The sequence below is a fragment of the Oryctolagus cuniculus genome, chromosome 4, assembly GCF_051225735.1.
Source record: "Oryctolagus cuniculus isolate XC-2025 breed Fujian yellow rabbit chromosome 4, ASM5122573v1, whole genome shotgun sequence".
NCBI classification, from domain to species: domain Eukaryota; kingdom Metazoa; phylum Chordata; class Mammalia; order Lagomorpha; family Leporidae; genus Oryctolagus; species Oryctolagus cuniculus.
In genome coordinates, this window is record NC_142870.1 from 3,979,205 (window position 1) to 4,120,185 (window position 140,981).

Sequence of the window (140,981 nt, forward strand, 5' to 3'; positions counted from 1 at the left end):
GAGTCTCAGCTGTTAACCAGCCGAGATAACGGAACCCCGCCTCCCACCGCACGCCCTCGCCTTCCCTCCCAGACAGCTCAAGTCTCTGCTCACGGGCAGGAAGTCAGCTCCCTGCTTCCCGGGAGAGACCCCCGGGCAGAGCAGACGGACAAACCACCAACGAAGCCAAAGAAACGGAACTCGGTTTTCTCGTGAAAGTGCTTCGGCTTAGCTGTCGGTGTGCGTGACGCCGACCAGCGTAGACTCCTCTGGGCCCTGCCCCACCTCTGCTGCTGCAGGGTGGGGGTGGGGCCTGGGGTCCTGCAGTCAGGCCACCTGCTACCCCCACCCGGGCAAAGTCTGATCAGAGGTAGTTTGTCCACCTCTCCCACAGCAATACCACAAGGGTACTGGGTGCACAAGAGGGGGTCTCCTTCCTCCTGCACCCCGACAGAACTTCACATTCGGAAGGCGGAGCCCAGAGGTCCCCGGGGGGGGGCCTGCTGCTCTGTTCCCCACTCAGAATGGGGAGGCCCCTGCTGCTCCTCCGGCCGTCACATCCCGCCTCCCCGTCCCACTGAGCCGGCCGGTCCAACACGCTCTCACACTAAGGACACAGAAGCTTCCTGCAAGCTAACCGGGGTTCCAAACGCTATCCAGAGAGACAGCGAGGACATTAGTCAAGGCTTGCCTTTTTTTTTTTTGTTTTTGGTGGCACACCTGGGCCATTTGGCATCACCAGCCCCATAAAGCCTGAAGCCCAATTCACTGTTTTGGTTTAGAACAAGGTGATTTTTTTTATTATCATTTTTTTTCTTGGAAGTAGGAAAGATGAATCGGAAGCTTTAAAAAATCAAGAATCAAAATACAGTGACTCTGGAAGGCCTCAGCAGCAGGGAGCCAGGGTCCCCGGGCAGCGAGGGCGCCCGCCGCGGCCCAGGCCTGCAGCCCTTGAAGCGCCGGCTCCCCGGCTGCCCGGGGCCGGGCGCCTCATTTCCAGCGGTGCCTGACGAGGGAGGATTCGTCGTTGACCAGCTCGGGGTCCCGGGCGCCGTGCCGACACCGCAGCGGGAGCAGCAGCAGCGCGATGAGGGTGAGGAGGATGGCCCCGCACACGCTCATGAGCGCGTAGGAGATGATCCACAGGGTGGGCTCCTGCAGAGACTGGGCGGGGACGCAGCTGCTGGCCAAGTCGTCCGTCGAGAACGGCCCAGAGATTTCCGACACCGGAGCGCCCGCGATTTCTGGGGAGACAGGAGGGGAAGAAGCTAGAGCGGTGGAGTGAGCCGTGCACCTGCAGCCCGGGACGCTGACGGCCCCGGGCGGGCTTAGCAAACCACAGTGAGAGCGGCCAAGTGGGCACAGTGGGAGGTCTCTGTGGCTCTGCCATTCGGGGGGGTCTGGTCCCCAAGAACAGGTGTGGGAGTTGAGCCTGAGCTCCGGCAGGAAACAGCCACCAGCAAGCGCCTGCCAGCGCCCGGGAACACAGGATGCTGCCCTCACCTAGCTGGAGCCCCAGGTGCCCAGCGCCGCGGTCAGCAAGCGAGATCCAAGGGCCAAGTCCGCCCGCCGCCACTTCTGGGAAACCTTGGCTTCCGGGGACACAGCCGGATCCCTCCGGTCACGCGCTGCTGTGGCAGGGGCGGGACACGGCCCAGGCCGCTGCTCGCAGAGCCCAGAGCCCGGGTTCCCGGCCCCCAAGGGGGACGGTCAGCCGTCCCTGGCCTACAGCACGAAGTATTTAACAAACGCCATGGGTGACTATGAACACCCTGCTTTCTGGCTACCAGGCGACACTGGTAGGGTAGAAAAATTTTAAGCAACTAAAAACCCGCTCATCGGTTCACCAGCTGCACAGAATCAGTGCTTGAGAGCGACCCTGTGCTCGCTCCGTCGGCGCCACAAAGTCGGCCCCGTGCTTGCTCCTCGATGCCACAAAGCCGGCCCCGTGCTTGCTCCTCGATGCCACAAAGCCGGCCCCGTGCTTGCTCCGTCGACGCCGCAAAGCTGGCCCCGTGCTCGCTCCGTCGACGCCACAAAGCCGGCACAAAGTCCCAGCCGGGCTGGTCACTGCGCCTGCACTGCGCGCAGGACTCGCCGATCTTTGCACGTCGTTCGATGCTCAGCCACACTGCTTTGATGCCAAAGCACACAGGCCTGGACACATCCCCTGAGCTCGCCCGTCTCCCGTCTGCGGCCAGTGAGGCGGCTTCCGGCGGCGTCCTACTGTCGAAAGCTGGGTGAGAAACAGCTTTGTTTCCTACCCAGATCTTTGCTCGTAGTCTCGAGAAAGCTGCTGAGAGGAAAACCATGGGCCGAGCGAGGCTCACTTTCAAGTCCTGACAAACTCCCAAGAGGAGGACAGCACCTGCACCTGCACCTGCCCCGGTGGCGCCCACTTCCTGCCGGCAGCGGCCCTCACCCTGGGCTGTGGCCCTCACCCTGGGACTGCGACCCTCACCCTGGGACTGCGGCCCTCACCCTGGGCTGTGGCCCTCACCCTGGACTGCGGCCCTCACCCTGGGACTGCGGCCCTCACCCTGGGCTGTGGCCCTCACCCTGGGCTGCGGCCCTAATCCTGGGCTGTGGCCCTCACCCTGGGACTGCGGCCCTCACCCTGGGCTGTGGCCCTCACCCTGGGCTGTGGCCCTCACCCTGGGCTGCGGCCCTAATCCTGGGCTGTGGCCCTCACCCTGGGACTGCGGCCCTCACCCTGGGCTGTGGCCCTCACCCTGGGACTGCGGCCCTCATCCTGGGCTGTGACCCTCACCCTGGGACTGCGGCCCTCACCCTGGGCTGTGACCCTCACCCTGGGACTGCGGCCCTCACCCTGGGCTGTGGCCCTCGCCCTGGGACTGCGGCCCTCATCCTGGGCTGTGACCCTCACCCTGGGACTGCGGCCCTCATCCTGGGCTGTGACCCTCACCCTGGGACTGCGGCCCTCACCCTGGGCTGTGGCCCTCGCCCTGGGCTGTGGCCCTCACCCTGGGACTACAGCCCTCACCCTGGGACTGCGGCCCTCACCCTGGGACTGTGGCCCTCACCCTGGGCTGTGGCCCTCACCCTGGGCTGTGGCCCTCACCCTGGGCTGCACTCTCTACAGGCTCAGGTCACTAACAGGGCCTGTGCCAACCACACCCGGCCGTTTCTACCTCTGCCACGCTGCCTGTCTCTTCCCCACCGGTGAGGAAGCGTCTTTGAGATGGCCCAGACTTTACCCACGCGTGAATGTCTTCCCACAGGAGGTCGTCTGTCTTTTTAACCGATACGATGGTGAAGGGGAAACACGTGTGGAGCAGACAACGGTGGCCCCGCTACAGAGAGCCCAGGGCAGCTGAGGGCGACTCGAAGGCCTGGTGTCCAGCCAAGATCAACCTTCCCATGGGCAACAACCAAGTGCTGCACGAAACGGACGGCAACGATGCCTCCAAGATACTAAAACCAGGCAAGGGCAGACGCCAGTCCTGAGAGCTGGGACGGAAACCCAGGGCCCCGGCCTCAGGGACAGGGCTCAGGCAGAGCCGTGGTGTCCCCGAGGAGATGGGGACAAGTCCAGGAAGTCACTGCTCGACGTGCAGGGTGGTGACGCAGAGGGCACAGCTGCCGCGGGAGAGACTCCGGGATCCCGAGGCCTCCCGTGAGCCTTCCTGTGAGCGGAGCGGCCTCTGGACCCCGGGGTCTGCATCCGGGGAGTGACCCAATGGCTGAAGGCGCTTGAAAGAAGAAAACTGCGAGAGGCCCAAACAGGTGCAACCTTTTCATCCTCATTAACCCGGACGATGCAGGCTAAGAGCTGCTAACCCAGCGCTATGCGTATCAGCCTCCTGGAGCTGACGTAAAGTCTGCAGGGAGGTGCGTGGGCTCCGTGCCCTTGCAATGCTATTTTCCAGAAGGTTCTTGAGGCCCCGCAGATTCTGGTACCCAGGCTGGGTCCCGAGGATGCTGAGTGATGACTGTTCCCACCAGAGCACCGGGAAGACCGGTGGAGGCAGCGCCGGGAAGGGTGGAAGGAAAACACCTGGAGCTCACGCAGGGCGAGGGTCCTGCCTGCTCCCGCTGGCTCCTGTCCACCCTGTGTCCCAGAGTGAGGAGGGGACAGCCACCAGCCCCCAACAACTTACAGGGCATCCACCAGAGAGCCAAGAAGAGTCTCTGTTATGGGAAAAACCAGCCCCAGGCGAAACCCTCTCCTGACTCCAGTGAGACCAGAAGCCTCAGGCTGTTCCTGACCTGTGGGGAGCAACCCGGACTAGACTAAGTTACTGGAATTAAGACTTATTCTATGCATCTGCTCTCCCACAATATGGTGCTGAGAAGGGAGAAACAGCTTCTACACAGCTGCCTCCAGTTCAACCAATAAACTGTAGGACCTGCTCCTGATTGGAGGAGAGCAGCGTACTCGGCGTGTGGGTAGCAGAGTTGGGATTGGTGGAAGAGGACTATAAAGGAGGAGAGAGACAACATGCACCGGGAACAGCTATCTGAAGGAACACCTGTGCAGCCCCCGAGAGAGCCAGCCGGCGGTGTGCCGCTCCCCCGCGGAAGTGGGGAAAGTGGCAGGGGGAACCGCCCTTCCACGGAGGTGGAAGGGTCGGTAGCCAACCCGGGAAGAACCAGCAGCAAACCTGGGGAGGGCCGAGCAGACGAAAGAACAGCGCAGGGTCCTGTGTCGTTCCTCCATGAAGAGGGGGAGCGACACTGACCCACCCAGCCGTCACCGGGATGAGCACGAGCGCCCAGGCCCCACCAGGTCGCGTCACAGAGCCGGAGTCCCAGGGACGACTCCCCGGTGGCTCAGCTGGACGCCGCGGCTGGGCGCTTACAAGCTGCCAGTGCTGACTGCTCACTTGTCTGGAGGCCAAGTTCAAGGCTCCGGAAGATTCTGTGCTTGGTGAGCGTCTCTCCCTGGCTCACAGGCAGCTGTCTTCCCACCGTGTCCTCGTGACTGGGAGGGGTGAGGGGGTCTTTTGGGGTCTCCAAGGCCCCGTCCCCAAACGCCATCACCTTGGGGTTCAGCTTCTATATAGGAACTCTGGAGAGACGCAACGCATCCCGGCTACAGCACCACCTGTGCAAAAAAGCAGTGGAGCAGAACTCACAAGGGAAATAAACCACAGTCAAGCGCCACCGAGCAGGCAGTGACACAGACGACAGCGAGAGCAGACAGCGGAGACAGCCATCGTGCTGACTCTCCTCCACCAGCAAGAGGGAAGAGTGGCCACGGTCAGCAGCCCCGAGGAAGAACCCAACAAAACTTCTGCACATAAAGCTGCTGTGTAACAGCTGACAACCAAGCTGACAACCACACTGAAAAAAGGCCAGAGATCCTGAAGACATAGTGGTGGGGACTATGCCGAGAGAGAGAGAGAGAGAGAGAGAGAGAGAGGAGAGACCAAACAATAGAGACAGCACACCAGTTAGCGGAGGGGAGATTTCAGGCTACTACATGGGACAATCAGAGCTCTCAGGAGCGAAGAGGGGGGAGAGAGAGAAATTCCTTGAAGAAGCAATAACTGACATTTTCCCAGATTTAATGGGGAACCAGAAGCCCAGACCCAGGAGGTTCTAAGAACTCCAAGCACAAGGAACACGACACGGAACACAGCAGCGACTGCTGAAACACAGCCCTAAGAGAGGGCGTTGGAGCGGAGAGAAAGCAGGAGGAAGCCGTGCACATGAGAGGGAAACCAGGCGTTCAGAGTCCACACTGGGACCCGTGCAAGAGAGACCACAGAGCGAGGACATCCATGAAGCCAGGAGGTAGGGGAAGTCCCCGGCAGCCACAGGTCCACACTTGTAACCACAGGTCAGCACCTGCAACCACAGGTCCGCATCTGTACCACAGGTCCACACCTGTAACCACAGGACCACACCTGTACACAGGACCACACTGTACACAGGACCACACCTGTAACCACAGGTCCACACCTGTACACAGGACCACACCTGTACACAGGACCACACCTGTACACAGGACCACACCTGTAACCACAGGTCCACACCTGTAACCACAGGTCCACACCTGTACACAGGACCACACCTGTAACCACAGGTCCACACCTGTAACCACAGGTCCACACCTGTACACAGGACCACAACTGTACACAGGACCACAACTGTACACAGGACCACACCTGTACACAGGACCACACCTGTACACAGGTCCACACCTGTACCACAGCTCCACACCTGTACACAGGTCCACACCTGTAACCACAGGACCACACCTGTACACAGGACCACACTGTACACAGGACCACACCTGTACACAGCTCCACACCTGTAACCACAGGTCCTCACCTGTACACAGGACCACACTGTACACAGGACCACACCTGTAACCACAGGACCACACCTGTAACCACAGGTCCTCACCTGTACACAGGACCACACTGTGCACAGGACCACACCTGTAACCACAGGTCTACACCTGTACACAGGACCACACCTGTAACCACAGCTCCACACCTGTACAAAGGACCACACCTGTACACAGGACCACACCTGTACACAGGACCACACCTGTACACGGGACCACACCAGTACACAGGTCCTCACCTGTACACAGGTCCTCACCTGTACACAGGACCACACCTGTACCACAGGACCACACCTGTACCATAGGACCACACCTGTACACAGGACCACATCTGTACCACAGGACCACACCTGTACACAGGACCACACCAGTACCACAGGTCCACACCAGTACCACAGGACCACACTGTACACAGGACCACACCTGTACACAGGACCACACCAGTACACAGGACCACACCTGTAACCACAGGTCCACACCTGTACACAGGACCACACCTGTACACAGGTCCACACCTGTAACCACAGGTCCACACCTGTACACAGGACCACACCTGTAACCACAGGTCCACACCTGTACACAGGTCCACACCTGTACACAGGACCACACCTGTACACAGGACCACACCTGTACATAGGTCCACGCCTGGCAGCCACAGGTGTGCACCCAGCAACCACAGCTTTCTAAAATGAAGGTCGCCGTTCGCAGCCCCGTGGAAGCCGGCAGAACTCTTCCCAGGTGGACGCGCACTGCAGCGGCTCCTGGAGGCGGGGCAAGGAGCACACTGGGTGGGACGTGGGGGCCGCACGGGCGCTGCGCACCAGGAGCGGGGATCGCCAGGCAGCGTGCAGCTCTTCCCTGGCAGCCGTAGCGACCGGAAGAGGGAATGGACCCACTGACGCGGAACAAGCGGCGCTTGGGCGGTTTACAACACGCTCGTCAGTAAGCCGTGTGGACAGAGGCCCAGCTCTGCACGGCTCTCGGACCACGGGAGCTGGTGGCCTGTGGCAAGCCCGACAGCAACTGACAGCCTCCCAGAGAAGACGCAGGGCCAGTGAGCCAGCCACACCCGATGCGAAACAGGCAGGAAAAGAGGCAAAGCGGAGATGGCGACAGGTGAGACAGAGGACACAGGCCGAACACCCCGGAGTGAACATCCCGAGATCCCAAACCCGCAGCGTTTTCAGCGTCAACCTGGCGGTGCAGCTGGACACTGCCACGCATGACGTGAGGTGACGTAGTGGAAGGGAGGCTCACAAACAAACAAACAAACCCCAGACAAGCGAACCTGGACAGGGCCACCCCAGCCTGGTGCATAAAGTGTGTACAGAACAGAGATGGATTTTGTATTTAGATTTGGGCTCCATCTACAAGACCTCATTACCTAGATGCAAATATTCCAAAATTAAAAAAAAAAAATCCAGCTGGCGCCACGGCTCACTAGGCTAATCCTTCGCCTGCGGCGCCAGCACACCAGGTTCTAGTCCCGGTCGGGGCGCCAGGTTTTGTCCCGGTTGCCCCTCTTCCAGGCCAGCTCTCTGCTGTGGCCCGGGAGTGCAGTGGAGGATGGCCAGGTGCTTGGGCCCTGCACCCCATGGGAGACCAGGAGAGGCACCTGGCTCCTGGCTTCTGATCTGCGCGGTGTGCCGGTCGCAGCGCGCCAGTCGCAGCGGCCATTGGAGGGTGAACCAACAGAAAAGGAAGACCTTTCTCTCTGTCTGTCTGTCTGTCTCTCTCTCTCACTGTCCACTCTGCCTGTCAAAAAAAAAAAAAAAAAAATCCCAAAGTCCTGGTCCCAAGTCTCCCGATGAGGCTTCCTTGCCTGCGGTGAGACGGCAGACTTAACCCTAAGTCGTCTGCACCAGGGGTCGGCATTTTATTCCTGCCACATAGTCTGGATCTGGCCTGATGACTTTGATTGCTGATCTTGGTCTAAGTGTCGTGAGGTTGTTAAGTGAGATAATAAGTAGGGCCAGGGGCCGGCACGGTGGCATAGCGGGTAAAGTCACCCACCGCCTGCAGTGCCGGCATCCCATATGGTTACCGGTTCAAGTCCCAGCTGCTCCTCTTCCCATCCAGCTCTCTGCTATGGCCTGGGAAAGTAGTGGAAGATGGCCCAAGTCCTTCGGCCCCTGCACCCACGTGGGAGACCCAGAGGAAGCTCCTGGCTTCTGGCTTCAGATTGGCACAGTTCCAGTCATTGTGGCCAATTTGGGAGTGAACCAGCAGATAGAAGACCTCTCTCTCTCTCTCTGCCTCTCCTTCTCTCTCTGTAACTCTGACTTTCAAATAAATAAATAAATAAATAAATCTTAAAAAAAAGATAACAAGCAGGGCCTGCGTATATCCTTTCAAGGCAACGACTTCAACATGTTGAAGGGATGGAAAAAGACGCAGCCCATTAACGCGCGTAGTAGTCGCTTTCCATTCTTATCACAGAACACCCAAGGCAGCTAACAGGTCTGCAGGTGCAAGGCCTAGGACTCCTCTGGCGATGGCACTTTCTGGAAGAATCTCGAGGCAGCACAAAGCAACACACAGAGCCTGTTTGTGTCTCTGTCCTTCGTCATTTTTTTTTTTTAAGGCAGGAGGGAGCGCTGGAAGGTGGGGATATGGAGTAGGGCCACAGGTCCAGCACTTAGGTATCTTTTTTTTTTTTTAATTATCTATTGATTTGAAAGGGAGACACACAGACAGAGAGAGAGAGAGAGAGAGAATATTTAATCTGCTGGTTCACTCCCTAAATGGCCACAATGCCTGGAATGTGGCCAGTCTAAAGCCAGGAGCTTCTTCCATGTCTCCCACATGGGTGCAGGGGTCCAAGGCCTTGAGCCATCTTCCACTGCTTTCCCAGGTGCATTGTCAGAGAGCTGGATCAGAAGTGGGGAGCCGGGACTTGAACCAGCACCACCTGCTACACCACAGCGTCCCGGCCCTCATCTTATGCAGCCCTGGGGTTCAGTCGCAGGGGCCATACTGCCAGCTGACCTAACCTCACCACTTTCCAACAGCCGGGCCTTACTGCCCTTCATGTATGACCTTGGGGAGTGAGCCCCTGGCGAGCCTGGGGAGTAAGTCACAAACCCACAGCAGTGCTAACGGGAAGGACCCAGAGGGACTGCATGGGTGTCAGACACAGAGACTGAGCGGACAGTGTCCCCGGGGGCAGCGATGCCAGCCTCGCGAGGGCAGAGCACTCGTCTCACACCCAGGGCTCCACCCGAAACGCTGTGCACCTAACAACAGCGTCTCTGCCTACAACAACGGATGAGGGAGACGACAGCAACACAGGAGTTGGCATCCCACGCTCAACAGCAGAGCGAGGAGGGCAAGTCGCCACGACACGGGGCACCTGAGCCACGCGGCCGCCCCCCGCGCTGACGGACGGTCCCCCGCCACAGCAGGCCGCGCAAGGGGTCCTCAAACCTTCACGGATGTTACCCAAGAACGATGCGTGGATTGAAACGCCTTCCCCAGCGGAACAAACGCATCTCTCCACTCAGCGCTGTGACAGATTTTGTGCAGTACCCTCGGGCATCCCTCAGGGGCAGCCGCTGTGGCGTAGCGGGTTCATCCTCTGCCTGCAGTGCCAGCATCCCACATGGGCACCGGTTCGAGTCCTGGCTGCTCCACTTCCGATCCAGCTCTCTGCTGTGGCCTGGCTAAGCAACAGAAGATGCCCAAGTCCTTGGGCCCCTGCACCCATGTGAGAGACCCAGAGGAAGCTCCTGGCTCCTGGCTTTGGATCGGTCCAGCTACGGCCATTGTGGCCATTTAGGGAGTTAACCAGCGGATGGAAGACCTCTCTCTCTCTCTGTAATTCTACCCCTCAAATAAATAAAAATCTTAAAAAATACATGAACTATTGCCACACAAAGCAGCCTGGGTAAGTCTCAACAGAAAGGCCACGTGCTGTGCATCCCAACAAGTGGGGACTCGGCGCTGGTGACAGAAGGCACACAGGCATCGCCCGGGCTGCAGAGGGGTACGGAGGGGTACGGAGGGGTGCGGGGCTGGAGGCAGGAGCAGTGAGCCACAGAGGAGGGCAGCAGCTGGCTTGGGGGACGGTGTCCAGAGCACAAATGGACCAGACCGTACTTTTCCAACATGCACTGTCGACCCGATGCCGATTAAAAATCAAAAGAATGTGGCAGTGAGGTAATGATGTGCAAGAAGACACAGGCGTGTGACGGCCTTCGGGTTAGGAAGAAAGCCGGTTTCCTTCAGGCGGGGCCCACAGGAATGGGGTGCCGGGCTGGTCTTCGCGTCGGACGTTCAAGTCCACACACGCTTCATCAGACCCGCTCTGTGTGGTGTGTGTGTAAAGGCAACAGCACGAAACTGACACGAAACCGACACGAAACCAACACGACCTGGGTTTCTCGGTGGGTGCACAGGAATCGCCCTTCTCACCCGGAGAGCTGCGTGTGGCGAGTAACGTTGCGGGAAGACACTTGTCTTTGTTGCGGCCTGAGGTGTTCCCTGGAAACAACCAGGTTCTCACGTTTGCTTAGGGGCCACCAAGCTTAAACCAGAGGAAAGCCGACTTCAGACGCCTCCGGGAGAGGCCTCCCAGGCATGGCCCCGCTGGCGCTCAGCACGGCCATGGCACCGCCACCGATTATGTTCCCAGGGCAGCCTTTGGCTTCTTTGTGGGCTCGTTTATGCAAGTCCACGGCACACACCGGGGGTGGAGGCAGGGACCGGGGCTTCCGGCCTTCAGGCCTTGGCTCCCTCCTGTGACCGCGTGATCCTGGCCGAGTGCCTTCCTGCCCCTCAGCTCGCTCATCTGTACAATGGGGGCATCCACAGCGTCCACAGGCCACAGTCGTGGAGGGAGGAGACCAAAGGTAACAGATGCTAAGGCTTATGTTGAAAAAGAAATCTGGGGGCCGGCGCTGTGGCGTAGGGGGCTCAGCGCCCACCTGCAGCACTGGCATCCCATGTGGGTGCCTGTTTGAGTCCCGGCTGCTCCTCTTCCAATCCAGCTCTCTGCTGTGGCCTGGGAAAGCAGTGGAAGATGCCCAAGTGCTTGGACCCTGCACCCATGTGGGAGACCTGGAAGAAGTACCTGGCTCTTGGCTTCAGATCAGCCTAGCTCCGGTCATTGCAGCCATCTGGGGAGTGGACCAGGGAATGGAATACCCTCCCCATCTCTCCCTCTCTCTGTCTGTAACTCTACCTCTCAAATAAATAAATAAAATCTTTAAAAAACAAAACCACCCAATTTCGATCCTGCTAAGTGCATGGGATTGGGCCTTCATCTTGTTCCTGGGGTGAGGTCAGTGCTATGGACATGTGCACTGCCAGTTTATGGCTATTTTTAATTCTTTCAACAATGACTCATTATAGTTTTAATTGTGTGTTTTCTCTGTGTTGTTCCCCAAAAGTCAGAGCTGGGTGGAGAATGAGTGCCTGTGGCAGAGACGACATTTCACGGGTATGAACGATCACCATCGCGTCTATTTCTCCACAGCAGACAAAATCAAGCAAACGCTCCCTCCAGACCGTGTCTCTGGGCTGCCATGCTGTCTGAGCCGGCATGGCTTACTCACAGAAGAACGTTCCGGACTCACAGGACAGGGGTCTGGACCCAGGGCCAGCGCCGTCTGCAGCTGCGTGAAAAACACTGAGCACCGGGGCCGCGGCGGCCTGTGCCACAGAAGACAGAGCAGCCGGATGCGGGTCTCGGGGTGCCGGGCTGTGGCACCGCTGATTATACGCCCCGCGGGTGGTGGAGGCGTGTCCCCGAGACGCTATTCTGAACAGCCAGCTCGCCTATTTTTAAACATGAGCCCTACCAGAAGATCTACTTTAAACCCGAGGCAAGACAAATTCACAGCAAAGTGATCGGCACAGTCCACGATGTGTCTCAAGTTGTGCAAGCTGAAGCCACGCGGCTCTGGGTGCTAAATGTCTGCTTCTATAAAAAGAGGACGGGTGGCATTTCAGGACTTTCGGATACATTCAGAAAACAAGGAGTTGCTGACTTCAACATTCTGTCATTTTCCTACCCACAGAGCACCCGGCCCGGGCGCCACACGGGAGCCGGGAAGTGCGCGGCCCCGGCACCTGTCCCAGGCGTTGCTAGGGACCCAGGAGGGCTGGCCCCAGACCACACCCTCGACCCCCGCCTTCTTTGGCTCTGCTCGGGGAGTGCAATGGCGACTTCCAGCCGGGGTTGGGGGCAGGTTGAGGAGAGGCAGGGACAGAGTAAGAGAGACATCCGGGACTTTAACAAAATACACATCACTCCCCACCCACCACCTTTCTGACCCTGGCTGAGAAGGGAGTGACGGCATTGGCCACGCGAGTTCGGCAAAGGTTATGCTGAGTAAGGGGCTCCGCCCACTGCTCCCCGACCCCCCCCCCCCAGCTCAGGATCACCCAAAAAACACAACTAATTATGAACCCAAAACTAACTCACCATTGACAAGCACGCAGCTGAGCTCAGAGCCACCCTCTCCCCAGAAACAGGCCATCGCACTGAGACCACTCTGCCCCGGTGGGGTGGGGGACTCGGCCAGGAGCACCAAGGCATGGGTGCTGGGGCCAGGGTCCTCTGAGTGCCCAGCTCACCGACGCAGGAAGCCAGGAAAAATCGACCAGCAAGGGAGCCTGACTGCCCCAGGACTGAGAGAGGACAAGACAGGATCTCTCGCGAGAAACGGAGTCCCCCGGTCCCCAACTCCAGCTCGGCAGGACTCCGAATTCACGCAGGGAGGCAAGAAATCCTAATGGTTTCACAGTGAGGGCACTCGGCAGAAACAAATGCAGAACACAGCGCGAGGCACACTGACCGCTCACGACAGAAAAATCACCATGCAGGCGGGATAAAGTGTGGGATGGGCAAACAGCGAGCAGACACAAGCAAGGTGAGCGCCCGGCAACCACGGGACAGAAAGCCCGCACGAGACGGCGCTCCAGCGGTGCGCAGAGGGGTCACGCGCTCTCTCCCAGGCCCAGAAGACTTGGAAAGCAGCCACAGGCTGAAGTAGGTCAGGGGAAGGGAACCAAAGAAAGTGGAGCAGGGGCGTTTTGCAAAAAGACTAATGAGGGGTGGGCGCTGCGGCACGGTAGGTTAATCCTCTGCCTGCAGCGCCGCCATCCCATAGGGGAACCAGTTCAAGTCCCGGCTGCTCCACTTTTTTTTTTTTTTTTTAACAGGCAGAGTGAACAGTGAGAGAGAGAGACAGAGAGAAAGGTCTTCCTTTGCCGTTGGTTCACCCTCCAATGGCTGCCACGGCCGGCATGCTGCAGCCAGCGCACCGCGCTGATCCGATGGCAGGAGCCAGGTACTTCTCCTGGTCTCCCATGGGGTGCAGGGCCAAGCACTTGGGCCGTCCTCCACTGCACTCCCTGGTCACAGCAGAGAGCTGGCCCGGAAGAGGGGCAACTGGGACAGAATCCGGCGCCCCGACCGGGACTAGAACCCGGTGTGCCAGCGCCGCAAGGAGGAGGATTAGCCTATTGAGCCACGGCGCCGGCCCCGGCTGCTCCACTTTTGATCCAGCTCTCTGCTTAGGCCTGGGAAGGCAGTGGAAGATGGCCCAAGCTGGGAGATGCGGAAGAAGCTCCTGGCTCCTGGTTTCGGATCAACCCAGCTCCAGCCATTTGGGGAGTGAACCTGTGAAAAGAAGACCTTTCTCTCTGCCTCTCCCTCTCACTGTCTGTAACTCTACGTCTCAAGTAAATAAATAACATCTTTTAAAAAAAGACTAATGAAAGGGGATTAATGCTACCAGATATATCAATGAGCCCCTCACAAACGCTCGCTGGAACTTGGTATGCAATGATTGTGCGGCCCCGATTAAGGAAGGAGAGATGGGTTATGCAATACGAGCTGCGGAAACAGTGGGCTGGTCACCGTGGGGATACATCCCAGGCAAGGTAAACCAAACAAGAATCAGACTAAATCACCAAAAAACTACTTTTGCCACTTAAAGTGTGACAGTAAACCCAAGAGAGTCAGAGCCAAAGACTGAAATATTTAAATACACTAAAGTAAGCATTTGTACAAAAATGCACCATAAGCAACATTTTAAAAATTTACGAGATGCAAGTCACAGGGTTTTGCTCCAGACAAACGACTGCTCACTCCATTACATCAGGAGCTCCTAGAGATCAATGCAGAAACCTAAACCCAACGGGAACACTTGCTGGGGAACAGCGTGTGGCCTGCGTCTGTGGAAGGCACACCTGGCCCACCGCAGAGCTGAGCGGCCACATTACGTCAGAGCTAAGGGCATCGGACGATGCTGGGCAGCTAAGGAACCGTGTGGGCTCCGGGGAACAGCGAGGGGGCCGTCGCTGCCTGGGGAATACTCCGTGCCCCTGGGGACCCCTGCCCGTCGGGACTGCCCTCTTCACCCCCGCGTCCTGCGAACAGCGAAGCCCCCACTGCTCCCGGCTGCACTGGTTAAACTCCCCCAGGCAGGAAATCCCGTCTGCAGGAAACGGCACGTTTTACGGTGAACGGATCAGTCACCGTGGATGATAAACACCTGGGGAACCGGCCCTCGCGGCCTCGGCCTCCACCCGGCCGTGGACGCAGTGTCCCTGCTCGCCCCACGTGCACATCTCTCATCTTCCCCGCTTCCTTCGTCTGGGCGACGCCGTCCCTCCGTTGGGCTAAGCTGACGCCCTGCCGTACTGGACGCAGCAAAGACTCGGCACAGGATCTGAATGGACCGTTTCCAGAAAACACGAATGACTGGAGATGTCGGAACAGAAATTCAACCTCACTCCCAGAAAGCAGAGCAGCTCAAGCAAAGTGCGAGATTCCTGAAAGCTGGAGGCGGCCATGTTGGCCAGGCCGGCGAGGCTCGGTCACAGTCCCAGCAGGGTGCTGGGACAGCCAGGCCCAGTGGGCGTGGCCTCTACAAAAGGCAACGTGACAGCATTTATCAGCATCACGCGTGCTCAGCCCTGTCGCCCAGCCACGCGAGTGCCAGCCGTTTCGTGTGGAGGTTTGATTCCATCCACGTGAATGCGCAGGTATCAGCCATGGCTATTGTCGCGAGCATGTTGTAGAAATACAAGATTGGAAACACCGTAAGTGTCTGTCAATAAGGAACCACTTAAATAAACGACAGGACATCTGTGGGCTAGAACAGGCGTCTCAAAACAAAAAAAAAAAACAATGAGGAAGCACTTTGGTAATGACTGGATTGCTTCTCTGGGAGTTGGCACCATTTATTGTACCTTTTGGATTTTATGTGGCCATTTCGATCACATAAACTAAAGGAAGTCCTAGGCACACTGACATTATTACAGGCCATTATGGAAAAGCAAGCTGGTACACGTGAAAAAGGGCAAAACGGAATTTCTGGATGTGAAAATAGGAAAGTACAGTCAGTGCAATGGAAAATCACTGACTGGATTAAGTGGCGGCGTGGACAGAGCCGCGCAGGGCACCGGGCAGCACGGATGCACCTGAAGAAGTTATGTAGACTACAGTGAAGATAAAGGAAGCAAACGTGAACTAGAAGTTCAGAGACCTCCAGGAAATACGAGAAATCTCACGTTAATCTCCCAGGAGATGCGGGAGACGATGCGAAGAATGCATGCGCCAACAGTGGCTAAGGCAGGCGCCGAGGATGGCCCCGGATGGACCACGACAGACGGGACTGTCACGTTCAGGGAGCAGAGGGTCTCCAGCAGGGTGCAGAAGCCAGCCACATCCGGGTGCCCTGGGGTGAACTTCAGAACCCCGCAACCTTCAGATGCAGGCAGAGCGAGCACGGAGATCACGCCTACAGCCACGTCGGCCGGACCGCCTGGGGTCTGGCCCCGCAAGGACACGGCCAGAGGACCAGGAGCTGACGTCTTCATGGGCTGAGGGACCCGGTCCACCCGGACGCCAAGTATGGAACTCCGCATTCGAGAGGCGGAGCGAAATGAAGCTTACCTGTCGTGGACTTGTATGAAAGAAATGCTAACGTGCGCTTTTCAGTGGGTAGAAAATTGCTATGTCCTGTTCTAATGACTCAGCAATTTATTTAATGCTCCAGTCGTATGAGTCGGCTGCTCTGACCCTCCCGGCCCGGCCTCCGGGTGGACTTCCCCACTGGCTCCTACGCGTACGGCCAACAGGGTTACACAGCAGGCCCAGCATAATGTACCAGGAACGGCGAGGCTGTTCCCCTCCTGACAGTGGACTGAGGGACTGGGGGTCCGCGAATGCAGACTTCAGAAAGCAACACCGCCAACCTACGGCAGGCACCGCGCTCAGGGTGCCACATGGAACGGGGGGCGCGTCAAACGTTTGTGGGAAAAAGAGAAAAAATCAGTAGGTGGGGCCGGCACTGTGGCGTAGTGCGCTAAGCTTCCACCTGCGGCGTTGGCATCTCACATGGATGCCAGCTCTAGTCCCGGCTGCTCCTCTTCCGATCCAGCCCTCTGCTATGGCCTGGGAAAGCAGTAGAAGATGGCCCAAGTCCTTGGAACCCTGCACCCACGTGGGAGACCTGGAAGAAGCTCCTGGCTCCTGACTTCGGCCTGGCCGTTGTGGCCATTTGGGGAGTGAACCAGCAGAAGGACGACCTCTCTCTGTCTCTCCCTGTCTTTGTCTGTAACTCTACCTCTCAAATAAATAAATTAAAATAACAAAAAGATTTATATAAAAAAGACATCTACGTGAAAGGCTTTTTGGAAAAAAAATCACAAAACGTTGCCATATGAAATAAAAGAAGACTGAAACAAATGAAATTTAGGACATTCATGGGGAAAAGACACAACATTGTAACCAATTCATCTATAATCTATCAATTTGATATAGTGCTGATCAACATCTCAGCAGGGCTTTCCAGGGATCTTGACAAGCGGAAGGAAAATGCAGAAACACCCAGGCCAGTAAGAATAAGAACACAGGTCGAGGCTGTCCTGTTGTCACCAGGAAATTAGGGCCATCGGTGTAGTCCAGGGATGGACAGCTGCTCCCGGAGACAGAGCAGGGTGCTCAGAGACAGCCCAGGCCCACACAGGGACTTGGTGTAGCACACAGAGGCCGTTAAAGTCAGCGGGGACTCTGCAGAAATACCTAACTTGCGTCTCAGCCTCTGGATCCAAGTTCAAGTTTACAGGAAATACCATTAGGAACCACTCAGATAAAACTGAATACAATCCATTTTACAAAGGCATTGGGTTTTTGCCTTTCAAAAACAAAACAGGGGCTGGTGTTGTGCTGTAGTGGTTTAAACTACCACCACGCAAGCACCAGTTCCAATCCCAGTTGCTTCACTTCTGGTCCAGCTCCCCGTTAATGAAATGTGCCTGGGGGCCAGGACTCCCACCACCCATGTGGGAGACCTCGATGGAGTCCCTGGCTCCTGGGTGCAGCCTGGCCCAGCCCTGGCCATTGTGGTCATTTGTGGAGGGAACCAGCGATGGTAGATCTCTCTGTGTCTCTCCCTTTTCCTCTGTAACTCTGCCTTTCAAACAAACCTTCAAAGAAAAAAACAGCTAGGGGCTGGCACTGTGGCATAGCGGGTAAAGTTGCTGCCTATAGTGCCAGCATCCCATATGGGTGCCGGTTTGACTCCTGGCTGCTCCACTTCCGATCCAGCTCTCTGCTATGGCATGGGAAAGCAGTGGAAGATAACCCAAGTGCTTGGGCCCCTGCACCCATGTGGGAGACCCGGAAGCAGCTCCTGGCTCCTGGGCTCCTGATTAACTAAGCTCTGGCCGTTGCGGTCAGTTGGGGAGTGAACCAGCGGATGGAAGATGCCCCCCCCCCGCCTCTCCTTCTCTCTCTGTATAACTCTTTCAAATAAATAAATATGTCTTAAAAAAAAGAAAGAAAGAACAGCTAAGACAACAATATTGGGAGAACTGGGAACAGGTCTAGCTATCACAGGATGTCAGGTAAATGTTGCTGGCTTTTTCAGGCGTAATGATGATATGCGGTTATACACGAGACTGTCCACGTTTTTACGAGATGCACAGTGAAACCCCGAGGGGTGAAAGCTCATGGTGCTGCAGCAAGAAATGCGCACACCTGCGCGTCTGGTGCACAGCGCTGCGCAGGGAGTCACCAGACCCGCCCGGCTGGCAGCGCACGGCTGCGGATGCTGTCTTCTCTGGGAGCGAAACGTTTTCATACAAAATATCAGAGAAGTCAGAGGGCAGGACGTCAGCAACTCAGCACACTGCTGGGGCACAGTCGCCTTTTAAAGTTAGATTTCTGGCCGGCACCGCGGCTCACTAGGCTAATCCTCCACCTGCGGCGCCGGCACGCCGGGTTCTAGTCCCAGTCGGGGCGCCGGATTCTGTCCCAGTTGCCCCTCTTCTAGGCCAGCTCTCTGCTGTGGCCCGGGAGTGCAGTGGAGGATGGCCCAAGTCCTTGGGCCTTGCACCCCATGGGAGACAGGGATAAGCACCTGGCTCCTGCCATCGGATCAGCGCGGTGTGCCGGCCGCAGCGCGCCAGCCGTGGCGGCCATTGGAGGGTGAACCAACGGCAAAAGGAAGACCTTTCTCTCTGTCTCTCTCTCTCTCACTATCCACTCTGTCAAAAAAAAAAAAAAAAAAAAAGTTAGATTCCTACTTCACATTTTGGGAGAAAGATAAGAAAAAAGCCTGGTGTCTACAGAAGAAAAAAAATCTCTTTTATGAGGTTATGGGAGAATTTCTTAAGTAGGACACAGAGTCCAGGTTATGAGAGGGAAATGGATGGATTTGATTTCAGTACATTAAATAGGATGTAAGCTAAAAACACCAACATGGGTGAAAGGAGAAATCAGAGCAGTCAGAAGACGGAATCCAGAAAATCCAGTTCTCAAAGAACTCACACCCTTCAGCGAAGAGTGGAAAAACGCACACGCGACAGCAACAGAAAAACTCACGCTCAGGGAGCAAGCGCAACACCCCATAATGCCAGCTAAAGTGCGACACTCCATGTCACAGGGACTGGCACCGCACAGAACAAATCAAAGATCTCAACGGTCGAGGGGCTGGAGACTCCTGTGGAATTCTGGCACTCCAGCTATTTTGCAGACAAACCCGACAGTCGCCAAATCATTTAGAAACTGCAGTTCTAGAAGATTCCAGTCATGACATAGAGCTCTTTATTACAGTAATGTTTCGAACTGCAAACATCAGAAAGTACCCCAAAGTCCATCAACACAGACTGGGTACCTAGTCCGGAACTGTTTGCACAATGGGATGTGACAGTGCAGTGACAACCAGCGACCTTGTACTCAGAACAATGTGCAAATTTAGAAAATGCAATTCTGGGAGCCGGCGCTGTGACATAGCGGGTAAAGCCGCCTCCTGCAGTGCTGGCATCCCCTGTGGGTGCCAGTTCAGGTCCCGGCTGCTCCACTTCTGATCCAGCTCTCTGCTATGGCCTGGGAAAGCAGAAGATGGCCCAAGTCCTTGGGCCCCTGCAACCATGTGGGAGACCCAGAGGAAGCTCCTGGCTCCTGGCTTCAGATCAGGACAGCTCCGGCCATTGTGGCTAGTTGGGGAATGAACCAGTGGATGGAAGATCTCTCTCTCTCTCTCTCTCTCTCTCTCTGCCTCTGCCTCTGCCTCTCTGTAACCCTGCCTGCATTCCATGGTAAGGAGAGGGAAGGCAGCTGGACAGGGCACCCGAGAGCCCTCCTTGCTGGTGTGTGGCCGGCCCAGTCCCCTCTCCCACGGCTGCAGGTGCCCTGTGTGACCCACAGAATGGAGGCTGTGGACGGAGGCTTCTGCCGTGGGTGCCGGCTGCACTCTCCGATCGCCTGCTTTGCGGATTCTCGGGCGGTTGTGCTGAGTCCACACGGCCAGGGAGGGAGGACTCTCGCCAACCACCATGTGGTGGCCTCTGAGGCCCGGGCCAGAGCCAGCTCTGCCACTCCTCCACGGCCAACCCTGAGGAACCGCCCAGGCAACAAGCGGCTGTTTAGGGGAGAATGGCTACACAGCAACAGATAACCAACACAGGTGTTCACACCATCTCAGGGAAATTAAACACGGACAGGAGTTAGGAGAAGGACGTCTGCCCGTTTCAGGATGAGGGGTAACTGGGGAAGGGGATGGGTGAGGCTTTATTTATTCATTTTGCCAAGACTGATTTATTAGAGAGAGAGAGAGAGAGAGAGAGAGAGGGAGGGGGAGAGACAGAGACAGAGAGAGAGAGAGAGAGAGAGACAGAGAGAGGGAGGGGGAGAGACAGAGACAGGGAAATCTTTGACTCGCTGGTTCACTCCACAAACACACACAACAGCCGAGGGTGGCCCAGGCTAAAGACAGGATCAAGAACCACATCCGGGTCTCCAGAGTGGGCGACAGGAGCCCGAGCACTTGGGCCGTCCTCTGCTGTTTTCCCAGGTGCGTCAGCAGGGAGCTGGATTGGAAGCAGAGCAGCCGGGACTCGAACCGGCGCTGTGATGTTTGCTGTATCCCAGTGGCGGCTCCACCCACCTGGCTGCAGTCCAGCCCAGGGTGGGCCTTTAGCTACGCTTGCTTTTTATCCCCATGTCACATTTTTGAGAAAGCGATGACACAATGCTAGCATTTGTTACACCTGGACTTCCTGTAGGCACACGATGTGTACGCTTGGCCCCGGAATCTGAATTCTCCCACTTGTGGAAGGAGAATCTATAACAAAAATTGTGTCTGCACTGACATGTACAGGTCTTTTTCTTTTAAAAGGATTTATTGTTATTATTTGAAAGGTAGAGTTAGAGAGAGAGGGAGGGAGAGACGAAGAAAAAGAGAGATCTTCCATCTGCTAGCTTCCTCAGTCTCCCACATGGGTGCAGGGGCCCAAGCCATCTGCTGCTCTCTTCCAGACACATTAGCAGGGAGCTGGGCCAGAAATGGAGCAGCCGGGACTTGAACCAGCACCATATGGGATGCCGGAGCTGGGGGTAGAGGCCCAACCTGCTACACCACAGCGCCGACCACAAACCCTTTTCTTGTCTTGTTCCCTTAACAATACAGTAGAACAACTGTTTGCATCGTATGAGGGGTCGTAAGTCATCCAAGGGTGAATCAATGCGTAGCTCAAGCGTCGCGGTATTTTATGCAGGGAACCGGAACCTCTGCGGATCTGCCTATCTAGGGCTCTGGAATCACTGCCGCGGCCGCGGAGGGACAGCTGTCTTCACTGCTCTGTAACTGGAAACATCTTACTGTTACTTAAAACATCCTACAATTAAAAACCAGCACTTTAACCAGAAAGGCAGCCAGGGTGTCCGCTCCATTTATCAAAGTGCTGCCTCCTCCGGTGGCAGCCCGAGGAAAGCAATTACCCTAATGGCTAAATAATTTGCGCTGGGAATGAGATCTCCATCAGCGTGCATTCCCTCAGCTGGCAAAATCAAATGTTTAACTACCAAAACCTTAAATACATTTTTAAGACGGCAACGAGAGATGCACAGAAGAGGACCCATCAAAGACTTCGCGAGGAAAAGCAGAAAAATACGTCGCTCTAATGGCGATGCTCGCTACTAAAGCATTTCCCACGGCCACGTGCCTGGGAGACGCCAGGGCCACACTCGGGGGCGCCGAGGGGACGGAGTAACAGCTGTCGCCGCGGCCACCCCTACTTCAACAGTGTTTCACCGGGGGACAGACACTGCGGCAAAACCGCTTTGGTTCCTAGATTCCCTGAGTTACAAAGAAGTGGCGCACGCTCCCTGGGCAGTGCAGTGGGGATCCTGGTCGCACAGTCCTAACGACAGCCACCAGGAAGGGCCTCCCTCCGTGACACCGAGGCAGGGAGAGCTAGCACACACCTGGACGCTGACTGGACAAAGAGGAAAGCCCAGGCAGGCCCAAGGAGTCCCAGTGTGCTTGCCTCCATGAACTCATGGCAAAGTAGACGAGAGGATACACTTATTTTGGTGCGAACACTTTTGGAATGTGACTCCAGACGGTGTGTGGAACACCCTCTTTGCCATTCGCTCTCTACGAGCCCAGCTCTACTGCACGCGTCTCAGCATTCCTCCTGAATGTTCCCTCACTTGTCAGAGAGGCCAGTGTGTCCAAACCAGACTTCCAGCGTGGCTCCCCTGCTCTGTCCAGCAGGATCCCGGGGACACTACGACCTGGGGAGGAAAGGTTAGCGGCGGTCTCGCTCTCCCTGCACAGCTGTGCCGCCCGGCGCTCCCCCACACACCCTCCCCTCCGCCCTCTGCGCTGCTCGGGTGGAGCTGGGCGAGCTCGGCGACACCTCCTGCCCTGCGACCCCACTGAGTGTTCAAAGCTCTCTGTCCATGGAAGCCCTACTGCGTTCCCGTCAGCTGCAGGGGGATCTGGCGTGACTGCTTTCTCTCCCACATCCCGGTCATCGCTCCCTCTGAAACTGCACACTTAAGTCTTCTCTCGTAGTGTGTTCCCTACAGGAGCTTGGGGTTCCATTCTGTTCCCGACTCCAAACCCAATGTACCCCCAATTTTTTCTGGTCCTTGGGGAATTACACTTTGCCAGGTGCCACTCTCCCAGCTGCCGTCCCATACATGGGTTCTCTCCACTCTTCTCCAGCCATCTGATCCCACACTCGGTCTAGGATTTGCCTCCTCCTTGCTGGCTTAGCCCAGGATCAGAAGTGCCCGGTCCTCCCACTGAACCACGTCCGCGAGCCCACTGGGAAATCGCAAGACCCCCCCCCCCGCAGCCTTCTCTGAAGCTCCGCCCACCACCCCCCCCCAACTGGCTCGCAGACTAACACCCTGAAGCCACACCCACACCAGTCCTCCAGAGGAATTCTACAGAAAAATAGGCTTAATTCTCTAGGATTAACATCATAAGGCATGATTAGGTATTAGTTATTTCATAATGAGGACAGCTTTGAGGGAACCTACACACAGTTTGTCTACGACTTTTCTTCTTCCCTCGTTTGGCTTTAACTGGTGAGAAACAGCGTCCCCGAGGTCCTGTGTTCCTGTAGGGCAGGCGACTTCCAGCGTCATGTGGGAAGGAATCGTGTGACTCAGACTTATCGAGGGCGTGTTTACTGGTCCATGCTAACTACCGCTCAGGAAACCCAGTATCCACTTTCTGGCTAATATTTGGTAACTGATAACAGGCCTGAAAGAAAGCATTCAACAGCACTTGATGTGTCATCAAGTCCAAGATACGGAATTAACCCATCCGTCATCAGAGGGATACAGAACATGTCGTCAGATACCCACAATGGGAGCTTTGTCAGCCGCGACAAGAACGGAATCCTGGCACTTGCAGCAACGTGGGTGGGAGCGGAGGACCTCATGTTAAAAGAAACAAGCCAGGGGCTGCTCTGTGGCCTGGCAGGCTAAGCCTCCACCTATGGCGCAGGCATCCCCTATGGGCGTCAGTTCAAGTCCCGGCTGCTCCACTTCTGATCCAGCTCCCAGCTGTGGCCTGGGAAAGCAGTGGAAGATGGTCCATGTCCTTGGGCCCCTGCACCTGCATGGGAGACCCAGAAGGAGCTCCTAGCTCCTGGCTTTGGATCAGCCCAGCTCTGGTCATTGTGGTTATTTGGGGAGTGAATCAGTGGGTAGAAGACCTCTGTCTGTCTCTCTCTCTGTGTCTAATGCTTGCTCTCAAATAAATAAAATCTTAAAAAAAAAAAAAAAGATGCCAGACACAGAAAAATACCATGTTATCTTTCAGATCTGGAAGCTAAAGAAAAAAAAAAAAACCCTCAATCTGAACAGAGAATGGGGATTCCTGGAGGCTGAGGGACTGGGGACAGAGCCAGGTTGGACAATGGGAGGGTGACCGGGGTTAGGCGGAAGGGATGCACAGCTGATGTCACGCAGCACAGGGGGGCGGGGAGACGATCTCCCGGACACTTGTGAGCAAACACCAGGAGGGAGCTCCAGCTGAGTCTTCAAAACTCAGAGGCGAAACGCCATCACCCTGATTCCTCAGTAGGCATCAGGAACACGTATTGAAGTGCCGCCCCGTACCCCAAACCTAAGTACAGTCATCGCCAAATTGAGATCAAGAGTGGCCACCCGCGGCTGCCGCCACGCCCAGGTCTCCGGTGGGCACGGGAGCCACTCACCTGCGCAGGAGCTTGCCGCGAAGCCCACCCTCCTCCGAGCTCGGTCGAAGACGACGTAGAAGCCCTCCATGACGGTGGCGCCGATCACCAGCGCGTTGGTGGAGGGGGAGATGCCGAATCTGTAGCACTCATAGTTCAGGCCGGCCCCCACCATGGGCTGGATGTAGAGCTGCGGGGGGAGGACAACCGGGGGACACCGTGAGCCGGGCGAGGTCCAGCACGAGCGAGGCGCAGCGTGCGCCCACCCCTCCCAGGGGACAGGCGGGGCCCCGGAAGAGGCAGGCTGATTTGTCTGTGTCCAGCACGCAAGGGAAGCTGGGGTCAGCCCTTGTGCAAGGCACAGACACACGGTGACACACAGGGACCACTTTAACTGTACACGGCTTACATGTCCATCGATTCATCTGTCCCCTCGTCGGCTCACCCATCGTCTGTTAGTCTGTCCATCAGTCCCTTCACCCACCCACCCACCCTCCCATCCAACGACCCACCTACCCACCAGTCTGTCCATCAGTCTGTCCATCCATCTGTCCATCCAGCCACCCACCCATCCATCACCTACTCACCAGTCTGTCCATCAGTCTTGTCCATCTACGCATCCAACTACCCATCCAACCACCCACTCAGCATCCAGCCACCACTCACCAGTCAGTCCATCATCCGTCCATCCATCCATCCATCCATCTGTCCGTGCACCCGCCCATCGACCCGCCCGTCTTCCCAGCAGTCACTTGTCAAGCACTCGGTTCAATGCCAGCGCTGCCCTCGGTATCAGGGCACAGTGACGGTGCCACACCTCCCGGTTCCTCTGAAGCGGCCCCTCTCCGGGGGAGCAGGTGAGTAACTGTGAGGGCCCGTGCCAGCGGGCGCAGCTGACGCCCCCCACGCTGGGTCTCTGTCTTCGTGGCCTCGGAGAGGACGGCTGCCCCGCCTCCTCCCTCGCCTGCTGCCCCTCGGCACCTGCACCGCAGCTGCTTTGCCTTCGGCGTCTGCAGCCCCACAGCACGCCAGGGCCTCCGTCCCTGGGCCCCTGCCGCAGTGGGTCCCGGAGACACACACGCACACACGCACACCACACCTGCACCACATGTACACACACGCACACACACACACCACACCTGCACCACACACACCACAGAGACACAACCACACCACACACACCACATGTATACCATACACACAAGGTATACACCACACACATATGTACTATACACACGAAATATACACCACACACATACACAACTACACACACCACATGTATACCATACACCACACACATGTGTACTATACACATGAAATACACACCACACACATACACAACCACACACACCACATGTATACCATACACCACACACATGTGTACTATACACATGAAATATACACCACACACAAACCACACACACACCACATATATACCATACATATGGCATATATACCACACACACCACATATATACCATATACATGAAATATACACCACACATCACATATACATCACAGAGGCACAACCACACCACACACATGACATATATACCACACACACAACCACACTACACACGACATATACACCACACACACACCACACACAGAACCACAGCGCATACACACCACATGTACATCACACACAACCACACACACACCACATATACACATCACATATGCATCAGAGACACAACCACACCATAACACACGACATATGTACCACACACACACAACCACACACGCATCACATATACACCACAAACAACCACACCACACATATATAACAAATATATACTACACCATGTATACACCACACACACACACACAACCATAGCACACACAAACCACACACACACCATACACCACATATACCACATACACACACCGCCTTTGAATGTTCTAATCCATAAGAAAACACACACAGTTATCGCAGGGCACCTGGTGCTGCGACCCCAGGACCACCGGGCTCCTGTCTCCCACGCGTCACCCTGGCTGTGCCCTGGGGGACTTGCTTGGGACGGAATCCCAGACTGGCCTTTTTGTGACAATGTCAGCCAAGACAGAGACCTGGCTCTCCTGCACACACAATGCTGCCCACCCATCACTGCCCGCGCCCGGAGGGTCGCAGGCGGGGGCCCGGCCAGCATCTTCGTCGGCTGGGAGCCCGTGGCTGCCCTCAACGTTAGTAAGAAGCTGCTGGGCGGAGTCGTGCCGACAGTGACAGCAGCACGTGGAGCCTGTGTGCCCAGGCGTCTCCCGCCCCTCTCTACGGCCTCACAGGACCACAGCAGGCAAAGGCTACGTGGGAAACCAGGAATACGGCGGGGAAAGCGGCACACTTGTAGGAACCAAAAGTGTGAACACAGCAAAGTCAACCCAGACCAGCACCCCCCACCCCGGGTTCCTAAGGGAGATTGACTATGAATGCATATGCAGATATGCAAATGAAGGGGCTGCTCCTTCACCCCTCTCCCGCATGCGCCAGGTGCCCAGCCTTCCGCTCCGAGGGCCCGCCCCGTTCTGCCCTGGACACCGACAGTTCTCCCGAATGCCTGCTCACGCCACCACTTCATAGCGGCCCCGGCTCTGCATGCAGCCTTAGGCCACGTGTCGTCTGGCACACGCGCCCAGCGGGGCGGTGACATGCGTTACAAACCACAAGGAAGAAATGATGTCCCAGCTCGCTGGCCAGCCGAGCATAATTTAATCATCAAAAGCGCATTCTTTCTTTCTTTTTTTTTTTTTTTTTGACAGGCAGAGTGGACAGTGAGAGAGACAGAGAGAAAGGTCTTCCTTTGCTGTTGGTTCACCCTCCAATGGCTGCTGTGGCTGGCGCACTGCGCTGATCCGAAGGCAGGAGCCAGGTGCTTCTCCTGGTCTCCCATGGGGTGCAGGGCCCAAGCACTTGGGCCATCCTCTGCACTCCCTGGCCACAGCAGAGAGCTGGCCTGGAAGAGGGGCAACCGGGACAGAATCTGGCACCCCAACTGGGACTAGAACCCGGTGTGCCGCCACCACAGGCAGAGGATTAGCCTATTGAGCCGTGGCGCCGGCCCAAAAGCGCATTATTTCAAAGAGGCTGGAAACATCACCCTAACGCCAGGGCGTGCAGTGGCACTCATCCAGGGATCGTGTGTTCTCCTGGAAATGTTGCCGGTGAGGATTACCGCTTCTCTCTTAGAGTCAGAGAGATGGACAGGCGCGGGGCTCGGTGGTTTGCTCAAGACGCAGCGTGAGCCAAGGGCACAGCCTGGCACGTAACTCAGGCCTCCCGCACCCAGCACGCGAGTCCCCCGTGGGGCCGCGTTTCCCTTGAAGCTTTCTGTCCTACGCAGCAGCATGGTGGGTGGGAGGGACCCGGATGGAGGGAGGACGGGGGCCTTCGTGCCGGGGGTCGCGAGCAGCAGCAGGAGCAGCGTGGAGCAGGGTAACAGGAAGTCAGCGCGGGAGGCTGGACGAGTAGGGGGCGGGGAGGGGTTGGGGGTGGACAGGCCGTGGGAGGGGGCATGGGAAGCCAGGCCTAGGCCAGGAGCTACACCCTGGGGACCCACTGACTTCTCGCAGCAGGGGAGCTGAGCCGTGGCTGAGGGAGATTAGTGTGACAGCAATTCTGAACAGGACAGAGTGGGTACACAGACGGCACCCCGAAGTCCCAGGGGGACTTGAGACGCACGGACAACACCTTGGGGTCCAGGGGAGGCGGTGACAGCAGACAGGAGCCAGGGCATGGGGAATGGGGGTGGGGAGACCAGACTGCGGAGGGCACAGTCTCTGTGTTCAGCACTGTAGAAAGATAACGATCACGCCCAGGGCAGTTTTAGTCTTCAGAGACACAGAACAGGAGACAGGTGAGTTGAGGGGGCTGTGGCAGCCATCCTGTAGCCACGCCCTTTGTAGGCTGGCTCCTCCCCCTGAGGGGGGGCGGTCTCAGTGCCCAGCCGGTGACCCTGGGTTGGCCTTGAGCTTGGCGGGCAGCACCATGGAAAGGATGGTGGCCGTTCTTGTCCCTCCCAGACCCTGGTACCATGTGGGGGTCGGCCGGGCTGCCCGCTGTGTGGGTGACATTCTGCACCCCAACACGCCCCTGGCTGAGTGAGGAGCACAGCCGTGCAATGGGTCTGCAACACGGGGTGACGCGTGCTCCCCGGGAAGCGCTCACGCCAAGTGCGTACCTGCGGCAGAATGGTGATGCGGAAGGAGCGGCTGGAGTTCTCGTCCCTCAGGTAGATGGAAATCTTGGGGAAGTAGGACCAGGGCGTCTCCGAGTTCGTCCAGCACGCCAGCTGGGACCCCGTCCAGAAGCCGTCTGAGAATTCCGGAATCTAGGCAGAACGAGACGCCGGAGCATCGGCGCCAGCCCGGCACATCCACAGGAAGCCGCGCCTGGCTGGCTCGGTGCCCTTGCTGGAGCCCTCGGGGATAAAGGCTGCTTGGTGTGCACAGAGCGGGGCCCTGTTGGAGTGAGGGTGCAGGCAGAGTGACCTGCGCTGACCGACGCCGTGGGGGCGACATCACCCCCTCGCTTTACTACGGGGAGTCCAAAGCACAGAGAGGCGCAGCCACCTGGCCCAGGGCACACAGCGGTGGGCGATGGCCCTTTAGGAACAAGAACAAATTCCAAACATGGCCCTCAAGGCCCTTCTGGGCTCAGCTGCCCTCTGAATTCCCTGGGCCCAGCAGAGCCCCAGTGTGAGCCCTCTGCTCTTCTGGAACATTCTGTCCTCTGGATAGCAGCTCAGGCACCTCTTCCTCCAGGAAGTCCTCCCTGACTTCCCAACACAACAAGACTACACTTTCATGCATAGCTCGTGGCCTTCCTGCTGGTGGCAGGCGGCAAGTCATACTTGCTGGGTGACTCACTTCTGTTTCCTGCACTGGACTCTAAGCCCTTGGAAGGGCAGAGGGGTCCTCTCCTGTCCATGTAGTCCTCACATGTAGCACCCAGAGACCCAAGAAATGCCCGTGGGGAAACGCATGGCTTCCAGGGACACCAGGTGGCCGCCAGCACAGGATGCACCTGCTCCTCCCCTCAGGGCAGTGCCGTCTGCCCCCAGCCCGGCTGCGGAGGCTGTGAGTTCAGGGGACCTGCGAGGCCCCCACAGGAAGTCCTGTGCAGAGTAGGCCCTGGCAGAGCTGGTCTGAAGTGGCTCCTGTAACCCAGCCCCCGGCCCCTGGGGGCACAGCCGGGAGGAGCTGTGATGGGGCAGGGGTTGTCTGTCCAGGGAGCCTCCCTGGGGAAGGAGCAGGGGGGTCATGGCAGGGGCGGGCACAGCCCAGATGCTAGGTGGACCCTGCGGGGGTGGGTGGGCACAGCCCAGATGCTGGGTGGACCCTGCGGGGGTGAGCGGGCACAGCCCAGATGCTAGGTGGACCCTGCGGGGGCAGGCACAGCCCAGGTGCTGGGTGGACCCTAAAGGGGGGCACAGCCCAGATGCTGGGTGGACCCTGCGGGGGCAGGCACAGCCCAGGGTGCTGGGTGGACCCTGCCCGCTGGCCGACGTGGGTCACGGCAGGGGAAGATGGCGCTGAGGGTGAGAAGGGAGGCGAGATGAGGCTGGGTGGGCAGCGGGTGCTGTCAGTGACCCAGCCCTTCATGTGTCAGGGGTCAGGGTGTGAGCAGGGCGTCCACGTGGACGTGTGTGTGTCTCCTTAGCTTGGAGTCCTTGGAGGTCCAGGGGACGGGCCTGGGCTGGACACGGCCCCCCGAGAGTCACAGGCAGGGCTGTGGACGCAACAGCACAGGGGTCGTGCAGAAGAGGGGCCTCGGCCCAGCCAGAGGAACAGGCTGGCGAGGGAGACCCCACAAGGAGGGGCACGGGCAGGGGGCGTCCGGGGGGTGGGCACGCGGCATCACAGGAGTCCAGGGGCCGACAGCAAGGAGACAGGAAGCTGGGGTCGGCGAGAAGCGAACAGAACGTTGGGTGCCACTGGGTGACCTGGGCACAGCCACCTACCGAGTACGGAGCAGGTGCTGGGTGCTACCTTGCTGGGGGCTACCACGGGAGTGGGGAGACGGCGCCCTGCCCGTTCACCCACCACGCTCACTGCCACGCTGCGCTGACTGCTTTGCAAAGTTCCTAATGCCGGCGCTGGTATGCTTTTGCTTTCCAAAAATGCAAAGTCGAGGGGAGCTCTTCACGGCGAGCTGGTGAGAGGTTGCGGGGGGCGGGGTCATTGTGCTGGACTCGGTGAAGGGCAAAGGGTGGCCAGGCCCACAGTGAGCACGGGGCTCCAGTGCCAGAGTCCGGCCAGCTCCCGTGTGCAGACAGCAGGGGGCTCCGGGGAGACAGGGGACTGGCCAAAGTGGCACAGCTGAGTCGGACGGCTGACTTACTGCCCCAGAGCCGTGCTGCTTACCTGGGAGTCTGGAGCCAGAGCCCTGGCGCCCGTGACCCCGTGTGCACCTGCACGCCCTGCCTTGCCCGATATGCAGGCTCCTTCCCACAAACCGCTACCTTGGAGAATCTCATGTGCACAACCCGTGCCTGGGGCACAGCCCCACATCTGCATGGCCCTTCCAGCCTCAGCTCGAAAGGTGACCCAGGTCCGAGAGCCATAAGCCCGGCAGATAAAAGAATTGGTGCATCGCTGGCCCACGCGACAACTGGCGAGACCCAAGACCAGCAGCCTCCCGGGTGTGTCTGCCTGGCGCAGGCCCCGGGTGACATCGCAAGGTAACTCGAGATGCCGCAAACGAATCTGGCCCTGGTGGTTCTCTCACCCCGGCGGTGGCCGTGGGGCAGCCGGGCGATGCGGTCAGCAGTGCGCAGGCCGTCAGCCCCTCCGCGGAGGCCGGGCTGCCCAGCGGCTGGCGGGGGGGTGGGGGGGAGGTCGCAGGCTGCAGACACAGCCTCGGCTCACTCGTGAAACACTCACAGCTCCGATGGGGCGACTTCCGGAACACGGAGCTCGCAGACACCCGTGTGCATCTTTACCATTTACGAGACCGGCATATGGCTCCTTATTTTAAGGATGCTCTGATTTTTAACAACATTCTAAATTTAAGGTTCAAAAAACTGGATCTGCCTTCTTTTTTTTCTGATTCAGCAGATATTGCAAAAGAGAGAGAGGTTGGCTCTGGCTTCCTACAGTGGCTGCTCCCAGCCGCGGCCCTGAGAGCCGCTGGTGCCGAGGGCCTGCTGGTCAGCCCCGCCCCCACCCCCCACCCCACGCTGCTGATTTGCTCTGCTGATTTGGGTGCTAATCTTTGCACAGCACGCGCTCTCTTGCTCTCTCTCTAAATACATATCTATTTATTTGAAAGGCAGAATTACAGAGACAGGGAGAGGGCGAGAGAGAGAGAGAGAGACAGAGAATGAATCTTGCATTCACTGGTTCACTCCCCAAATAGCTGCAACAGCCAAGGCTGGGCCAGCCTGAAGCCAGGAGCCAGGAGCTTCTTCCGGGTCTCCCAGGCGTGTGCAGGGGCCCAAGCACTTGGGCCATCTTCCGCTGCTTTCCCAGGCGCATTAGCAGGCGCTGGATTGGACGTGGAGCAGTCAGGACTCGTACCGGCACTCGGATGGGACATCAGTGTCGCGGGCAGCTTAACCCACTGCGCCACAGCACCGGCCCGCACCGCGGCACTGTCAGACTGGGCCTGTTCGCTGCAGGTGGACCAGAGCCTCTCGCGCGTCCCGTGCTCCTGCTGTGAGCTGGGACAAGGCAGCCACCGTGTGTTTTCCTGTGCAAGGCCTTGGAGTTCTGCCACCCCCGTGGGCAGTGGGATGAAGGCTTCGTGCGGGAAACACTTGACTCTGGTGGGCCTGCGTGGGGCTCCTGAGTGCAGAGGTGTTGGGGAGATGCCTGAGAAGCCCAAAGTATGGTTTTTCTCCCCCAGGAAGTGGCAGAAGCTCCGTGGCTGGGGTGGAAGTGCTCTTTGTACTGCCCCCAGGCATCCTACCCCAAGCCCCCCACGGGCCACCAGAGCCGAGGGAGGCTCCCGGAGGGCTGGACCCCACTCCCAGGCCCCTGGGCACAGCCTGGTACAGACGAGGCTGACTCGGACTGCCCTGGCCCCCTGCTGCCTGGACCTGCTCTGAGAGTTGGGGTCCCACTCGGAATGCCATCAGCCCGGTCCCCCAACCACATTGTCTCAGAGCGTGGGCACCAGCAGACATCAGACTGGCCACTTGGCTTTGTCTTCTGTGGAAGAAATCACGGTGTCAGCTACAGGGGTTCTGGTGCCCGAGAGCATGGATGAAGGCCAAGGTCCCGTAGGTTTTTGGGTGCCTTGTTTTAAAGGCCAGAAGTCAATCAGTCATTCAATATATCTATCGATCTATATATTTACGATTGATAGATTTGAAAGTTGGGGTGCAGACAGAGCTTCCCAAGCACTTTTTCTTATTTTTTTTCAGAAATATATGCTTGATGTACTGCTTAGAGCCTATTAGTGAGAGTTTTTTTCTCAGATTAAAAACAACAACAACATGAACTAGATAATTCTAAAACATTGCATGTGCAGATCCGAGGTCTCTGGGGTCAGAACGAAGGCATGATTTGCTTACTAACATCAGAGGGTGAGACTAACTTACTACGTAATGGCTAAGAAAAGGGAAACCTCACTTCACCGTCTCCAGGGAGAGTCACGGTGTGGACAGCACCAGGACACACAGGGAGGCTCCCGCCCACTCGCACCCAAGCCCGTGTCACCCGGGCACCCGGCACTCACCAGAGACGTACGGGCCACGCCTTCCACCACGGCATCAAACACCTTCTGTGGCAGGCGCAGCAGTGTGGTGCCGCTGTCCACGATGGCCTTGTCTGCGTTGTACTAGAAGGGGCGACACAGGAGGGGACAGGGCGGTGAGTGACAGCGGCTCTGTATGTGCACGCCCCGCCCCCGCCCCATCACCCAGCGCCTGGTGTCTGCTGACCCGGGCAGCCGCGGGCAGCTCTTAGCTGCAAGTCCGCTCACATCGTCAGAGGTTGGCACCCGGATCTTGCTTCCAGCCCAACAGCCTCTCTTCCCAGACACGGAGACGGAAGCCCAGGAAAGGGAAGTGACGTAAGCTGAGCCTGCAGCCAGCCCCAGGCAGAGCTCTGTCCTTACTCAAATTCTCAAGAAACCCCTCGCGGGGCAGAGGGACAGTCCTCTGTCTTCAGAGGTTGAAGTGGAATGTTGAGGGGTGGGCGTCGAGGCGCAGCAGGTAAAGCCACCGCCTGTGACACCGGCACCCCACGTGGGCTCTCCACTTCCCATCCAGCTTCCTCTAATGGCCTGGGAAAGCAGCGGAAGGTGGCCCTGGTGCCACGTGGGAGATCTGGATTGGAGAACCAGGCGTCTGGCCTTGGCCTGGCTGTCACGGTCACCCGGGGAGTGACCAGCAAACAGAAGAATTCTCTCTCTCTCTCTCTCTGTAACTCTGCCTTTCAAATAATAATGATAAAAAGCCCCCTAGAGTGGTGGTGAAGACAGAGGCTCCCTCGAGTGCCCAGGACCGTGTGTGCCACATGCAAGCAGACGTGCAGTGAGCCGTGTGGACACAGGGAGCTGAGATCTGACCACAGCCGTCCACTCCTACCCCTGCGGCTCGGGCAGGCTGCGCACAGCGTCAGAGCTGTGGCTGGGGGAAGCTGAGGAGCGCTTCAGTTTTATTTTGCTTGTTTTTAGGCCTCCTCTGTCCAGCTCCGTTTAAATAAACCTGTGAATGCCACTCTCATAGGGTCACACCAGGAGAATGGTGAGAACCAAGCTCCACACAGCCCTCACTCGTCTTCCTCAGGACGTCACAAAGTGTGTGGAAAATAGGATCAACAGATAAGGTTGTTTTGGTGCAAAAAAGAATCTGAGGGGCCAGGGCCGAGGGGAGCCTATTAAGCTGCCACTTGCAACGCCGGCAGCCCACGTGAGCATCAGCTTGAGGCCCGGCTGCTCCACTTCCGATCCAGCTCCCTGCTGATGCAGCTGGGCAAGCAGCAGAGGACGGCCCAGGTCCTCGGGCCCCTGCACCCACGTGGGAGACCCGGATGGAGTTCCAGGCTCCTGGCTTTGGCCTGGCCCAGCTCCAGCCTTTGCAAATATTTGGGGAGTGAACTAGTAAGTGGGAGATCTCTCTGTCTCTCCATTCCTCTCTGTAACTCTGCCTTTCAAAAAAATGAATATATAAACCTTTTTAAAAGTTATCTATGTAATTATCTATGTAATCTATGCATACAAGGGGTCTTGAAAAAGTTCATGGAAAAATGTATGCTATGAGAAAAACTGCATGGATTTCGAAGTTTTAAAAAATATTTTTTATTTAGTTGAAAGGCAGAGTTACAGAGGAGGAGGAGGAGGAGGAGGAGGAGGAGGAGGAGGAGGAGGAGGAGGAGGAGGAGTGGGGGAGGGGACGGGGGAGAGATCTTCTAACCATTGGTTCACTCCCCAAATGGCCGCAATGCTGAAGCCAGGAGCCAGGAGCTTCTTCCAGGTCTCCCACATGGGTGCAGGGGCCTAGGCACTTGGGCCACCTTCCACTGCTTTCCCAGGTGCATTAGCAGGGAGCTGGATTGGAAGTGGAGCAGTTGGGTCTCGAACCAGCGCCTACATGGGATGCTGGTGTCACAGACGGAGCCTGTGATGCCATGACACCAACCCTCAAATTGTTTTTGGGACCAAAATAAGCTCACCTTTTAATTCCACTTTTCCTATGCTAAATTTACCCTATTAAGACAAGTGGTTGAGAAGAAGCAGTTTTGGGGGTGGGGTGGGTTGGGGTGTGGATGGAATCCATCGGTTTAAATGGTCACACAGAAGGCCCTGTCTCTTCCCACACAGGGAGCCTGGGATTGATCTCGGAAAGTAATGCAGTTCTGACTTCCTGCTGATGAGCTGTGCTGTCTCAGGGGCCCAGGAGTGCACACACGTGCACACATACACATGTGCACACATGCACACACACTCACACACGTGTACACACACACACACACGCACTCACACACACACAGCAAGACCCCAGGTCGGATACCTCTCTGCAGTCCAGGTTCAGGCTCTGGCCTCACACACACACACACCACACACATGCACACACACACTCACACACATGCACACACACACACGCACACACACACACACTCACACACACACAGCGAGACCCCAGGGCGGATACCTCTCTGCAGTCCAGGTTCAGGCTCTGGCCTTACACACACACACTCACACATGCACACTCACACACATGCACACTCACACACACACACACTCACACACACACACAGCGAGACCCCAGGGCGGATACCTCTCTGCAGTCCAGGTTCAGGCTCTGGCCTCACATGCACACACACACACACACTCACACACACACTCACACACACACACTCACACTCACACACACACACAGCGAGACCCCAGGGCGGATACCTCTCTGCAGTCCAGGTTCAGGCTCTGGCCTCACATGCACACACACACATGCACACTCACACACATGCACACACACATGCACACTCACACACATGCACACTCACACACACACTCACACACACAGGAGACCCCAGGGCGGATACCTCTCTGCAGTCCAGGTTCAGGCTCTGGCCTTACACACACACACTCACACATGCACACTCACACACATGCACACTCACACACACACACGCATAGTCACACACACAGCGAGACCCCAGGGCGGATACCTCTCTGCAGTCCAGGTTCAGGCTCTGGCCTCACATGCACACACACACACACACACTCACACATGCACACTCACACACATGCACACACACACACGCATAGTCACACACACACAGTGAGACCCCAGGGCGGATACCTCTCTGCAGTCCAGGTTCAGGCTCTGGCCCCCAACCTCCAGCTTCAGGATTTCTATCTGGTAGTACCACTCCTCCTTAATCGGGGTATACCAGATGTCCCCTTTGTACAGACTCGGTTCAATTCCACCCAGGACCTGGGAAGGCAAATATTTACAGGTGTAAGAGAAAACCCCACAGGTTCCACAGAGAGGCCGAGCCGTGAGGGGCCCCTCCCTGGATGCACTTCCCTGGGCTGGGCTGGGACAAATGCGAGGCACGCAGGCGAAGCAGGGGCCGCTGCTGGCCTGCCTCCGAGGGCGGCGTCCGTCCATCACCTAAAGGCCGCGCGTCCTCAGAGCTGGACACCTCCCCCAGGAAACGCTGTGGAGCAGCCAAGCCCACGGAGCCACGAGGGTCAAGAGAGGGGAGCAGAGGGCGGGGCATCCCTGTGCAAACCCGCAGCATCACCCCCCCTCCCCACAGGGGCCAGGCTGCCTCCCTCAGGAGGGGGGTGAGGAGCCTGGAGCAGCAGGTGGGAGCAGGGGTGGAGGTGGTCTCTGCCCCCCGGGTCCCTTCCCGTGCACTGCTCCTGTCACCTCCTTCAGACGTCTGAGTGCTGGGGGCCTTGAGTATGTAGAAGGAAACACCATTGCCATGCACTGTGTGCACACGTGTGGGGGGGGGGAGGGGGAGGGGGGAAGGGAGAGGGAGGAACAAAGGAGAGGATGTGTCTCTCCACCCAGTGTGTCCACCAACCCAGGTGAGACCAGCCAGGCCTCCTGTTCCCCATCTGCCCCTCCCCCACCCAACAGAAAGCCACCCCTCCCTCCAAAGGTCCCGGGTAAGGGCCGAGAGCCGTCCCTCCAGGCGGCCGGAGGACTCAGCGCCGTAGCGGCTGAACGCACTGCTCTCCAGCTGTGGAAGCCCCTACGGGCAGGGTTATCAACCCCCGCGCTTCCTCCGTGTGCTTACGCGCCCAATGCCTCTGAGCAGGTCGTTGGCGACACGGAAATAAACCAGCCCCGCGTGTTTGTGATTTTTCGTCCCCTTTAAGACTAAAAGATACCCACAAGACTACCTCCGTTGGTACCGGATCCGGCCACCGGCAGGCCCGCCCCGCACATCTGCATGGAGAACACGTCGGGGATTCTCGCCTGCGCCACCAGGGAGTCAAAGAACGTCTCCAGGGAGCTGGAGGGCTGCGGAGGGCGACAGAGAGAGAGAGGGCGTGGAGCAGGGTGACCCCGCGCAGGCAGCACGGGCGGCACCCCTGGTCTCTGTTCGGGAGAAGGGAGAAGCCCCTGTATCATGGTTCGGGTTTCCCCTGGGCTCTCTGGCTAGCCTGGGAGCGAAGTTAAACAAGGCTGATGAGCACGAGAGAGGCATGCGGCTTTGTTAAAATCTGGAGGCACCTGCACATCGTGCCCGGGGTGGGGGTGGGGACTGAGGGGGAGGCAGGACCCTTTCACACGTCCCAGAAAGAAAATAACCCGAGGAGCGATGGCCAGGGACGGCGCCTTCCAGGGATGCCGCTAAGACGGTCGTGCAGGTGCACAGGGCACCCAGGGCAGCCCCAGCGCAGGCCTCTGGGGCCGGGGCGAGGGGGGCGCCCCTGTGGCTCGCCGCGTGGAGGAACAGCCAGGCCAGTCCACGCCTTCTGCGGCTGCAGCCTGAGACAACCCACAGGCACCGGGCATGCGCCGCCACGGCCTAGTCCCGCTCGGCGTCTCCTGCTGCCCAAGAAACCGCGCGTGATGGCGGTGCGGATTCAGAAATCTCCCGTGACGCGCCTCCTGCCTGGTACTTTTCCTCTGGCCACAGCTCTGCTGGAACAACAGGAGGCGGAGGTGCTGACCGCGGATCAGGCGTGCAAGTGGGTCAGGGCGGGCCACGGATCCTCATCTGCGACACCGCGGGGCCTTTCCAGGCTGCCGCCGCACTTCCATGCCTCTGCAGGCGCCGCTCCCACCGTGCACACAGGCGGCGGCTCGCCCAGGGGCACAGTCCGCCCCAGACCAGGGACAAGCGCCGCCGGGCCGCCGAAACCTGGCCCTCGGACCGGCGGTGCTCAGGGACAGTGAGGAATCAGCTTCTCCCACTGCCGCGTCACGGTGGAGCCGGTTTGCCCGGCCCCTCCCTCGGCCACAGCTCCGCATCCGGACTGGGACCTCGGGAAGGGGAGGGGGAGGCGGCGGCGGCAGCGCAGGTGCTGGGGTCCTGGAGCAAGTTGGCGCCACACTTGCGTGTAGGGTCCGGGCTGCACACCTGGGGGTGCTGGCGTGACCCACCAGTCACCGCGTGTCCCCAGGGGCTGGCGAAACCTCCCTCAGCTGCAGGAGCATGGATGCCACAGGGTCCTAAGGCCATTTGGGAGGGCTGGGACCCTGGCGGAGGTGGGGGGGTGGGGGTGGGGGTGGGGTCTTCCGCAGGCACGGTGCGCATGCGCACAGAGCTCAGCCTCTGCAGGGTGCCAGCACCAGCCACGTGCACCGCCTGTGGGGGACGCTTTGTATTCGGGTCAAGGAGGGACACACAGCCCCCGCTTCAGGCCGGCGGTCCACAGTAAATGCCCAGGAACAACCGCCCGGCTGCACCCTGGCTGGCCCTGGGACTCGGGCCTGCGGCTTTCTCAGCAAAGTTGGGGTCAGGACAGCCCCTCGCAGCTGCTCCGTCCACACGGAGAGCCCTGCCCGCGGGAAGGGCCCTGGTCCTGCTCTGTGCAAGCCTCTTCCAGGAGCGTGCGCCTCAGGGCCCCGCGGGTGGGCTGACGCACACACTCCAGGACCACCGCCCAGTGCTCTGGCCAAGCTGCCCCAGCCCCAACCGCGCTGTGGGTCCTGCGTCCAGCCACTCTCTCCTTCCTGCAAATCCTGCTGTCTCCTCAAACCCTGGGGGTCGGGAAGCCAATGGTCAGTGACCTTGGAGCTTCACAGATGAAGAGGTGACAGGTCATGGGGAGAATCGGGACCCCTCCCCTAAGAGAAGCCCAAAGCTTTCCAGGGTAGGAAGTGCAGGTAGTCCGGTCGGGCTAAGACTTCTGCATCATTAGCATAAGAGGAGCCACCGTTGGTACTGACGACCAAGGGCTCAGGCGCTCCCCCCCCCCCGCCCTGGCTCTGCAGCCAGGGGCTCTGACTTGGGGGGGGGGTGAACCTGTCTGCCCCTCAGTCTCCAGGACACTAATGGGGAGAACACAGCCTTGCCAATGCCCGCCTCCCGGGAAGGCTCGGGCGCTGAGTGACCGGGACCCCCCTGGCTCCCAGGGCTGTGTCTGAGGCTCTGGCCCCTGTGAGCCAAGGGCGGTGGGGGGGACTCCCCTGTCCACTCCTCACCCCATATCACTCGCTAACAACCTGGGGCCGGGACAAACGCTCCCTCTGTGTGGGGAACGAGGCCTCCCTGTGGATGGGGTGCCCCGGGGTGGGGAAGGGTTCCCCCTGCACACTCTCCCTCCTTCCACACTGAGCTCCAGCTGAACAACGAGGCCAGGGTGTGGCTCCCAGGTTCAAGGCCAGCACAGGTGGCTTCCCTCCGCCCTTCTCAGGTGCACACAAACCTGCCTGTCCCCAGGAGCCCCAGGCACACCCTGGCGGCTGATCCCGCCTGCCTCTGGCAACTGTCTCGTGGAAAGTCCCCGCCCACCTCCCTCCTTTGCACACCAACATTATTCACTGTGGGTCAGCCCCAAGTACAAACAGTTGGCGAACATCTGATTCTGCCTGTTTGTGGACACTCTGATGCAAGGGCCAGGAGTCCACCATCTCTCCCCGGCTCATTGCTACGTGGAGTTTCAGGCGTCTCCTGGGGTGACGAGAAAGCTGCAGGAAGTGCCGGTGGTCTGAGGGCGGGACCTCTCCCTGTCAGTCTCCCAGGGCTGCCCGCAGGCCCCGCCTCTGTGCAAACACTGAATTTATTATGTTTACTTTGACTCCTATCCCAGGAAAAGCTCCTAATCAAACTTCACATTCAATGTGATTCAGATGCTGTTAACATTTTAAAATTACAGAAGGAAAGACGAAGATAGTGTCGTCAGTATGTTTTACAGGAAGTTGCCAAGGGATGCGTCATCTTAAATTTAAAAGCGCTCAGAGGGACTGGTGTTGTGCAGCAGAAGTGGAGCTGCCCCCTGCGAGGCCGGCAGCCCGTGTGGGCGCCAACTGGATTCCACCTCTGGGCCAGCTCCCTGCTCGTGCGCCTGGGAAAGCAGAGGATGGCCCAGGTGCTTGGGCCCCTGCACCCGCGTGGGAGACCCGGAAGAAGCTCCTGGCTCCTGGCTTCAGCCTGGCCCAGCCCTGGCCATTTGGGGAGTGAACCAGTAAACAGATCTCTGTCTGTCTCTGTCTTTGTCTCTCTCTTTGTAACTCTGTCTTTCGAGTAAAATAAAGACATTTTAAAGAATGCTTAGAACTAGAATTCACTGCTGCTTCAAACATGATTCTCACTGTCTCCAAAGGCAGCCGGGGCCCGCGTGGCAGCCCCTCGGTGCCTGGGCTCGGGGCCCCCACCCCAGGATCTGGCGGACACGTGTCCGTGGAGCCACCCTACCTTGGCCAGTGTGGCGTACGCGAGTCCGAGTATTCCATTCCACTTAATCCCAGGCAGAAAGAAATTCTCCGACTCAAAGATAGTGGCGACGTTGACGAGAAAGGACGCGTTGAAGCCCTTGGGGATGGTGACTAGGTCCTCGCCCACGACGCCCGTCCAGCTCCCCTGGGTGTACTTCACGGTGACGTCAAAGCCCTTGGGGCGGTAGGTACTGGACCTGCGGGGGAGAGGAAAGCCCACCACGTTCTGTCAGAGATCCGTGCAGAGAGCCGCGGGGGCCAGGCTGGGCGACGCGGCACGCAGTGTTGATGGTGACAAGGTGACAGCCCCCCAAACACGGCCACTACACTGTGGCGACTGTTATGCACACCACGTGTGCACACGTCAGTCCTGGGCTCCGTTCTTCCTGTGCCCGAGTCACACCTGGAAAACCAGGTGCTTTCTGGAAGGACGTGAGCCTACAAAGGGTGCAAGCGCCTGCCTGGCCGCTGCCCAGCGACTCCTGGAGGTGACCGCCGCCTGCCTGGAGGCGCCGGCACTTGTGCTGACCACGCCCAGGGCTCTGCGCCACACACACAAAACCCCCTCCCCCTCAGGGCCCGGGTCGGCCCCCGATGTCAGGGCTCCCTCTCAAGCTCTCTCCTGATGCCCCAAGCGGACAATAATCACACCAACATCTGGACATGCTGGGGCGCACATCACAGTGGAGGGACCCAGGACTCGGCACACACGGAACCCCGAAGCTGAGAGTTACCAAGAGAACGGCACTGACGAGGTCACACGATGGACAGGGCAGGTGCACACCCCAGCAGGCAGGGACAGTGGACACGCTCATCCCTAGTGTTTCGTGCAGTGAGGAGGGAGTGAGAGACACCCAGGGAAGAAGGCAGGGCAGGGGACGGCAAGTACTTGGCCGGGAGGCCTCTCTGATTTGGGGACAGGTGAGGGCCACGTGCGTGTGGCTCTCGGGGTGAGTGGCAGCAGGTAGGGCATTCACACCCAGGTGAGTTTGAAAATTCTGCTTGCATGATAGGCGGGAGTCTGAGGAATGCCTTCTGGAAGGTTCCTGGGCGTTCAGACCATGCGCCAGCTTTGTCACTGGCACAAAATACCCAGGCAGCTGCCTTATAAAGCAAAGAGGTCTACTGAGCTCACAGTCTGGGGGTCCGAGCTCCACGCCCCATAGCTCAGGCCCTGGTAAGGGCCCCTCTGTGTCACCTCCCAGTGGTGGCACTGGTAGGAGCGCGTGAGGAGAGGTGACCACATGGCCAGTGAGCAGGCGAGGAGGCTGGGCAGGGCCAGCCCAGGCTTTCACTGTAAGCCTCTGGGGACACCCACCAGGGTTCCATGAGAAACACCTTAATCCCTGACCAGGAAGTAGCCCAGGGACCTAAGGGCCCCCACACATCAGGCTCCTCCACCATGTCCCAACCTTGCCACTTGGAGATCCAGGCTTCCAACGCACGCAGGAGCCACTGGGGACACACCCACCCCACAGCACTGCGCAGACTTTCAGATCCCTCAGGCACACAGCAGTCACCAAAGCAAGCAACCCGAGGCGCTGCTGTGGCCTGAGGGTCCCTCACTCTGCATCGCTGCTGCGCCTGTGCCGCACGAAGCACGAAGCGTAGGAAGCCCCTGCTGCAGGAGCACTCAGGCTGCGGGCCGACCTGGGGGGCGGCTAAGTGAGAGGTGACACGGCCTTCTACCTAAGTACGACGGTGCTTCAGAGAGTTCGCGGAAGTGCAGCCCAATAAATTTACCTTTTTAGAAAAAAGTTTTATTTGTTTATTTAAAAGTAACAGAAGAAAGGGAGAGGTGGAGAGAGAGCGAGAGGGAGAGCGAGAGATTGCATCCATAGTTCACTCCGCAAATGGCCACAGGGATGGGGCAGGCCCAGACCAGGAGCCCGGAACTCCGTCCAGGTCGCCCACATAGGGGCTTCCGCTGCTTTCCCAGGTGCATTAGCAGGGAGCTGGATCAGAAGTGGAGCAGCCAGGACTCGAACTGGCGCCCACATGGGACGCTGGTGTTGCAGGTGGCGGCCTAACCTGCTGTTTTGTGCTAAGGAATTTTAAATGATTGTAGGAAGAAAATGTTGAACTTGGCAGATCCTCTCTAAAATTCTTCATTATGCTCAGCCTTCAGCAGTGGCCACCTCTGCGTGCAGGGGTTTGATCTGGGGCTCTCGTTCTTGTGGTTAGTCCTTTCCACCTTTCCTGCTTGCATCTTTTATCTCAGAAAACACATTTTAAAAACGTCCACGGGGGTCGGCACTGTGGCGTGGAGCCAGATCAAGTCCTGCTCTCTGCTGTGGCCTGGGAAAGCTGTAGAAGATGGCCCAAGGACTTGGGCCCCTGTACCCACGTGGGAGACCGGAAGAAGCTCCTGGCTCCTGGCTTCGGATCAGCTCCAGTCTGGCCATCACAGCCATTTGGGGAATGAACCAGTGGATGGAAGACCTCTCTCTCTGTCTATCTCTCTTACTGTCTGTAACTCTGCTTTTAAAATAAATAAAATCTTTTAAAAAGGACCCCGCGACTGTGGGGAGCCATTGCACGGCGCCCTAAAGATGGCGCCGGCTCCTTTCCCCCCGGAAGGACTGGCGAGAAACAAACATCTCCTAATAAGGAGATGTTTGAGCTCCCTTCCGGCTTCCGCATTGCTGTACCTATCAATCCTTGCCACTTGGCTGCTTTTGATTGGTGTGCTGATGGCTATAAGAGGGATGGGAGAGGGAAGGAGGCGGAAGAAGAAGCTTGTTCAAGGTTCCTGAATAAACTGCTTGAAGAAGAGTTCGGGTTGCGTCTTCCTTGCTGGTCGAGGGACGCGACAACTGGTGGCCCGTACGGGGAACCATCTCAAACGCGAACTCAGAACTTCCTGCAGTCAGGGCAGCGCTGGTAAGTCCCCCAGGAAAATAAGGTAGGGATCCGCGATAAGAGCGGGAAGTCCTGCGACAATAGCGGGAGGATAGCTCTGCGATTAAAGCAGAGGAAGTTCTGTGACAAAAGCAGAAGGAGCTCTGACCCGTGGCCAGGGAAAGAGTACAATTTTTGACAATTTTTCTGGCGCTGAATGCGCTGCTTTGAGAAAACGGTTTGAAACTTAAGCCTAGTACATTGCATAGGTTTTTACGTAACTGCGATACCATTGCACCCTGGTATGGGGTTTCGGGAAGCCTTACTATCCCTTCATGGGACAAACTAGACAGGGATTTGGATTTTGCATTCGAAAAGGGTAATCTCAAAAGGGGAGTGAGACCAATATGGAAGTTAGTGCGAGCATGCCTCGAGGATGAGCAGTGTAGTGAAGCTATTCTGAGCGGTCAAGCTGCCTTGGAGGAGCTTCAGGAAGAGCGCTCCGAGAGAGCTGCCAGTGAAAAAGGGAAAACTTTGAAGGAGAGTCAGAAAAGAACTAGGAAAAAACTGTACCCCGATCTTTCCGAGTTGCGCAGCCCCTCCTCAGTAAGTAGTACTAGTGCAGAAAGTAGCTCAGAAAGCAGCAGTGAGTCTGAAGAGTGTGGTGATAACAAAGAGTCTGGTATAAAGCAAGTACGGGAATTGAATCGGCAAATGAGGATTTCCAAAAATTACAGCCGCTGAGCCATTACTAGGTGCTCCAAATATATTTACAGATGGGTCAAAAACAGGCTGTGGGGTTTATATGGTAGAGGGTAATGACCCGGTATTTCATCAGTTTCAGCCAGGCTCACCTCAAGTTGTGGAATTAAAAATAGTTATTGAAGTCCTTAAGCAGTGCTCTTTTGCCTTTAAGTTGTTGTCAGATTCCTTATATGTGGTGAACGCATTAAAGATATTGGAAACCGCAGGACTGATTAAACCTTCTAGCCCAATTGTATCCCTAATGTCCGGTGATTGCTCATTGTCTGGATGCATGGGCCGCCTGGGGGAGACCCCAGGTGCTAAAAACTGATAATGGCCCGGCCTATACATCTCAAACCTTTACCACCTTTTGCCAAAAAAATGGAGGTTCAACTTGTCCATGGATTGCCGTACAATCCTCAGGGCCAGGGCATAATTGAGCGAGCACACCGCACACTGAAAGAATATCTTTTAAAACAAAAAGGGAGGCACGACAGGCCAGGAGAAAGAGAGAGGAAAAATTCCACAGGTATCTTGACCTAGAGAAAAGTCTTAATTCGATAACCCTTTCCAACTTGATGGGTTTTTCTGTTTACAGTTAATAAAAACTTAAGCAATGGGCTCATACGCTAATAATCAATTCTTTTCTGTGCTGCTGTAGCTAACTTATCTAATGAGAGTTTTCATGTGTCTTGAAGGTTTCGCATTTTTCTATTGCCAGTATGAGTCTTGATTGGAAAAACTGCATCATGAAGCTGTTTACGTTATATCTTTAATGTTTGAGTGAGTACCTAACTTTGATTAGATCTAGTCCACAGCCTTGGTTAAACGTACTAATTTTTGACTAAAATGGTTTGACTCTCTGATAGTTTAAATTCTAAACCGAGTCTTTCAACTTTGGGGCTTCCAGTCGGATCCCTGGAACTCTCAAAGGATGGGACTCTAAATTTGTTAAAGTAACAGCTGTTTGAGTCAATTCAAATTATACAAAGTGTATTAAAATGTAGTAAATGAGGTCAAATCTATGTTGTATTCATGTTTTTGCTTTTCAGCTAAAGTAGTCTTATAAAAATGAGAGTAAATTCTGTGTATACAAGCCTTTATGCTGTTAACTCAAGTAAGCCAATACAGATTGGTTCAGAAAGTTGGGTTAATGCAAACGCCCTTTGGTTCACTTGCTCAGTTTTACATTTACATGTCTTTGATATGCTTTAAACTTGTTTCTCTTAAGGATGAAGATCTTTTCAAAGTTGTAAATATGCACTAGTGACTGTTGCTGCCCAAGTGGTGTTATCCTTATGTTACTTAAAAGCATGGAAATGTAATTTTGACTTTTAATTCAGATAATGGTGTGGTATTCATTAATAGCTCAGTGTTTTAAGTTATCCAGGCATCGGTGCTAAGTAAAATATGGAAAATGTATTATGTGTACTTTTAACATCTTAAATTTGATAAGAGAGACTTTTAAGTTTGCCAGCATGTATTCTCATAGGTTGTCCATACATGATAATTCAAGACTGTAAAAGTAACTACAGGTATAAAGTTTCAGAAGGTGTGAGCAAGTCATGAAAAGTTGTAAAAAGTTTACAATTTTAAAACATTGTTTACAGAGTTTTCTATAAGTTAAATGTTAATGCCAAAATTACACTAACCTAAAGTTGAAGTCTGATCTTCTGTTATAACAATGAGATTTTTTTAAAATGTGTACTATTGTTATTAATTATCTGAAAATGGTCTCAATTGTAAATCTTAAAATCTGTTGTTGCAAAAACTGTAACGTCTCTTTTTAACAGTGTCTGCTTAATCAGTTACTCTGCCATTTCTAAAGTTAGGTCGTGTAAGCTCTTTTTAACTCTGTTAAATAGTTCTGAGTTATGTGATAATTTCATGTGCTAACTCTTATGTTCAAGGTTTTTGTATTTCTGGTTTACCTAAAAATTCATGTTCTGCCAAGTAAATGTGTACTCTACTGTCTGTTAAGTTATGATTGATAAAAAGTATTAAGTCTTAAAAAGTTATGTTAAATATTATGATCAGATCTGGTCTAAAAGTATTAAAATCGCCCTGACTAAATGTTAAGGAATTCTATTTTGACCAGATACTCTAAGTTCTCTTGGCACCTTTAACAGACTTTCTGAAAATCAAAGTTCTAAATTCTCTGGACTTTTGGTATCTCCAGAGGGCCCCTGGAGATGTCAAAAGATATATCTCTCATCTTGCAGAGATAATAACCAATCGGGTTGTTTAGATTAAAAGTGGTGCCAAGATGTGAAATGATGCTAAACTTCAGCTATAAACGTGTTTCTTTCTAGCTGCTCCAGTCTCTGGCTCAGAAGTCAGATCCTTTAAAGAGGGACTGACAAAGTCTAAGAAGCATCCCATGGTCATGATTTGCATCACCTCAATGTCCAAACCTTAAGCTTTAGCAGATAGATGTTACCCATTTTTCTGAATTTGGTAAACTAAAATACATACATGTTTCTTTAGATACATGTTCAGGTTTTGTTTTTGCCACCCCGCAATGCGGCGAGGCTGCCAAACATCTCTCATTGCCTTCAGGCCTTTGCTGTTCTGGAACCCCTATACAGATAAAAACTAACAATGGCCCAGCGTATACTTCCAACTCTTTTAAGCACTTCTGTACTAACTTCCACATCTCTCTTCACCGGGATTCCTTATAATCCCGAGGGACAAGGTATTGTGGAACGAGCAAATGCCACATTAAAAAATTATTTACAAAAAATAAAAAAGGGGGAATACGGGACCATGGCATATTCCCCACAAAAATGGCTATCACATGCTCTTTTCATTTTAAATTTTCTAATACTGGATAATCAAGGGAAAACTGCAGCTGATCGTCACTGGCATCCTGAAACCAAAAGACAACAAGTCTATGTGAAGTGGAAAGACCCTCTAACTGCTCAATGGTATGGACCTGACCCTGTTTTAATATGGGGACGTGGACATGTTTCTATATTCTCGATGGTTACCTGAGCGACTGGTGCGGCAAACAGACAATGTCACAAAGCAGCCTCTCTATCTTCATTATAACATTGCTGATTGGGATCGTTACTGCAGCCGTTATAACCGCCATTTCCATTGCAGCTGTGGGCGCTACAACAGCTGCTATAGCGCTCACAGGGACAGTTCAAACTGCTAATACCCTGAATAATTTGACGGCCTCCGTGGCTGCTGCTTTGGATACTCAGACATCCTTAAATGTACATATAAAGGGAGGCTTGATGATTGTTAATCAGCGTGTGGATTTGGTACAGGAGCAGGTGGATACTCTCTGGCAGCTTGCTCAGCTAGGATGTGAGTGGAAATTTTCAGGGTTGTGTGTGACCTCTGTTCAGTACGATAACATGACTCAGGCAGCAAATTACTCTAAACAGTTGTCTCAGATGCTCTTGCAGAATTGGTCCGCAGAATTTGACTACACCTTGAAGCAACTGTGCCTTGCCGTGGTCACCATGAACTCCACATGTGTGGATGTCTCCTTCACATCTGGATTGTCATCCTGGATCCGCACAGCCGTCTCCAACCTGAAGGAGTGGGTGGGACTTGGAGCTTTGACGGGGTTGCTGTTACTTGTTGTGTTATTTTGTCTGTGGTGTTTGTGCAGGATGAGGACAGCTCATCGGCGGGAATTGGCCATGATAGCTCAAGCCTTTTATGCCCTTGAGGCTGGACAATCGCCGCAAGCATGGCTGGCCTTCCTTGAATGCTAGGCATGGGTGCAGGGTGCGAGGCAAAGCACTGCAGAGAGAACGAGCCATTACGTTCTCTGGAAGGCAAGTCTGTCTGCATGTGGGTTGGCATCCCAGATCCCACCCCCACGAAAAGGATGCTGTTCCAGGTGGATGCCTGGCAGTGGGGGACAGACCTCTACCTTCTCCTGTAATCCTTAGATGCCTGGTTCTAAAACAAAAAGGGGGAACTGTGGGGAGCCATTGCACGGCGCCCTAAAGATGGCGCCGGCTCCTTTCCCCCCGGAAGGACTGGCGAGAAACAAACATCTCCTAATAAGGAGATGTTTGAGCTCCCTTCCGGCTTCCGCATTGCTGTACCTATCAATCCTTGCCACTTGGCTGCTTTTGATTGGTGTGCTGATGGCTATAAGAGGGATGGGAGAGGGAAGGAGGCGGAAGAAGAAGCTTGTTCAAGGTTCCTGAATAAACTGCTTGAAGAAGAGTTCGGGTTGCGTCTTCCTTGCTGGTCGAGGGACGCGACACGCGACTACTGTGAGCCAACACAGCGCAGGAGGCAGAACACCCGGGCTGCCCGGGGAATCCTGGGGTCCGCTCTGTCCCAGGCCCCCACCGGAGGAACTCTGCCCAGAGTCCCCCGGGGCTCTGCAGCTCAGGCCAAGTGCGCAAGCTACCTGTGGACTTGGCAGCCAGGCCCAGGTGCCTGCCACCACTCCTCTGATTCTGCAAACCACCAGGCCCCCATGGACGGGACCAGGCCACCTGGAAGTCTCTGGTTCCACCTGTTCAAGCCACATCTCCAGGAGCAGCAGCGGCAGTGCCTCGGGCTCCGCCTGCCCAGGCACACACCAGGCGGGCTGGAGGGCCGGGGCTGGGCAAGGTCTGACCCTGACCGCAGGTGGGACTTGGAGTCTGATGGGTGTGTGGCCGACTCAGTCTTTAGGGGATGATTCTGTAGGGTCCGTGGAGAATGCGATCGACATTCAGTGGCCTTTGGCAGGAGGAACGTTCCCCACCCCTGAAACCAGCAGGCAACCCGAGCTGCCCCGGCCCACGGAGAGGCGATCGCTCTGCATCCGGTTCAGCCTCCTCCGAGAAGCCACCAGGTCACCTCTCACGCCCGAATCCCACCTAGGAGCATCGGTGAGGGAGGGAACGAGCGGCTCTGTGGGGGCCCAGGAGCCCGCGGGAGCCGGGACGAGGCACCGCAATGAGAACGCAGAGCGCCGAGTTTCCCGGACAGATTAGTGCAGGGTCAAGGGAGCACACTGGGTCTCTCCACCGAGCCACTGGCCGAGGCTCTTTTATTGGTGGAAAAGAAGTCAGTCTGGGAAAACGCACGGCCCGCTTTTGCTCCACAGTAGCTCACCGGAACACCCGCCTCCGCCGGCGACAGGCGACTCAGACGGCGATCGGCAGCTGACGTCTCATCCCCAAATCAAAGAGCTTCTCAAAGAGCTCCCAGCCACGCTCCAATCGCTGTGAGAGGCGTCAGGAGGCCTTAAACATGCGCTTCCAAAGGCCTGGGCTGGCGTCAGGGGGTGACAAGCCCACCAGCCGCCCTATTGTCACGGAGACACATCAGAGGCCCGAGCACACACGGAAACACGGCAGGGCAGGGAGCCACAGCTCAGCAAAGAAACCTTTGTCAGGCATCGGGAAGGGAAGAGCATGTTCTTCGGTTTTGATCAAAAACAACGGCTGACAGTGTACCTTCGGCCAACTCCGCCGCTGGGGACAGCGTAGGCAAAGTAGTAACACGCAGCCTACACCTGAGGGAAGCTTTCCAGCCCTTGCAACTGCACATCTCACTCGACTGTGAGCCCATGAGAAGCACGGGAAACGCAGAGCACAGGGAAAAAGCAAGGTCAGTGTCAACCTAAGGCAGCATTTAACCCGCAAGCACACACGGGGGCAAGGATGCGGCTGATGGGATGGAATTAGCCCAAAACTCAGAAACAGGTACCCCAGCCCTGAAACGGGCGCCCCAGCCCTGAAACGGGCACCCCAGCCCTGAAACAGGCGTCCCAGCCCTGAAACGGGCACCCCAGCCCTGAAGTGGGTGCCCCAGCCCTGAAACGGGTGCCCCAGCCCTGAAACGGGCACCCCAGCCCTGAAACGGGTACCCCAGCCCTGAAACGGGCACCCCAGCCCTGAAACGGGTACCCCAGCCCTGAAACGGGCGCCCCAGCCCTGAAACGGGCGCCCCAGCCCTGCTGAAGGTTCTCAGTAGAAAGGGGCACCAGGGCGGGGGGAGGGGTCTTACCTGGGATAACTCAACTGCAGGAGCACCTGCAAAGCCGGGAAAGGCGGAAGTGGCAATGGGGTGACGCTGACCACGGAGGGGAAGTCTGGGCTTTCCCTGGACAGCGCTGGGTTCTGCCGCTCCTCTCTGTTTCACCCACAAAAGGAGAAGCAGACGGGAACCTGGGGCGTCCAGAGAGCTGACAGGGTTCTCTTGGGGCTGGCAGGAGCAAAGACTTAGCCAGCTAAAGACGGGGATGGTCCCCGGAGTTTCTGCCAGGACGCAGGTGCTTGGAGGCCAGACAAGCCCAATCTTGCAGCATGGAAAACGGGCACCGCAGGCCATTTGGACACAAGCCTGGGGGTGGACACACGCTCCACTTGGATAAGCCAGGGCCAGGCCAGCCGGGAACTCAGAGAGCTGTGCGGTGCTGGGGCCCGAGGGAGAAGCAGAGCTTGGTCAAGGGCGCGGTGAATGGGGAAGAGGCTGTCTACAGTGGGGGGAACATTGTCTGCAGATCAAATGACACAGCACAGTGTTGGAAGTGGGGACTGTCACCTTAACAATCGCACCTGCAGGGCCAAAGGAGCCAGGGTGGGGAGATGCGCCTCGGCCTTTGTGGAGCTCTGGCTGACGTACAGCGTGACAGCCGTGCCCGCTAACCGTGGCTTTGCTCTGTCGGCTGCCCGCTGACTCTGCAGGCACCAGACAGGGAGTGACACTCCTCAGCCAGGCAGGGCACTGCTGATGGGGGCCCAGCTCCACGGTGCCCCCACCCCACCGGAGAGGGGAAGCTGCGTCGGTGTGCAGGGGAACAGTGCTGGCTGGCGAGTGGTCCTCAGTGGGGACCCCACTGTCCCTGGGCGAGTTTCAGAAACACTGGGCGTGTTTTTGGCTGCTGACTATCCAAGGGAAGTCACCGTCCAGTGCCCCCTGTGGGTGAAAACCTCAGGCTGACCACGTGTGCACACAAGGTGCCTGCTGTCACATATGCACGAGGGATTTTGCACAGCAGTTTGATGTGCACTGGGTATTAACGACCACGGTGTAAATGTAGTGACGCTGGGACCACTGGGCGGCGGTGACCAAGGTTCGTCACCATTCTGGAAAACCTTGTCAGTAACCTAACCTGCTCTGAGAATCTGAGTCTGACTCAACCTGCCACAACCCATCTACGCTGGGTGCTGTGTCCACGGGGATGCCCCCATGGCCCCCTGCACCTGCTCCTTCCTGGGCACAGGGGAGCCGGAGAGTCAGTGTGCTGAGCTCCGCCCCCGCCGCCTTCAGGCTCGCCTGCGAGATGGAGGCTGCCGTATGGAGAACGCGGCCATGGCACTGACGCCCCCAGAGCGGAGCCCCGGCCGCGGCGCAGGAGACGGATGGACGTGTGGGTCTCCTCGGCCACTTCCTGCCCCATTAAACTGCCCCCCATTTTCAGAAGCCACCCAGCTGGGGCTTCCCTGTCTTTAATCCCTCAGCCCGCACTGAGGCTGGCCTCCGTTCCCTGGAAGAAAAGCCTGAGGATAAGGGAGGCGGGAAGAGGGGAGACAGGGATTTACAGCGGGGAAGTCTGGCGCGGTGGCTGAGTCCTTCCACGTTCATGACCTGACCAAGCAGACCCAGCAGTGTACTTGTGCCATCGAGATGAATTTCTCAAAAGGAGACGGAGGTCACGACTGCACAGCGTGAGGGACACTTCGAGTGCTCGGAGGGCAGTGACTCCACACTGTGGGCTCCTCCGGCGCGGGGTGCCGACTCCGGGCCCCTGGGGGTCCCTGCAAGCCGCACGCCCCCGGGCCCGAGCTCGTCCAAAGCTGGGAGCTGGGCCCGTGCTTGGAGAGGTTTGCTCTATTCTGAAGACCTCCATCGGGCTCCACTCTTAAAACAAGATCGACTTATTTGACAGGCAGTTAGAGAAGGAGAAAGGACAGAGAAAGCTCAGGAGAGGGCGAGCTGTTCCGTCCACTCGGTCACTCTCCAAGTGGTCGCAATGTCCAGGGCTGGGCCAGGCTGAAGCCAGGAGCCGTCTCCCACTGCTCTCCCTGGGCCGTGAGCAGGGAGCTGGATCGGAAGTGGAGCAGCCGGAACTTGCACTCACCTGGGATGGGGGCATCGCAGGGAGTGGGCACAGCACCAGCAGCGGACTCCACCCCTTTCTCAGGACCCCCTCACTCCTGATGGTGAGGCAGCCCAGGCTCAGGCCTCAATGCTCTGTGCGTCCACCAGGCGCTTTTCTCCAAATGAGTCCTGAGTTTCTCCCAAGTGAAAACACCTCCCCACAGACAGAGCCTCCAAGAACCACCGTAACCCTGCACGCTGCGACGATGCTAAGCCAGCTTTTATCTCCCCAGCTGTGGGAGCAAGCCCTCCCCCGCCCGAGCAGCCCGCACTCCCACACAAGGCTCTCCGCCGCTGCCCAGGCCCCACCGCTGCCACTTCAGCACCCGAGTGGCTGGAACCAGCACTGAAGGACCACAGCGCCCTAACTACCAACGTCGGACTTGAGATCGCGTGGAGCGAAGCCTCGTGTGAAGGCACCAAGGCTGTCGGGGGATCAAGGCGTGGATTATGCTGCAACGAAATGTGCAAATGCGTGAGCACTCACACACACCATGAGACGTACGCTCACACACATGCACACTGACACACACGTGCAGATGCACTCGTGGGGACCCCGAGAAGCTCATGGGAAATGCAATTAGACCTACGTTTATTTTGGTGCGCCAAAGTTTTGGATCCTTGCAGTATGTGCATGACATACAATTGCCAAGAACTTTTAGAAGGCCCCTCGTACATAACCGCTTGACAATGCACCAGCCTCCGGCTGAGCCTCGCCAGCGACCGCTCCCCCGCTTACCTCTCCACGTCAAAGTAGGAGTCCACGTAGGGATGCGGAGCCCCTGCCACGGCGAAGTTACTGCTCCCTGTGTCCACGAGGATCTGCAGCTTTCATTTGTCAAGGAAAAAAAAAAAACACAACAGAGAGAGAGGTCAGTCCAGGAAGGCAGCTCCTGAGCAACCGTGTCAAAAATCAAAGTCCTGAGCAGTTGATCAGTCGGATGAAAACCACACTGATGCGGGGGTGGGGGAGCTGTGACAGGACTGAATCCTGATCAGGACAAAGCCCCCAGCAGGAGGCGCACCCCGCTCGCAGGACACAGACGCTCTGCTAACCGGTGGCAGAGGCTAGCCGGCGGCACCTGCTGACAAGGCTAAGCCCTTTCTCGCCCGTGGGCTTCGGGCCAGGCTCTTCCCTGGCTGGAACACCCTCCTTCTGCTGTTCCAAACCTTGCTTGGCAAATCCCAGCCAGTGTGGCAGCCATGACGCCGATGTCCACCCCCCCCCCCCCCCGGGAGCCCCTGTCACGAGCATCCCTGTTCAGTGTCATTGCGTGCAACAGAGACGCGTGCTCACCAGCGTTGGAACGGCGACTTCCAGCGTGGCACGCACCCAAGTCAGGGTGCAGGGACTTCTACCGCCCCTTTTCCAGCCTCTTCCGCTCTGCCCCAGAGGCCACCGCCCCTCACTTCACTGACACGCTGCTTCCTCGAGGGTTCTGCCGGTGGGATCATGCGCTGGTGTGACCTCTGTCTGGCAGTGTGGGCAAGACGCCCGCACTGCAGTATGCAGGGTCCTTTCCTCCCTCCCTTGCGTGGACGCCACGACCTGCGTGGGCTTCTCTGCCTTCAGGCACCTGGGTTGTTCCCAGTTGTGGGCTAGAAGTGAGGAGGTGGCCACGGGCATCCTTGCCTGAGTCTGTGTTGGATGTCTGTTTCCATTTCTTTTGAGAAAACACCTAGGAGGGCAACTTGTCGGGCCACAGGGCAGGCGTCTCTTCCATGTTTTCTAAGACACAGTGGAGCTGGTCTGCAACACCGACGCTCCGCGTCCCACTCCCAGGAGCCACGTGGCCACGGTTCCGCTGGCTCCTTTGGCCCACTTGGCCCGTGTCCTCCTGTGGGTCTTCACGGTTTTTCTGATGGATGTGGAATGGGAGCTCCCTGTGCTAAACCTGCAGCTCTCACACTGTCTGTCTTTCTTTCTTTCTTTCTTTTCTTTTCTTTTCTTTTTTTTTTTTTTTGACAGGCAGAGTGGACAGTGAGAGAGAGAGACAGAGAGAAAGGTCTTCCTTTGCCGTTGGTTCACCCTCCAATGGCCGCTGCAGCCGGCGCACCGCGCTGATCCGATGGCAGGAGCCAGGTGCTTCTCCTGGTCTCCCATGGGGTGCAGGGCCCAAGCACTTGGGCCATCCTCCACTGTACTCCCTGGCCACAGCAGAGAGCTGGCCTGGAAGAGGGGCAACCGGGACAGAACCCAGCGCCCCGACCGGGACTAGAACCCGGTGTGCCAGCGCCGCAAGGCGGAGGATTAGCCTAGTGAGCCACGGCGCCGGCCCACGCTGTCTTTCTAATTGTTGCACCCATCTCCCCTGGTAAACAGTGACACTTTAAAAAATATATATTTATTCTTATCTACTTGGAAGGCAGAGAGAGAGACAGAGAGAGGGAGAGAGATAGAGAGAGACTCTTGTACCTACTGGTTCACTCCCCCAAATTCCCACAATACCCAGGGCTAGGCCAGGCCAAAGCCAGGAGCCAGAGACTCCATCTGGGCTCCTATGTGGGTGGGAGGGGCCCGAGCATCTGGGCCAGCACCTGTGGGCCCCAAGGATGCTTCAGTAGGCGGCTGCATCAGAAGTGGAGCAACCAGGACTCAAAGCAGGCACTGGCAGAGGACGCGGGCACCCCAAGGGCAGCTGAACCGGCTGCCCCACAGCACCCGCCCTGGACAATGTGTTTGTCATTCGTCTTTTTATGTCTAGCATTGAGCTCACGTCCACACAGAAAGCCAACCATTTACAGAATGAACACGTCTTTTAGAAATAAACAGAATGCGTAGGTAGAGCCCACAAGGTAAAATCAAGCTTAAAAAGCCATAGATGGAGCCAGTGTTCTGGTGCAGTGGGTGAAGCTGCTGCCTGCAATGCTGGCATCCCGTATAAGGGCTGGTTCGAGTCCCGGCTGCTCCACTTCCAATCCATCTCCCTGCTGATGTGCCTGGGGAGGCAGTCCCTGCACCCCTGCACCCACATGGCAGACCCTGATGGACTTCCAGGGTCCTGCCTTTGGCCTGGCCCAGCTCCAGCTGTTGCAGCCATTAGGGGAGTGAACCAGTGGATGGAAAATGCCTGTGTCTCTGTAACTCTGCCTTTCAAATAAATAATTAATAAAGCTTTTTAAAAAAAACAAATAGATAAGGAAGGTGGAACAGCCAAGTTTTCCTTTGTAATATTTTTTTTTAAAATCAATCCAAGTCCAACCACCACTTGAGCCGCCGCCCCGGGTGCGCTTTGGCAGGAAGCTGGATAGGAAGTGGGGTCAGGGCTTCCACAGCCACTTTTATACAGGATGCGGTGCCCCAGGAGGCGTCTTATTTCATCTTATTTTTAAAGATGTATTTATTTACTTGAAAGGCAGAGTTACAGAAAGACGCAGGGAGGGACCTTCCACCGCTGGTTCACGCCCCAAGCGGCCATGAAGGCTGGCGTTGTCCCCCAGGCACTCGGGCCGTCTTCTGCTGCTCTCCTGGGCACCTTAGCAGGGAGCTGGATAGGAAGTGGAGCGGCCGGGACTCGGAACTGTGCCTGTATGGGATTCTGGGGTTTCAGGCTGCGGCCTTGCCTGCTGAGCCACAGTGCCAGCCTGCCTGAGAGACATACGCCTGCTGAATCCAACGCCCACCCCGCTCGAGCTCTGCCATGGACACGCCTTCCCAGGCGTTTTCTGCAGGCAGCACCAAGGCGGCACCAGGGGGGCACCAGGGCGGCACCAGGACGGCTGGTCGTGGCGTGCCTCTTCCAGGCAGGCCCATCTCAAAGGCTCACAGCCCACAGAGCAGCTTCTGTGACACTTCCCTTGTGGCCAGCTCAGGGTCAACACAGGCTCAAAGCCACTTCTGCAGCAGAGTGGACGCAGCCAGGCCTGGCGCCGTCCCTGTCCGTGGAAAGCCGGGGTCTAGCGCCACGCTGCTGCCAGTGGGCAGAACCTGCCAGAGCTGACACGGGCTGGGGCCTGGGAGCCACGACCCTGGGCACTTGCCGCTGTCCCCAGGGGGCAGTCGCAGTGTTCACTGGGGACAGGGAGAACGTGGAAGGTGCACAGGTGGCCGTGGGTGGAGCGGTGAGGGACAGAGAGGAGATAAAATGCACTGAACATCTGTCTGAGGGAGACCCGGGGATAGACGGGCCTTTAAAAGAAATGAATGGGGCCGGTGCTGTGTTGCAGTGGGCTAAGCCACCACCTGTGACGCCGTAGCCAGTCCCTTCGAGTGCCAGCTCGAGTCCTGGCCGCCCTGCGTCTGACACAGCTCCCTGCTGTGGCCTGGGAAAGCAACAGAGAATGGCCCAAGAGCTTGGGCCCTGCACCTCCTTTGGAGACGTGGAAGAAGCTCCTGGCTCCTGGCTTTGGACTGGCTCAGCTCTGGCTGTTGCAGTCATTTGGGGAGTGAACCAGCAGATGGAAGGCACCTCTTCCTCTCTGTGTGTGTGTGTGTAATTCTGCCTTTCAAATAAAATAAACGTTATAGAAAAAAAAGAGAGGAGTGCGGTGGTCAGGCAAGGGGCATTGGCCATCCTGAAAAAGCCCTGGATTGCACAACAGCGAACAAGGTCATCCAAGGTCACAGGGAGGGTGAGCGGCGGATTCCTGAGTGGGAACAGCGCCCACACCCAGAGCCATGCACCACAGCCACTTCACAAGCGTTCCTGGCTCTGTGGGCAGCCAGGCAGCACACATGGGAAATGTCAGCGTGGCCTTGGTCGCTGCCCCGCCCACGCACCAGTGCCTGGCTGGCATTCCTGTCCACGGGGATGCTCCCACACAGCCAGGCCCCACCCAGCAGGAGACCATTGTTCCCCCACACAATAGCACAGTGACTGGCGCCTTCCCGGTGGATGCTTCCCCTGCTCCCTGGGCCCGGAATTCCAGCCCGGCCTCTGCAGCTCCCGACCCGGGCTCACTCACACAGCCACCCTGACTGCTCGGCTGCACCACAAACACAGAGAAGGACCAGCGGGTCCGCTGCCTGATCTCACGCAGGGCAAATTGAGCAAATTCTATCTGCAGTTCCAGCTGGGCTAGCAGTCCCTGCAGGTCATTCTAGAATCTACAACCTGAGAACTCTCCACAAACACACAGGGCAGCCGCGAGGCCAGGCAGGGGACGGACACGCAGGCGCAGCACTGCTCCGGGCTGTGCCTCATGGAAGGCGTCAGAGCGGCCAACAGCAAAACAGACATTTCTCACACTGAACTCTCATGGAGACCATCGGCCGCCTGTGCCAGTCGTCTCAGCCACAAAGCAAAGCCAACGGCCACGATGCCACTGGCCCTGTGAATTTCTGGATTTCCATGCTCTGGAAGAAATGGGAAGTCAAATACCCGGGGTTTCTTCCACACACATCGGCCCACGTCCACACCAGTAACACAAGGTGCTGCTGCTTCCAGTCCGGGGACCGCCGAATCCGTGGCGCACCTCTTTGGGTTCAACTCCATGGGCACACAGGCACAGGTGCACACATACACACTTCCTAGTCCCCAGGAAAAGGTGGACCACACATGCATACTCTCCACTTCAGGAAATAATTCTACACTTTATAATTTTTTTGAAAACCTAACAGTCTTTTTAAAAAAAGATTTATTTATTTATTTGAAAGGCAGAGTTACAGAGAAAAAGAGAGATTGAGAATCTTCCATCTGCTCGTTCACTCCCCGAATGGCCCCAGTGGTCGGAGCTGGACCAACCTGAAGCCAGGAACCTGAAGCTTCTTCCAGGTCTCCCACACAGCTGCAGGGTCCCAAGCACTTGGGCCATCTGCTACTGTTTTCCCAGGCCACAGCAGAGCTGGATCAGAAGTAGAGCAGCCGGGACTCGAACTGGTGTCCACATGGGCTGCCGGCACTGCTGGCAGCAGCTTTACCCGCTACACCACGGCACCGGCCCTTGTTTCTACGCTTTCAAAGCATGACTCAAAATGATTTGGAACGCAGGAGGCAGATGCTAGGCCTGCTTTGCCGGTGAGAACAGGAACACCTTGGCGAGTGGAATGGCCCCGCAGGTGTCGCTCCCCACTTTTGCCCCGACACGAGTGGCCTCCTGTAGAACCCTGGTCTTCCTCGTCCATCATCAGCTCCTCTTCCTCCGACCTGGGGCTTCTGAACCCCAGTCCCTGGCGCTGCTTTATCAGCCTGGGTGCCTCTTCCAGGCGACAGCCCCAGCACGGGGACCCATGCAGCAGCGGGGGAGTGAAGGAACAGAAGTTGGAGACGGGGGGCTTCCATGGGGGAGGCCAAGCGGTTACTCCGGGCGAAAGCACAGGTGTGCGTTCACTGACAAAACCCACAGACATGGAGCTGCACGCGACATCCGAGAGGGCAGAGAGCGGGCGAAGATTCCAGAAGACACGAGGGGAAGAGTGGCAGGACCCCGTGGTGGCCCATGTCGGAGACCTTCTCTGGCAACTGCTCGCTTGACCCGGGCGCACACAATGTACCCGGGGTGGGCGGGAACTGGACGGGTTTCAGATGCGGACGGTTTTCCTCCTGTGTCACAGCTTCCAGAAGACGAGTCTCCCTTGGTGTCAACTCACCCTGCCTGCGCCTCCTCGTTGAGCCCGTGCGGAAGGCCCCGGGGCGCCCCTCGCTCCACCACTCGCGAGCCGCTGCCTGGGGAGACCCCTCTCTGTGCCCTGCTCTGGGAAGAGGGTGATCGGCCATTCCCACAGGGCACTGGTGGGGGGTGAAGGTGGCAACGCCAGCTCATGGCAGCGCGGGGCCCTCACAAGCAAGCAGATGCGAGTACGGATCACACGCGTGAATTGGGACGGCGGGTGGGAAATCCGTGGAAACTGAATTCAGCCGCTGACCTCTGCCAGCAGCTCCTGCACAGCCGGGGGGGCCCGGCTGGCTGCAGAGATCCAGGTGTGAGAGGCCCTGCAGGGACTCCCCAGCAGGGTGGGCAGGGCCTCCCCCAGGCTGAGCTGGCCAGACCCGCTCACTGCTTCAACGGCACACATTACGGGGTCTTATTTCCCTCATTTAAAAAAAATCAGCTGCATTTCTTTTTAAAAATTTCTATTTATTTTAAAGGGAGGAAGATGGGAACAGAGAGGGAGAGGGAGAGGGACAGAGAGAGAGGGGGAGAGGGGGAGAGAGAGGGAGAGGGGGGAGAGAGAGGGAGAGGGAGGGAGAGAGGGGGAGAGAGAGGGGGAGGGGGGAGGGAGAGGGAGGGAGAGAGAGAGAGGGAGAGGGAGAGAGGGAGAGGGAGAGGGAGGGAGGGAGGGGGAGAGGGAGGGAGAGAGGGGGAGAGGGGGGGAGAGGGAGGGAGAGGGAGGGAGAGAGAGAGAGGGAGAGGGAGAGAGGGAGAGGGAGAGGGAGGGAGGGAGGGGGAGAGGGGGGGAGAGGGAGGGAGAGAGAGGGAGGGGGGAGGGAGAGAGAGGGAGAGAGGGGGAGAGAGAGGGGAAGAGGGAGGGAGATGGAGGGAGAGAGGGGGAGAGAGGGGGAGAGGGGGGGAGAGGGAGGGAGGGGAAGGGAGAGAGGGGGAGAGAGGGGGAGAGGGGGGAAGAGGGAGGGAGAGGGAGGGAGGGGGAGGGAGAGAGGGGGAGAGAGGGGGAGAGGGGGGAAGAGGGAGGGAGAGGGAGGGAGAGGGAGGGAGAGGGAGGGAGGGGGAGGGAGAGAGGGGGAGAGAGGGGGAGAGGGGGGAAGAGGGAGGGAGAGGGAGGGAGAGGGAGGGAGGGGGAGGGAGAGAGGGGGAGAGAGGGGGAGAGGGGGGAAGAGGGAGGGAGAGGGAGGGAGAGGGAGGGAGGGGGAGGGAGGGGGAGGGAGAGAGGGGGAGAGGGGGGAAGAGGGAGGGAGAGGGAGGGAGAGGGAGGGAGAGGGAGGGAGGGGGAGGGAGAGAGGGGGAGGGAGAGAGGGGGAGAGAGATCTACTCACTGGCTGACTTCCCAATGCCTGCAGCAGCCAGGGCTAGGCCAGGCGGAAGCTGCGGACGCCATCTGGTCTCCCACGGAGACGGAGACGGCGGGGACCCAGCAGTGAGCCATCCCCTGCCGCCTCACAGGTGTGCGGAGCAGGAAGCTGGATCAGATGCAGAGGTGGTGTTCCGTCCCAGGCACCCCAAGCACTGCCCTAACCCAGCCACGCCCCTCATCTTCTGACGGTTGAGCCCCACTCCCCTCGTCTGCCAGCACAAACTACAAACCTCATCGGGCTGTTTCCTGTTACTGTAAGAACCCCACGTCCGGGGGGCTTACAAAGAAAAGAGGTTTATTTAGGCCTCGGTTTAGGAGGCAGAAGGCCACGCCACCTGAGCCTGGCTCCTGCGAGGGCCCCTGGCTGCGTCCCATCACGGCACCCGGCGTCACGGTGACAGTGGGAGACAGAGGCATGCGAGTGAAGCCAGGAAGGGGGAGCGGCTGGCCTCGCCATCTCGGCATCGGCCTTCCCGCCAGGACTCGCCAGGGCCACACGAGGCCCTTCCTAGCGCAGCGCCTCCCTTCCAGGTCCCGCCTCTTGGAGTATCCGCCACTCTCAACGTGATCACGCAGGGACCAAGCTTGCAGCACGTGGGCCCTCAGGGAAAACCACAGCCAACCCAGGCAAGGGCATACCCGGGGCCCAGGGCCAGGCCACCCCTCGGGAAGGCCTCCCCGCTGCAGCACAGAGCAGCCCTCCCCATTCTGGCCGTCGGCACCCACGTGGTCTGGCGCCTCGTTGCTCTCCCGGCTACCGTTTCTCTCGGTGAGGCTGGGGGCTGCTCGAGACCAAAGCCCCCTTCTCTGCTACCTTTCTGATGCTCCCTTTGAGCACCTCCAATGGCACACATGAACGCCTCGCCCCGTAGCTGGGCAGAGCGAGCTCTCCTGGGCGCAGGGGAGGCGAGGGGGCGATCTGATCCAGAGGTGCCGGGGTGCCATGCCCGAGCCCGACTCCTAGGGCCTGTGTGCAAGGAATCTGCGTATTTACAGAACTGGCCAGGGGAGGCCACGCCCAGGGAACTGTCCAGGAACTAGAGTGTCCCCAGTTACTGTCAGAGAATGCATCCCATGATCCTGGAAGATGTGGGAAACAGCAGGGAGTGCAAAGCCCAAGACAGATGGCGGCTTCCTGTACTCACACCTAGCACAGTGCCACACCTCACACACTGTGTTTCCTGTACTCACACCTAGCACAGTGCCACCCCTCACACACTGTGCTGCTTCCTGTACACACACCTAGCACAGTGCCACCCCCACACACTGTGCTGCTTCCTGTACACACACCTAGCAGAGTCACCCCTCACACACTGCTTCCTGTACTCACACCTAGCACAGTGTCACCCCTCATAGACTGTGCTGCTTCCTGTACACACACCTAGCACAGTGTCACCCCTCACACACTGCTTCCTGTACACACACCTAGCACAGTGTCACCCCTCACACACTGCTTCCTGTACTCACACCTAGCACAGTGCCACCCCTCACACACTGTGCTGCTTCCTGTACACACACCTAGCACAGTGCCACCCCCACACACTGTGCTGCTTCCTGTACACACACCTAGCACAGTGCCACCCCCACACACTGTGCTGCTTCCTGTACACACACCTAGCAGAGTCACCCCTCACACACTGCTTCCTGTACTCACACCTAGCACAGTGTCACCCCTCATAGACTGTGCTGCTTCCTGTACACACACCTAGCACAGTGTCACCCCTCACACACTGCTTCCTGTACACACACCTAGCACAGTGTCACCCCTCACACACTGTGCTTCCTGTACTCACACCTAGCACAGATTCACACCTCATAGACTGTGCTGCTTCCTGTACACACACCTAGCACAGTGCCACACCCCACACACTGCTTCCTGTACACACACCTAGCACAGTGCCACACCTCATAGACTGCGCTGCTTCCTGTACATATAGACCTATGATAAAATTTAATTTACAGATGTGGCACAGTAGATGAGCAACCGTTTCTAGCAATGAAGCAGAACTTGGTAACAATGTATCACACATGATGTGAGTTGACATGTAAGGGCTGTGCTCTGGCTGTCCTGTCTGGTTGTCCCGCTCTGTTCAGGCTAGGGCTGGCTGCAGCAAATGAACCTTCTGAAGAGGAGCCCACACACAAGGGTGCAGCAGTGCCATGGACGTCACACTGCTGGCCCCAGAGGATGCTGGTGGCCATCTGTCCAGCCTGCACTGTGCCCCGCTCCCAGTGCCTGTGCCCCACCCCCAGTGCCTGTGTCCCACCCCCTAGTGCCTGTGCCCACCTCCAGTGCCTGTGTCCCACCCCTAGTGCCTGTGCCCGCCCCCAGTGCCTGTGTCCCGCCCCCCTAGTGCCTGTGCCCACCTCCAGTGCCTGTGCCCGCCCTCAGTGCCTTGCCCCATCCCTCCCAGTGCCTTGCCCCTTCCCCCCCAGTGTCTGTGCCCCGCCCCCAGTGCCTTGCCCCATCCCTCCCAGTGCCTGTGTCCCGCCCCCAGTGCCTGTGTCCTGCCCCCAGTGCCTGTGCCCCACCCCCCTAGTGCCTGTGCCTGCCCCCAGTGCCTGTGCCCGCCCTCAGTGCCTTGCCCCATCCCCCCCAGTGCCTTGCCCCATCCCTCCCAGTGCCTGTGTCCCACCCCCAGTGCCTGTGTCCCACCCCCAGTGCCTTGCCTCTTCCTCCCCAGTGCCTGTGTTCCGCCCCCAGTGCCTGTGTCCCGCCCCCAGTGCCTGTGTCCCGCCCCCAGTGCCTGTGTCCCACCCCCAGTGCCTGTGTCCCGCCCGGAGGCAGGTCCTTTGGAGGGTCTGGGATTGTGAGGGTGGAGCCTCATGAGTGGCATCAGCACCCGGAAGGGGCCCTGCCCAATCGTCAGATCTTGACCCTGGACCACAGCCTCCGAAACTGAGAAATAAGCACCCGGCTCAAAAGCCAGGCAGCCCGGGGTATTTCGTCACAGCAGCCAGGATGGACTGAGACCCTAGACCGTGAGCCCTGTAATGCAGAGACGGTGACAGGCACAGGGAGACGCCATGGCCGGGAGAGCCACCGGAGCAGCTGCACGCATGCCCCCTGCAGAAGCCCACGCGTGCCTGGCGGCGCAGCGCTCCACGGTCCCTTCTCACCGCTCAGCCGCAGCCTTGCCCACACCCCCGGAAGCCAGGGGCTAACTGGGACGATGAGGTGGCCGCTGCACTGAAGGGAACCGCCAGCAGCTCATCTGAGATTCTGCAGACATCGCTGTCTCCTGTTCAGCAGGTTAACAGATAGGAAAAGCAGCAGATAATTTAAAGAATGGCTCATTGAACACGACTCCTAACTCCATTAGCAGCCCATCTGCCGGCGTCTGCGGCAGGATCGGCCCCCAGGAGCGAGGGCCCAGCTGCGTGGGCTCTTTGCCATAGCCACAGCCGCCGATTGTGTTCTGGGTGTTGTCTGAGCGCCACAGCTTCTGGAAGCAAACCTCATTCACTCCAACACGTGCCGTCTCCCCACCATTGGAAACTGAGGTTGGTTTTATAAAGGACAGAAAGAAAGATCATTTTCAGAGCGCCCCACTGAACACAAACAGACGTTGCAGAACTTGGCTACAGGGAGCCTGGTGACACAATGTATCCCAGCTGTGTGTGTGTGGGCACACGTGTGGGCTGGCATGCAACTTTACTACCATTTGGAGAAGCCCAGGGCAACAGACACATGGGGAAAACCACACTGCCATGTGGCCAGTCGGGGGCGGGCAGGGGCTGGGCTGTGTGAGCCGGGGGTGGGGTCCTGGTTTCCCACGGCCGGCTCGGTGTGCAGCAGGTGCAGGTGAGCCAGCTGCAGATGGTGATCTGACAGAACAGCATTGCTCCCTGATGGAGCCCTGGGACTTTACACACAAACACCCATCGTGGTTACAAAGAGCGCAAAAGGGCACGTTTCTAAGCGGAGCGACACGAGCGCAGACCCAGGGTATATTGGAAGCCACATCCCTGCACGGGACCCACAGACGCAGCCTCAAGTGCACGCTCTACCCAGCTCTGGTGCTCTCGAGGGGAGAAAGCCGCGTTCCAAGGGCTGCAGGAATCCAAGCTGGATTCACCCCGGCTTTACTCCCAGTGCCCCTGGACGCCTCGGATCCACACATTACCCATTGGACACCCTCTTTGCATCTCTCTTGCTGCTGCCTCTCTGCCCACCCCCAGGCCTGGGTGCTGTGAACACAGCAGTCCCTCCAGGAGGCACACGGGACGTGGCTATGAGGTGGAGCCCTTGGGAGTGGCCTAGTGTGGGCAGCACCTCCCACGACCGAGCAGGCAGAGTCCCACCTGGGCTGCGCACTCTGACGTCACGGTGCCTGCTCTCTCCCTGACCCGGAGCCCTGCCTGTCTGCCTGTCCCTGGGCCTCCTCTTCTGTGAATCGGTAGGTACGGTCTACTTGACTTCTGGCATCTTTTCCCCTAGTCCCTTCCACCTCCTCCGGAGCTACTCCAGCGGCTTTGTTTGAACAGCGCCGAGTGCAGCGCCGGGTACACAGCAAGAGCTCAGTAGCAGGCTGCTGCATGAATGACTGAATGACGGGCAGGTGTCACTGAAGCCATCCCGCCCGAGACACTCACGTCCGGTTAGTCTGGGCTCCGGCCGGGGGTTTCTCTGGGTCCAGCGCCCTCGGCAGGGCCTCCGTGAGCTCCAGGGTCTCACATACAGACTCTTCGACCTGGGGTTCTGCTCCCACCTCGCTCCCTCCTTCCCTCGAAAGCGTCTCTGGTGGCTGCTCCTTTCTCCCGAGGGGCCACCTTGGTGCCGGGAGCCCCAGGCTCCGGATGAGGGACAGGGAGAATGGCTCAGCCCCTGGGCTCCCTCGTACCTGTGCCCCCGCAGCCTGGCCCAGCTCTCCTCCCCGAGGAGGAACAGGGCTGCCCTCATGGCCGATGGGAAGGGCAGAAGTGGAGGGTGGTGAAGGCTGCACAGCGCCGTGAACGCAACACAAACCCACCGGCAGGTGCCTTGGGGTGGGTCCTGTGTGCTCTGCCCAGGCCACCTTCGGTGGAGGCCGCGGTACAGGGCGGGCAGCCCCTCATAAAGAGAGGAAAGAGTCCCCCGAGCCCACCCCCCACAGGGGTCTGTGGGCTTCCCCCCTCATCCGCTGTCTGCTGTGTGGGATGCCTCGCTTCACCCCAGTCACATCCCCAGGCCCTGTCTCGGAGGCTGCCAAGAACGGACGTGACGCTGACACCTGGAAGGAGCGGGCCTCTTCTCCCCCAGTGCCAAGGCCCCAGGGGTGTAGTCTTGGCTCAGGGCTGCCCAGCAGTGACCTGCAGAGCCAGGCTGGGAGTCCACAGGACAGACGGCAGGCGTCCCACTTGAGGGCACCAGCTGTGGGTCAACAGGCTGCACACAGCGTTCTCTTCGGGGCCTGGCTCTCTCCCCGCCTCTTCCATGCAGAAACCACAGTGTGCGTGTCTGCAGCCAGGGCTACTGGTGCCGGGTCATCTGGAAGCTTCCACCTGCTCCACCGGCCCCTCCCTGGGGAAGCTCAGGTGTCTGCAGGGGCTGGGGAGGCCAAGAGGGAGGACAAAGGAAGCCTCTCTCTCAGCGGTGGATGCCAGGGTTTCACAGCCTTCCCGAAGCCTCTTGGGTTATGCGCCTCCTGCCCCAGAGCAGTCTCCTGACTGAGCCCGGGTATTTAACCAGCCCTGTGGAGAGTCACACGGCCTGCCCAACTGTGCTTGTGGCCTCCAAGAACCACGGCGGTCCCTCTGCCACGGAAAGGAAAATCCACACACAACCACAAGAAAGCAAGCCCCGGACAGCATGGAAGCAGCTCGGTGCCCGCATGTGGTGATGGGGGAGGGCTGGCCAGTCTCCTCCTTCCCAAAGGGACAATGACAGCCACCACCACCCGCCCGGAACTCATTAGCATCACCCGGCATTTTAGGGAATGGCACTGTACCGAAACATTGGCTCTTCTGACACTTTCCAAAGGACTTTAGGCGTTCTCACCAAGGTGTGTGTAACTCTTCACTCTCAAGACACACCCGGAGGCTGGCCCTGTGGCCCAGTGGGTTAAGCCACTGCCTGTGATGCCCACATCCCATATGGGCACCAGTTCAAGTCCCGGCTTCTCCACTTCCAATCCAGCTCCCTGCTAATGCACCTGAGAAAGCAGCAGAGGATGAACCAAGTGCTTGAGTCCCGGTACACATGTGGGAGACCCAGAGGAAGCTCCTGGCTCCTGGCTTTGGATTGGCCCGGCTCAACCTCAACACCTCCAGAACCTGTTCATCTTGCAAAGCTGAAACGTCGCTCCACTGCCCCGCCCCCAGCCCCCAGCCCCCAGCATCATGCGTCTCTGTGAACCTGACTCCTCCAGGGACGTCCTACAGGTGCAACCCTCCTGTGCCGACCTTTGTTTTATGGTTTAGTTTTTGGGCACAGCATCCTCAAGGCTCACACTCACCCTAACAGGTGTCAGGACTGTCACGCCTCAGAACTGGGGCAGGAGGCGGGGTCTCGGGGGAGTAGGTCATGTGTGGAGACCTCACGAGTGGGACCCAAGCCCTTATAAAGGGGCCCCGCGGGGTCTTCCCGCCTTCATTCCAGCACGTGGGGACACAGGAAAGGTCAGCAGCCCGCAGCCTGGTCGGGAGCCCTCACTGCGACCAGGTGGCACCTCAATCTTGAACTTCAGGCTCCGGACTGTGAGAAACAGTTGTTGTTTGTAAACCGCTCCGTCTAAGGTGATTCGTGTGAACGTTCAGCACCAAACTACAAGTCTAATTCCAAGCTCTTTACCCTGTCACTCAACACACTTTAAAACGTTACTTCCTGGTGATGGGGGGGGGGCATTTGACTTAGCCCGCCTCCCAGCATCAGAGTGCCTGGGTTCAATCCTGACCCGTCCGGATGTGATTCCTGCAGACGCACTCCCTGGGAGGTGGCAGTGATGGCTCAAGTACTCAAGAACACGGGCCCCTGCAAGCCACATGGGGGACCCAGATTGGGTTACAGCTCCTGGCTTCGGTCTCCTGGCCACTGTGGGCATTTGGAGACTGAATCAGCAGACAGGAACACTCTCTCTTGCGCTCCCTCCTCCCTCCCTCCTTCTAATACATAGATATTTTTAAAAAGAAAACGATGTCTTCTATTATATATCTCAAGGCAACACAACCAATTTTAATTCTGCATAAAACAACAGAAGCAGGGAGATGAATCTCTTAACGGGGAAGTGAGCTGCCGGCCACACGGTCCGTCATTGTCAATGGTGCACACACATGATGCAGTAATGACCTGCGGGATGGCCCTGCAGGGTGAGCTCCCGGCGCTCCTGTTATCCAGGAAAACACATCATGAAACAGTGCCATCGAGTGCCCGAGAGCAGGAAACGTGACTTCAGGCCCAAGGCGAGCTTCTCTGGCGACACTGGTGATTGCACACGAGAGCGTTAATGGATAACGACCAACAATCTGCGATTCCTAATATTCACGTGAACGCGGCCCGCCGCGACCCAGCCTCTATGCTGAGATCCTCTTAAAAACAAAGACGCTATCTCCATTGTGCATGAACCACTTTGCAGCCGATCTGAGCAGCCCGAGCCCGGGACGAGCAACACAGAAAGGCCCCACTGTGTCCACTCCGCTCCCCTTTGCTTGTGGGGCCAGCGGCCGAGGAAGCAGCTGCTTCTGTGTGGTTCCTAGAAGCCTTTGATGTCTCCTCTCTCGCTAAGTCCACGGGAAAAACAAAAGAGCATCTGACGGGCACATGGCTATCAAAGACCCCATTCTCTGCCAGAAAGACGTCCTAAAGGCCCCTGCATGTCCACTCCCTGGGGACAGGCATGGAGTCCCCGCAGAGCTCTGCGGCTTTGTGGCGCCTGGGTGTCTTGGAAGAACGCTAAGTCAGAGGAGAAATGATGGCGGCACCTTGCTTTTCTGCCCACGCAATACGGATGTTTTCCTAATTATGGCACGGAACAGTCACGGGGAAATCTTCCAGAACTTTCCACAGAGGGGAGAAACGAAGAAGCTTTGCAACATATGAACTTTGGCAGAGTCTCCAACAAGCCCCCGAGAGCCCTGGAAATTGTGGTTTAACGCGGCCCAGCAGCCAGGGACACGCTGCTGCCCACACTCCCATTCAGCTGGTCGCCCTGTAGTTCCCCTGTCTGCTGCTGGCAGCACCTGCCAGTCACGGGGAGACACAGAGTTCCCCCTCGGGGAGGGTGTCTCATAGCTGACGCCCATTTCCCAAGCAGGACCGTGCCCCTGCTCTCCCCGGTGCTGTGTCCCCTTCACAAGCCCGCCGGCTCAGGGCCCCCACATCCTTCCCCGGAGCACCTCCTTCTCAGCCCCCACCCCCTGGAAACAGCTCTCCTCCCTGCCCACAGCGGCCCCTCAGCATATCCTGCTGCCTGGCTCGCCCGTGACTCACGGTGGGGTGCGGCATAGGTCACAACTCCTCCCTCAGCTTCCGGAACCCCACCCTCACCTGTCACCTGCCTCCCCCTTCTGTCCCTGGTCACCTCCCTCACCTCTGGGTCTTGGGGGTGTCCCAGGCCCATCCTCGGGCCTCGCCTCTTTTCTACCTAGGCTCACTCCACGGGGAGCGTGTGCCCTCCCGCGCCATCAAATGTCACCCCCACCCCGCAGACCTTCCAACCTGGGTGTTCACCCAGGGCCTCTCGCTCAACCCCAACTCATGGTCAGCCACTCGTGGCGCCCTTGGCTCGACTGATGACAGAGGCACCTTGATGGGCGTGTCCATACCACGCTCCCCAATTCCTGTCCTCACAGCAACCCCAGCCCCCCCCCCCGGCCTCCTCCCCCACCACACTCCCATCACACGGGCCCCCTTGAGGTTGCTCCCACAAGCAAGCACACACCTGCCACAGTGCCTTTGCACCTGCTCCTCTGGCCTGGAGCACCCTTCCCGGGCCAGCTACAAGCGCCTACATTAGTGACGGGTCCCTGCTCTCCCACCCAGAGGACGGGCCCTGGATCCCAACAGACAGTGGGTCTTGGTTCACCTGTGTTTAGCAAGGTCCTCAGGGCACAAGCACCCCACAGCGCTGCGCACCATCCAACCCCAAGGGCGAATACGGCTCTCTGGGGTGCTCGGTGATGGGAGGGGCACTGCCACAGCCCTGCCCTGTGATAGCCAGGACGTCTACCCCACAGCATCGTCCCTGTCCAGACCACTTACTGAGAGACCCCAGGCCGTCCCTCCTGGAGGCGCAGGTGGGCAGGCTGTGCAAGCACTGGGCAAGCAATGTGATGTCCTGCTTGCCCCCCATGGCAAAGCCTCAGGGTCCCGTTCGGAGTCAACATCCGGCCTTTGCCACGCCTTCCCCTGTGGTCAAACCCACACCGGTCACAAGCCACATCACCATGCTCCAGTTAACAATGGAAGCCTCTGTGACACAGTCCCAGACCACGACCACAGAGCTGGGAAATTGACATCGGGGCCGCTGTGACGTCACAGCACAGGCACCATTCACGCGTGTGGCGACGGCGGTGTGGACACTCTCACAGAGAAGTGGTATGTGGTGAGAAGTGGCTAACACCTGAGTCTCCCGTGCTCGCCACGGGACACCGCGTCACCACTGTCTGCCTTCCTCTTTTAACCAAGGAGGCAGCTCTCCAAGGGGCATGCACACCAGGACATGTGTGGTCATACCTGGTCCCTCTGAACAGACAGCTCCGAAATATTGCATCATGGGAACCACACACCACGCCCTCATCATTTCCTAAGACACTGGAATCCGTGCAAAAGCCAGCAACTGATACAGATGGGATGTGCACTTAAGAAAACGTTCTTAGGGGGTCGGCACTGTGGCGCGGTGGGTTAAGCCGCCACCTGTGATGCCGGAATCCCAAATGGGGACCAGTTCATGTCCCGGCTGCTCCGCTTCTGATCCAGCTCCCTGCTAATGCACCTGGGAAAGCTGTGGCAGATGGCCCGGGTGCTTGGGCCCCTGCACCCACAAGGGAGATGCAGAAGCTCCCAGCTTCGGCCTGGCCCAGCCCCAGCCATTGCAGCTATGAGGGGAGCGAATCAGTGGGAGGGAGATCTCTTTCTCTCTGCAACTGTCAAATATTTAAATCTTAGAAAGAAAGAGTTCTTAGCACCCAGCGCCCCTGCTCTGTCTTGCACAGGGCCTCCAGCAGTTAGTACTCAGAGGGCACACCACGGCCAAGTCTCCCTCGCCATCCCTGCCCACGATCCTGAGATGCCGGCTTTGCGAGCTGGAATACTGGCAGAAACGGCCACAGTGAACTCACTTCATCTCTGCCGCCAACTTCCTGCCTCGGATCTCTACCCAGAAGAGCCCTGCCCCTCCCTGTCACCCGGTCCCGAGGAGCCCCCCAGGACCAAAGGGAACGGGAGCCGGCAACCGCATCTTAAATCTCCCCTCCCCAGGACGCTGCCAGGTTTGGGGATCAATGAATGGAGCCGGGACGGAGCCGAGACGGCGAGAGTCGCAGCCGAAAGCCCGATACGGTCAGGAGCTGGGTTTTTTGTAACAAACACCCCCCAAACCCTTTCAGCTTCAGGCCCTCAGAGGGCGGGGGCCAGCGGAGCTCGGGCCACAGATGACTGGCGATGAAGGGAGCCAGGGCTTGCTGATTCACCCGGATGTCAGGCTTTTGCTCCCCGTGGATGTGTCGGGATTTGTGGGAGCAGACACTGAAGTCTGTAACGTGGGTTTCCTTAACGCTACCTCGAGTGTGACGCGAGCCGACTGGCTGCAGGCACCCAGCGCGGGCTCGGGACATGCCTCCAATGAGAACAGGAGGTTCATCGGACACACGCTTTCTGTGCCCGGAAAATGAGGCCGGGGGACGGCGGCTGCGCCTGGGGACGATGTGTCCTAGAGGCCCAGTCTGTGCGCTCATTCCTGCCAACGCCGGAGTGGGGTCCACAATGCCCGGGCGTGGAACCAGCAGGAGGTGCGAGGCCAGGGATGGAGGCTGGGGCGGGGCTGGCCAAGAGCTAGGACAGTGGACGGGGTTTGCACCTGCCCGGGGCTGCCGTGGCAGAGCACCACAGAGCGTCACAGGGTGGGGCTCCTGCCACACCTGCTCTCCCAGAAGGCCTGCAGGCTGCAGCGTCCGACACCAGGTGGTGGGCAGGGCTGGTGCTGCCCGGGGCCTCTCCCCGGGGCCTTCTCCCTGCGTCCCCCCCCCCATCCTAATCCTCTCCTCTGCTACTTTCTTTTTCTTTTTTTTTTTTTTGCTAAGATTTATTTATTTTTATTTTTGAAAGACACAGCCTCAGACAGAAAGAGAGAGAGAAAGAGAGAGAGAGATCTTCCACCTACTGGGTCACTCTCCAAAAGGTTGCAATAGCCAGGGCTGGGCCAGGAGCCCGGAGCGGTCCCGAGACCCCAGGACACACGGGTGCACAGCAACAGGACTTGAATCCTCCCGTTACAGCCCCCATTCCCACGCGCAGTCCTCCTGGGGGCCAGGTTGTCAGCACAGGGACTTTAGAAGACACAATTCAGCCCCTAAAATAGGGGGCCAGATGGCGTGGTAGGGAGAGTGGTCCCGAGACCCCAGGACACACGGGCGCACAGCGACTGGGGATGGCGGGGAAGGTCCCCAGTGCCACGGATCAGAGCCCCGTGGGAAGGGGTCTGAGAGGAGGGGCCGTGGGCAGGGGGTGAGGGAGGGGCAAGGTGTCAGCAGGGCTGTGGTGCCAGCCCTGTCTTTTGCACCGCCCTCTTTTCTTGATTGGTTGGTGGGTTTGGCGGGAACTCTCCCGGGGGCGGGGTCTGCCTGGGAGCTGCGCCTCTTTTCCCGCTGTCGTGTGAGGTGCGTGGGCTGCCCACGCGGCCTGCCCACGCGGCCCTCATCTGCTTCTAGGGAAAGCCAAGTGGAGAGGAGGAGGCTGGCGAGGAGGAAGGGCTGGCGTGTGCTGGCAGCGTCAGGTGAGGCCGGGAGGGGCGGGGGCTCCCGCGTGGGCAGCCGCGTGGGCAGCCGCGGAAGCGCAGCACCTGGGCTCCCGGGTGGAAACGGCGCCACCCGTGGGCCTGCCCCTGTGACCGCGCAAGGCGTGAGGAACGACCCCTCGCCCCTGTGCCAGGGAGGCCGGCTTCCAAGAACTGGGCAGCCCAGGGTGGCCTCCGATGGGGTCAGCGACCGCGGGGCGCTGGCACAGCGGGGTCCCGAAGCCCCCTGCCCACCTGCCCCGCAGTCAGGGGCCCTCCGCGCCCTGCCTCTGCCCCTGGCGGGGACACAGCCTCCCCTTCCCCTTCCCCTCCCTGCTGGGGCGGGGCTGGCACCGCAGCCCTCCCCCTCCCCCCTCCCCCTTCCCCTCCCCCTTTCAGAGTCTGGGGGAGGCTGAGGTCCCAGACTCAGCCAGGCCCTGCCCGCCCTCAGCCCGCCCCACATGCTGGGGTTCCCCAGGGCTGCAGCCAGCCTCGTGGTTCACCAACCAGGACGACAAGGATGTGCCCCGGGGACAGGAAGGAGCAGGCCCCAAGTGGCACGGCTGGTCGGACGTGGGCAGGAGGCTGGGCGGTGCCGGGGCACACAGGGACTCCGCCCTGGGTACACAGCCCAGCACCTGGCCTGCGTGGACAGAGAGCGCGAGGTCAGATGGCAGGAGCTGCCCCGGGTGCCACAGGGTGGGGCCCACATGCACGTGCCCTTAGTGACCCACGATGGGCAAACACTGTATTTCGGAAGTCCCTGCCTGCAGCCCCGGGCCCTGTGCAAGGTAACAGAGACCCTCGGAGACGTGCGTCACTGGGAGCAAACATCGTAGAATGTGTTTACTCAAACCTGGACGGCACAGCCTGCCACGTCCCCGGGCCACAGGGCCACACGGTGTCACCGACCGGGCACTGCAGACCACTGTAGCACAACGCTAAGGCTTCGTGTCTCTAGTGCGGGCAAAATACAGTGCAAAAGACAAAAGCTGTTCACAGGCAGGTGCAGCCTGCAGGGCTGGAGTTGGCCGGGGTGGGGGTAGGGAGTGGTGGTGAGGGCCCCCGGGCACAACCTAACCCTGCAAGCGCCACCCGTGGGGACGCCACATCTGCATGACACTCTTTCCTTAGAGCAGATTAACCCAGGTTAGCGTTACTTTTTGACTTAATAAACTTAAATATTTTTAGGTTTTATTTATTTGAGAGAGTTGGGGGTGGGGTCTTCCATCCGCTGGTTCACTCCCCAGTTGGCTGCAATGGCTGGAGCTGCGCTGATCTGAAGCCAGGAGCCAGGAGCTTCTTCCAGGTCTCCCACGTGGGTGCAGGGGCCCAGTGTCTGGGCCATCTTCCACAGCTTTCCCAGGCCACAGCAGGGAGCTGGATTGTTAGAGGAGCAGCCGGGACTCGAATCATTGAAGGCTTAGCCCACTACACCGCAACGCTGGCCCTAAACTTAACTTTTTTTACTTTTCTGACTCCTTGGTTGTAACACTGAGTTTAAAACACAGACACACTCTACCCAAATATTTTTTCTATTTTTATTCTATAACTGGTTTTCTATTTTTTAAATTTTCAAACTTTTTGTCCAGAACTAAGACACACACACACACACACATGCACGTGGTCGGGGTGTCTGTCTCCCACCTCCGTGTCCTGTGGCACTGGAAGGTCTTTGGGGTGACACGGAAGGGGCTGTCACCCGGGGAGGATGGTGCCTGTGCCTCCCCGAGGCTGTCACTTCTCTAAGCAGTACACAGTGAGCGACGATTAACAGTGCAGAGTCGTGGTTACACAAACCAGTAACGCAGCCATCGGATCACGACCACGTGATCGCACACTGCACACCACTGTGCACGCTGCACGCCGCACGACGGCAGTGCGGGTTTGTGTACGCCAGCATCACACTCACGTGCACACAGCGTCACAGCTTCGGAGGGGACCACCCTCCCACGAGCTGAGCCCCGCACACCCAGGCGGAAGCAGCCATGTGGCACAGGAGACCATGCGCATGCGCAGGGGCCTGCCCTCCCACAGCCGCACACGTGGGGAGGGGAGGGGCTCCAGCCGCTCCTCAGTGCCCTGATGCTCACCGCACCGAGCTCTGGGTGGTTTTGAACTTCAAACGCCATCGCCCTTTGCCCTCCAACACGCCTCTTGTTCAGCTCCCTACACCTCTCGTCTTGGTCTTCCAGGGAAAGGTCACGGCACAGCCCGGTCAGGAGTGGTCCTGCAGGCTGACCCAGAGCCTAGAATCTCCGTTCCCGATCACGCCGGGCGGCCAGGGCGCTGTGGCTCCCGCGAGGCTCTCAAACGCACCCAGCGGCACCCACTAGATTCTCTCTCTCGTGGCTCTAATATCAGCCTCGCCTGCGCCAGCCACGGTCCCGACGCACGGGCCCCCCCATTCCTGTGCACCGGAGCGAAGTCTCCAAACGCGAGTGGCCGTGGTTTCTTGGGCCCGCAGCAGGCGGCGCGCACACGTGGGAGATGCCCCTCGGGATCCACTCTCTGCTCTCAGCTGGACGGGTGAGGAACGCCCGGCTGCCTTCCCGCCTGTCGGGGCGCCGAGCCGACTGGACGCCACCTCTCAGAGACACACTGGGGAGTGGGCGCCAGTCCCCCGCGTCCAGAGCCTGTCCACCACCTGCACTGCCCCGCCCGTTGCTCCCCGGATTCCCTCCGAGATAACCGTCCACCCCGGCAGAGGCGGCTGGTGAAAATGTGCCCAGAGCTCTGCGTGGCCTCCCTCTGCCCTGCAGTGTAATTTTCCATTGCAATTCAGAACCTCTCTAAGTGCCCCCTTCCCCACCTCCCCGCCCCTCCCCTGCACACGGCCTGGAGACAGGGCAGCATAACGTCCTCACACTCTGAAGGCTTTTGTTCTAGCAAGCCCTCACCCGAAGCACAAATGTAGCGCAGGTGGAGGGAGGGAGGGCTCCACACACATGCACTCACAGAAGGGCGGGGTGTGTCACATGGGCTTCACATGTGTGCTCACAGGAGAAGGGCGGGGTGTGTCACATGGGCTTCACATGTGTGCTCACAGGAGAAGGGCGGGGTGTGTCACATGGGCGCCACATGTGTGCTCACAGGAGAAGGGCGGGGTGTGTCACATGGGCTCCACACACATGCACTCACGGAAGGGCGGGGTGTGTCACATGGGCTCCACATGTGTGCACTCAAAGGAGAAGGGCGGGGTGTGTCACATGGGCTCCACATGTGTGCTCACAGGAGAAGGGCGGGTGTGTCACATGGGCTCCACATGTGTGCACTCACAGGAGAAGGGCGGGGTGTGTCACATGCACTCCACATGTGTGCACTCACAGGAGAAGGGCGGGGTGTGTCACATGGGCTTCACATGTGTGCTCACAGGAGAAGGGCGGGGTGTGTCACATGGGCGCCACATGTGTGCTCACAGGAGAAGGGCGGGGTGTGTCACATGGGCTTCACATGTGTGCTCACAGGAGAAGGGCGGGGTGTGTCACATGGGCGCCACATGTGTGCTCACAGGAGAAGGGCGGGGTGTGTCACATGGGCTCCACACACATGCACTCACAGAAGGGCGGGTGTGTCACATGGGCGCCACATGTGTGCTCACGGAGAAGGGCGGGGTGTGTCACATGGGCTTCACATGTGTGCTCACAGGAGAAGGGCGGGGTGTGTCACATGCGCTCCACATGTGTGCTCACAGGAGAAGGGCGGGGTGTGTCACATGGGCGCCACATGTGTGCTCACGGAGAAGGGCGGGGTGTGTCACATGGGCTTCACATGTGTGCTCACAGGAGAAGGGCGGGGTGTGTCACATGCGCTCCACATGTGTGCTCACAGGAGAAGGGCGGGGTGTGTCACATGGGCTCCACATGTATGTACTCACAGGAGAAGGGCGGGGTGTGTCACATGGGCTTCACATGTGTGCACTCACAGAAGGGCGGGGTGTGTCACATTCACTCCACACATGTGTGCTCACATGGGATGGGCAGGGTGTGTCACATGCACTCCACACATGTGTGCTCACAGGAGAAGGGCGGGGTGTGTCACATGCGCTCCACATGTGTGCTCACAGGAGAAGGGCGGGGTGTGTCACATGGGCTCCACATGTATGTACTCACAGGAGAAGGGCGGGGTGTGTCACATGGGCTTCACATGTGTGCACTCACAGAAGGGCGGGGTGTGTCACATTCACTCCACACATGTGTGCTCACATGGGATGGGCAGGGTGTGTCACATGCACTCCACACATGTGTGCTCACAGGAGAAGGGCGGGGTGTGTCACATGCGCTCCACATGTGTGCTCACAGGAGAAGGGTGGGGTGTGTCACATGGGCTCCACATGTGTGCTCACAGGAGAAGGGTGGGGTGTGTCACATGGGCTTCACATGTGTGCACTCCCAGGAGAAGGGCGGGGTGTTCACATGCACTCCACATGTGTGCACTCACAGGTGAAGGGCGGGGTGTGTCACATGCACTCCACACATGTGCGCTCACAGAAGGGCAGGGTGTGTCACATGTGCTTCACATGTGTGCTTACATGGGATGGGTAGTGTGTGTCACATGCACTCCACACATGTGTGCTCACAGGAGAAGGACAAGGTGGGTCACATGCACTCCACACGCGTGTGCTCACAGAAGGGCAGGGTGTGTCACATGTGCTCCACACGCGTGTGCTCACACCGGATGTCCACTCACCTACTGTCCTCGATGCCCGGCTTCCCCGAGGCCCGGTCCTTATCGTGCTGGCCTCAGGTCAGACTGCACCACAGAGGGTCTCCCAGCCCCCTCCAAAGCAGTGTCTTTCCCCTTACCCATTGCCAGACAGACAAGCTGTCTTTCTAACAAGAATGCGGTTCTCTAACGCGAGCGCCACCTTTGCATGGCTGGCCGCTGCATCCCAGGGCACTGGGAAGAGGCACACGGGGCAGGAGCAAGACAGGATCGTAACGGGAGCCGGGCAGGTGCCCACACGCTGCCACCCCGAGCTGGGAGGGTGTGCCTGGGTTCTGTGCAGTCTCCAGGCCACTTCGCATGGGGGGGCCTTGAGCACCCCAGGGCTCTGGGATCTGTGGGGGCCCCGGGTGGCCCCCAGGTCAGGAGAAGCACACGTGCGGGAGACCCCCGCCCTGGACTACGGTAATGAACAGAACAGCGCTGTACTGTGAGTGCCGCTCTTCGCCACTTTCCTTGCCTAGTGAAAGAGAGACAGAGAGAGAGACAGAGACAGAGAGATCTTACACACGCTGGTTCATGCCACAGGTGGTCCCACACAACCTGGAGTGGGATCAGGCCGAAGCCAGGGGCCAGAAGCTCGCCCAGGTCTCCCCCACGTGTGCCGGAGCCGCCACCTGCTGCCTCCCCCGGGGCATTAGTGGAAAGCACGCTCGGACGCTCAGTCCCAGGCGTGGATCTGGGGTGGGGGTGGCCCACGTGCACACGATGCCTGCCTCTAACGCTCTTGTCTAGATTTAGAAATGACTGCTGCACCCCACGGCAAGAAATCTCCAAAGTCACTTTTAGCAGTGGAACCGAGAGCAGAGCCCCGCTTCAGAGCTCGATGCTTGGAGAACTCTCCCCTCACACCCCCGCCTGCCTGGCCCTGCAAGCTCCTGGAACGTGGTCTCTCCGAGACAGAGACTTCCCAAGTGGGCAAAGAGAAGGGAGCTTCAACCGCACCACGGTATCAGATGATGGATCCAGAGACCCCTCTGCACAGGCGCTCTGGGCCAGGGGAGCCGTGCCAGAGCTGGGCCAGGCTGGCTGCACTGGGGACAGCAGGATGTACAAAATGCATGTGGTCAGGCCTTGGCACTGTCTCTCCCGTCAGTCTGGATGGGGCCCTGGGAGTCTGCATGCATTGATTGGCTTATTTAATGTATTTGAAAGGCAGAGAGGGAGAGAGCGGTGGATTGATTTTCCATCTGCGGGTTTACATTCCAAAGGCCCACAACAGGCTGGGACGCCATCTGGGTCTCCCCCACGGGTGCCCCCCAGGGTGCTCGCCAGCGTGAAGGCGGACCAGAAGCAGAGATGGGTCCCGATCCCAACTGTGACACAGGCATCCCGAGGGACGCCTTCAGTGCTGCGCCCAACAACCCGAATCTGCATTTATAACCGGGCCTGCGAGGCGTTCTTGGCTCTGCCCCAAAGCCAGCTGGTCTGGGGAAGAAATGATGCCACACATGTGTTTAGGGGCAGCAGCCATCCTGCCGTCTGCCCCGCCACGACCCAGACTGTGCACTGGAACAAGCAGGGCTCCAGGTGCCTCCCCTGTGCTTGGCAAAGCAGCAGCCATCAGAGGCTCTCAAATGAAGCAGCTGCTAACTACAGAGCATCCGAGCCCCTAGAAGGGACCTCAGGTCACGGGGCCAAATTCCCCCATGGGCAGAAGGGGAAACCTATTGTTCTCCACTACAGCAGATCCAGGCTCAGCAGCCGAAGCCCTGAAGTCCCCAGCCCTGTGCAAGCGACACTTCCGCCTGCTCCCCTGGGAGGGGGCACGGCGCTGCGGGAAGGGCCCGTGCGCCTCTCGGAGGCGTCTGAGGTCCACGCCTGTTTGAGTGCTGAATGTCCCCCCAAGTGACCCACATGGTCAAGGCTTGGGAGGCCGCAGGGCCTGGTGGGAGCTCCTTGGGTCACTGGGGGCACTGCCCTGGGAAGTTGGTTCTCTCCAGTCTCTCTGCTCCCTGGCTCACCCCGAGACCCCCACAACCGCACTCTGCCTGCATCCCGCACTTCCTGGCTCTAAGGGCCTGGCTCCACCGCCTCTCTCCCACAGGCACACCCCGTCTTGGCATCCTTCACTGAGGACCGGCAGCCTCGCCTTTGTCTCACGCCCTGACGCTGTCCACCTTTCTCCCTGGGCACGGCCTTCGGGGCAACCTTACGGGTGCTCTATCGTGTCTGCCAGGGCTGGCCCTGTCCCCTCCCCCACTCACAAGGCCACTTCTAGAGCACTGGTGTCGCAGGGACCGGACATGAGCAGCAGGAGCACGCACTGTCCTCGCAGGCCAGGTACAAGCTCCCCCCAGCACCCCCAGACTCATGAAGGGAAGGGAAGGGAAGAGGGGAGTGTCCCCACCACCCTTGGTGACCCCTGGGAGGGCAGGGCTGGCCCAGGGCTCCCCGCTGACCTCGGCACTCCCCTTGTCTTCCTAAGGCAGCAGCTCTAATGCTAAGTGTTTCCACGGACAGGTACGCGAGGTGCCGTATAACAGAACCCACAAACCTCCACCCCGAGACCCGCGCTGGGCCGCAGCGTTCGCTCTGAACCAAACCTCCTCGCTCTGCATCCTTGGCGTCTGCGCTGCGAGGAAATTTTTCTTCTGAGATTCTCAAAGCAAGAAGTGACGTTTTTTATGGACTAGCAACAGGTGAAAGAGCAAACGGTTGGTGTGGGACGGGACAGGATGATGGGGAGCTAACAACAGCCACCCATGCCTCCTCCCCCTGCTGACCGCGCGCTTCCTCAAATCCCTCACGCTCAGGGCTGTTGCAGAAGCCGTGAGGGGCCGCCCCCCTGCCAGGGTGTGCTGTGTTCCAGGTAGCGTCTGGCCAAGGCTGGACAAGCACAGCAGGGCCACCAGCAGGAGGTGTCCACGGCAGAGGGCAAGGGAGCCAAGGACAAGTGGCTGGCCACGGCCAGGCGGGGAAGGAGAACCTAGGTGGGCAGAGCAGTGCCCTGCTCTCCAGCACACGGGGCCACCGCCTGTGGGGTGACAGCTGCCACCACCCCCAACCCTCGCCCCAGGCTACACACACCTTGAATCCAGGGGCCAAGGCTGGCCTGGTCTGTTCAGTGGCAGAGAGAGTTGGCCAGACACTCAGGGACAGCAGACTCGCCTGCCACCCCCAGGTCCCCGACACAGGTCCAGTACAGCCGCCAGCCTCCACCACAGAGGAGGAGTCTCCAGTGCTGGGCGCCAACCCCATCCTTTCCCTTTTGGTTCTGAGTGAGCGGGGCCAGCGGCATCCCAGGAAGAAACAGGAGGAAGGGGCACCGAGAGCAAGCAAAGCCCCCTGCCCTCAACGAAGGAAATCAGGAAGGCGAGAAGTATGGAGCCCAGGGGTTAAGACCTGCACTTCCAGTATCGGAGTGCCCCAGGGTGATGCCCACCTCTGGCTCCCGACTCCAGCTTCGTGCTAACGTGGCCCCTGGGAGGCAGCAGGGAAGGCTCTGTGCTCCCCGGGACCTGGACCGACAACCCGGCTTTGGTCCACCCCGCCCTGGCCACTGTGGCATCTGGGGAGAGAACCAGCAGATGGGTGTATGCACTCCCACTCTCTCTTAAATTAAAAAATTTTTTAAAAAGTAAGTACTGGAGGGGGAAATGTCTATATTTCTAGTGTCTATATTTCATCTACTTGAAAGGAAGAGAGAGAGCGCGAGCGAGCGAGTGAGCGAGGTCTCCATCTGTGTGCTCCCAGCATGAGCGTTTGTGGTCACAGGTCTCTAAATCCATCAACCCGAGCTCACAGAAGCCAGTAGTGCCACACCACAGTGGACATGTTAGGACTGTCAGCAGTGAGCCTCCCAGCACTTCTCGTAGTGCCACACCACAATGGACACGTTAGGACTGTCAGCAGTGAGCCTCCCAGCACTTCTCGTAGTGCCACACCACAGTGGACACGTTAGGACTGTCAGCAGTGAGTCTCCCAGCACTTCTCGTAGTGCCACACCACAGTGGACACGTTAGGACTATCAGCAGTGAGCCTCCCAGCACTTCTCGTAGTGCCACACCACAATGGACACGTTAGGACTGTCAGCAGTGAGCCTCCCAGCACTTCTCGTAGTGCCACACCACAGTGGACACGTTAGGACTGTCAGCAGTGAGTCTCCCAGCACTTCTCGTAGTGCCACACCACAGTGGACACGTTAGGACTGTCAGCAGTGAGTCTCCAGTGGAGAAGCCAACACACAGCCACGGCTGAACCCCCCCACCCCCCTAACGCACTGCCTCACCAGGCTCCCGTGCCTGCCACGCCAACACCAGCTGCTTGTTGCCACTGATAAAGAGTACACTTGACCCCCAGATGGAAATTATTGGTAATTAAAAGGTGGGAGTGAATAAGAGAGGAAAAAACAGCCAGAGAAGGATGGACCTAGGGTGAACTCACTGTGGGTGAAGCCGTGTCACGTCTCCCGAAAACCGGTCCTGACGGCTGGCGCTTCTTTGGAAAGAGTGTCTATGCAAACGTGGTCAGCTAAGAGGAGGGCAGGCTGCACGCGCACGGGCCCTTAAACACAGGATTTGCACACAGACCCGCACAGAGCGGAGAAGCTCACGCCAAGTCAGAGGCAGGGACTGGAGAGACCCGGCCAAGAGCCAGCGAGCCAGCAGACACGGAGCCGAGGCCGGGAGGGTCCTCGTTCAGAGGGGGCAGGCTGCTGCCGAGGCCTGGAGTTTGGATTCTGGTCTGCAGACTGTGAGCAGATACAGCGTCCCTTGAAGGTCCCCAGCGCGTGCTCCCCTGTTCCACAGCCCAAGAAAGCCCATGTTGAACCTTGCAGGGCATCAGCCAGGGAGGCCCCGGGGACTCAGGGAGGCAGCCAGCACCCACAGTCAGCAGGAGCCTCCCGCACCCCCGAGACAGCCACAGAAACTCTGCATAAAAAGCTAGCAATGAAGGCGCGGGGCGGAGGCGAAGGCACAGACTGCAACTGGGGAGACCTGGACTGAACTCGCTGCTCTGCCCCTCCCCCGGGGGCCTTGCAGGTCGCCCTGAGACCGGGTTTCCTTGTTTCAAAATGAAGTCAGTGATTGTGCGCCCTTCGCAGGGTGTCGTGGGTTATGCAAACTGCTTAGCATGGGGTCTTGAACACTGGCAACGCGGGCTCACTGCAGCGCCGCGGTCGGCTGGTCCTCTGCCCCCGTGCTGGCCCCGGCTGGTTCCCAGGTCCCCTGCTGAATATCTTCAGTTCTGGAGCCCTGGATGAAGCCTCTCTCTACTCGCTCCAAGGAGGCCGTCACAAACCAGCTCCGGCGTCCTCGTCCCCTCACCCGCCACCTCAGGGTTCTCCAGCTGGGCTTGTCCCATCCCATTCCGTCTTTTCCCAGCCTCACCTCCCATCAGCTTGGTGCCGCCGGGCACCCTGGCTGGCTTATTCTGAAATACAGCCTCACCCACATGCTTGGTTCCTGCTTTCAGGGTCCAGTCCTGAAGACACCAGGGCCCCGATCATCACACACAGCACCGGGACTGGAACGTGAGGCCAACACACGGCCAGCGCATCACGTCCACGTTTAAGTATGAGACAGCCCTGCTTTGGGCTGTACCCATTTTAGTGGAGGTGATAGAAAATCCTTCCCAGAGACCCAGGAAGCCTTTCTGAGGCCACTCCAAGTACAGACCTTTAGTTAGATTTATCATGTGAGCGTGGAAGTCTTTTTTTTAAATAATGGAAATTGCTATAATTATAATCACTTTAGAATACCATTATTATTATTAATAAGACCAAATTGCACGGTTCTACCAGACGCCGGCCGGCTGCTGTTAGAGAGAAGTCACATAACGGTAGCAGGGAGCAAGCCTGGCTCCATCTCCATGCCAACCTGGGCCTGCCCGCCAGCACCCGGGCTCCGTGCCGCGCGCCGGGCCTGCCGGGAGATCCCTGTGACCCTCGCGGAGTCCTCGGGCGGAACGATGTTCTCCCAGCTCTTGATTAAAGCATTCAGGAAATAAGCGTTGGTTCTGCACGGCAGGGCGGGGATCTGCAGGCTCGGGCTGCTGGCTAACCTGCCTCTGGTTCGGTCGCACGCACTCCCGGGCCCAACCACTCATCAGGCTGTTCCCCAAAGGCAGGAGGGGCTGCAGGCCGTGCAGCTGCAGGCCTCCCCTAGGGCTCTGATGTCTTAGGGGGTCACGGTCAAGGGCTCTGGCCAAAAGAAAAGCAAGCAGGAGCGGTAAGGGGAGGAGAGTGAGTGTCCCCCTGGGAGATCAGAACTGGGGTTCTCGGGTCCAGCTCCCGGGCCCGATCCATTTCCTGGCTCTGGGTCAGGTGTGGCCTGCCCTGTGGCCCTGGCAAGCCGTTCAATCCCAAGCTTCATTCTTCCCAGCCCCCGCATGCAGGTCAGACCACCAGGCACGGGGTTAGCGGGTCTTGTGCGGATTTTGGGGAAAGTGCACCCGAAGCACACAGCACAGGGCTTGCCACAGCACCAAGCACCCAGATGCCAGGACGGCTCCTTAACTCCAGAAAAACTCGTGTGTTCTTCATCGCTTGAATTTACGATTCTACTTTTCTCTCCACCTAAGCAATTTTTATTTTAGGCTCTGGAGACCAGCAGAGAGGACATGCGTGACTCTTGTTCAGTAACAGAGCGGACGCCTCCGCCCGGGTTCAGAGGCCCCTCGCTGCTGTCCGCAGGTGGCCGGAGGCGGCTGGGGAAGACAGGTGGGAAGGGAATCCCCGCGCCCCAGCCACCAGCATGTAAGGGTTAATACCACACACGTGGATTTTGCCACGAAGCAGCTCATCATTAAATCAAGCCAGGAAGGAGGAACAGAGTAACTTATTCCCGTTCCCGTCGAGGGTAGAAGTGAAGTCTGGTTTTGTAAAAACAGCCCCTGGAAACATGCCAGCGCTCACGGAGACCTAACCTTGAATGCACTTCTTCCTGGGCTGTGATACAGATAGGAACGTAAGCGCTCAATTCATGCCTGTTAATTAAATTGATTAAGCTTCAGCGTCTAAAAGTAAAGGTCATTGACTTAATTAACAAAGGCAAGCTATTACTTAGGAACGCTTTTTTTTTTTTTTTTTTTTTTTTGAGTCCAGGAGAGGTACCTGTGAGCCCCTCGTGAGACTTGTCCCTCCCGCTTTCCTTTCGAGTGACAGCTCTGGGGATGCTTTCAGCGGGGCCCTGCGTCTCTCAAAATCTGCTTGACAAGGGGGCTTCCAAGAGTCCACGGAGAACACAAGGAAAGACCACGTGTGGGGCTGGTGTGTGGCGCAGTGGTCGGCCACCGCCTGCGAGGCCAGCATCGCACACAGGAGCTCAGCTCCGCGTCCCTGCTGCTCTGTTTCCCACCCCACATTCCCACTAATGCGGCCCGAGTGCGGGGCTCCTGCCACCCGCGTGGGAGAGACCAGGAAGAAGCTCCCAGCTTCCGGCTTCAGCCTGGCCCAGGCCTGGCTATTGTAGGCATCTGGGGACTGAACCAGCAGATGGAATATCTCTCTCTCTCTCTCTCTCCCTCTCCCTCTCTCTCCCTCTCTCTCCCTCTCCCTCTCTCTTTCTCCCTCTCTTTCTCTCTAAGTAAACCATAAAAAGAAGAAACCAGGCCCTGTGAATTCTCATGCAGTAGAGAAAACTTGCTTCCATTCTAGAACCACCCGGAGGTGTGTGTGTGTTTTGTTATTCCCGGCGCAGAGGTCCCAACCCAGGAGTGGATTCCCCAGAACCTGCAGGCTCGGTGGCAGGCGGAAGTCACGAGGCTCTGCCCTGGGCGCGTGTTTGCTCTGGGGCTGCCTCAGCTGACTCCGGTTCCCACGCCCCCTGCCCGGCAGCCACCCTTCCCTCCCGGGATCCTCACGAGGATTCCCATGACTGAGTTGAAAGGCAACCAGGATCAGCCTTGTACACGGAACACACTTTTGCAAGTTGAAGGGGGGGAGCCCTAATTAAACAGCCACAGGCGTTGTTTGTCGGATTTCCTTTTTTAAAAGAACTAGCAGTGCAGCCTTCCCTCTTCCAGTCTTGAATAATTAGACTTACACAAAAGTCATGAGTACGTGCTATTTATGGGGGAACCGTCGGGGAAGTACAACCCAAATGACAACGTTAGAAATAAAAATAAAGTGTCTTTATCCCTCGTGCTCAGCTTAGAAAACCTGACCTCAGATGGCACCTGGCTTAGGTAGTTTGCGCACACGAGGGGCGGGCTTGTCCCTGGGAGTCCCAAGACGATCTTGCTGGGGCGCGCGCCAGCTCCCGACTCGCGCATCTTCACCCGGTTCTCACCCGCACCTCTGCGCTCGCTGGGCCACGGGGCAGCGGCGCCTGGCTCCTCCCGCGGCCGGCTGGCGTGCAGCTGAGCTGCACCCCAGAAACCCCTTTAAAGGAGCTGCCTGGCTGTAGGCGGCGCGCGCCTCTCCAGCCCTGGCACGGGGGCGGGCATTCACACACCGGGCGATCGCACAGCTCCCCCCAGCCCGCCAGGAACCGTGGCCTCTCGACCCAGGCCCGCGGGGCCGACCCCTGCGGCAAGGAGGCTCCGCCCGCACGCAGGGAACCGCGCCAGAGCCAACTTTGAGGTCTCCCCGCGCCGCCCAGCCCCGCCGCGGCGAGGGCTCAAGTTCCACAGCGGGGCGCACGCCCCCGAGCCGCGCCCCGGCCGCCTCCCCGCCGCGACCCCCACCAGCAGCCCGGAGCACGGGCCAGGGTGCCCCCGCTGACCTACCTCCTGCGGGGGGGTCCCGATCAGCATCTCCAGGTAGTAGCCGCGGCCAGAGTCCCCCTGCAGGTTGTCCACCATGGCCAAGAAGTTAGCGGCGCCCCCCGCGGGCTCCAGGGCGAGCGCCAGGCCGTCGGCGTGGGGCGCGGCAGGGGTCCCGGGTCGCGGGCTGGGCGCAGCTCCGCCGCTCGTGGCCGCAGCCACCCGGAGGGGCAGCCTGAAGGGCGCGGGGGCCAGCACCGGGGCCGCGCGCAGGAGCCACTGGGCCAGCAGCGGCAGTAGCAGCAGCGCCCGGGCCGGCGCGCCCATGCCCGTGGCGGGGCCCAGGGGGCGCGCCCAGCCCGGCCCGGCGCGTCCGACTGCGGCTCGGTGACCTGGGCGCGCGGCGCTGCGCGGCTGCGGGGCTGCGGGGCTGCGCGGCTGCGGGACGGGACTGGGAGCGCACAGGAGCGGCGGCGGCGACGGCGGCGGCGCAGGCGGGGAGGAGGCTCCGAGGAGGAGGAGGAGGAGAAGGAGGCGGAGGCCCGGAGGGGGCGGAGGCGCCGGGGCCGCCCCAGCCCGTGCTGCCAAGTTGAGCAAGTTTTCGCCCGCTGCCCCCTCTGGCGGGCGGCGGCTGCGGGGCAGGGGCCGCTGCCTCCCGGGCGGCCGGGGGCAGAGCCGGGCGCGCCGGCCCTGCCCACCCTCGCGTTCTCCGACCGCGCCCCTTCCCCGGGAAACTCGAGTCCTGAATTTCCTCGGAACGCGCCCGGAGCCACGGCCAACGGATGTGACGAGGCTCCTTGGATACCAGGGGGAAAGTTTCGGGAACCCTTAAAGGGGCAGCGAGGGCCTGAACGGACACCCCCGGCCCCGCGCGCGCGCCGGCGCCTTTGTGTGCTCCTGGGTCTGGAGTGGCGGGCGCTGCCGGGGGTGACTCGGGATCAGAGAAGAGGGCGGGGGAGCGAGCAGTGAACCGCGCCCCCTCCCTGCGGGGTCCCCCTTCCTTGTCCCCGTGGGGGCTTCTGACCGAGACTGGGAGAGTTGAGGGTTAGAGAGGTAGGCGCGGACGTGGGCGCTTGGGAAACCCTGGCTGGGGGGCCTGGCTGCCTGCCGGAGGAGCCTGGGTTCTTCTGCGTCCTGCGGTGCCCAATGGGGAGGTGGCCCCGCCGCTGGCTCTGAGCCTGGACGCGGCTCCGCCTTGTCCGTAATGCAGACGAGGTGGTGCCAGGAGCCGCCGCTGCCCCACTGTCCCCGGAGCCCACCGGTCCACTCAGTAAGTTGCCATCGGGGCCCCCGGCTCCACCTCCTCAGCTCCTCGCTGGACATCTGTGCAGGCTGGTGGGGCCGCGGACACTAATCCCGAGAGGCCAGCAGCGAGGGTGATTTCACGGTGGGTGGCTGGCACCCGCGAAGTCCATGGATTCCTACTGAGAGGAGGAGTAAAAATCTTTGTGCCTCCACTGGCAGAGAGATGTTGGCTGTTTTTGAAAAACAAACAAACTCATCTGAAGAAGCCGCCCGAGCCTGCTCACTGCAGGTTCCAGCTGCCTCTGTGCACGGTTTGATTTCCGTGCCTGTCTTCTGGATTTCACAGTAGCCTCTGGCTCGGGGGAGGGGACCCTGTGTCAGAGACCTCTGGCTGTAGTGATTTTTAGATGACTTTATCTGGAAGTCACCTCTTCCCCAAACTCTGACAATCCCTAGCCCCATAAGACAGGCCTGTTGAGTCCCACTCTTTTTTTTTTTTTTTTTTTAAGATTTATTTATTTATTTGAAAGAGTTACAGAGAGAGGTAGAGACACAGAGAGGGGTCTTCCATCAGCTGGGTCACTCCCCAGATGGCTACAACAGCCGGAGCTATGCCGATATGAAGCCAGGAGCCAGGAGCTTCTTCTGGGTCTCCCACGTGGGTGCAGGGGCCCAAGGACTTGGGCCATCTTCTACTGCTTTCCCAGGCCACAGCAGAGAGCTGGATCAGAAGTGTAGCAGCCAGGACTCGAACTGGTGCCCATATGGGATGCTGACGCTTCAGGCCAGGGCGTTAACCCGCTGTGCCACAGCGCCAGCCCCTGAGTCCCACTCTTGACATTCCCCATAGGTCTGCGGATTTCCTGCAGAGCTGTTCACATCTGGGACTCAAGGTTGCAGAGCAAGTATGGTTTCTAAGGGGTGACTATTCACACCCCAGTATCCAGGCTTGGGCTCTGAAAGCTACCGAGATGTCTCGGGAGAAGGGGAGCCTGGTGAACATCACTCAGAACTTGGTGAGGATATGGACCGAGAGACCACGTGCTGTGCAAGCTCAATAGGAGACATGTTTGCTCTCCCTAATAATTAAGATCCACAGGGAAATTTGTAAAAATTCAACTCTAATTGAGGTTTGTAGTCGAAACCCCTGGCTCCATCCGAGGTGAGTCTTGCCACGCTCCTCCCGTTGAGAGGAGTGGGTTGGCGGGTCGGGTACACAGAAGCCGCGAGCCGAGGCGCCAGCCGTGGGCCTGTCTCCTTGTGTGTCTCTGTGCCAATGATCTTTGACTTCTGGAACCCTGCGCAGGACCACGGTGTTGGCTTGGTGTGGCGAACAAGTTTACTTTCTAGGTGTCTGAACTGAAGTGACAGCGGTGGGCCTGTGCTGGGCCAGCCTGGTCATCCTCCTTTCAACTTTGTTGACCTTGAAGGTTCCTCAGGAAGGGCCCTCCCCGTCTGCCCAGTCTGGGGCAGAGCAGAGCCAAGGGAGGAGAACGTGAGCCCGCTCTCCCTGCTGGCCTGCTCCCTCCTCTGCCTCCCTGTCACTCCTCGCCCTCACCACCTCCTGACTTCTGTCTCCACCACGGAAAACAAAATCCCCACGATCAGATGGACCTCACTCTCTGCAGGGGGAGTGACATCAGCGCTGACCCATGTCCTCGGACAGTGGAGGGTGAGGAAGGCCCACCCCCCCCCCTTGTAAAACATTTATTTATTTGGAAGAGTTTCAGAGAGAGAGAGAGAGAGAGAGAGAGAGGCCTTCCATCCACTGGTTCACCCCCTAGATGGCTGCAATGGCCAGAGCTATGCCGATCCGAAGCCAGGAGCCAGGAGCTCCTCCACTGCTTTCCCTTGCACGTCAGCAGAGAGCTGGATCGGAGGCGGAGCAGCTGGCACTGGAACTGGTGTCCGTATGGGATGCTGGCGCTGCAGGCCAGGGCGTTAACCTCTGTGCCACAGCGCCGGCCCCGCCCCCCTCCTCAGGAGCTGAGCCCGGATGCTGCGTAAGCCCCACCCGTGAGTGTGGCCTGCTGTCGGCCTGGCTCCCAGTTCCTTTTCACCAGCAGCTCTCACTCTTTCTGGTTTCGGAACCCCTTTTACGTCTTAGAAAATCGCTGAGGACCCCAAAGAGCTCTTGCTGATGTGGGTTATACCAGGGGATTTCAAAAAGTTCATGCACAAGTGGAATTAAAAGATGCATTTATTTTGGTGCAAAATAGATTGTTCATTGTATGTGTTTTCCTTGAACTTCTTGAAGACCCTCATAGGCATGGGTTGTAAGGGGTTTTTTTTGCACCAATAAAATGTATCTTTTAATTTGATCTTCCATGACCTTCTGGAATTACCCTTGTGTCTGTCAATATTTACCAAATGAGGAATTAACACTGAGGAACTCTTAGCCCTATGTTCATTTAAAAAGAACACAGCAACACAACCAACGTTTTAATGGGAACCATTTCTTTCCCCCAACATTAAGAGTGGCATTGTCTTACATATTAGCAATCTGTTTTCTGGATTAAGGGAAGACAGCAAGATTCTTGGGTTCAGGTCTGTATTCTGTTAGGCTCTCCACCACTCCAGAGGGAATGAGAGTGAGAAAAGCAAGCAACATTGTAGCACTGCGGTGAGAAAGACTGGGGAAAACCAGGCCAGCCTTTGCAAGTGCTGATTTGCACTGTGTGGCTCGGGTTTCTGCCGTGTCCTACGCCACCCAACCTGGGATGAGCCTTGGGTATCCAGAGTCCATGCACTTCAGGGGGAAGGAAAAGGCCGCTAAGGTCTGGTCCTTGCTCTGAATTTTGCCACAGACTTCTTTCTGGGGTCTCGTGCTGGGGTCTTCTTGCTCGGGTCTCTCCCAGCACCTCCCTGCCTTAGCTGACACCAGGCACCTGCAGCCTGGGGAAAGCGTCCTGGTTCTTTTCTTTCTCTGGTCCTTTCTCAGCAACTCCCAGGTGTGGGGGGCCCCTGCTGCTGCTCCTCCTTCTCCCCCGTCTTCCTCTGCTTCCTCCTTCCCCTCCGCCCCTTCCTGGCTGCCATCCCTCGGCAGCCTGCTGCCCTGTCTCTCCCTCCCCTTACAGTCACACTTCTGGACGACGCTGTCTGTTTCCCACTTGGCTCACTCCTCGCAGGCAGACGGCTGAGCCCTCTGAGCTGCCCCCCTCTGGAGGCGCTCGTCCTGTGGCTTCACGCCTGTTAGGGTCATGGGGGATCTTGTCTTTGCCCCTTCCGCAGGTCCCCGTGCACTTGGGGTGTCTCCAGAAACCAGTCCCCCAGTGGAGCAGAGATTTGAGCCCGGGTGGAATGGCACACGGGTGTGCGACCGAGGTCCCTCGGTGCCTGTGGTGCAAACTTCAGGATGTGTTTCTGAGGTCTGGAACACGTCGTGTTCAGATTTATTTATTTACTTGAAAGGCAGAGTGACAGAGAGAGAAAGGGAGAGCGAGCGAGGGATCTTCCATCTGCTGATTCACTCCCCAGATGCCTGCGACGCTGGGGCCGGACCAGGCTGAAGCTGGGAGCCAGGAGCTCCATGCCCGTCTCCCACGTGGGTGCAGGGGTCCAAGCGCTTGGGCATCTCCCACTGCTTCCCAGGCGCATTAGCAGGGGGCTGGATCGGAAGCAGAGCAGCTGGGACTTAAATCCGGGCTCTGACTTGGGATCTTGGCCTTATCAGGGGCGGCTTTGCCTGTTGTGCCACAACACCGGCTCTGTACTAAAAAGTTCCAGAAACAGTGAGCAACCCATCCTGCACTGGGGAATCCTGAAAGCCACTCCCCTAAGAGAAGGCTAGTTTCATCAAGGGGGTGGGAGAACTGCAGACACCTTGGTACCCCAGAGAGCACAGGTGCTGTCGGCGACTTCCGAGGTCCTGCTCGGAGCCTGGGCAAAGCCGGGAATTTAAACATCATTAAACGCAGCCCCTGCAATGGCTCCAGCCACTTCAATAATGCTGAAACCTATTTGTTCATAATGTGCTTTTTCAAAGAACATTGATTATCTTTGAAGAATGCGAAGGAACTCAACTCATTATTCTTAAAAGCTGCAAAGAAAGGAAGAAACAAGCACTCCCCATTCTGACTTTCCGTAGACCCATCCCTCAGAGTAAACAGACCCAGGAAAGCGAGTTTCCCTTTATGGAAGATTGTTAGCGAAGCAGCAGAGAAGGGCGGGAGAACCGTGCTCTGCCCTTTCCCAGCCCCTTAATGAGTTAATGGATGTGGGCGTGGCAGGTACCTGGATGACAGCATCCCAGAGGAGAGAAAGAACTCCCCACAGACACTCCCCAGGATGTCAGCAATGCTGCGACTGCTTCCAGCCAGAAAAGATCCAACCTGCCTCTGACCAAGCCTGTGGCTAACCAGTATCACAGGTGAGTAAACCATCTCCTTAGGCCCAAAGCTGGCCGGTTGCCTGTGCTTGTCAATAAAGTTTTATCGACACACAGCTGCCCCCATTTGTTTAAGTTGTTACAACAGAGACCACGTGGCTCACAAATCCCAAACTACTGAACAGCTAACCCTTTCCGGTGACAGTTTGGCAATCCCTGCTGTAGATCAGCGGGTCGCCATACCCCTGTCAATCAATTGCAGTACAGGAACCTTGTCCGGATCCTGATTTGAACAAATTGGCAGACTTACGGGGCAGAAATTTGAACGCTGGCCCAATGATGTTGTGCAGTTATTAATGTTTTCAGGCACTGCGGTATTGTGTGTGTGTGTGTGTGTGTGTGTGAGAAGAGCTAGTGGAGACACATGTGAATGAAATAAGTGTTATTGCAGAAGGAGGTAAGCTGGCGGGAAAGCTGCTGGCAGTGTCCTACCAGGCGCCATTGCTGTTCTCATCCGTGCAGGAGACACAGAGCGCAGAATGGCTGTTTGGCAAGTGAGGGGCCTGGAATTCCGAGCACGGGCTCTTCGTCATGGGGCTCAGGTCGTGCCTTTGATGTGAGCCCCTGTGCAGTGGGGGAGGCAGGCCGGATGGCCCTACACGTCCCCTGCGCTGGGCACCCACGGGACTGCCTCCTGGAAGCCCCTTCCACCCGCAGGGCTGTAGCTTCCAGGTGTTTGGTGGGGGTGGGGGTGGGGCTGGAAGCAGGGAGGCGGGCCAGGACGTGGCTGCTCTTGGTCACTTTCCCTCCTGTCCTGGCGCGGGTCTGCAGGAAGGTTCCAGCCGGTGCCCGCGGCGGTGTCGGGGTGTCCCTTGGTGGCTGGGGCTGTTTGGAGAAGGGGGCTATCCTTCCTGTGGACTTCTGAGTTTGACAGAGGAGGGAGGGGGCGAGGGGGAGAAACTAAGGGAGAAAGGCAGTTAGGCTGGGGGTACTGGGAGCCTGGGCCTCCCCAGAGTCTGCTCAGTGTGTCTCCCAGGCTGCTGTGGGATCGCCTTCGTCTCCCACCGGACACAAGCAACCAGAGCCCCAGAAACCAGCCCGGCTCCAAACTCAGGGCACAGGACCTCTCTCCCCTCCCCTCCCTGCCATGGACTGCCACCACCACACACACCAAGCTCACATGCCACAGCCTAAAGTGACCTGGGTGGCACTGGCCGAGGGGAAGGCAGGGCCTCCCTAGCAGCCAGCGACCAGCGAGGGCATCTGACTGCACCCTACCCCCGCGGGCTGCCTGCAGAGTGTCGGGGGCACCTGGCTGGCAGGCCCCTGAGCTGCGCACAGAGCCCACAGCTGGGGGGTAGCCCTGCAGCGCCTCTGGGATGGTGTGGGGCTCAGGCTTGCCCCACCCCTGCCATGAACTTCTCTGGCCGTTCCTTGGACCCCTTAAAGGTACCCTGCAGACTCCACCAGGAGAGAGAGGCTGGCGTGGGGATGAGCCTGGAGCCCTCAGTGCGGGACTCCTGGGAGCCCTGGGAATTCCCCCAGGTGCCTCCCACAGGGAGCAGCCCTACCTTCACCTGCACACCGAGTGCCCCAGCCACCAATCCGCAAACTGGTTCCTGGCCCCACCCCCTGCTGTCCATCACTCCCGTGTGTCACGCCCACAGGCCAGTGGGGCTCCCCCCGCCAATTCCATTCTCTAATCCACTCTCCAAAATTTTGGTTTTGTTTTAGGGAAATTTCAGAAGTCATTGTTTCAAGAAAACAAGAACTTTGAATTCTTTTTAGAGAGGGCATGTGGGGGCTGCTGCTGTGGCGTAGTGGGTAGAACCGCTGCCTGCGATGCCAGCATCCCATATGGGCACTACTTCAAGTTCAAGTCCTGGCTGCTCCTCTTCCAATCCAGCTCTCTGCTTATGGCCCAGGAAGGCAGTAGAAGATGGCCCAAGTGCTTGGGCCCTTGCCCCAGTGTGGGAAACCCGGAAGAAGCTCCTGGCCCCTAGCTTTGACCTGGCCCAGCCCCAGCCATTGAGACTACTTGGAGAGTGAATCAGTAGGTGAAAAATTCTCTCTCTCTCTCTGTCTTTCCCTCTGTCTCTCTACCTCTGACTTTCAAATAAATAAATAAATCTTTCAAAAAAAAAAAGCCATTGGAGCTCAGAATAGAAAATAAAAACTATTTTGGCGTGAAAAGAAGAAGGAGGGAGGCAGAGAAAGGCAGAGGGAGCAAGCCGAAATCTGCTGTGATTCCGGGGACGGCTGCAGCCGGGAGCAAAAAGGCGGACACAGATGGAAATGATGGCCGCAGCCTGGGTGAGAGGCGACCCCGGCTTCCTCTCTCGGCGCAGGAGGCCAGGAAGACAGGGCAGAGATGGCGAGAAGGCGGCTGGGAACCAGGCCTGCAAGAAGCAAAAAAAAAAAAAAAAGAAAAAAAGAAAAAGAAAAAGAAAAAAATTACCTGGAGCTGAAGACAGAGCAGCATTGCTTGCAAAATGCCAGGGGGCTTATTTTACAGGACACTCAGGAATTCCAAGGAGAGAGGGAATGGTTTGACCCTGCGTATCCGCTGGCAGGACTGGTGGTAGCAGAGGGCGGCTCCCAGAATTCTCTGTCAGGCCCAGTGGCCTCGCCTGGCGGGGGGGGGGGGGGGTGCAAGGAAGTACTGAGGAAGTTCTCAGGAAACCCGAAACCCGAGAGCGCTTCGGAAAGTGCAGGGGAAGTGGACTGAAAAGGCCGGGTGCTTGGGGGCCGGGATACTTTGAAATCTATTCATAATGTGTATTTTTCATGAACCTCTCGAAGCATCCTTGTACTCGAACCAAACAAACGAATGACAAGGAAGTAGTCAACAAAAGCAAAGTGAAATATACACGGAACAATTGCACAAATCAAACAGAATTGAGTCCAAACAATTGTTGATAATGCAACTGAAAAACAATGCCGTGGTTAGAAAAGGAATCCTGAAACGGAGCCCGGAGGTGAAAAAACGAAACCGCAGGACCGCCCCTGCAGACTCTTCTGGATGGCACTCGGGGGCTCTGCACCTGTGGATTGAACCAACTGCTATTAGCAAATGTTTGGGGAAGAAAATGAATCAGTAACTGAACATGGACAGACTTTCTCGTCGTCATTTTCTAAACAGTATGGTACGCTGGAACAAGCCTTTCTGTCGCACTAGGTGTCCTAAGTCATCCAGGGGAGTCTTACATTCCAGGAGGGGCAGGCGTTGTGGCGCAGTGGTTAGACCACCACTTAGGACACCCGTGTCTCTTAGTGGCGTGCCTGGGCCAAGTCTCGGCTCTGCGCCTGACTCCAGTCTCTCTCCCTCTCCTCTGTTATTCAAGTAAATAAATTAAGCAATTTAAAAATAAAATTGTTCCCACTATGGAAAAAGGTCCCGGGGGCTTGTGGGGTGGGAGTGCCTGGAGAGCGTGGGGATGGAACCGGGGGTCCGTGCTGGGTCGGGCTGGCTGTGCAGGGTGGGCTTTGCAGGGTCTGGGGGGGGAGAGAGGGCCAGAGGGGCTTCTTCCTGAGACCCAGGGGCCAGGCACTCCCAGCTGGGGGCGCTCCCCAGAGGTCAGGAGACCACACCTGCATCTGTTGGCATCTGGAGGTGGGTGCTTCCCTTGGGGGAATGAGTTGGGGCAGAGTTTGTGGGTGAAGCCGAATAACCCCGCTATCCACGTTTCTGCCCGGAGCCCGCTCCCACACGTGCACTCATCTCATTCTTGGTGACGGTGGGCAATGGGCACTGCCATCCCCTGTCCACAAGGAGGCCACCGAGGACACAGTGAGACCTCGGATCCCAGCGCCTCAGACCCAAACGCACGGGATAACTTCAGGAAGGGTTTGAGACACGCGTTTCTTTAAATTTTTTTGCTTTATCAGTATTTTTAGATGATTTCCATTTTAAAAACGCCCTTTTTCTCGCTCTTCAAAGACTGCAGTGTGTCTTAAAAAGACGCGGAACTGCACAGAGCTGCCCGTGAATCGGAAGCGAGCCCGCTTTCTCTCTCCGCGAGGGCCGCGCGGGCCGCGGCTTTCCCGCCGGGCTGTTTGCGGATGCGGTGAGCCCTCTCTGTGCTCAGGGTCGCTGTGTTTCTATGCTTTACGCCCCTGGCGGCTGGGGGCTCCCGATCTCGAAACTCAAAGGCAAACGCGCAACTCATGGCCTTGAGTCTCTGCCGGGACCACACTGGACCTTGAACTGGACAGAGTCCCTGGGCACGCGCTCCCACGAGTCCAGGGGAAGAACCTTGCCTTTGGCCTCGCAGCCTGGAAGCTGGTGGGATGGAGCCCTGGACAGCACGGACCTCTCGCCCTCACAGCACCTACCTCTCAGGGCAAATCGCACAAAGGAACCCCCAGCACGATTGCCCCGCCCCCAGCACGCTTGCCCCGCCCCCAGCACGCTTGCCCCGCCCCCAGCACGCTTGCCCCGCCCCCAGCAGGTCCTCCCTGAGGTCAGCCTTCCGGGCCTGCTTGGTTCAGAACAAGGGTGAGCCTGCAGTGGGTGCTCAGTGCGCGATTGGGGAGCGAATGTAGGGAGGGATCGCAGGGGTCCCGGGCTTGGCCCAGCCCCTCTTCCCGCCGGGATTCCCAGCGGGGCCCGCAGCCTGGGCGGCTCCCAGCCGTTCTCGGCCCTGCCGCGATCGCATTAAGCTTCCATCCTCTTACTACCCTGCACAGAAGGCTCTGGGGGACGAATACGTGAGTCCTGGCTCAAACATTCAAACTCGGAGTCCTTTCCCCTTCGTGAGGTTCAGGGTCATGGGTGTCGTCCGTCACCACGGCCACCTCCCTCTAGGACTTCAGGGCCCGGCAGGGAACTTGCCTGGGGACAGCAGCTTGGGTGCCGGCTGACATCTGTTGGGCACCACTGTGCACACAGGTGCCATCTCTTTACCTTTATTGGGGCATTTAATTTGCTCACCAACCCCATTTTTTTCTTTTTCTTTTTTTTTTTTTTTAAAGATTTTATTTATTTATCTGAGAGGCAGAGTTACAGAGAGAGGAAGAGACAGAGAGAGGTCTTCCATCTGCTGGTTCACTCCTCAAATGGCCGCAACAGCCAGAGCTGGGCCGACCTGAAGGCTGGAGCCAGGAGCTTCTTCGGGCGGGGTCCCCCACATGGGTGCAGGCATGTGGGGCACTTGGGCCATCTTCCACTGCTTTCCCAGGCCGTAGCAGAGAGCTGGATTGGAAGAGGAGCAGCCGGGACTTGAACAAATGCATATAAGGGTTGCCGGCGCCACTCCTCTCTAGGGTACTGCACGTGGAGCAGGATGCCCCCTCCATTGGAAACACAGGGCAACCACACATGCACCACAGCCAGCACACACACATGCCATGCACACACACCATGTACACACCACACACAGCATATGCACCACACCCACCACGCACCACACGTACACACCATGCATACACATACCACACACATCACACACATACCACACACATCATACAACACATAGATTGCACACACCATGCACCATACACACAGGTCATGCACACACCACACATATACTCCACCCAGCACACACAACACACGGCACATACAGCACACTTACCACACACCACACACACACACACACACACACACACACAGGTCAATATCTACGACTGATGGTCAGCAGCCGCCGAGCATCCTCTTGCACAGTCCCGCTGTGGCCACACAGGCTGTCTCCGGCCACCCGAGGGCCTCCAGGCCTGTCCTGGCTGTCAGGTGACCGCCCTGGAGGCACACGCCTGGTCCATGGCCATCCCGCACTTCCTCACTCCCCAGATCCCCTGTGCCGAGTCTGCTCGGGCCCACCAATGGGCATCCAGAGACACGGGCTGGCCCCGTCCACATGGGAGGGTCAGAGGAGCTGGGTGTTTTCCAGGACACAGACCGTAGCTGCCTTTCGTGGCTCGTGGTCCCCTGCAGCCAACTGCAACAGGAACCACTGAGCACTGACGCAGGTGCTCCCGAAGGCCCCCTGTGCCCCTGCCCCACACTGCCCCCTCTGTGCACTGCCCGAGGGGACGATGGCTGCATCCGGCGTCCTCTGCCTCGTGCCGGGGCTTTCCCGAGACCTGGGGGCTGAGTGTCTGCAACCCTTGCTTCTTATTGCGCCTTGGGGTCTCTCTGTGCGGTCCCTGGGAGAGCCCCTGCGCAGGCGGTACCCATGGATTAACATCTTGAGTTCCGTCATCTTGCATCCATGTGTGGGCCCCGAGGTGAGGCGAGACTGCGGACGCCGACGTGGGCACACGGCTGCTGGGGCGTGTGCTGTGGGGTGCTGTGCTCTTCTGAACAGTTTGCAGGCTTCTGCTCCTTGAGGCTTCATAGCACCCCATCTCCGGACGGAGAAACTGAGGCACAGCCTCAGGAAAGAGACCTGGTGAGAGGCTCAGTCAGCGTTTGTGACCTAGAAGGAGGTACAGAGGTGGCTCTGCTGAGTGGCACAGACAGGGGTGGCTGCCCTGACCACCCAGGCTGACCGCAGCACTGGGGGGGTCACTTTCCTCTGGGGGGAGCTCCAGCCTCCTGGGGAGTGGTCGTCTTCCCGGCAGCACCATGTGGCCCGCATCTGGGAGGACTGTAGGCTGCTCCACTCCCGGTCTCACCTTACACACGGCCCCACCTGAGGGAACAGAGCTGGCCTGGAACTCACAGTGAGGGAAAGGAGAGAGGCGAATCCATGCTGTCTGCAAAGCCTCCCATTTCCCTGACGATGCCGATGCCGTGCCCACCCAGCCCAGCCCAGCCCAGCCCAGCCCAGCGCTGGGCGAGCCTGGTTCTGCCCCCGGGGCCGTGGAGGGTGTGGAAGGGATCCACCACCCTGCAGAGCTGGAGTCAAGTCAGAGACCCCGGTGAGATGCGGGCCCTCCCCTCTGAGGCCACTCCCTTGCCCCTTTCACTGTCCAGGGTCCGCTTGCTTCTGTGGGCAGGGGGGCTCCCAACACAGGGGCCTTCTCCATAGTGCAGAAGTGGGTACCCCATCTGTTGGGACCAGTGAAGCCCTCAGCTGATGCCCCCGCCTCTGAACCAGACCTCTTCCTGGTAAGAATATTTTGAAAGGGGATAAATACATAAGAGAAAGGAAGGAAGGAAGGCGACGTGCGCCTGTGTGCGCTTGCTTCCGCGGGGTCAGCGGGGCCCTCAGTGTCTGCTCCCACAAGCCCAGGCTGTTATCGCGCGTTGCTGGGTCCGTGCGTGGCCTCGGACCAGATAATGAAAGGGTTTTTCTCCTGTGTCTGTTCTTTGTTCCCAAGGAACAACAGTGAGAGCCAGACAAGTCCCCAGGAGCAAGAGGCCCCATTTGGGAACAGAGCCAAAGAATCCGTGCCCCACGCCTCCTCGAATCCTGCTTATCTCCCTTCCTCCCGACACCCCGACTCCCACACCGCTGGCTGCACGGGGCCATTTTCCTGTCCTTTGCTATCCCCAGAGTGGACATTCGGGCGGGGGCCAGCCCTCGCCGGGCACCCTCTCTAGCATGGGGCCGAGGGCGCCATCACCCCTCGGGTTGTGCACCTGCTGCACAACTCGAAGTGTTGCCGTGGACTCGTTTGCTTCCCTTAACGTCTGGCTCAAAGCCACAGGGAAACCGCAGGTTCATTCTGTGAATTCCACGGGAATAAGAGGTCGCGCCTTCCTGCTCAGGGCAACCGGAATGAGGGAGCATTCACAAGACAACAGCTCTCACGCCCTCATCCTGAGGACGGACAACAGGCGGCTCAGGGTAGAGAGGGGCGTGGTCAGCGGCCCTGCAGGCCCCACAGTGTCACGTGTGTCTGGGTGGGCTGCAGATGGGAAGGCGACCCTGTGACTGCACAAGCCCCACAGTCGGGTCCATGGAGAAGAGCAGCGAGGACGTGACGGGCTTCTGGCGGCGGCTGTCTTAAAACGCAGGTGGAACAGGTACGGCGGGCAAAGATTGGCCCCAGGAGCGCCCACTACTGGCTGGACGGTGCACGCGCAGGCGGAACAGGCGTCCTGGCTGGGCCAGGGGGCTGCTGGGCTCCCCGCTCCCCTGCCTGGGGAGCTGCACTGCCAGGAGCGGCGTGAGTCCAGGGAAGGTGATGATGTCCAGGGACCAGCAAGGGCCCCTCTGCCATGCGTTTTTTGCCCCCATGCGTATCCCCTTCCGTCCTCCGTAGTCTTCCTCTCCCCCCACCCTTTGCGGAAGATTTTATCTGTTCATTTGAAAGGCAGACTTACAGATAGAGAGTGAGAGACAGAGATCTTCCCACTTGCTGGTTCACTCCCCAGAAGGCTGTGATGGCATGGCAGCTGGAGCCAGGAGCCTGGAACTCCATCTGGGTCTCCCACATGGGAGGCAAGGACCCAATCGTTTGAGCCATCATCTGCTGCCTTCCCAGTTGCATCAGCAGGGAGCTGGACTGGAGGTGGAGCAGCTGGGACATGAAGGTGCCCATACGGGATGCCGGAGTTGCTGGCCGGAGTTGCTGGCCGTGGGTTAATTCACAACGCTGTCCCCATCTTCCTCTCTTTCATGGTCTAAAGTTGCCCCATCTAGGGCTAGCGGGGCGCCGTCTCCGGGCTCACGCCAATGAGAAGGGCAGCCCCAGGCAATGTGCGAACTGCTTTCAGAGTTCAAAGATGGCTCTGGCTTCACCTTTGACCCTTGGACCCTGCGACAGCCACCTGAGAAGGAAAGGTAGCCTCCGGATTAGTTTTAGAAAGAGGCACTTACGAGACGTTCATAAATACGCTGCTTTCTCAAGCACCACATATTGAAGAAAATAAACAAGGGCTTTCTAAGGGTTTGTGTCATCTATGCCACATCCTGCCTGCCACGGAACTCAGTAGAATGGGACTATAACACCAGCTACCCTAACGGTCTCCTTACCACAGGGCAAAAACGAATATGCTGCATGTTTGCAGTATTTTTTACACTAGAAAAAAAACCCTCTAGATTCAGTTCCCAGGATAATTGGATCCTTGCAGCTACCTGGCCAGGTGTGGGAGCAACACTCATAGTCGCTGGTTTTACAGTGTGGAGCCCAAGGCGTAGCAGGCTGAAATCCTCTCTTGGAAGGCACAAATACCGGTCGGCGGCAGAGCTGGGATTCGATTTTAGATCGTCAGGCATTCTCCTCGGTAGCCCTTCGTTTATTTCCCGAAATGATAGGTCTGGATATGGACACAGACCGTGGCAGCAGGTCCGTGGACACACAGTTTTGGTGGCTCCTCTGTCCCTGGCGTGGCCCTGCAGGCAGTGGTGTGTGGGGAGGAGGAGGAGACTGGGTGGACAATGAAGGGGGGGTCATGGTTCCTGGGGTGTCAGCCTAATGGACTTGGCAAGACTGGGTGGGGGTTGGGAAGGGGGAGACCACCACCCCGCCTTCCCGTGTGCAGCACTGGGGGTTCTCGTGGCCCTGGCGCCTGCTGCACTGGGCAGTGACCAGGACAGCTGAGCCCTGTGTGTAGGGAGCCCTGGAGGTGGGGTGGTGCCCTGGGTGCGGGTGATGGGCACAGAGCGCCCAGGACCCCACACAACCCCCTGGAGAGAGGACACTGGGCAGGCTTCGCTCAGGTAGGAACTGAGCAGGGACAGGGAGCCCTGGATGTTGGAGCCTAGGTGCCCCTCCCTCACTGCCCTTTCCCTGCATTCTGGTGGTGGGTGGGTCCTTGTCACCTGCTGAGCTCACTGGGAGAAACCAGAAGGACCGGTCGGGGCTGCGCCTGCTTCCCCTTTGTCCTTTCTGCCCACAGAGTTCAGAAGGCTTCTGGACAGGAAGCCTGGTGTGTGTGCTACCCCCCAGCAGTGGGCAGCCTTGGGGACTCCTGGTTTGTTCTGCAGGGGCCTCGCCTGTGGGGTCTCATCACGCAAGGACACATCATCCTATAGTCTCTGCTGGGTCCCCGGCTCGGCTTTGACCAGAATCCTGGGAGCTGCAGGGAGAGCCGGAACCCGGTGGCGCGTCACCGCGGCTGGGGGGCTCTGGGCAGGGTCTTTCCCCGCTCTGGGTCTCAGTCCCCCCCCCCCCCAACCAAGCACTGGGTACGCAGAGGAACAAAAGGAAGGTGGTGTCCAGAGCGAGTCCACTGGTCAGGGCCCGGCCCCCGGGCGCCCCAGCGCCAGCTCACGTGGAGGCCTCCTCTTCCCTCCACTTAACCAGCGACTTGGTTCTGCCGACCTTGGAAAGATGGCCTGGGGCCGGCATTCCGGAGGTTGCCCCCGGTCTGGTTGTGAGCCGGAGGGGATGCTGGGAACACATCACCTTTCCATTGTTTGAAAATCGAGGCCGTCAGAGGCTACCATCACCACCAAGGCTGACAAAAGGAGAGAAACAAGACACTTGGGTTTTACGTGGTGGTGCGCGGCTGTCTCTGGGGCCTGGTGTGTGGTCAGGTCCGGAGAATGAGTAACTGCAGCCCGAGGGCCGGGGCAGACGTCCCCCTCACTGGCTCCCCCGGGGGGCTTCCGCAGGGAGACACCGGGCCGGGTCACCCTGAGGCTCGCAGAGCCGCACCCCTGGGAGCAGGGGGAGTCACAGCAGGATGGGGCTGCTCTCCGCGGAGTGACAGGAGGTTCGTGTGCTCCGCTCCGCCCTGCAAGGAGGGGCCCTTCCTTACCCAGGAATTCAGCATCTCGCTTTTTTCATTATTTTTTTTTGCCTTTTTTTTTTTTGGACAGGCAGAGTGGACAGTGAGAGAGGTAGAGACAGAGAGAAAGGTCTTCCTTTGCCGTTGGTTCACCCTCCAATGGCTGCTGAGGCTGGCTCACCACGCTGATCCGAAGGCAGGAGCCAGGTGCTTCTCCTGGTCTCCCATGGGGTGCAGGGCCCGAGGACGTGGGCCATCCTCCACTGCGCTCCCAGGCCACAGCAGAGAGCTGGCCTGGAAGAGGGGCAACTGGGACAGAATCCAGCGCCCTGACAGGGACTAGAACCCTTTTAAAAAATATTTATTTATTTGAGAAAGAGAGAGAGAGAGAGAGAGAGAGAGATCTTCCATCTGCTGGTTTACTCCCTAGATGGCTGCAACAGCTGGGGCTGGGCCAGGCCAAAGCCAGGAGCCAGGAGCTTCTTCCGGGTCTCCTACGTGGATGCAGGGGCCCAAGGACTTGGGCCATCTTCCTCTGCTTTCCCAGGCAATTGGCAGGGAGCTGTATCGGAAGATCGGAAATGGAGCAGCCGAGACATGAAACAGTGTCCATGTGGGATGCTGGCGTTGAGATTTCAGCTTTACCCACTACACCAGTGTCGGCCCCCAGCTTCTTGCTTTTAAAGTCATCTTTTAGAGATGAGAAAAAACAGCTCCTGCTCCTTTGCTCCTCAAATGGGGTGAGAAGGTTGGGACCAGCAGCCTCGGTGAGACCTGCCCTGGGGCCGTTGGCCTGGCTGTGGGCTGAGCCACTTCTCCCCACTGCACCTGTCCAGGGCCCCATCTCCAGGAACGCAGGGCGTGGCCTTATTTGGAATCAAGGCTGCCGCAGATGGAGTCAGTGAAGCGGAGGTCAAGGTGGAGCGGGGCGGGGGGACAGGGGGCGGCATCCGTATAAAAGGGAGGAATTGGATGCAGATAAAGGCAGAGACAGGGTGATGCTCCCACAAACCAAGGAACCCCACGATGGCCGGGAGCCTCCGGCTGCTGGGAGAGGGGCCTGGGCCAGACCATGTCTTGATCCCCACTTCCAGAGCCATGAGCACGTAGATCTCTGTTTAAGCCGTCAGGCAACTCCAGGGAACCCAGGTAAGAACCACTCCCCGGAGGAGGACAGCCCAGGGGTGCAGAAGCCACCTGGCCACCATCCGGGCCGTGGGTGCCTGTGCCAGGAGTCTGTGACACATCCCTGCACCTGTGAGCCCAGCAGCTGGGTGGGGCCGGCCCTGGGACAGCCCGACACGGACCTGGAGGGCAGAGGCGGGCGCCTGTGAGTGTGTGAGGGAAAACAAAGAACCCGTGGACGCCCCTGAAGCTTTGGTGCTGAGAAAGCTCGGTGGGCAGGGGCACAGCCGCCAGCAGCCGACGGCAGCCATGGCCTTCCTGGCCTGCGGTGGTGCTGTTCGCTCTCCCCTGTCCCCTGTCCCCGGTCTCGGTTGAGGACACAGCTGATCCTTTAGTTTTCTCTCCAAATGCAGACGCGCTGGTTTGTGTCTCCCCATCAGGCAGCAGGGACCCTGAGGTCATGGTGTCATGGACTGAGAGCTGCGGGAGCCAGGTGGGCGTTGATAGCCAATTAAATATGGAAACGAGCCAGCGGGCACATGTCCGGGGTGGCCCACAGCCCTGAAGCCAGGACCCGAGCTGCCTGCTTGTATGCACTACACAAGTGTCACAGCCAAACTCAGGCTTGCTTTTTTTTTTTTTTTTTTTGTTAAGATAGATTTTGTTTGTTTATTTGAAAGGCTGAGTGACAGAGAGAGCAGAAGAGAGAGAGAGAGAGAGAGAATCGTCCATTTGCTCTTTCAATCCCCTAATGGCTGAAATGATTGGGGCTGGGCCAGGCCAGAGTCAGGAGCCAGGAACTCCACCCCAGCACTTGGGTCGTCTTCCGCTGCTGTCCCAGGTGCACGGGCAGGGAGCTGGATCAGAAGCAGAGCATCCGACAGGGGCTGCTGGTGTGGCAGGAGTGACAACCCACTGCCCCACAACGCTGGTCCCCAGCCTCAGGCTTTCAGCTGTTCTCAGGAAATACTCCTGGCTCCCCAGTGGGCTGTTCCCACCCCCTTGAGACCCCTTTGCCCAACATGACTCAGATTGAAGCAGTGGGAAGGGAAGGAAACTGTCTTGAATTTTCTAGAATGCTGAGAACACTCGTGTGGTTTAGCCTCGAACACCCGGGAGCCTCTGAGCAGGTGTGCTGGTCTCAAGGAGCCAGAAAAGTCTCTTCTGACGGCAGGACAAAGAGAGGGAAGGTTCTGGAAGCCCCTGGGGACAGAATCTTCCAGGCACCATCCTCCAACTCCTTGGCCATGATGAAAGGGTTGCTCGGGTCAGCTCCACGTGCACCAGTGCTCTTGAGGGTGAGTGAGGTACAGGCCGGCCCAGCCCACGGGAGAGAGGGCGCCAGGAGCTGACGGAGTGCCCACATCTGAACCCGAGGCTCCGCCCTCTGCTGGCTGTGTCACCCAGGGCAAGCCCTTAGCTTGTGCCTCAGTCTGCTCTTCTGTGAAGTGGATATGCTAATCCTTCGTCCCAGCCTTGCAGTCTGCACGGCGTTGGTGCACAGGGAGGACTTGCTGGGAGGGCCACGGACCCCGTGGAAATGAATGCGAGGGCACGTGGAACAGTTCACGGAAGAACAGAGCTCAAGGATGTATGCACTTGTTCTGGCACGAAAAATCTCGAACTCCATCGAAGCTTTTTGTCATCATGGCCATTTTCCGCCCACGTTCCGATGACCCTTCTGATGCCCGCAGGCAGCTGGCTGTGGCCGGGTGGGGCAGATGGGCAGGTGTGTGGCACCCGGGTGACGGCGGCAGTGTTCGGGGGAAAAGCCGCTCGCACGTCCCCCTGCTCCCCCTGCGAGTCTCGTGCCGGAGTGGGGCGTTGCGTCAGACGCACACAGGGCCGCCTTTCCTGCCAAAACGCCTCTTCTCAGCTCTGAGCTCACGTGGATGAGCCGCAGCCATCTGTGAGGGACGGGGCTGGCGCCCGCTCAGCAGCGTGGGCCGGGACGAGGTTCTGCGCGCCTCCCACGGGGCCTCCGGCTCCGCGTCACCCTGGCTGAGCAGCGCGGGGCGGGGCGAGGGCTGGCGGCAGATGGACGGACTTTCTCGAGCCGCCTCGGAGCCAGAATGGAGAAAGGAGGGGAGAAACCTCATCTTCTCTTTTCCGTTGTGAGGGCTTTCATAGGCAGACACAACTTGAAGGCTGGTTATTTACCCAGTGGGGTGGCAGTCCCGGGAAGGGAAGAATGTGTATTTATTGAGGAATTTCTCACCCTAATGCCAAACCCTTAGTTATATTTTTCACTGCCTCTAATCCAAGACGCGGTGGGGGCTGGCGTCGTGGTGCAGCAGGTAAACATGAGCATCCGAAGTGCTGGCATCCCATATGGGCGCTGGTTCGAGTCTCGGCTGCTCCAATTCCTATCTTGCTCCCTGCTAATGTGCCTGGAAAAGCAAAGGAAGATGGCCCAAGTGCCCTGTGGGGGACCCGGATGAGGCTCCTGGCTCCAGCCTGGCTCATTGCTGGCAGTTGCAGCCATCTGGGAAGTGAGCCAGTGGATGGAAGACCTCTCTCTCTCTCTCTCTCTCTCTGCCTTTCCAATAAATAATTTCAAAAAGAAGACGTATTGTTGGGAGCAGAGACAGAAACACATTGTAGGGTTGCCTATGATGACCACAGTAAAAAACAGTTTAATGCTATGATATTTAATAGGCTAAGGCGGGAGTTTGAGGCCGCTCAGCCTTCCAATGACTGGCTCATTGATTGATTGACTTCTTGAACACCCAATAGCATAGGCAGACACTGGTCTAGGCCCTGGGAATCCAGTAATAAGTAAGCAAAGCAGGGAAACATATACGTTTGTGGATGTGACCTTCTGGGGCAGGGGTGGGAGCGATGGCCAAGGACGTGCACACCGCAGCCAGTTGGAAAACAGGAGCCCAGGCCACACAGCATGCAGCCCGTCCACCCCTCTTGCCGGCTCTGGCTCCCTCTGCTGGTGAAAAATGTCACTGCTGCGCTTGGGGAATGGGGCACACCCCTGGGTACAAGTCACCGCTCGGCCACTTTGCAGCAGTGGCACCGGGAAAGCTCATCCCCATGTGACCCTGGATCCCACATATGTGAAACGGAGCTGGCTGGCATGAGCGCGAGAGACCATCGACACAGGGCCCGGGGAACTGGGGCTGGCACGAAGTTCACATCCAGGCAGCGGCTGGAGTGCTGAGCCAGGTGCGGCGATGACCATGTGTCTTGGCACTCAGCCCTCGGTGCCAGGGCGGGCATGCTTGCACTTGGTGCTGCCGTGCCTGGGGGCTCGGGACTGGGGGGCTCTCCAAGAACAGAGATTTGTTTCTTCCACACCTGGAGGCTGGGAAGGCCAGGGACAAGGAGCCTGCAGCTGGCCAGGGCTTTCTGCTGAGTCATCACTAGCAGAGGCGCCTGGTGAGGACTTTTTGCTGAGTCATCCCACAGCCAGGAGCCTACAGCTGGAGAGGGCTTTCTGCTGAGTCATCCCACAGCAAGGAGCAGAGATGGACCTGTAGGAGGGGTGGGGCAAGCCTCCTCAGGAACCCGTTGCCATGACAGCGGCATTACTCCAGGCACCAGGGGAGAGTCCTCTTGACGAGGCTCCTAAGTCCCGCCTCTCGGTGCTGTGGAGTTGGGGATTAAGTTGGGGGCCTGCATCAGACCACGGCACAGAGCTTTGGGCTCCCAGCCGCTGTGGGGGCCCCTGTTCCCCTCCCCCACCCTGGGTGGCTGGGCAAGGCCCCCAGAACCGAAGATTTGTTGTCACCCGGAGTCCAGGAACAGAGTGGACCGAGCTGTGGCTGCTGTCCCCTCTCTGGGCCACCCTGCAACCTGGGCTCTCTCAGCCAGTGAGCAGTCACCGCCCCTCTTTGGTGGCACCCCTGCCTCTTGGGTTCCTGGTGTCACTCACACTTACCCAGGAGTGAGTGAGGAGGAACAATGGGGCTGCCAGGAGCCCCCGTCTCCTCCAGAGCAGAGCCCACACACCAGGGCAGCCCTGGGCTTTCCCTGTCTCCTCTCAGGCCTCGTCCACAGCGGGCCTCTGGGAAGGGGTCAGGCCATGCCCACTTACAGAACACCCCCTGGCCGGGCTGTAAGCAGAGGGGCCTGGGGCACCCACCCTGCACCCCATTCCATCAGAGCTCCCCGGCTTGGAGCCAGGAGTCCCTGGTTCTCCTGACGTGAAGAGTGGGCTTCCCCTGCATGGTGTGGGAGGGGGCACCTCCTGTGGGGCTCCCCTGGGCCCAGGAGTCCCAGACCCTGGCTCTGTCTGCTTTGGACTCGCGCCGGGCGCAGAGCCAGGCCACGTGTACGCCTGCCGGCACTGCGCGCTGGCTGGCACGTTAATGCTATTTGTTCTCCTGGGACGTTGCTCCACCAGTCCTCGTTTCACAGCTGGCGAGGCCCTCCAGGTGCTGGGGGAGGTGCAGGGGCCGTGAATCCTAGAGCCTCCAGATCTGGGAAGCTCCAGGTTTTCTGTGGTTTCAGGCCTGAGACAGCATCGCAACACAACACCTCTCAGCTGACAACAGCACGAGGCAATGTGATGGCCACAGGAGCTACAGCACAACACCACCCAACCAACAGCACCATGGCAACAGGAGCTACAGCAGAACATTCCCAACCAACCACAAAACAATACAATGTGACAGTAACAGGGACAACACCATACCCCTCAGCTGACAACAGCACGAGGCGACACGAGGAGCTACAGCACAACACCCAACCAACAGCAACACAACACGAAACCATGGCAACAGGAAGGAAGCCGCAACAGCCGGAATGAACAGCCACACAACCTGATAAGAGCAGCAGGGCAACACCCATACAACAAACATCAACACAGCAAACAGCAGCAGCCTCTGGGCGGGAGTGCGGCTGGCTGACGGGGCCCTCCCAAGCCCAGCTGTCCCCTGGGTGGAGGTGACAGGGCCGTGCTAAGGCAGGAGACACGGGCAGAGGAAGCAGGCTGTCCCAGGATGGAAGCCAGGCTGTGTCTGAGTCCTCTCGCTCCAGTGTGACCTCCCGGCCTCGCCTGTGCCTGGCGCGCCTCTCCTGTGGGTGTGACGGGCTCCACAGCGCGCGCCTGACAGCCCGGCTGCCCACTGCTGCTCCTGGCGCTGCACACACCGGCACAGCAAAGCTCCTGGCTCCTTGCCACTGAGAGTCCCTGGGCGGGGGGAGCCTGAGGTATCAGCCTCATGGATCCCCAGGGCCAGCACCTCCACACCATAGTCGTGGAGCCACTGGCCAGCACCTCACCCGCTGTCACTGCAGACCTGTGACGCGGGGACGGTTATGCCCATTCTAAAGACGGGAAAACTGAGAGGGAGTAGTTGAAACACTTGCCTGAGCTCCCGGAGCTGACAGTACAGCCCTGGAGCCACAGCTGCTTTGGGAAAAGTAGAGGGGGAGGGGGAGGGTGGGAGGGGGCAGGAAGGATCCATGGACCCTCCCCATGCTTTCATTTAAATATATGAATATTTATGTATTTATGTATTATTTGAGAGGCAGAGCACAGAAGAGTAGGGGGAGACAGAGAGAAAGAAAGAGAGAGAGAGAGAAAGAGAGAGAGAGAAAGAGAAAGAGAGAGAGGGAGAGAGAGAGAGGGAGAAAGAGAGAGAGACAGAGAGAGGGAGAGAGAGAGAGAGAAAGAGAAAGAGAGAGAGGGAGAGAGGGGGGGAGAGAGAGAGAGAAAGAGAGAGAGACAGAGAGAGGGAGAGAGAGAGAGAGAAAGAGAAAGAGAGAGAGGGAGGGGGGGAGAGAGAGAGAGAGGGAGAGAGAGAGAGAGACAGAGAGAGGGAGAGAGAGAGAGAGAGAAAGAGAGAGAGGGAGAGGGAGGGGGGGAGAGAGAGAGGGAGAGAGAGAGAGAGAAAGAGAAAGAGAGAGAGACAGAGAGAGGGAGAGAGAGAGAGAGGTCTTCCATCTGCTGGTTCACTCCCCAAGTGGCTGCAGCAGCCAGGGCTGGGCCAGGCTGAAGCCGGGAGCAGGAACTCCAACTGGGTCTCCCACTTGGGTGGCAGGGACCCAGCTCCTGGGCTTTCATCTGCAGTCTCCCAGGGAGCTTAGCAGGGCGCTGGGTCAGAGTCAGAGCAGCTGGGACGTCAGTGTGGCAAACAGCCCAAGCAGCAGCTTACCCCACCGCGCCGCAAGGCGCCCCCACCCACCTGCTCTTCAACAGCTCTGGGTCAGGAGCAGAAGCAGAACAGCTCTGCGTGTGTGTTTGTGTGCGTGTACCCCGTGCATGCCGATGATGTGTGCTCATGTATTGTGTGTACTATACGGCGAACACACTGGTGTGCGTTGTTTGTTGTGTCCATGCACTGCACATGCTGGGTGTATGCACGAGTGGTGTGTTTTGCCTTGTGTGTGTGGCATTTGCCTGTGCCGAGGGTGCATGTGCGCTGCGTGTTGAGTGTGTGATGCATGCGTGTTGCATGCTTTGTATGCATGTGTGCGTGTGTGCCATGTGCACAGTGACTCCCCAGCTCACAGAGTCTCACGGTGCAGGGGTCGCACACGCCGGTGGAGGTCAGCACCCCAGTGGTGGGGTGGACAGATGTGCCTCCTGGCTCAGGATGGAGAGCTTTGAGCAGAAGCCTGCCATGCCAGGGGCCTGACCACCGTCTGGGGTTCAGACAGGCTGGGGAGCCAGGCTGTGCAAGGGCCACGCAGAGCCCCTTCTGGGGGCCATGCCTGTGAGAGCAGCTGTGTCCAGGTGGCGTGAGGCCCTGTGTGCCTCAGGCCCACGAGGCTGCAGAGGACGTGGGGGCCCCGCGATGGCCTGTACGTGGTGCTCACCGACGTCAGGCAGGGGCAAGATGACTGCACAAGCATCTACGTGTGATTGGCAAACAATCATGCTGCCCTCACTGGCAGTGGCCGTGGTACAGGGCACGTGGGAGGGGCGAGCCCAGGGCGTGTAGTGGGGGCACCCACGCTGCTCCTCCGCCTTGCAGATGCCCGGGAAGGGTTCCTGCCACTGCTGGGGTCCACCTTCCGGCATGCATGGCCCCAGCTGTGTTAGGGGAGCCGGCACTCCCTGGAGGCGGCCTCAGTGCGTTCAACATGCATTCAAGCTCACCAACACTACTCGTGACCACACGGAGACAGTTACTGGAGGACTCGTTTCCTGGGCTTGCGAGCAGCTGAGGCGTTACTCTACAAGCTGCAGCCCGTGCTTTCCAGCTTATCTTGGTTAGGAGAGAAGACCTCAGCGCGGGGTAGCACACAGGAGCCGTAAGAGGTACGGGCATGTGGAGGGGGACAGCCGGTGTCCAGGAGGTGGGCTGGGCTCTTTCCTGGAAATTTAGCTTTTTTTTCTCTAAGGATTTATTTTACTCATTTGAAAGGCAGAGCGACAGAGAATGAGAGCGACAGAGACAGATGGAGATCTTCCATCCACTGGTTCACTCATCAAATGGCCAAAACAGCCAGGGCTGGGCCAGGCCAAGGCCAGGAGCCGGGAATTCCATCCGGGTCTCCTATGTGAGTGGCAGGAACCCAAACACTTGGGCCATCTTCCGCTTGCTTTCCCAGGTGCATTAGTGGGGAGGCGGATCGGAACTGGAACAGGCCGGGCTCGACACTTCGATACAGGACAACGGCTTTTCCGGCTGCACCACAACGCCAGCTCCTCCATGGGTTCTGGATGGCCAGGGTCTCTCCAGATGCTGCTATCTGACATGATACACATCAGAAGTGCACACAGGGGAAGGTGGCAGAGGTCGGAGAGGGGGGCGGGGCTGAGCTTCTGGGCAGGGGAGTTTGCAGGACCCAGGAGGGAGGAGAAGGAGGGGGCCAGGCCAAGTCCACCTCTAGGTGGTCTTTGAGGGCACTGGGAGTGCAAGTGCAAGGGGCGGGAGCGAGCAGCAGGGCCGCAGGCTTGGGGGAGGCAGGGCGCCTGTGTGGCCGGCGATCCAGAGTCTCAGAAGCTGAGCTGCCGCGGGTCTCGTTCTAGGTGCAGCGGGAGGCTCCTGCAGGCTGGAAGCAGGCACACAGCATTTATCCCCTCGGCGTGGGGAGGAGCGTCGGGAGCTGACAAGGGAAGCGGTGTGGGGGCAGGAGTGTGTGGAGGTGGTGCAAGGGGAAGGTGGGCAGCGCTGGGGGATGCTGGGTGGGGGGCCAGGGCTAGGAGATGCCGCTCATAGGCTGGACCTAGGATTGACATTTGCAGCTGGGTGCTTCCATGGCTGAGTTGGGATGTTGGGGCGGGGTGGAGACAAGACCAGGGAGGCACATTTTCTGTTACATCCGAGTGGCCCATTGTATAAAAGCCCAGTGTGGCTGAACGGAAGGGGGTGACCAGCACCCACCTCCACCCATTCTCAAGGGTTGTCCAGAGCTCATCAACAGCCTGGCCTCCAGCTGTGCATCCACCCCCCCCCCCTTAGCAGGGTGGGCTCCTGCAGGTGGCTGGAGTTAGTGCAGCACGGCGTCCTGGGGAGAAAGCAGTCGGGCACCCGGCTTGAAGTGCCCTGGGCTCCTCCTGTGCCCAGCTGAAAGCGGTAGCAATGGCAGGAGCCCAAACAGCAGCGAGAGGAGGTGGGGAGGCCAGAGGAGACGCCCAGCTCCACTTCCAAGAGACACATTCGTCCTCTCATTTAGTAAAGCACCCAAGGGCAGCTTCTCGGGAAAGAAAAGGGGTATTGGACCTCCAGGTTGGAGGTCAGAGTTCAGGACTGGGTGGCCCCAGGGTCTGGTGTCTGGTGGAGACTGGTCACAGCAGGTGCAGGGGCGTGATCACGTGGTGAGACAGGAGGCAGAGAGAACGGCTAGGCTGAGACACAAGTGAAGCCTCTCACCAGAACCATCCGTTGTTGACCAGACACCTCCCACCAGACCCCAGAACTAGATCAGGTCTCCACCCTAAACCCACCAACTTATAACACTAAGACATCAAGGGCTACAAACCTGCAGGCGTCTGGGGAGGCAAGCCCTACTCAACCCATCACAAGCCCTCTGGTAACTACAGCCACGTGGCACAACCTGGTGTTTTGATACATTGTATCACTCGGTGATATCATCGCCCTCCTAGTGCGGGGCTGTGACGCCCACACAGTGCTGCATCTAAAACGCGTCCCTGTCGCCAAGCAGTGACGGTGGTTGGATACAGGAGCTCAGGAGAGGCTGCGCAGAGCTGGACAGCAGTCACAGCTGAGGCGACGGTCACGGCCGGGGGGAGCCTGCAGAGCAAAGCTTCTGTGCCTGTCCATTCAGAAGGGGTCAAGGAGGCAGAGCTGGCAAAGGGCTGTGGGACAGGGTGGGGTGGACGGCACGGAACGTGGCTGTCATGGAGCTCTGAGAGCGCAGCCCAAGCACTTGGGGGACACAACAACCACGCCTAGAGGAAGGTGCCATGGTGCAGCCACCAGGGACACCCACATCCCGAGTCTGAGTGCTGGGATTGTCCCCACCCCTCCACTTCTGAGCCAGCTTCCTGCTGGTGCACCTGAGAGGCAGCAGGTGATGGGTCAAATGCTGGGGTTCCTGCCACCCACATGGGAGACCTGGACGGAGCTCCTGGCTCTTGGCTGTGGCCTGGCCCAGCCTCGGCTGTTATAGGCACTGGGCGAGTGAACCAGTGGATGGAAGATCAATCTCTCACCTGCACAGAAAATAGATAAAAATCACCCTGTGCCACTGTGGGCTTGTTGTGAGTGGCACCTGGGCAGCAGGGTGAGCGTCTTGGTGCAGGGGTGGAGGGGAAGGTGGTGAGCGTCTTGGTGCAGGGGTGGAGGGGAAGGTGGTGAGCGTCTTGGTGCAGGGGTGGAGGGGAAGGTGGTGAGCGTCTTGGTGCAGGGGTGGAGGGGAAGGTGGGAAGGGCTTTGGAGGCCTTGTAGCTGATGGAGAAGGCAGGTGAGGGGAAGAACGGGATGGCCCCTCCTGGGAGGCTGGGATGGGGAAGGGAGCCGACCACAGCCCTCCAGGGGGCCTTGTGAGCTCCATATCCTTATTCACCTTCCTAAGTGAGACTTAGAGACTCGGCTGCCCCAGGGCCTTGGATGGTCAGGTGACCTGCCTGAGGTGCACAGGTGCAGGGTTGGGGGGCAGAGATTAGGCCCAGAGCACTGTGTCCTAGGTCTGTATCTTACTCTATCCTAACCCTGGTGCTGTCCCCTGCAGCCACACACAGGGACGAGTGCCAGTGTGCCCCCAGAGACAGCCGCACTAGTGGAGGACGTTCCCCTCTGGGTCCAGGAACTCTGGTGGGGGAGGGGCGTCCTCCCAGCCTGGGGCAATGGGTGGGGCCAGAGGACCAGGGAAGGGGCATTCTCATGGACACCTGATGTGCACATTGGCGAGCACGTTCTGGGCTCCCTCGGGGCGACACCCACGTGTTTGAGACCAGAGAGAGCATAATGAAGTGACTGCCGCTGTGGGCACTCCGGGCCCAGCCCCTCTACAGCCATCGGGGACACTGAGCACAAGGTGCATGCCCCCAGGGGGTCCTGCCCACGGGGGAGGGCCAGAGTGTTTAGCCACCACTGATGGGGCTGCCCCAACACGTCCATCTGCTAGCCCTGTGCTCAGTGAGCTCTGTGACTGGAGGTGGCCCTGGGGCGGAGAAGCAGGGGCAGGGGTAAAGGACACCCCCACCCCCTGGAGGTGCTGATGCATGACGCAAGCTATGGGCCAACTGCACGGCTGGGGTGGCTCAGGAGGGAGGAGGAATGACTTGAGTGGCACTAACTGGTGTGGGTGTTGCGTCCCCCACCAGAGTCTATTCCAGAGAGGCCATGATGAGGCCTTCCTTATTCATCCAGTTATCCTTCATATGGGACTTTGCTAGAAAAAAAAAAATCTAAGATCAAGGATTATTGGAGAAAGTGTGAAAGAGGCAACTGGTCTATCCACTTCGCAGTGTCCTCTGCTGGGAGAACTTCATCAAGTTTGCTAAGGATCAGGCAGAAGGAGTCTAGATAAGGGATGGAGCTCCAGGAGGTGGAAGGTGTTCGCCAACAAGTGAAGAAGAAGTGGTGAGCTGTGGGAAATGGCATTAAAGGATAAGCCTGCTGGAGGCGGGCGTGCAGTGCAGTGGGTTACGCGGCTGTTCTCCACACTGGCGTCCTTCAGTGGAGTTGGCCGCTCTGCTTCCGATCAGCTCCCTGCTAGTGTACCTGGGAAGGCAGCAGGAGTACCTGGTTCCCTGCCACCCAAGTGGGAGACCTGGACTGAGTTCCAGCATCCGGTTTCGGCATGATCCAGACCTGGCTCTTGCAGCCGTTTGGGGAGTGAACCAGTGGCTGGAACTCCTCTCTCTCTCTCTCTCTCTCTCTCTCTCTCTCTCTCATTGTATCTTTTGAGTAAATAAACATTTCCAGAAAGGTAAGTTTAGGGGCCAGTGCTGTGGCGCAGCGGGTGAAAGCCATGGCCTGCAGTGCAGCATCCCTATAGAAGCTGGTTCGAGTCCCGGCTACTCCTCTTCCAATCCAGCTCCCTGCTAATGTACCTGGGATAGCAGCAGAAGATGGCCCAAGTGCTTGGGCCCCTGCATCCACGTGGGAGGCTCCAGGCTCTGGGCTGGCCTAGCTGTGGCTGTTGTGGCCATCTGGAGAGTGAACCAGTGGGTGGAAGATTTCTGTTTCTCTCTCTGTAACTCTTTCAAATAAATAAATAAATAAATCTTTTTTAAAAAAAGGTAAGTTTATTTTGGCACAAAAATTAGAATCCATGCGTACCTTTTTATAATACACATTTACATCAATTTTTGGAGCCTCCTTATATGCACAGATTTAAATTTTTTTACCAAAATAAATTTATCTTTAAAAAAGATTATTTTCATTAGAGGGAGAGAGAGGGAGGGAAGGAGGGAGAGAGGCTGAGAGAGAGGGAGGGAGGGAGGGACAGGATGCCCATCTACTGGTTCTCTCCCCAAATGCCTGCAGTGGTTGGGACTGGACTGGGCTGAAGTCAGGAGGTAGGAGCTCCATCCAGGTCTCCCATGTGGGTGGCAGGGACTCCAGCACTTGAACCATCACCTGCTGTCTCCCAGGGTCTGCATTAGCAGGAAGCTGGGGTCAGGAACCAGAGCTGGGTCTCGAACCCACCCACTCTGACACGCGATGCAGGTGCAAGGATCTAACCCCAGGCCAAACACCTGCCCCCACACTTATCTCCTGGTTCTATGTTCTCATAAACTCCCAGGAGCGCCTGTGTGTGTGTGTGTATGTGTGTGTGTGTGTGTGTGTGTGTGTGTACAGGCACATGTAGGTGTGCACATTATCCATTTGAATTTGCAAACGTTTTCACAAGAATGCTTCTCACCACCCCCCGTCTGCCAGCTGGTGTCTGCTGAGTCCAGGCAGACAGCTGTCAGTCGGCCGGCAGGAGCCCGGCTCCCAGCTCTCCTGCTCAGTTCCTTTGCAGCCGTGCCCTGAGATGTTCTCCTCCAGGCCCCCTCTCTGTGCCGGGCCGGCTGCTCTCTGCTGGTGAGCTTTGTGGTTCCTTCTCTGGCCGAACGCCACTGAGACACAGGAGATGCAGAAGGTGGGCAGCCTCGGTGTCCCTCCGCTGTGTGCACCTGGTGGGCAGCAGCCCAGGGCCACCCTGGCCGATTCCCTCCTGCCTTCCCAGAAGACGGCTGATTGGTGCTTTCTGGTGCCGGCGCCGGGCTCGCCGTGCACAGCCCTGACTTGCAGACCATTCCCAAACAATATTCCATCATTTCACACTTAGCGTCACAGCCGCGTGGAGGCATCGCTCTCTCCCACCACGCCACGTATTTTGCTTCTACAAACATCATACATTTCAGCTTTTTTTTTTTTTCTCATTTGACTTTCTTTTTTCCCATTTCTGGAGTTCTTTCTTTCTTCCTTCCTTCATATTTGAGCTTCCAGCTGGAATTATTACATTTTCTTAAAATGTTTATTTTAGTTATTTGAAAGGCAGATTTACAGAGAGTGAGAGGGAGAGGGAGAAAGAGAGAGAGCGAGAGAGAGTGAAAGAGAGAGAGATAGAGAGGGAGAGGTATCCCAACTGCTAGTTCAGTTCCCAGGTGGCTGCAGTGGCCAGAGCTGGGAGCCAGGAGCTTCTTCTAGGGTTCTCATGCGGATTCGGGGGCCCCAGCACTTGGGCCATCTTCTGCTGCTTTCCCAGGTGCACTATCGGGAGCTGGGTCAGACGTGGAGGAGCCAGGGCTCAAGCTGGTGCCATATGGGATGCCAGGGCTGCAGGAGTGGCTTAACCTGCTGAGCCACAAAGCTGGTCCCATAAAACTTTTAATATTCCTGCTTGTTCAGGTGTGCCTATGAAAAAGTCTCTCTTATTTGTTTGAAAATATCCTGACTTCTCATTTATTTTTGAATGCAATTTTTATTTCCCCTCATAGATTCTGTCTGGCTGTTGAGATTCCCCATATGAAGGGGTCTTCAAAAAGTTCATGGAATATGGGTCTTATTAGAAAAGCTGTCAAGCTTTCAAAAAATCTTGTTTTTGCAAAAATAAATCTTTTATTTTTTAAAAGATGTATTTATTTATTTGAAAGTCAGAGTTACACAGAGAGAGGAGAGGCAGAGAGAGAAAGAGAGAGAGAGAGAGGTCTTCCACTCCCCAATTGGCTGCAATGGCCAGAGCTGTGCCGATCCGAAGCCAGGAGCTTCTTCCTGGTCTCCCATGTGGGTGCAGGGGCCCAAGGACTTGGGCCATCTCCACTGCTTTCCCAGGCCATAGCAGAGAGCTGGATGGGAAGCGGAGCACCTGGGACTTGAACTGGCACCCATATGGGATGCCGGTGCTTCAGGCCAGGGCGTTAACCTGCCACGCCATAGCACCTGCCCCCAAAAATAAATCTGTTAAAAATTTATGTTATGTATTTTTGAGAGAGAGAGAGAGAGAGAGAGATCTTCTTACAGCTGGTTCACTCCCCAAAGGCCTACAACAGCTGGGGTTAGAACAGGTTGAAACCAGGAGCCTAGAACTCAGTCCAGGTCTCCTAAGTGGGGAGCAGTGGACCAAGTACTTGAGCCCTCACTGCTGCTTTTCGGGGTGTACACTAGCAGGAAGCTGGAATTGGAAGCAGAAATTCAGACTCAGGCACCCCAATATGGGACATATTAAGCAGTGTCTTAACTGCTAAGCTAAATGCTTGCCCCGACCACCTGATCTTCCAATCCAGGTCTTCTGTATGCCCACAGCCCCCTTCCTTACGCTCATAGTCTCCTTTAAGTCTGCTCTCTTGTACCTCATAGCTGCTTCAGGTTCTTGTCTGATAATTCCATGATTCTCATTATGTCTGGGATTGTTTCTTTTTTTCTTATTTTTTATTTATTTGACAGGCAGAGTTAGACAGTGAGAGAGAGAGAGACAGAAAGGTCTTCCTTCCATTGGTTCACCTCCCAAATGGCCGCTACGGCCGGAGCTATGCTGATCCGAAGCCAGGAGCCAGGTGCTTCCTCCCAGTCTCCGATGTGGGTGCAGGGGTCCAAGCACTTGGGCCATCCTCTACTGCCCACCTGGGCCACAGCAGAGAGCTGGACTGGAAGAGGAGCAACCAGGACTAGAACCCGGTGCCCATATGGGATGCTGGCACTGCAGGTGGAGGATTAACCAAGTGAGCCATGGCGCCAGCTCCTGGGGTTGTTTCTAATGACTTATTTTCCTCCAGGTAACAGGTCGTTTTACCCTGCCTGTGTGTGTGTGTCTTGTCATTTTTTCCTTCACGATGGACATTGTGGACACCTAGCCTGTTACTTGTCTGGACAATGAGTTTTGTTAACAAGTGTTGAGTGTTGTCCTGGCAGGTAGCGAACGTCCTTGTGGTTCACCGAGATGCTGCCGGGCTTGTGTCTGAGCTTGGGAGGGTAGGGTACAGCAGCCTTGACTTCAGGGTGGAGGACCACTGCTCCCGGGATGTGGCATTTCTTAGGTGCGGCCCAAGTTCCCAGGGCCTTCGTGAGATCCCTCAATTCTGGTCAGCTGGAACTCTTTGCAAGTTTTGGAGTCTCTGTGTGGCTCCCAGCTTCCCAGTGGTCATTCTTTGCCTGGGCCCGTGGACTCCCCTCCTAACACCCACAGTTTTGTATCCCCGATAGCGATTACTGGGGCTCCCTCCCAGAGTTAGCTCCACCCACTCCCAAGGTCCTGGCGGCCTTGAACCCCTCGCTCAGCGGGATGACGATGCCGTCTGGGTTTGCTCTCCTTACACCGTGATCTGGAAAGGGACAGGAGCAGAGTGGAGAGGGGTGGCGCGGGGCCAGCGGCTACAGTGCTGCACTTTGAGGATGGAGGAAGGGCTTCCAAGCCGAGGAGTGGAGGAGGCCCCCGGAGAAAGCAAGGAAGCCCATGTCCTCAGCAGCCTCCAGAGCATCAAAGCCCCGTGGACGCTGGGCTTTAGGCATCTGACTTCCAGAACGCATGGAAACAAACGTCTGTTGCTTTAAGCCACCAGTTTGGGGGCATTTGTTGCAGCATCCACGGGAACGTAGTTCCAAGCCTCATCAGTGTTCATTCAGTGGGACAGGTGACAAACACCCTGAGGACTGGGGTTGCCTAGCACCAAAGCCTTATTGACAGCTGACAGTTCCTTCAGTTCTTTACCGTTCGGGGCTGGCTAGGTGTGGAGTGACACCAGAGCCCTCCCACAGGCACGGAGCTGCGCTGAGGCAGGGAGGGGAGCAGGTGTGTGGCTGTTGATAGGGAGCAGGGCTGGGAGGAGCCATCTGTGCTGTTGATGCGTGGTGATGGGGAAGGGCGTCTGTGAGCTCATGGGGTGAGAGGTGAGTCAGGCCTTTCCTGTGTCTGCTTGAACAGTTCTGCCCCCCTGCACCTGTCTCCCAGTCTTAGCTCAGCTCCTGGAGTGAGGAGGGCAGAGCCTTTCAATGCAAAGATCCTGGCACAACAAACAATATTGTAGCAATTGGAACAACTGTCCAGATATATCTTAATGATAAGCTTAAGTGACTAGGGGCTGGCACTGTGGAGTAGCAGGTAAAGCTGCTGCCTGCGGTGCCGGCATCCTATAAGGGCACCAGCTCGAGTCCTGGCTGCTTCACTTCTGATCCAGCTCCCTGCTAATGTGCATGGAAGGGCAGTAAAACATGGCCCAGGAGCTTGGGACCCTGCACCCATGTGGGAGACCTGGTGGAAGCTCCTGGCTCCTGGCTTCGGATTGGCCCAGTTCTGGCTGTTGTGGCCATTGGGGAGTGAGCCAGTGGATTGGAAGATCTCTCTCTCTCTCTCTCTCTCTCTCTCTCTGTCTCTCTCCCTCCTTACCTCCCTCTGCCTCTACAGTTCAAATAAATAATCTTAAAAAAAATTTAAATGACTTGAATATGCTCACACTGGGGCTGGACTCACATGACCCCAAAGCTCAGGGCTTGGCTGCCATTCAGTTTTGGGCCCCAGGAGGGCCGTGCCCGGTGAGTAGGCTGTGGGCGTGGCTCCAGCCCTCCCAGCCTCATCCACTTGCCTGCTTGTCTCCTAATGGACAGCTAAGTTCCTGCGTTCGTCCTTTTGAGGAGTGAGCTACTTGCCTATTCTACTTCTTTCCCTCTTGGAAACAAGACTGGGCTTTGTGAAGAGAATAATGGTGCATCCCCATCACTGGGACACGGCCCCCTCGAGGTTCCTCTTTTGCAAAGCATTCTGCAAGGAGCTAAAATGCTGAAGCCAGCGAGAGAGGCCCGTGGGCTACTCAGGCTCTCCACTACGCCCCAAGCCATGCCAGCACAGGAATTCTCAGCCCAGCCTGCCTCCAGGACCCAGCTCTGTAGGGCGTGCTGGGGTGGTGTGGTTGGGGGCTCTAGGGTGGCGTGGACTGCTCTGACCACACTTGTCAGCTGCCCTGTCACGGTGCCTCGCACCCGTCTCTGCCTCTGAGCTGAGATCAGCCTGCTTCACTGATGGGCTTACCTGTCGCCCAGCCTCACTGTGGGCGTGTGCTCCAGGACAGGTGACCCTCGACCTGCACATGGCTTGACCACTGGATCCCAATTCGGAAGCCCGTCTGTGGGCTGTGCGTGAGTTTCCACACGCAGGGCTCACTCAGCTGCTGAGGCCCGAGGCTGGAATCTTGGCAAAAGCCATGTGCTTGTCCTCTTTACCAACTTGCTGTGGGACCGGATGCTCGGTGGTTCTGGAATATCGTCGGAAAGATCCAAGCTGCTGTTGGGAAAAGTAGGTTCTGGTAGCAGGAAGCTGCTATTTTTTGCAGAGCTGAAAGTGGGAGAGTAAGAAAGAAGTGTGTGGAGGGTTTTCTTTTTCCTCCTGATTAAGGCACAGACAGACTTAGTGCTAGATGAAGCCCTAGCTTTGGAGAACTTGGCACGTGCTTGGGTGTGGATGGTGATTTTCAGAGTCCTGTGTGCGCACTTTTAAATGTCTCTCCACGGAGTTTATTAGGGGCATCTCCTGGGGGCACACGTTAATTTAATGCTTGCTCTTGTAGGCAGATGCCAGTCATGTCAAGAGTGTTATTTCTGCCTAGAGATAAAAGCAAACAGCTATTTCGAAGATAATTGTCTTGGCTTGGTGTGCTGTAATTTCTCGCTAGCATTTAAAATCAATCCCTTGCTTTAGTTTGGTATTAAGTTTTGGGTACCCTCCCCTCTCCAAAGGGCAGAAAAACCAATGCACAAAAGGGCTTATTCTGGACACCTGATGGGCTCATCGCTGAACCTAACGTAAAGACATGATTGGTGATACGTACGGTCTCTGAAGGATTTGCATTCTGGAGCTGAGAAGAGCAGATTTGTCTTGGATGGCTGACTTGATTGCAGTTGCCTTTATCCATTTGAACTGCACTTGACCTTGGAGGAGGCCACTCATGCTGAGCCTGCCCCCTCCCATCCAGCCTGTGGACTCCAAGGAAAGAACTGTCCTTGGGTTTACTCATGCGTTCAATTATTCATTCGCTCAATCGCTGCGGGCCAGGCTGCGTCCTGGACCCTGAGCGAAATCCCCAGTCGTCCATCCCAGCAGTGCCGTTCTGATCTCTGCGGCCAGCAGAGCTGCTCCCGAGCTCTGGCCACACCTGCTCCCGAGCTCTGGCCACACCTGCTCCCGAGCTCTGGCCACACCTGATCCCGAGCAGGTGCACCCAGAGGCGCTCTGGCCACTCCTGCTCTGACTGCTTCCTGACTTGATCCCGACGCAGAGTCTGGATGCGCTGTTGGCACCGCTGTCTTGAACCCCGGGCATGCATTGTGCACCCCCCCCCCCAACCCCGCCACCAGGCAGAGGACCGGCTCAGCCACACCCATGGCTGCACGACGTGTGACTGCTCACGCACGCCTGCAGGCCCGCACCTCACGATTCTCTCTCATCTCCGTGTCGCTTTCTCCCCTTTCACAGGCAATCGGGTTGATGTGTTTCAAGCTGTCTTTTAGTGGGAAGATGACTTTTTAACAAGGTGTCCCCTGTGGTGTGCACACAGATCTACCCTGTATGTAAATGATGGAGACCAGCCAGCTTGGGTTCGGGTGCTGTGCCTTACGGTCTGTGTGGTCTTGACGTTGCTTTGTCCTGGAGCTGATTGAAAGCAGAAATGCCAACAAAAAACGACAGTGTCACCGCTCCGGGCTGTTGTGAGGAACGAAGCCTGCAGTGTGTGGGAAGCTCAGGGCAGGGCCGGGTAGGGGTGGCCATCGCTCTGTGTCAGGCGTAGGGGTCAGCAGTGCTGGTCCATTTCCAGGTGCACACAGACCCCCTCCGTCCACACCTAATTCCTGAGAAAAAGACGCCAATCCCCTTTGGCCTCATACCAGACCTGAAACCCGGGCTCCTCGTTGTCAACCAGCTGTCACATGGGCTCGGTCACTGTCGGTCCCGCGGGGCCCAGGGTCTCCCCTGCGCAGGGGGCAGGGAAGTGAGGGCTTCCCGGGTGGGCGTTAGGACCAGGGCTGCCGTGTCAGGTGTGGGGAGTGGTTGAGTTGCGGCTGCCTGCGGCAACCAGGGAGAAGATGGGGGCCGGGCGGTGGGTTAAGCCACGGAGGTCAACTAAGAGAGATGGTAGCACAGGATCTGTAAGACGGGGCGCTCTGCGGGGCGGCCTGGGGCTCAGGGCGGTGTCCTACACAGGCAGACATGGAGGCTGTGGTCCAGCAGGAGACAGCAGGGGCCACCCAGGTGGTCAGGCAAGGGCTGGTATGGGGTGAGCCCCAGCCTAGGACACCCCCAAGTGTGCAGGCTGCGCAGTGAGGCAGGTGCTGGGGGCTCTGCGCACAGGGGCTGCAGCACAGCCAAGTTTTCCCATCGAGGGCTGCTCCAGGCTGAGGGCATCAGGCAGCACAGTGATTGTCCTGCCCCCACCCCCACCCGCCCGGACCCACTGCACAGGAATCCTCACTCCTGCTCCGGGATCCAGCCTCTCGCTCCTGCGTGCCCCTCCTGCGCCCTCTGCCGATAAAGCTTAGCATTGAGGCCCCTTTGCCCGTCCGGATCACACCTCCTACAGGGAGCAGGTGGGGCCCAGAGGGAACCTCGGGGGTGCAGCACGCCCCCTGATCAACACTGCGGCCTTGGAAGCCACCCAGCCACTCGGTGAGATGCTCAGTCTCTCTGGAGAGCTGCCAGACCCCACCCAACTTGACTGAGCACTGCCCATGCGCCGGGCAGAGCTGGGCACTGAGGGGCTGCAGCCACACAGCTGGGTGCAGGCCTTGAGCTCACCACGTCCAAATTAGAGGAATGAGTGAATGTGTGTTAATATGCGGGTGGTGCTCAGTGCCCTGCTGCCGTGTAGAAGAGAGGATTCTGGGACGGAGCTGGGCTGGGCTCTGGGTCCCAGATACTGATACTGAGCGCCAGGCCAATCTTCAGGAAGACACAGAGGAGAGGCAGGCGCAGCAGGAGCAGAGCGTGGCCTGAAGTGCTACAGCGCATCGCTAAGATCCCAATCCGTCTCTGCTTCCCATTGTAAAGATGAGAAAACTCGATGTGTGAGTCGATAATTGAGTCGATTCCGCTGTATGCAAGGGTGTTACAAAAACGTTCGTGGAGAATGGAATTAGAAGGCAAGTGGATTTTGCTGTAAAAATATTTTGAAATCTGTGCATAGTTCTTCATGTTCTTCATAATATGCATTTTCCCTGAGCTTTTTTTTCAGAGTTGCGCTTGGCTGTGCTACGCACCCTGGCTGTCTTTTCTTAGGGAGCCTTAGGCTTTCTGGGTGAAACCTCACTGGTGCCTCAGTTGCTAGGCTTGGTGGTCTACCCGAACAAGGGTCTACAGTACGAAGGGAAGGGCACCAGGCAGGAGGCGGGGCCCTCAGAGACGGCCTTTGCTCTCCTTTTCTTCTTTGTTGCCCCCCCGCTTTGGCCCCCCGGGAGCTCTGCTCTTGGACACCCCTGTGTCCTTAGCTCCTCTGGCAGGATCTCCGTTCAGGTGCTTTCCTATCGAGCGGAGCGCCACGCTGTAGAACTCCCGCTCCTCCTCCTCCACTCTCCCCCCATCGGAGCTCTTCTCTCACCAGCCCCACTTCCCAAAGCCACAGAGGAAGCTGGCACTGTGGCAGAAGGCGTTGTCTCCCAGGACGACACACTTCCCTGTCACCCGGTCGTGGGTGCGTCGGGGACCATGGAGGTGATCTATTCCAGTCAGGCCTGTGGTGTCAACCGCAGGCAGGTGGAAGCGAGGCCTGCAAGTCAGGATAGACCGTTCACTTTTTGACAAGTGTTTGAGGCTGGTCTGGAATGAGGAGGGAGAAGCCGGGTGTGTGCACCTGAGCGTGGGACGATGACCTCTCTCTCTCTCTCTCTCTCTTACACACACACACACACACATACACACACTAGAAGTAGGTGAATGGGGGACCAGCACCATAGTGTAGTGGGTTAAGCTGCCGCCTACAGTGCTGGCATCCTAAATGGGTGCCAGTTTGAGTCCCTGCTGCTCTGTTTCTGGTCCATCTCCTTTCCGATGCACCTGGGGAAGCAGTGGAAGATGGCCCAAGTGCTTGCGTCCTTGCGCCAGTGTGGGAGACCTGGAAGACGCTCCTGGCTCTTGGCTTGGGTCTTGCCCAGCCCTGGCAGCTGTGGCCATTTGGGGAGTGAACAGTGGGTGGAAAACTTCTCTCTCTCTCTCTGCTTCTTCTCTCTTTCTATAACTCTGCCTTTCAAAAAAATAAAATAAATCTTTTTTTTAAAAGAAATGAATAAATGGGCAAGCCAAATGTAGTATACACGCAGTGGAATACAATTTAGGTATTAAAAAAGATAGAGAGGGGCCGGCGTTGTGGTGCAGCGGGTTAGAGCCCCGGCCTTCAGTTCCGGCATCCCATATGGGCACCGGTTCGAGTCCCGGCTGCTCCACTTCTGATCCAGCTCTCTGCTATGGCCTGGGAAGGCAGTGGAAGATGGCCCAAGTCCCTGGGCCCCTACATCCACATGGAAGACCCAGAAGAAGCTCCTGGCTCCTGGCTTCGGATTAGTTTAACTCTGCCCATTTTGGTCATTTGGGGAGTGAACCATTGATGTAAGACCTCTCTCTCTATCCCTACCTCTCTCTGTAACTCTGTCCTTCAAATAAATAAAATAAATCTTTAAAAAAAAAAGGAAGGAGACCCTGACACCAGCTCCGTCGCTGATGGACTCGAGGACACCGTGCTCGCTGACATGAGCCGTCACAGAGGACAGATGCAGAGTGGCTCACGCACAGCAGGCTCCCAGAGGCAGACCGCAGAGTGGGGGCTGCTGAGGCTTTGCGGGGAGTGGGGAAGGGGGGCAGAGGTTCAGGTTGGGAGGAGGAGCCGTCCTGGGGATGGGTGGTGGTGACGACCACGCAGCAACGTGACCGTCCTTGATGCCACTGGAGTGTGCTCGTAGACTGTTGCAGTGGGGAATTCCGCGGTACGTGTATTCGGCTGCTATAGCGATGAGCTAGGGGGTGGCGTCGTGGCGTAGTGGGTACAGCCGCTCCTGCGACGCCAGTGTCCTCATCGGGTGCCAGTTTGTGTCCTGGCTGTGCTGCTTCCAGTCCAGCTGCTTGTTAATGTGCCAGGGAAAAGCAGCAGAGGATGGCGCAAGTGCTTGGTCCCCTGCCACTCATGTGGGAGATCCAGATGAAGCTCCTGGCTCCTTGTTCGGCTTGGCCCAGCCTCAGCTGTTTCAGTCATTTGGGGAGTGAACCAGCGGATGGAAGACCTCTGCCTCTGCCTCTCTGTAGTTCTTTCAAATAACTGATCTATAAACAACACAAACAACGCGCCAGGAGAGCTGTGTGCTGGGGCTGCCGGGTCTGCATGCCAGCCCCATGGGAGGTGGGCGGAGGGGGGATGGGCATGTGTTTATTGCCCCACGCTGGCACTTCCCAGGGACAGCCCGGTGCTCCCCAGGGTGGCTCATCACCAGCAAGCACTGTGTGGGTATGGGTGTGTCCCCCAAATGGACGTGTTGCACACTGCATCCCCCACACAGTGCCGTGGGGAGGCGTGGCCCAGGGGGAGGCATGTGGGCCACAAACCTCCACTCTCGAGGATGGAGGAGTGCTGACCATGAGATGAGGCTCAGGCTGCATGCTTGGTCTCTCCCCACCGCCTCTCGTCGCCTACTGCCTTCCGCCACGTTCCGAGGCAGCGAGAAAGCCCTGCCCAGGTTCAGCCTCTTGATCTGGGACTTCCCAGCCTCCAAAGACGGGAGCCAAACACATTCGTGTTCATCACCAGCTGCCCAGTCCCAGCAACTCCGGTGCAGCGGCAGCAATGGACGGAGCTGGGGCCGCGTCCCTCCCGGACGCCCTGGCCTGTGCTGTGTTCTTTGCTATCGGGATTGGGCCTGGGTCAGCTTCTCTGTGGGAAGAGGCAGTGGGGCTGAGAGTCCTCCCAGCTGGGGCATTTGCAGGGCTGAGGGGCTGGGCATTGGAGGGCAGTGAAGGCTGTGGGGTCCCCGTGCCTCCTGGACCAGTGACTCTTGCTGAGCCCGCCCCAGCAGTGCAGCAGGCAGGAGGCACCTGCTGCATTACTGCAGCATCTGCAAGCCATTTTGCAGACACACTGGCAGCATCTGGCAGATGGTAGCCCTCACAGCGGGGGTCTCGCCGCTCAGATTTGGCTGAGCCCTGAGCATCTTGCAATATGACCCCCCACCCCACCCCAAGACTCTGCTGGGTCCCTGACACCTCCCAGAACACAAAAAGAGACGGCCATTCCCTTTCTAATATGTCTAAGGCACATTTACCAATTAGCAAGCTTTAGGTGGGTGGCCACATCCCAGGGGTCTGATGGCTCGGGACCATTCCACAGATGAGGTTTCATCAGGTGGCTGACGACCATCGTGTGGAGTGTGACAGAGTGTTTTGAATGTGCCCTACGGATGCACTGGATTGGAGAGGAGTGCCTGTGTTCCCACAGGGTGCACAAGGAGCTAAGGTTTGGAATCCTGTCACACCTGGAGAAGGAACGGGTGCGAGTCCAAGCCCTGCACATGGGCATGATGCTGTGGTGCTGGAGTCCAACGAGCGTGAGTGACGTCAGTAACGTGGGCAGCCCCGTAAGGAGGCAGCTGCATGACCTCCGGTGCCGTGCACACACTTCGCAGTCTGGCTTTCATTCAACTCACTTTGATCTGAGCGCACGTGCACTGAGAGTTAGCTACGCATCCACTCGGCCTGTCTCTCTTTATTCTAGAGTTTATAGACTGCAGCAGCCTCATGCCAGAGCTCCTCCGTGCGGTGCATTCTGGCCAGGCTGGGAGGCAGCGCTTGGCTGTGTCCATCAGGTCGTCAGATCCACCTGCTGCACCAAAACCAGAGACGGGGGGACCCAGCCTGCATCGCACCGCTTGGAGCTGAGGGTGGGCACGTGGGGGCAGTGTGCAGGGCCCATGGACGTGGACGAGGAGCTGCAGCGCCATGCCATCTGGGCACCCCTGAAGTCTACCTCCTGACCAGGGGCAGCCGTGTAAAGTCCTTGTGCACTGATTCCCACTCCAGCCAGAGGGCGCTCTGCTGTGTGCCAGTGCTGACCCCCAGGGTTCCCGGCATCCTGTAAGGATGTGCGTATGGAAGGGATTACAGGTCGACCAGAGGGAACTTGTGTTTACAGCAGCGGCTGCTCTGGGGGCGGGGAGGAAGACGTGGGGTGGATGATAGGTAAGAAATGAACTCTGTGTTATTTTATTATTAATCAGGACACATAGGATAGATCTGAAGCCTGATAAACATTGTTTAATTCTAGATAGCAAGGGATGGAGGTATCTGCTATGTTACAGTCCCTTTTTCCTGTTAAGTTACAAAATATCCACAAAACCACAAAGCAACATAAAATCAAGGATGACGGCTCAGACCAGGAAGGCACGGAGAGCAGGCTTGGTGGTGGGGGAGGAGCAGGAACAGAGGGTGCTTGTGAGGGGAGCCCTGCTCAGTCTGCCCGTGTGAATCAGTGCGAAACCTGCTCACCCCCAGGGGGCAGCCCTGAGCGAGGGAGCTGGCTGCAGAAAAGGATTCTCGTGCACCAAGTGGAGCTACTTGTGAGGATCATGTCAAGAGCTGGCAGGTTTCCGAGATGAGGAACGACGCGATGGATTTTCATAGAAATACTCAGCCACCAGCAAGCGGATCAACTGCGTGCTTGGTTAATCCAGACTCTGTGTCTTCCCAGAGGGTGGAAAAGTAGCAAAGATTTGGAATCCTCAAAATTCTGCAAGAAGGGAGAGCCGCGAGTCGAACGGGAAGGGGAGCAGGTGCTGGGGCGGGAGGGGCCGCCAGCCAGGAGTGATGAGCAGACTCGCTGACGGGCAGGCGTCTGTGAGGACTCCAGGAATGGCAAGGGAGGCACAGGCGTCCAGGGATGCTGAGTGCTTCCTTCCCCATCTCCCTGCTGGGGAAGCTGACCCCTAAGAGGACACTGACACCATGGAGGACACTGGCAGAGGGGTGTGAAATTCCCATCCCAGCTAATGACCCTTCGTCCTCGTCGTGTCCACGCAAGGAGTGGTTCTTGGAGGACCACGCACCTCAAAGAGCCTGGGCTTCCCCACTTGGTGCGCCGGGCAGGTGCACGCAGACGCCCCTCTGAGTGATGCCGTCCATCTATGACGGAGCCAAGGTGGCTCTTATCTGGGTCTGACGGTGATTCCAAGGACTGCTGGCAGCTGTTAGGGTCCTAGGCGGAGGAGCCAGCCCTGGGGCGCCTTCCTGGCAGAATCCCACCCCAGAATGGAGAGGGAGCAGCTCTCGGTGTTAAACCACCCGCAGTGTGGCCGTCAGCAGGAGGCAGAACTCTGCTGTGTCCTATGCTCTTGGTTCTTGCTTTGGTGGCTGGGAGCAGCCACAGAGATCTCTCCGTGGAGGAGGAGAACCCTAGCTCCTTGTCACTGACGCCCTGTGCCCTCGGCAACGGAGACCCAGATAGCTCCTCGGGGCCTGAAGTGCCCTCCTCCCTCACCCGCCCACCCACCCATCGCTCAGCCACCAGGGTCCCGGAAAACACACCACGAGCTGCCTAGCTTTGGATGTGGTTTGAGTGCCCCTGGGGCTCGTGCGTTGGAAGCTGAGTCCCCAGCCTGGCGGCTTTGGGGGGTAGAGTTTAGGGGGGTTCAGCTGGGGGAGCTGCCCCTATATGGGGGTGAGGTGGTTCTCATCTCTCCCTGGCCCTGCCTCCAGCCTCTCCACGCACTGCCCCGTGACACCGGCCCCTCAGCGGGAGCCTTGGCTTCCTGCCCATGACTTTCAGCTTGTGCAACCGTGACCTCAGGAACCCTCTGCCCTGCATGTCCAGGGTAGCTACCGTCCCCCACCATGTTGGATTCTTGCTGTGGCTGCTGACTGGGGCTCCCGATGAGAGCGCTCCCAGTGCACACTGGGCACTGCAGCCAGAGTAGCCTTTCGGAAATGCACACACAGTCCCACCTGTCCTTGCTGCATGACCTCGACCTTACGCACACTCACGGATGCCTGGGGCTCTCCTCTCCAGCCCCACTCTGCCTCTGGAGCTCTTAGGGGGGTCGTGAGGGACGGCTCCGAGGCCATGCCCTAGGGCTCAGCCTTGTCTCCTTCCTGTCTGTCCCTCCCCTTGTTCTCTCTCTTCTAAAGATTTATCCTTTTAAATGGATTTATTAGAGAGGGGGGAGAGAGAGAGGGGGGGGGAGAGAGACCATCTGCTGACTCCCCAAATGCCCACAATGGCTGGAGCTTGGCCGGGGCCAAAGCTGGGAGAACTCAGTCTGGTTCTCCCGCTGGGGGACAGGGACACAATTGCTTGAGCCATCGGCTGTTGCCCCCAGGGTCTGCGTGAGCAGGAAGCTGGAGTCAGGAGCCAGAGCTGGGGATGGGAACCCAGGGGCGCTGATGAGGGACAGGTGCCTGCTCCCGCCTTGTTCTCTTACTGCTAAGCCCCGTCTTTGTCTTGAGATTTTTCTCCTGCCTGAGGCACTGGGCTGCCCCACTGCCCACGTCCTTGACCCAGCAAGCCGGCTCCTCTCAGCCACTTGTCTGGCTGGGCGCCCTTCTAGGACGGCAGGAAGCTCGCACGATGTGCTGTGCACTGTTCTTCCCGCGACACCCGGCTGCAGCCTGGCCGCGGTCTGTCCCCTGAGAGGGCTGCTGGCCCCTGGAACGTGCGTCCCTGTTTTGCTCGCTGCTTGAATCCTGGTGATTGGAGTGGCTCCGGTGTTCAGTCTGCGTCTTCCAACGAATGAATGCAAGAGGTGAGTGAGACCCTGCCTGCGCCCCGCATCTGGCTCGCTCAAACCCACGCAGATGGGATTCCTGGTAAGCACAGCCCTGACACTTGGCCCCACCGTGGGAGGCCAGTTCCTCCTGCACTGCTGAGGCCAGGGCACCCGCCAAGGTCACCGGCTAGCCTGTTCCCTGGGCGCTCCGAGGACTGCTCCGCTCTGAAGAGAGAGTCAGGGGTGGCCACAGCACGGCTGCCCCGGAGAAATGGTTCAGGTTGCAACCGAACGGGGCTCCCTGTCCCTCCTGGGGGATGTCATGTTGTTTTATGTCAAAGTGTGCCCGGCCACTGCTTGCGGAGACACCCGGTGCCTGGAAGGCACGTGCACTGTCTCGGAGCCAGAGCGAGGGCTCCAATCCTCGGGGACAAGGCTGTCCTGGGCAGTGGGCGGGGCCGGCCCTGTCACAGTCAGAGGCCGCTCTGCTCCGCTGGGGGCTACGCAGCTCCTGGCTGGGAAGGAGGCTGAAGGTTGAGCTGTTTGGGGGCTTCAAGGACATCTGAGGTCGCTGCTCACAGACGCCCACGGTCCTGTCAGGTCATGGTGCAGACGCAGTCCCCTCTGTCCCCAGCAGGCTCCTTGTCATGTCGCTCTCTGTTTTCCCATCTCAGGGTCTCTAGAGTGACAAGACAGCTTGTTTCTTGTTGCTTGGGGGCCAGGTGCCCAATGACTGCCCCGTGCCCCGTGTCCTCACCGGGGACAGCCCAGAGCCAAGTGGCAGCCTGGGTGTGCACAGGGGTAGGTGCTCTGGGGGCCTCTGGAACAGCCGTCTTCCAGCTTGCAGGCTGCACAGCAAACGGAAGGGTGGGATAGGAGGAGGACCACAGGGGCTGTGCCTTCCTCAGGGAAAAGCAGGTCTCCCCACTCGTCAAGGATGTGGTACGGCCAAGGGCTGAGGAGCAGGGCCCCGGAGCCAGGCTGCTAGTGCCCACAGACCTGCCCCGCCACTCTGCACTGGGCTGGCTGCTCACTCGCTGTGTGCACTGGGGAGGCGATGGTTTAGACCCTGGGCGGTAGCCGTGGCGAGGGCCAGTGAGCTCCTCTCTGCAGGGCTCTCTGCCATTGCCTGGCTCCAGCGCAAGTCATCTGGGTTATTTCTGTCATCAGGGGCATCCTGATGGGCTTGGGGTCCAGCGCCTTGCTGTTTCCTGCTTCCTGCACAAGGCATGCCACTGGTTCCTTGCTGTCCTAGCTGGGGAGTGGAGCACAGCTCACACACGGCCAGCTGGCTGATGGGAGTTCCATGACTGTCTCCGTGTGGCTTGGCTGACATCTGTGCAGGGGTCAAAGTAAGCGGGATAAATCATTGAGGAACAAAGTGAGAGCATGCAATTCCTCCTTCTCGTCACAAGAGGGCAGTGCACATCATCACCTCCTGCAGGTGCACGGGGGTTCTGGGGTGGGGTGAGGGGAGCCTCTGGGCCACTGTTTGGTGTGGAGGCACCCACTGGTGCTCCTGGTGGTGGCCTGCTTGTTTGCCTTGGTTCTTTTCGCTGGAGCAGCCAGGAAATACGGATCAGCAAAAGGGAAGTGGGTTTAGCGAAGCAAAGTTTATCCAAGTGTTTTCCAGGGGAGGAACAGGTCAGAGCCCAGTTGTTCTCAGGGTTTGGAGTTTCTGCCTCTACAGGGCAGTGTTTGTGATGTGGCCATGTTGTCCTTGCCTGACATCGGGGTGGAAATTTCCCTGGAGAGGGACATCCCGTCCCCGGAATCGGGTCCCTCCTGTCTTCCGCCATCTCCAGCCATCGGATCGATGTGGCATTGGATCATTTGGGGAGGCTGCTCTGAGCACACAATGCTAATTAGATGCTAATGACCATATAATGAGACAGGACCACAGTAGCATCACGCTGGGTCCCGGCGTGCGTGTGCACTAAGCTGGATTTTTCTGGTTTGGCTGAGTTCCCATCTTATCAGCTATGTCAACCCCGAGCCACACCACAGAGTGGGTGCCCTTGGGGGCTGCACAGGAGCCCTTGGCTCCTCCCCCAGAGGAGGGGCTGTGGCCCTGTGGTCACTCGCTCAGTCTAGCTTCCTGGGCAGTGGGGAGTTGAGTGCTGTGGGTTGAACACTGGTAGGCTCTGGCTTTCTGAGTAACCCATGGATGAGCTCCCCTCAGTGGGAGGCTGCCAGGAAGACAGCTTCGATTCCAGCCGCGTCGTCTGGAGCATTTCTTCCCGTGTCCGGGAGGTATTGGGAATCCACTGCTCATCTGCTCACGGCACCGGGTGAGCAACGGAAAGCAGGGTTGGATGTCCCCGCTCAGCTGCTGGATGTGCAGAGCTGGGGGAGGGGGTGACAGATGATATTTCCTGCAGACAGGATCCGGCCCAGTGCTGTAGCGCCCATCTTGCATCCCCGATTTTGTAGAAACATCTTCTGTTGTCTGATTATGCCATTGGGTTACACCATTGTATCACTCATGGTGCAGTTTCATCCTTGGGCCACAAGGGGGCGCATCTGAGTAAATCAGTTTCCTGAATGCAGCGATGGCCACAGGTGTGGGCTCTGGGTGGACGCTCACACTATTGGACTCCTTCGCTGGAATTTGCCATACTAAAGGCTGAGGGTAGAGGGGGCCTGAATCTCTCTTCCTTTTGGTTCCTGAGCAGACGAATGTTGGTTTGGGATTGCAACTTGCCTGCCGTATGAGGCTGTTTGATTGCTGAGCCCAGTGGAGTCCCGGGGATCTGGACAGAGAACAGGGAGTGTCCTGCGGTGCACTGTGGAATTCTGGTCCTAGCTCTGGAAACACAGACTGTGTAACAAGAGGGTCTCCCTCACTCGTCCACGTAGAAGGCTACTGTGGTTAAAAGTTTCTTAGGGGACCGGCGCTGTGGTGTAGCAGATAAAGCCGCTGCCTGCAGTGCCGGCATCCCCTATGGGCACTGGTTCGAGTCCCAGCTGCTCCACTTCTGATCCAGCTCCCTGCTAATGCACCTGGGAAAGCAGTAGAATATGGCCCAAGTGCTTAGGCCCCTGCCCCGACGTGGGAGATCTGGAAGAAGCTCATGGCTCCTGGCTTCAGATCCACCCAGCTCCAGTCTTTGCAGCCATCTGGGGAGTGAACCAGTGGGTTCAGGGCCTTAGGCCATCTTCTACTGCTTTCCCAGGCCACAGCAGAGAGCGGGATCAGAAGTGGAGCAGCCGGGACTCGAACCGGTGCCCATAGGGGATGCCGGCACTGCAGGCAGCGGCTTTATCTGCTACACCACAGCCCCCCCCCCCCCCCCCCCCGAAGCCTTTACTGTGACTGCTCAGGCCCAGCAGCCCAGGTGGGGCCCTTGGAGGGGAAGGAGATGATCCACGTTCCTGGTTAAGCACGTGTGCTCCCCCGTGTGGACAAGCCTGGAAATGCCCCCGTCTTGTTCAGCTGCAGTGCCGCGGGGAGAGTGGCCACGTGGGTCATTCTCGGCTTAGGCTTCTGGTGGACTTGAAGTCTGCTGGCTTCAAGTAATCACAGCAGGGCGGCCGGACACCTGGGCGTGGAAACCACGCGGCCACGTGTTCCCACTTAGCCTGTCCCCTATGCCTGTGCATACAGGACCCTCTCTTGGCTGCCAGGAAAGCTGGAGCTGGGTGGATCTGAAGCCAGGAGCCAGGAGCTTCTTCCAGGCCTCCCATGTGGGGGCAGGGGCCTAAGCACTTGGGCATCTTCCACTGCTTTCCCAGGTGCATTAGCAGGGAGCTGGATCAGAAGTGGAGCAGCTGGGACTCAAACAGGCATCCATATGGGATACCGGCACCACAGGCCAGGGCGTTAACCCACTGCGCCACAGTGCCGGCCCCTAATGGGGTTTTGACACCCACTGCTACATATCTTTTATTTGTTCTTCAGGTTTTCAGAGAATTCCAATTTTGGGTTTTTCTCTTTTGCTTATTTGCAGGGACACCGGCATATTCCAGACATTAACACGCGGCCGGTCTTTGATGTGGCCAATGTCCAAGCTCGGGAAGCTTTGTGGCCTTTGTAACTAAACAAAAGGCCCTAATTTTGCTGTAACTTGATCTGCAAGAGATTACTTCCTGGTTTGTTCTTTCTTGACTTCTTATTTAAAAAGTCTTGTGTTACTTTTGGGTCACAAAGCTATGTTTGCATGTTTGCAATAGCTTTCCACTTTTAGGTTTTTAAGTTGGCTGGGGTTTCAAATGTATGTGGGAATAAAGCACTCCCCCTTTTTTTTTTTTTTTTAAGATTTATTTACTTATTTGAGAGGCAGAGTTACAGACACAGAGAGGGAGAGGGAGTGAGAGAGAGAGAGAGAGAGAGAGAGGTCTTCATCCACTGGTTCACTCCCCAGATGGCCGCAATGCTGGAGCTGGCCCATCTGGAGCCAGGAGCCAGGAGAGTCTTCCGGGTCTCCCATGCGGGTGCAGGGCCCAAGCACTTGGGCATCTTCCACTGCTTTCCCAGGCCACAGCAGAGAGCTGGATGGGAAGTGGAGCAGCCGGGACTCAAACCGGCGTCCATGCGGGATGCGGGCACTGCAGGCAGAGGCTCAGCCCCAGCGTGGAGCATTCTTCTCCAGGGTGGCTTAGTTTCTTGTGCGTGGTCTGCTGACCGATCCCTCTCTGCTGGGCTGGGCTGTGCCTGGCTCCTCAGGGAGCTGCTGTGGGCGGTGTCCGGGCCTGCGGGCCTCAGCTGCACCCACCTGGTTCCCAGCACCCACCTGGCTCCCAGCAGTCACTTTCTCCTGCCCCCTCCCCCATTCTTTCTTACTTCTTATTCCCAGACTGCCTTAGCTACTCGCAGCTCTGTATGCCTTTCCAGCTAACTTCACAATCGTGCTACGGCTGTTCTAAGCACACCCAGCCGGAATGTTCACCAGGACGGCCTGGGGCGCAGGTGGGTCAGGGGTCATGGGTGTCTCCCTGGTAGGTGGGTTAATCGGTCTATCTCCTGCATTGGGTGTACTCTGTTATGCTATCACACTGGGAACGTGGTGTACATTTGCACTTATTCAAATTATTGGCGTCCATGGGTAACGTAAGCTTTCCAGTGAGTATCGCGTGCTCCCTGGTAGGCTACTTTTATTCAAAGCGCAGGTTTTACTCATAACCAGGCGTACCTGTGGGTGCACTCTCTGGAGGGGCTTTCTCTGGACCCACCACAAATGCCTGTGGTAACGTGGCCCTCCCAGTGTGACCTTCCCAGCGTGACCCTCCCAGCGTGGCCTTCCCAGTGTGACCCTCCCAACATGTCCCTCCCAGCGTGACCTTCCCAGTGTGGCCATCCCAGCGTGACCTTCCCAGCGTGACCCTCCCAGCGTGGCCTTCCCAGCGTGGCCTTCCCAGCATGACCCTCCCAGCATGGCCCTCCCAGCGTGACCCTCCCAGCGTGGCCCTCCCAGTGTGACCCTCCCAGCGTGACCTTCTCAGTGTGTCCCTCCCAGCGTGACCCTCCCAGAGTGACCCTCCCAGCGTGACCTTCCCAGCGTGACCTTCCCAGTGTGTCCCTCCCAGCGTGGCCCTCCCAGTGTGTCCCTCCCAGAGTGACCCTCCCAGTGTGGCCCTCCCAGTGTGGCCTTCCCAGCGTGGCCTTCCCAACATGTCCCTCCCAGTGTGACCCTCCCAGCATGGCCCTCCCAGTGTGTCCCTCCCAGCGTGACCCTCCCAGTGTGGCCCTCCCAACATGTCCCTCCCAGTGTGACCCTCCCAGCATGGCCCTCCCAGTGTGTCCCTCCCAGCGTGACCCTCCCAGTGTGGCCCTCCCAACATGTCCCTCCCAGAGTGACCCTCCCAGCGTGACCTTCTCAGTGTGTCCCTCCCAGAGTGACCCTCCCAGTGTGACCCTCCCAGCATGACCCTCCCAGCGTGACCTTCCCAGTGTGTCCCTCCCAGAGTGACCCTCCCAGCGTGACCCTCCTAGCGTGGGACTCCCAGTGTGACCCTCCCAATGTGGCCCTCCCATCATGTCTCTCCCAGTGTGGCCCTCCCCGTGTGTCCCTCCCAGCATGACCCTCCCAGTGTGGCCCTCCCAGCGTGACCCTCCCAGCATGGCCCCCCCAGCGTGACCCTACCAGTGTGGCCCTCCCAGCGTGGCCCTCCCAGCGTGGCCCTCCCAGGGTGACCCTCCCAGCATTTCCCTCCCAACATGTCCCTCCCAGCGTGGCCCTCCCAGCGTGACCCTCCCAGCGTGACCTTCCTAGCGTGGCCCTCCTAGCGTGGCCCTCCCAGCATTTCCCTCCCAGAGTGACCCTCCCAGCGTGGCCCTCCCAGCGTGACCCTCCCAGCGTGGGACTCCCAGCGTGGCCCTCCCAGCGTGACCCTCCCAGTGTGGCCCTCCCAACATGTCTCTCCCAGCATTTCCCTCCCAGCATGTCCCTCCCAGCATTTCCCTCCCAGCGTGGCCCTCCCAGTGTGTCCCTCCCAGCGTGGCCCTCCCAGCGTGGCCCCCCCAGCGTGGCCCCCTCCGCTCCGATCACCAGCCCATTCTCAGATGGAGCCTTCAGAACGTTCAAGAATCTTGGATCAGTTAAGGTGACCCCGCTGCACCCCTGGGTGTGATGTCAGGCAGGTCCCAGGCCCTGTGCAGCCCACAAGCCCTCCACCCGGTCACCCTCCAGGAGGCCCGGAGCCCGGCTTTGCTCACCCCTGGCGGGCACCGAGGAGCCAGGTGCTGGCGATGAGTGCGTTTCGGAGCAGCACAAAGCACTCTGGGGCCTCTCCACCCGCAGGGCGTCTGCAGCGGCAGCGGGGACAGAACCGCCGGCCTCGTGTGCTTGTGAGCTCCTGAGGGCGGGCTGAGGCCGCACACACTTCGTGAGGTCTTCCTGTCTCACAGTAAAATCATATTGGACATTTCAATTCTTCTCCAAAATACATCGTGGATGGTTTGTTATTTCCAGGCGTAACACGGCGTGACGTGGAGCAGACGCTCGGAGAGGCTGGGCTGCGTTTGTGGCTTTGTGTACCCCAAATCCCACTCCCGGGGGCCCAGGAAGAGAGCGGCTTTGTCGGTTCCTGTTATGGTTCGCTTGGCGATTGCTGTGGGCGGAGTCGCTTCCGCCACGCCACTCCCAGGTCGCACGATGCGGTTCTAACCTCCGGCACCCCGGGCTATGACTGTGTTTGGGGACCAGGGGTTACAGAGGGGTGACTCCATCAAAACGGGGCCCTGACAGTGAGTCCCGCTCCGACACAGACACACACAGGGGGATGGCCGCGGAGGACACAGGGAGGCATCACCGTCAGACAGCCAAGGAGAGGGGCCAGCCCTGCCCACACCTGGATCTCGGCTTCCAGCCTGCAGAGTGGTGATAAGCCGACCTCTGTTGGTTAGCCTCAGTGTGCCGTGTCTGGGTGTGGCAGTGCTGGCCTTGCGCCTGCAGGTTAGATTGTTAAGCAAATAATCTGTGTAGCCCACCGGTTTTGTCTCCCGCTCTGGCCTTTTCACAGATTCTTGGTCGAGGTGGGAAAGACCAGAATGCGGCCAGGGTCAGGGAGAGGAAGAAAGAACGGAGCCTGAGCCAACCTGGGTGAACAGACCACGTGGCATCTGCCAGGAGCCAGGAGGGGACATTTCTGGAGAATTCTGGTGAAAGAGGGAACGCTGGTCACCACACGAGCTTAGCATGGTGCAGCAGTGTCCCTTGTCCAAGGCTGCACCTGTCCCAGTCTGAGTGCATTGTATGGAATGTTCCAGAAATAAGCACATCGTAAGTTTTCATCCGCGTACCGTCCTTTAAAAATAATCAATGCATTGGAGAGGCAGAGAGACAGAGAACAAGACAGAGAGACCAGGCTCCCATCTCCTGGTTCACTCCCCAAATGCCTGCAGGGTCTGGCTGCAGCTGGGGGCTGGGAGGTCAGCCCGAGTCTCCCATGCGGGTGGCAGAAGCCCAGGTACCTGAGCCATCCTCCCAGGGTCTGTGTGGGCACCGAGCTGGAGTCAGCGGCCAGACCTGGGGTCAAACCCAAGCTCTTTGTTATGGGATGTGGGCATCTTAACTGCTGGGCCAGAGCCAGTCCCCAGGGTGCCTTTCTGAGCAGATGATAGCATTTTTTAAAGATTTATTATTTATTTATTTGAGAGGCAGAGTTACAGAGAGAGAGAGAGGTGGGAGGGGGAGAGAGAGAGAGAGATCTTCCATCCGCTGGTTAACTCCCCAGATGGCTGCAACTGCTGGAGCTGCACCGATCCAAAGCCAGGAGCCAGGAGCTTCTTCCGGGTCTCCCACGTGAGTGCAGGGGCCCAAGGATTTGGGCCATCTTCCACTGCTTTCCCAGGCCATAGCTGAAAGCTGGATTAGAACAGGAGCAGCTGGGACTTGAACCGGCGCCCGTATGGGATGCTGGCACTGCAGGTGGAGGCTTAACCTACTACGCTACAGCACTGGCCGTGCATAGCAGCATCTTGTGGCATCCCACTCTATCCCGCCTGGAACGCGACTCCCGCTTTGTCCAGTGTGTCCACACTGTATATGCTGCCCGCCCGTTAGCCACCACGCTGCCTGCCACAGTGCCCCAGTGCTGGGCACAGTAACCCTTCCTTGATGTGATGGTGATGATGGCTCCACAGTGCAGCAGTGGTGCAGCTGGTGGTCTGAACATGCCGCAGAGACACTGTAGAGGGCTTCCGTCGAGTGAAAAGGCAGCTCTTAGCTATTGCTGCCTCCCTCTGAGTTCCTAAGTGAGACTTCATCGCGGGTGTGGCTGCACGGGAGGAGACACAGTGTGTAGCTCTGGGGACTGGCTCCTGGTTCAGGTATCCCCTGGGGGCCTTAGAATGGGCGCCTGCAGATAAAGTGGGGCTCTTGTTAGTCACAGAGCTGACCTACTGGGCTGGGGCTGGGGAGGCGGGCAGGACTTGGAGCCAGGACAGCGAGCCCCTCCCCAGAACTGAAGGCTGGGTGACCTGGCTCTCGGAGGCCCTGGCTGTCGGGGTACCGTCAGCTCAGGGGAGTTGGTGAGCAATGGGCTTCCTGGCACACATGGAAGTCAGGAGAGCTTGGGCGGGGAAGTGGCCCAGGGCAGGGCTCTCAGTCTGCCGTGGTTCTAAGAGCCCCCCACACCCCACCCCCAGAGGGGCTGAGCTCCGGTTCTGAGCTGGGGGCTCAGCTGGGGGAGGGCAAGTCTCTGGGCACTTGAGAAGGCAGGCATTTCTCTTCAGGAGGGTGACCCTTGGTTGAGACCCTGGGGAAAGTTCTAGAAGAGAGAGGGCCGTGTGGGCCAGTGAACCAAGCCGTCCTCACATTCGTTGTGCTGGGAGCAGGCTGACCGCAGGAGCTGGGGTGGGCCTTGGGCTCCAGGTAGGGGAGTAGACCTCACCCTCTGAAAGGTTCCAGGTAGGGAGAGAGGTACAGGCAGGTGGCTCCAGAGGGGGACCTAGCGGTGGTTTTGTGGGGGATGGGGGTGGAGGATTGCAGATTGCATGATGGGAAACAGGGCTGGAGCTCCCTCCGTGGGGGCCCTGGGCTTGACATATGGAACCGGTCCCCGCCGAGAGGGACGTAGGCGGCTGGTGGTATCACAAAACCCCAAACTGTAAGATGGGAAAACAAGCAATTATTTTAGCAGAAAATGAGGGACCAGCTTCATTTCCTTGTTCAGGGCTTGTTTCTAAACAGCCGAATAATTACTGTCATCGCTGAGATTTCCAGATGGTTTCTAAATTTTCCTGCTTTCTTCAGAATTTCTCAGCCTCTTTACACGTGCCTCGAGGAGCGCTCTCTGGTCTCTAATTGGATCAGCGGGCTCGCAGCACGCGTTCCCGGAAGGCCCCGGAGCGCCCTAGAATCTTCTGGGGCTTCTGTGAGCAGATACGAGGTTCTGTGGGGTTGGGGACATGAAGGAACTTTCCCCATTGCATCCACCACTAAATCAACGTTGAAAGATAATTTTTTTTTTACTTATTTGAGAGGCAGAGTTAGAGAAGGAGAAAGAAAGAGAGAGAGAGAGAGAGAGAGAGAGAGAGAGAGAGAGAGAGACTTCCATCCACTGGTTCACTCTGCAAATGGCCACAAAGGCCAGAGCTGGGCTGATCTGAAGCCAGGAGCCAGGAGCTTCTTCCGGGTCTCCCATGTGGGTGCAGGGCCCAAGCACTTGGGCATCTTCTACTGCTTTCCCAGGCCACAGCAGAGAGCTGGATTGGAAGAGGAGCAGCCGGGATTGGAACCGGTACCCATATGGGATGCCGGCACTACAGGTGGAGGCTTAGCCTACTGTGCCACAGCACCAGCCCCTAAATCAATATTGACAAATCAGATATTGCCTCTCTATCTTTTGTGCCTGATTCCAAATAAATCTCACAATTTTCAATGAAAGTGGCACTTTAAAAGACAAAGTGGTGTGTTTCTTTTTAACCTTAGGATAATGGAGTGTTTTACTGTTTTGTAGGAAAACTCAGTCTTTTCGTGGATTCTCTGCTTTCTGATATTTCACTCAGAAAGCTCAGCAAAGACACGTCACAGACGTGGAGAGGCCCCGGGTGTCGCACGGGTGTCACCCACTGCAAACACGTGCGGTTGCGCTGGTGTCCGGCTGGGGACAGGGGGAGGCCCGGGCTGCAGCCGCCCCGCCCAGCGTCTCCTCACCCCACCCGGAGCCTCGTCCAGGGCCCTGAGCCTGAGCTTGCCCAGCCTTTGACTCTGCCAGCCAGACTCTCACGTCTGTGCCCTTCCGTTCCCTGTGCCCCATCTCTCCCGAGGGGCCCCCTGGAGCCCACTCTGGCCTTCCTTTGTGTGTCTACGGCCGTTTTTGCTGTCCTCATGATGGACAATAATCCCGCTTTGAATTATGGGTATTTCCTTTGATGAAGAAGTTTCAATTCTTCCAGAGAAGCTGGGAGCCTTGCTGGGTGCCGTGGCTGCAGCTGCACGGACACAGACATGGAGAGACAGATACAGAGATAGATACACGGCTATAGGGGGCCGGCCCTGTGCTGCAGCAGGTAAAGCTGCCGCCTGCAGTGCTGGCATCCCGTATGGGTGCTGGTTTGAGTCCCGGCTGCTCCACTTCCAATCCAGCTCTCTGCTGATGTGCTGGGAAAGCAGTGGAGGATGGCCCAAGTCCTTGGGCCCCTGCACCTGCTGCGAGACCTGGAGGAAGCTCCTGGCTCCTGGCTTCTAGCTGGGCCCAGCTCCGGCTGTTGCAGACATTTGGGGAGTGAATGGAATTTCTCTGTTCTTGTATCTCTCCCTCTCTCTCTGTAACTCTCTCAAATAGATAAACAAAACTTTAAAATCACAGAAGCACAGATATAGAGGTAGCTGTAGGTAGACCTAGGGAAGGAGAGGCCGAGCTGTGCATGTAGACACAGATAGATGTGGAGATGCAGGCGTAGGCAGCGAGGGACATAGCTACCCGGCTGCACACACGCAGACACGGGCAGTCGAGGCAGCTGGTTGTAGATATGGATTCTCAGTCAGGGTAGACACAGACCCGCAGCGAGAGATGACGGATGGATGGGGAGAAGGACATGGCTAGGACCCTCCACGCCTTGGCAACACTGCCCCCTAGAGGCCACTTGGAAAAATAAGCCAGTGCCCTCCCTCTCCCACAGCTCTCCCCTCTCTTCCTCCAGCATGTCTACGGTGACCCCACCCGTCTTTCTCCTGGGTGTGTCTCTTGTCCCCAGCAGCTGGGCGGCTGAGCAGGGGAGGCCACGCAGGAGCTGGAGGAGAGGGCCTGGGGGCGATGCTGGTCAAGCCATGTGGGGGGGCACCCTGCACGGTGCCTTCCTGCCCCTCGTCACCCACTCCGCCCCCTCCCCGGCAGGGAATCAGACTGGAGCAGCA

The 140,981-nt window shown here is 58.0% G+C and overlaps 1 protein-coding gene and 1 long non-coding RNA gene across 6 annotated transcripts; one reads left to right on the forward strand and one right to left on the reverse strand.

The window, feature by feature from the left end:
- Nucleotides 1–750: 750 nt before the first annotated feature.
- BACE2 (beta-secretase 2) lies at nt 751–86,154 on the reverse strand. Of its 5 annotated transcripts, none has more exons than XM_070073147.1 (9): nt 85,425–86,138; nt 52,948–53,036; nt 40,531–40,747; nt 37,056–37,184; nt 36,006–36,140; nt 32,936–33,037; nt 28,434–28,583; nt 24,281–24,449; nt 751–1,223 (listed from the first exon to the last, which is right to left on the reverse strand). In XM_070073147.1, exons 1-9 carry the CDS (start codon nt 85,725–85,727, stop codon nt 970–972), a joined length of 1,548 nt encoding a protein of 515 aa, XP_069929248.1. In that variant the 5' UTR covers nt 85,728–86,138; the 3' UTR covers nt 751–969. The 5 variants fall into 5 exon arrangements, with proteins under 5 accessions (XP_069929248.1, XP_089186644.1, XP_069929249.1 ...); XM_089330518.1 differs by having other exon boundaries at nt 37,064–37,184; nt 85,425–86,126; XM_070073148.1 differs by lacking the exon at nt 40,531–40,747 and having other exon boundaries at nt 37,064–37,184.
- LOC149126876 (uncharacterized) lies at nt 42,084–48,329 on the forward strand. The gene is made up of 2 exons (XR_016232222.1): nt 42,084–43,433; nt 44,834–48,329. It is a non-coding gene; the product is annotated as an uncharacterized LOC149126876 (long non-coding RNA).
- Nucleotides 86,155–140,981: the final 54,827 nt, after the last annotated feature.

Coding starts and splice junctions, on each gene's coding strand:
- BACE2 (XM_070073147.1), bottom strand. CDS start 85,727: ATGGGCGCGCCGGCCCGGGCGCTGCTGCTACTGCCGCTGCTGGCCCAG. Junction 53,037..85,424: donor TCGGGACCCCCCCGCAGGAG/GTAGGTCAGCGG, acceptor GACAAATGAAAG/CTGCAGATCCTCGTGGACAC. Junction 28,584..32,935: donor GCGTGGCCCGTACGTCTCTG/GTGAGTGCCGGG, acceptor CGTTCTGCCTAG/ATTCCGGAATTCTCAGACGG.